The sequence below is a fragment of the Panthera onca genome, chromosome A2 (assembly GCF_046562875.1).
Source record: "Panthera onca isolate mPanOnc1 chromosome A2, mPanOnc1 haplotype 2, whole genome shotgun sequence".
NCBI classification, from domain to species: domain Eukaryota; kingdom Metazoa; phylum Chordata; class Mammalia; order Carnivora; family Felidae; genus Panthera; species Panthera onca.
In genome coordinates this window covers 125863327-126007505 of record NC_138340.1, presented here as the reverse complement: position 1 = coordinate 126007505, position 144179 = coordinate 125863327, and the positions used below count along the sequence as shown (strand labels likewise).

General features: G+C 40.7%; 1 protein-coding gene across 2 annotated transcripts; it reads left to right on the top strand.

Moving 5' to 3' along the window:
* Positions 1-43162: 43162 nt before the first annotated feature.
* Positions 43163-78200, top strand: HERPUD2 (HERPUD family member 2). 2 transcript variants are annotated; one of them, XM_078440599.2, is made up of 9 exons: positions 43163-43608; positions 43785-44212; positions 54136-54213; positions 57656-57769; positions 59787-59941; positions 71678-71800; positions 75682-76005; positions 76724-76841; positions 77329-78200. In XM_078440599.2, exons 2-9 carry the CDS (start codon positions 44066-44068, stop codon positions 77488-77490), a joined length of 1221 nt encoding a protein of 406 aa, XP_078296725.1. In that variant the 5' UTR covers positions 43163-43608; positions 43785-44065; the 3' UTR covers positions 77491-78200. The 2 variants fall into 2 exon arrangements, with proteins under 2 accessions (XP_078296725.1, XP_078296726.1); XM_078440600.2 differs by lacking the exon at positions 43785-44212 and having other exon boundaries at positions 43164-43608.
* The last annotated feature ends 65979 nt before the right edge of the window (positions 78201-144179 follow it).

The following is a 144179-nucleotide window of genomic DNA, read 5'->3' as shown; positions in this document are numbered from 1 at the left end:
TTCTCTCTCTCTCTCTCTCTCTGCCCCTCCTCTGCTTACACATTCTCTCTCTCTCTCTCTCTCTCTCTCTCTCAAAATAAATAAACACTAAAAAATTTAAATATTTTTTGGAACAAGCAATAAAAGTTTCTGCATAAAGATCAGAGAAAGCCTTCATGAGTCCCGTGTGGCACTGTGATGGGTAATATTCCCCCAACATAGTCATATTTAAATATGTCCCCTATGTCTCCAATAAAAGGTGCCCTGTGCTCCCTTTAGCCTGGTCTTGGTATTTACCTTCCTACCTCCCCTAAAGTGGTGAAAGGGCTCCTGCTTACACCCACTTGCCCATGATGGTTACTCGTTCTTACCTGGTCTTCGAAGATGAGGCAGGAAGATGCTTAGGATTGTCTGCTGGGTCTGGAGTGGTCTCAGTGGATTTTTATTGGCTTCCAGGACTGCTCTTCAGCACTTTGGAAGGGCATTTGTGCTGGAGAACTTTTCGATGGTGGAGATGTTAGACTGTGGTGAGATCTAGAGACAGAGCAAAGCTGTGCTCTGGTATTTGGGGGTCAAGTCGATTCTGTCTCCCCCTTTCTGAACGGGCACCTGGGGCCCAGAGGAGCCTTTCCTTTATTCCCTTCCGAACTATTTCCCCTACTTTCCCTGCTTTGTTTAGTTAAGAGAATAGGCTTTGGAATCAGACCTTGCATATAGTATATATTTATATATTTATTTGTAAAAGTATTTTTTTTCTGGTTTTAAAAGTAGCATAAGCTTATTGTGAAAAACTTTGGTAATACAAATAACATACAAGAAAGAAAGGACAAATCATCTATAATCTAACACGGAGAGATAAACGATGCTGATGGTTTTGGTCAACTCTGATTTTGAACTTTTGCTCTTTTATCAGCTTGACATTTTTTTTTTTTTTTTTGAGTGTCATCTTCCATCTGGGAAATAGGGATAATAAACTTCCTTCCCAAACAAGCTATTAAAAATGATGCTACTGAAAGGTGTAGGAAGTGAGTGGGTGACAGGGAAAAAAATCCCAGTTCCTTTTCTCCCCCATTTTAAGTCCTGTTGTTAAATTCCTTCAAAGCAGGGGGCACCTGGGTGGCTCAGTTGGTTAAGCATCTAATTTTGGCTCAGCTCGTGATCTCTCGGTTCGCAGGTTCAAGCCCCACATCAGGCTTTCTGCTGTTAGCCCACTTCAGATCCTCTGTCTCCCTCGTTCTCTGCCCCTCCCCCTCGCAAAAATAAATAAACATTAAAAAAATAAAGATAAATTAAATTCCTTTAAAGCGGGAAAATGGAACAGTGGTTGCCAGGAGCTAAGGGTGAGGGAGGGGTCGATGACAAAGGGCCAAGTGGGAATTTGGGGATGGTGAATTATTCTATATCTTGATGGTAACTACACACTGTGTGTGATGTTTAAAACTCATAGAACTCTACGTTGAGAGGGTAAATTTTGTAGTATGTAAATTATACTTCAATAAACCTGACTCGGAATAATATTCCTTTAAACACAAAATCTTACATTTCTTCATTGATTTTAAATTGGTCCTTCCAGCGCCTCTCAGCCTTGCCCCTCCAGTTTATCTTTTTTCTAGACTCTCAAGGCTTTTTACCTTCCTGATGGTACTCTGAATGCTTGTTTAGCTCTCCTTTCAATTGTCATACTGGATTCTTTGTTCCCTGTCCCCAACTTTGCTGCATATTTTATCTCCCTCTTTTGAATCGACACTCTGTTGAGCTAGGCTCAGCTGTGCTTAACAAACAAAATGTATGGCTGTCTCACTCGCTCTTTTTGTGCCAGTAAAGGTCTCCTCCGGGCAGCTAATTAATTACAGTGAGTGAGATAAGAGAAAAGCTGATCCTGAGTCCTTGTGTCAACAGTTAAACAGAAAACCTTTAAATCTTCTAGATTGTTCCTTCTACTATGAACAAAGGACTTGGAACAATTTTTATACTGAAAAATAAGTATAACACAGTCCACAGTGGAACTTGTCATAACTCTTTTAAAACCGATTCAGCTATTTGAGGTATGTGCCCATCACGTATCCTCAATGTTCCAGGATGGTGTGGAGTTCAAAAATCCTATGCGAAGTTCTAAGACATTCATATTCTGTGGAAGAGACAATGTGTCTTGATTTTGGTTCATAAAATCTAGTGGCCAGATTCATAAAGGTATCCATTTGTTTTTTACCTATTTTTCCGTTGTGCAAGGAGTTACTGAGCTCCTACTACTGAGTGCCAGGATCTCCAGCAGGCTCTGGAGAAACAGAAATAAACAACATCATTCTTGAGAAGCTAATGTTGTTCAGTCTGGGGGATGCACAGTCTAACAAAGGAGTTCAGTGTCTCCACAGGACGACTGCAAACAGGAAAAGTCCAAAGAGAAGGCATGTCAGGCCCAATATAACGTGTTGAGAAAACTTTTAAACTTGATTGTACATGTGTGTATATTTTCATTGCATAAATAACATAGACTTGTTTCCCAACACTGCTGTTAGGGAGATTCCATCAGACAGCTGTCCGTGAAAATGTACTATTTACATAAATATATAATATTGCATGTATTTACGTATTTTTTTAACAGGAGGGCTTGCACTCTATTCCCAGTGCTTTTGCTAGCATTACTTTTGGTTAGAAATCTTCCTCTGACGATCGTGGATCCATTACAATTACTTCCAACGGCAGCTGGTGTGTCCAGACTTCTGCCAAACGCCAGGTAATTTGCACACACCCTTTCTGATGCTCGTTAACTCCGTGGGGTCGATTTGTTCTCCCGTCTTGCAGAGTGGGTGGCAAGTGGGTTTTAGGGAGGGCGAGTGCCTAGTGGGAGCCACCAGTCTACTGGAGGTGGACGGGAGATCTAATCCGTGTCTGCCTGACTGAAGGCAGTGTGCTATTCTCCAAGCCACACAGCCCTTCATTGTCGGGTGCTTCTAGCTGAGTATCTGGCATGCATTTATTTAAATCTCTGTGGCTACCGGAAAGGAAAGTGAGAAAGGGGGAAGCAATTAGGATGCAGCTACTGCCAAAGCAACCCTGGTAATCCAATATTCTCGCTGCAGCCGGAGCCATCCGTTTAAGGCCAACCGGGCAGTGTCTCTCCACTCAGAAACTTCTGGGGCTCCCATTGGTTTTAGGCATACCAGCCCATTCCCATTTTTCCAGCCGCATGTGTCCCTACTCTCTCCCGTCCTCCGCTGGAGCTGCCTCAGCCACGCCGGCCTCTTTTTGTCTTTTTCTCCCTCCTACATTTGTTTCCCCTGGGCCTTTGTTCCAGCAGCTCCTTTCGTTAGGAGACTCCCACAAGCTCTGCCGCCTCCCCACTCATCTGTTAGCTCTGCCTCTGGTTCTCCGTGCTCTCTGGCCCCTCCTGACAGTCTGTCCTAGCTGCACCAGCCCTCCTCAACACTGCTCACTTGCGCCCCTGCATTGCCCCTTCATGGAGGCCATCACTGGGTCGTCAGGACAGATGGATGCAATCTGCTTCTGTGATAATGTTTCCTCCAGGAGACAGTTCTGGAAAGGCAGGGATGCTACAGCTTTTGCTCACCCTTATCCTGGCCCTGAGCACTGTGTGGGTAAAGAGTAGGCACCCCCACCCCCACTTGCTGAAAGAATGAATCCTTCAGTCTTTCCTGTTAGTGCACTAGGTAGATTAGGACTGCTTGTCCACATTCTCAGTGGGACCCCCTCTAGTCCCTGACTTGACTGATTATTTGATTATTTGTCTCTTCCCTGAAGGCCCCTTAAAGTCAGAGTTCATGGTTACTTTCCTCCCCGTTGTGAACTTAGCACAGTACCCACACAGTGTATGCCCTCGATAAATTTTTGTTGAATAGACAACTTCGGGGCCTAGTGACTTGAAGGGGGGTAATTCAGAAGTCTGAGAGTAAAGGCTACATACAGTGGCTCATTTTCTACTATTTCAAATTTGTATTAATTTCACAAATCATCTAGCAGTGTCATTAGTAACTTCTGAGCTGAGTAAAACATTACAGCTGCAAACAGTTTCCCGAGGAAACTTCACACTGGCCCAAGCCCCTTCCTGTGATGGAATCAGCCCTCTGGCCAGTGAAGGTCAATTGCTTCAGTTCCAGGCAGAGGCAGACTTTCCATGAGAAACTAAAGCTTCAGGAGCCCTCACTCACAGCACATACTCGAGAGCCCTGGGAGGGGTCCTAGTGTGTATGCACAGGGCCAGATGGTTTGGTAAAATTAGCAAAAGTGAGATATTTTAAATCACAGTTAGTTAAGGTCCTGTGTCTCTCCACTCTGAATTCCCTTCTGTCACCTTGTCAGGGGGATTAGAGTGGCCGTGGATATCCTGGGGTTCTGGATAAGGGAAAGTTGGGCTGGGGACATGTTGGGTCTGGTTTAGTGGAATATATTCATGTGATCGTCAGACATTTCTGTGTTACGTCATGTCTAGTTATTTCACGATGCTTGATTATGTCATGGCTGGTGTTCCCACTGTTAGAATGACTTCTGGGAATACCCCTGTTACCTATGGTGACAATTCGCCTGGTGTTGTGACACCAAGGTAGTGGCTAGTATCAATGAGGTTCCCTCTGAGAATCACTTGCTTTGGTGCTGCAGACTGTGGGGTTATTGGTGGTGGTTTCCCTACAGTCCCTATACTTGTTGGTTTCCTGCAAATGGCCTTTTGATCTTTGCTCTCCTGGTCCAGCCCTGGTGGTGTCAGCTTCTAACTCCCTGCATTGGTGTCCTTTTAGCAATTGCCTGAAGCACCGAGAGGGGCTTCTCTTCTCATGGCTGAACTGTGACCAGGCTACAAAGCCCTCCCTGTGGCTTCAGTACAACCTGCATGGCAGAGACATCACTCTAGACACTTTCTGTGCCTGTTGCCCCACCTCGGTTCCCTTGTTCCTCTGATGTGCCCTGTGGACCTGACAGGCCAAGAGGTGCGCCGCTCTCTCCCCAAAATGCAAACAGTCTCCCCAAAACTGTGCCCTGGAGAACAGACTGTTCATAGGAGAAAGTAAAGGCAGACAGCAGAGTGAGCAGGAAGCAGAGAGAGAAGAAAGGGGAAGAAGATTACAAGCAGGGTGATTAAGGTAGCCAATGGCACAGGCAGTAGCTGGATGGCTGAGAAAGAGGCAGAAAAGAGAACAAAGCTGAGGTCTTCCCTTGCCAGATATGCATGCATGGATTCAGGTCAGTGGCCACTCTTAGCCAGAGTTGGTTCATGCCAGGGACCAAGGGAAGGGCACAGTGTGCTTCATCTCTCCCCCATCACTGCACTTGTTTCCTAACCGGTTTCCCGGGAGTGATCCTGTTCAAATGCAAGTTGGAACCTGCCACTCCTCTGCTCTCCTACTCTCTGACCTCATTTCCCTCCCTTCTGTCCCCACCCTCAGTGGGTTTCGGCCAGACTCGGTGTTCTTCAAACATACTAGACAGAAGCAGCTGTCTGGGGGCCTCTGCTCAGGCAGTTCCCTCTGCCTGGAAGACTGGCCCGCAGAGGCCCTCCTGCCCCTATCTTGCATCTACCAAGTTACCTATTCACTCAGTCTTTCCTGATCATTCCACCGAAAACGGCATCTCTCCCAATGCTCCCTAGCCCCTTTTCTTTCTAACATAATATGTATTCTATTTATTTCTGTCGTTTATCATCTTCCACTAGAATGTAGAATGTAAGCTCTAGGACAGGGATTTTTGTTTGTCCACTGCTGAATCCCTTTCTTCAAGAATAGTGCCTGGCACACAGTAGGACCATTTTAAGTATGTGTTGAAAGAATGACCTCACAAGGTAGGTGCTATTATTAAGCACATCTTATAGAAGATAAAACTTGGGCTCACCAGCGTAACTTGCCCAAGATCACGTGGTGAAGTGAAAGAACAAGTGTTAAACTCAGACATGTCTGTTTCAAATGACTGTGCTCATAAATGCTTCACTGTAATACAGTCTTCCTCTTACTATGAGCTGTTGAGCTCAGTGTAAGGAACTAGTTTCTCACATCAGCCTTTCTTTATGGTTAACCAGACCACAAGGCCTTCAGGTGGCCTTCCTGAGTTGCAAGAGATGACAAAAAGGGATAAAGAACAAAGTCATAATGCATAGGCTACGTGGGGAAGTGAAAGAACAGCTTTACGTCCATTTGGTTAAGAATAGGAATATGAGGGGCACCTGGCTGACTCCGTTGGTTAAGCATCTGACTGGCTCAGGTCATGATCTCATGGCTCTTGAGTTTGAGCCCCACATCAGGCTCCACGCTGACAGGGCAGAGCCTGCTCAGGATTCTCTGTCTCCCTCTCCCTCCGCCCCGGCCCCACTCATCATCTCAACAATGAAGTATCACTTGGCAATCAAGAAGAATGAAATCTTGCCATCTGCAACAACGTGGATGGCACTAGAGCACATTATGCTAAGCAAACTTAGTCAGAGAAAGACAAATATTGTATGACTTCACTCATCTGTGGAATTTAAGATACAAAACAGATGAACATAAGGGAAGGGAAGCAAAAATCATGTAAAAACAGGGAGGGGGGCAAAACATAAGAGAATCTTAAATATAGAGAACACACTGAGGATTGCTGGATGGGTTGTTGGGGGGGATGGGCTAAATGGGCAAGAGGCATTAAGGAGGGCACTTGCTGGAATGAGCACTGGGTGTTATATGTAGGGAATGAATCACTGGATTCTACTCCTGAACTCATTGTACCATATGCTAACTAACTTGGATGTAAATTAAAAAAAAAATAAAGAATAAAAAAATACATAAACATTCAAAAAAGAATAGGCTTATGAACTTGTTGATGCTAACGTCATCTGGGGTGTCTTGGAGTGGAAAGGGGCTGCCTGTTCAGAGCAAGGTCACCTGCAGGCAAGCCAAACAGGTGCTTGGGGCACTAGCAAAGCGAGGACACAAAAAAAATGACGACAGCATCGTACAGGTAATAGTTGACTATTTGATATTTTCGAAAACATATGAAAGGTGTTACTGTGGGGAAAGACAGAACTTTGCAGGACTTCCTGAGAGCGCATGACTGATGGCATTGTTTCAATATTAAATTACATATGAAAAGTATCATTAACTTTTCAGTGCACAGTCTCTGAAGGTCAGTCTGGCCCCGCTGATCCTAACTGATGGGGTCAGTGGGCTCATTTTATCTATCATTTACTTTGGAAAATGTTACGTGTGTGTGGTTTCCATTACATAATGAGAAATTAATGAGGGCAGTACAGTTGTTTTGCAAATTCTTGAGGAATAATAGTGGTGTTTCAGGGAAGTTTGGTTCCACGCTGTTATTTTAAAATCATAGGGGTACCTCGGTGGCTCAGTCGTTTAAGGAGCTGACTCAATTTCAGCTCAGGTCATGGTGTCACAGTTGGGTTCGAGCCCCCCATTGGGCTCTGTGCTGACAGCATGGAGCCTGCTTTGGATTCTTTCTCTCCCTCTTTCTCTGTCCCTCTCCTGCTCATTCTCTATAAATGAATGAATGAATGAATGAATGAATAAATAAATAAACTTAAAAAAATAAAATAAAATCAGACTTGGAGGTTTTTCCTTCTTCTCCTTCTGTCATGGGACCTTTGTGACACCTTCTCGGTCGCTTTCCTGAGCTCCCTTCCCCCAGCAATTCCTTACTCCCTCTCCTGTGCCACAGATGTCACGATGGTACCGCGTTGCATCATAATCCTTTGATTCACCTCGGATCCCCTGTGAGAGTCAGGACTCCTGGAAGTACATGGCTTATTCCTTATTGTACCTTGTGCATCTTCGTATCCAGCACAGCTCCTGGAACACTCCGAGAGTGCTGACATTTTGCCAATGACAATTAAAACCAGACTCTGGAGGCTAACGGAGTTTCTAAGGAAAAGATATTTTTGGGTGAATTCCTTCATAAGACACGCCAGGTGCTCCGTGTTGCTTACAAAACAGGTCATATTGGAGTGAGGGCTTCTAGAGCTTCCATTTCTTGTTAGACCTCTGCTTGCCTGCTCTGTGAGTCACAGCAGGAAGAAGAGGCATTGGTGCTACACTGTCCCCAACGCCTCTGCCCGTGTCCCCCCCCCAAATAAAAAATGATGAAAAATAGTCTTGAGGTCCCTTGGCTTTGGGGCCCATCCCATCACTGTGTTTCAGTTCCTTATTGTATAAGAACCGTGAGTTGAAATGAGAGACTTATGTGCCCTTCTGATTCTAAAAACTCTGAACTGTTGAGCCTACTCATGGGTGATAAGTGGCCCATCACTCTGCTCTGCTCCCTGCTCTCTGCAGAGGTCAGGCCTGGTTACCCCAGAACAGGCCTGCACCCACACCAGTCCTTTGACCTTGCACTTTGTGACATGCCTTCCCTTTTGCTGGGAGTGCATTTCTCCCGTAACACCTCTGCCTTCTGCCGCCCACCTCTGTGTTCTACTGCTGTAACCTTGATTCTGTGGATCCAGCCTGCTCTCAATGGCCATTTTAAGCAGATTTCATCCCTACAAAAATGATAGGATAAATTTAGAACACTGCATATCCCATGATGCTATTTATGTACTTTATTTTAAACCACATATGCTGGGCTTTTGTCTGTTTGCTCTCAGATCTATTCTCTACCATACTCTATCCTGGGCTTAACATCCCTGGGAACCGCTTTCCCCAGACTACCTTACAGACCCAGCCAAAGAGGGCCAGTGATGGAACTCTGGAGAGTGAGAGGAAGGGAGAAGCCAGGTGATCTCCCCCCTTCTCTCTGCTTCAGATGGTGTCTGGCATCATCCTATCGATTCTCCAGCCCCTGCTGTACAACCCTTTCTCCATAGTTCCAGCTTTAGCCTGGAAGTGCTACAGTGGTTCTGGATTCTTCCAGATGGCCCCAGAACCTGGGTAACTGCTTTTTCCCTCGTTCCTCTGGCCTCAGGATTGAGGGTGTCTCCCTCCTATTCTCTGGCCTCTTAATTCTTCTCTCACCTGTGTTAAACTCCCTCTGCAGTTTCTAGCTCCTGCCTTCTGATTGGACTCTGACTAAAACACGCTGAATGTATGTGTACACAACGTATATGCATGAACGTATGGATATTTATGTGACTACGCATGCATGAAGATACATATATGTATGAAAACACACCAGAGAAGGTCTGGAAGTTTACACGTGAGACCGTTCAGTGGATTTATGACTGGGAAAAGGAATGGGACCTGGCTGGTGTGGAATTGTGGAGGAGAATTGTAGCTTTTTAAAAGTAGCTTTATTGTGGCGTAATTTACATATATAAGACCATGACTTCCATATGGATATATATGTGTTCTTTGAATTATTTTACAATGAGCATATATTTGCATATTACTTATATATTTAAAAATGATTTAAAAATATTAGTCGCGGGAGGCAAAACAGCCAGCGCTGTAGCTGAAGCCTTAAGCCATGCGCGGAGTGCTCTGTAGATGACACAACCGTTCACTCATGCAACAGGTGCTTTTTACTTGCTATGTGCCAGGCAATGAGTGTTCATCAGTGTACGATATGGGCAAATCCTTGCCCATATCACCTGCAGTAATTAAATACACAATCATGTCAGTATTAATTAATTATGAGGAAGTAAAGAGGGCACTGAAAGGCCTCACCTAGTCAGGGAAGGTTTCCCCGAGGAAGTGACTTACCAGCTGAAAGCTGTGAGAAGGATGAGGAGAGAAAGCTTCCTTGCTGGAGGGAGATGGACAGACGAATGGGATGGTAAGCTGGGCTGCCCCTGAGGGCTCCCCTGGTTCCTGTGCTTAGGGAAACTGCTCTAGCAATAGAGTTTGCTAGAAGATGTTTCTCATTGGAATCCACAGTGGGATGTCAGTCGACTGGAAGTGGGCAGAGATCGTGTGGAAGTGGTCTCCTAGTGCTGTGGCCATGCCTTCCCCAATGTTGGGCCCATTTTCTGCACCCCAGGTGGCTCTCATTGGGAGGAAAGGAAGCCGATGCCGTAAGTCCTGTGGTAGTTGACAAGGCTGGTTTGGAAGTGGCTCAAAAGCTCAGGATACCTTGGGGTCCACCGTGGTACCAAAGGTACCCATGTTCACCAGCATCCCATCCTTTGATAAAAAACAACCAACAGGGGCGCCTGGGTGGCGCAGTCGGTTGGGCGTCCGACTTCAGCCAGGTCACGATCTCGCGGTCCGTGAGTTCGAGCCCCGCATCAGGCTCTGGGCTGATGGCTCGGAGCCTGGAGCCTGTTTCCGATTCTGTGTCTCCCTCTCTCTCTGCCCCTCCCCCGTTCATGCTCTGTCTCTCTCTGTCCCAAAAATAAATAAAAAACGTTGGAAAAAAAAAAAAAAAAACAACCAACATGGGGGCACCTGGGTGGCTCAGTCAGTTGAGTGTCTGACTCGTGATTTTGGCTCAGGTCATGATCTTGCTGTTCCTGGGATCGAGCCCTGGTCGTGCTCTGCACTGACAGTGCAGAGCCTGCTTGGGTTTCTCTCTTTCTGCCCCTCCTCTGCATGTACGTGCTCTCTTTCTCTCAAAATAAATACATAAACTTTTTTTTAAAAACCTGACATTTTCTCAGTCTTAAGTAGAGTGGCATGTCAATGCCAAGGCAAGTCCTCTATCTATCTTCCATCCAGATTTCCACTCCTAAGCTCTTCTAGAAAAGAAATGCTGGAACTTGTGGTAATGGCTATCCATGGGGCAAGTCTCCTTCTTTCCAAGCTCTGTACTTTCCTCTTTTTGAATACCTTAATTCAAATATTTTGCATGTGTGTTAGTCTTTCCAATTCATAGACATTTTTGGCAATGGCTATAACCTCCTTATTTTCCTGTAAGTCACCAATGTCATTTTATTGTAAGCCACCAATTATTCTGTGCAATTAGGTTACTTATAAAGCAGCCCATTAAATGCAATTATAGTTTAATTACAGCATGTCCAGTTCTCGCAGACTATGTAAAGTCAGACTATGTTTCCTTTTGATGTCCAAATTACAAAGGTAACAACAGGATCTGAGCTTGGCCTCAGTGTCCTCCAGCTATGTCGGGGCGTCCCCAACAGGATGTGTCATTCGTGCTTACACACCAGCTGCTGCAACCACGCAGATCCACCTGGCCCTTTCCATCCTGCTCTGGCTCCCCCTGGTCTGCTTCCTTCAGGGCCCCTTGGAAAGAGTCAGCACTGTCATTGCCCATTATGAAGGCTGTGCTGCCGGTGCCAGGCCCACACTCTTTCCCAGTGCTGCCAAGCCCACCAGGCCCTGGCTTGTCAGAGCAGAGTGAGGGTCCACAAAGGAGCAGGGAACATGGTCTCCCGGCTTTCCAGCTCTGCGCTATATAGACTTCATCACCTGGGATCTGAAGCAGTGATATTTGAGACTGAGAATCATATGAATGGCTTCCCCACTTCCCAGCCCTCACCTGTGTAACACTGCTGCTTAAAACCAAGCCCAAGGGGCGCCTGGGTGGCTCAGTCGGTTAAGCAGCCGACTTCGGCTCAGGTCATGATCTCGCGGTCCGTGAGTTCAAGCCCCGCGTCGGGTTCTGTGCTGACAGCTCAGAGCCTGGAGCCTGTTTCAGATTCTGTGTCTCCCTCTCTCCGACCCTCCCCCGTTCATGCTCTGTCTCTCTCTGTCTCAAAAATAAATAAACATTAAAAAAAAAAATTAAAAAAAAAAAAACCAAGCCCAAAAAGCTCTGTGGGAAGAGAATCCGTGCCATCCCTCACACCTTTTTAGTTCTTAGCCATCCCAGCGACTACACTTGGGTCTACTCTCCAAGTCACCCGACAAAATTCCTCATGTCAGTAAAGGCAAGCAGGTGCTACAGTGTCTGTGGGGGTGATCGTTGTGCCGATGAGGGTCTGTGTTCACAGTCTAAAATCAGGCTCAGCTGACCAAAAGATATTTTATGTAGTACTTAATAATTATAATACACTTTAACAACTGAAACACTTAGTTTTAAATAGATTCTGAAAAGAAGGAGACCTGGGTGGCTCAGTCAGTTGAGCGCCTGACTTGGGCTCAGATCATGATCTCGTGGTTCATGGGTTCGAGCCCCGCGTTGGGCTCTGTGCTGACAGCTCAGAGCCTGAAGCCTGCTTCCGATTCTGTGTGTGTGTCTCTCTCTCTTTCTCTGCTCCTCCCCTGCTTGCACTCTGTCTCTCAAAACTAAAGGAATAAACACTAAAAAAATTGAATAGATTCTGAAGAGAAATACCCCATATTACAATGTCATCACCAAAAAGGACTGAACACAGTACACATTTATGTAAGAGAATTCCCAAGAACCGCAAAGGGGAGAACCTGTTTATCGTAGGAATGAAGCCAGAGCTCTGCCCCAATCTCATGTGTGCTGGGGAGTGGAGCTGTGGTTTAAGAGCAAGGCTTGTGGTCTAGCAATGCTCTTGCATGTATGAGGCCCTGCTTTACCTCAAGACGGAGCTTCTCCTATTTCCTGATGAAACTAATAAAATTGAGAACGGGTCAGTGGGGGACATTGACTTCTCAAGACATTTATTGTTCTTTCTTTTAACACTCACTGCACCCCTTCCTGTTGGGGATGTTAGAAAAAGAAATTTTTTTTTTAAAGAGAGAGAGCACACATACACGTGCAAATGGGGGAGGGACAGAGGGCGCGAGAGAGAATGCCAAGTAGGGTCCACACTCAGTGCGGAGCCCAACACAGGGCTCAAGCCCATGACCCTGGGATCATGACCCGAGTGGAAATCAAGAGGGGAACGTTCAACAGACTGAGCCACCCAGGTGCCCTGGAAATTTTTTAAAAAGTATAAAACACACTCTTTAGAAGTTTAACATTTTAAAGAATTGAGTTTTTGAGGGCGTTGTGCTAAGTGAAATAAGTCTGACAGAGACAAAGACAGTACAAGTTCACTTATACTTGGAGTCTAAAAAATAAACTCCTAGAAACCGAGAGCAGATTGGTGGTTGCCAGGAATGGGAAGTGAGAGGGGTGGGGGAAATGGAAGAAAGTGGTCAAAAGGCACAAACTTTCAGTTTTAAGGTGAATAAGTTCTGGGAATGTATTGTATAGCATGATGGCTATAAGTTAATCACACTGTATTGGATATTTAATAGTAGCTAAGAGAGTAGATTTTAAAAGTTCTCACAATATACATACAAAATTGTAACTGGGTCAGGCGATGTGCTAACTAACCCTATATGTAAATAAATACATAAAAGTCATCATGTTGTATACTTTACTCTTACACGGTGCTATATGACAATTATACATCCATAAAACAGGAAAAAATTTAACCTTTTAGTGAGTCAGGCACTATTTAGTTTACACTTGAGGATTCTCTCACTTAATCTTTACACAAGGTAAAAGCTACTGGTGGCTTTATGTTACTAATGAGGAAACGGAAACTTGGAGATGTTGAGTGACTTACTCCAGGACACAGCAGAGTTGGGATTCAGACCTGGATGAGCCGGATTCCAGAGTCTTTGCTCTTATCCAGTGCCTCATTCCACCCTACCTTCCCTACCCCTGAACACTTTCATTAAAAATCCTAGAACTGTGGGGCGCCTGGGTGGCTCAGTCGGTTGAGCGTCCGACTTCGGCTCAGGTCACGATCTCGTGGTCCGTGAGTTCGAGCCCCGCGTCAGGCTCTGGGCTGATGGCTCGGAGCCTGGAGCCTGCTTCCGATTCTGTGTCTCCCTCTCTCTCTGCCCCTCCCCCGTTCACGCTCTGTCTCTCTCTGTTTCAAAAATAAATAAATGTTAAAAATCCTAGAACTGTCGCCAATCCGGCCATCAGATTCCCCTTAGTACATACTTGATTTGAACATAGTAAAGTCTGTAAGTTGGGATAAATATTTTGTTCACTGACTGGTAAGAATTCTAATAGCCTCACTGAATTTCAATGCTCGTTTTCTGAGCAGAAATTTGGATTAAAAAGCTTTAAATCCTGGGGCGCCTGGGTGGCTCAGTGGGTTAAGCGTCAGGCTTTGGCTCAGTTCATGATCTCACAGTTTGTGAGTTCGAGCCCCACGTCGGGCTCTCTGCTGGCAACTCAGACCCTGGAGCCTATTTCGGATTCTGTGTCTCCCTCTCTCTCTACTTCTTCCCCTCCCCTGCTCATGCTCTGTCTCTCTGCCTCTGTTAAAAAAGAAAGCTTTAAATCCTTAAAAAGTAATAGAGCCTTTAAAATAGTACCACTGGTTATACTTATAGCCATTAGAATATAAATATTGAAACTTAGAGGAAGTTTTCACTAGGTGATAAACTAACACGTACAAGCATTTCAAGAGTGAGATTCTGGTAACTACACATTATTTCCCTAAATTTGATAATGTAAGAATCTATTTAAAAAAAAAAAATTTTTTTTAACGTTTATTTATTTTTGAGACAGAGAGAGACAGAGCATGAACGGGGGAGGGTCAGAGAGAAGGAGACATAGAATCCGAAACAGGCGCCAGGCTCTGAGCCATCAGCACAGAGCCCGACACGGGGCTCGAACTCATGGACCGTGAGATCATGACCTGAGCCGAAGTCGGCTGCTTAACCGACTGAGCCACCCAGGCGCCCCATAAGAATCTATTTCTAATAAAATAATAATAATAGTGAGAGACTGTGTTCCTGTAAGAAAAACTATATAAAAAAAAAAAAGGCATGGCAATACTCTGATTCTGATGGTTAGGACAGGTGTTATACGTCTGCCCGGGACAGGGGCTGTTAGTTGTGATATTAGGACTCATGCTGGGTGAGGAGACACAGCACAGCACAGAGCTTAAGAGCATGATGCTCAAGGTCAGATCCCTGTGTTGTCACTCACTAGCACTGTGATCTTGGGCAAATTACCCAACCTGGCTAGATCTCAGTTTCCTAATCTGAAAAATAAGGGGAATAACATTACCTACTGTTACGGATTCAATGTGTTCTCCCCAAATTCATGCTGAAGTCCTAATCCTCCCAAGTGGCTCTATTTAGGCCCGAGGCCTCTAGGGAAGTAATTAAGGTTAAATGAGGTCCTAAGAGTGAGGCCCTGAGCCAACAAGATTGGTGTCCTTGTAAGAAGAGACAGGAGAACGCTTGCTCACTTTCTCCCTCTGCAGGAGCACAGGGGAAAGGCCACGTGAGCACAGCAAGAAGGCAGTCCCCTGTCTGCCACCCAACGTGAGAACTCTCCCCAGACACCAGCCCTGCTGCTGGCACCTTGATCTTTGGGCTTCTAGTCTCTACAACTGTGAGAAAATAAACGTCTATTGTGTAAGCCAGCAGTTTATGGTATTCTGTGATGGCAGTTCCAGCAGATGAAGACACCTATACTCTAAGGCTGTTGAAGGATTAAATGAGCTGATACATATGAAGAACTCTACACAGTGCCTGGCACCGGAAGCTCTGTGTGAGGGTTAGCGGGCATTGCTGACCCCAGGACTGTGGACTCGGGTCTTGAGAACTGGTGAAGTTGTACACAAATGTGGCATACCCGAGGGTCCATGGGCAGGCCGAGTTCTGCAAAACAGATTCAAGAAACTAATTCTAAATTAAGTGGGAAGACATTTTTATTCTGAAGTGAACTCGGTCAGGCAAAAGTAAAACTGCCAGCCTAGGTGAGGGCTGACATCTCACGCTTTCCTCCACCTTTCCTCAAAAGTTTGGCTTCATGTTAGTCTAAAATGGCTTCTCTCCACTTGCCGTCCCAAACACAACCTCTCAAATCAACGATAAGTAGATTGTTATGGGTCTCTGGGGAAAGAGAAAATGGAAAAAAAGTGTCTGTTATAGATAAAAGAAGGCTGTAGACCATAGATGATGGTTGTAGTTTTAGGAATTCCAGTATGAATGGCATCAAGTCAAACTTTAATTTTAAATTTAAAAATTTTCAATGTTTACTTATTTTTGAGAGAGAGAGAGAGAGTATGTGTGTGTGCGCACGTGTGCGCGTGAGCAGGGGAGGGGCAGAAAGAGAAGGAGACACAGAATCTGAAGAAGTCTCTGTGCTGTTAGGGCAAAGTCCAACCCGGGGCTCAAACCCACGAACCTCGAGATCATGACCTGAGTTGAAGTTGGACACTCAACTGACTGAGCCACCCAGGTGCCCCAAATTCTAATTTTGAAATAATAGAGGCCAGAATGCTTAAGTGCTAGTATTTAAATTATTTTTCCCTTTTAATGTACTAAATTTACATATATTATAGTTCTTTAGTCTTCAGTAATTATTATGAAAGCAAACTTGGGATAGAAGAATCATTTCTATGAAGGGTCAGAGAATCCTCTGGAAAAGAGACAACTGCTTTCAATAAATACAGAAATATACTTTGGGTTCCAAAGTATCACCTCTACTGGGGTGGAGGAAGAATAGTTGGGGAAACAGGAGAGAAAGAGGGAATGACAAGAATAAATAGAGGAAGGGAAAAGGAGGAAAGAAATGTAGAAGGAAGGAAAAGGAGGGAAAAGAGAAAATAGAAGTGGAGGAATAAAGAGGATTGTGAAAAATTTGGTTCTGTATGTAGGTTTTGAGGGGCTATTTGTCAAGGTCATTTGTAAAGTTTCTCCAGAAGGAGAGAGTCAACAACAGTCTTCCCCATCCTTTTAAAGTTTACATGAGCTAACTCTCCAGTTCACACAGCTTCAACGGCCCAGAACTTGGGAAGAGCAGCCTTTGGCCTGCAGGACAGCAGGCCCTCCAAGTCTGGAGATGTAGCACTGAGGTCTAATTCCAGCAGTAAGACTTAGACCTGTAAGAAACAGTCTGTCACCGCCACTCTTTACTCAAGCGCCTGGTAGAAGGTCTTCCCTGAGCTGGGTGACTCCACCTTACCCACCATTTCCTGTTCTAGGACTGGGGTACTGCAAGTGTGGGTCCTGATAGAGAACCGCAAACGCGGGGATTATGGTGGAGAGTGACGGAGACAGCTGTCTTCAGCTCCCTTCCTTTCTTCTTAAGGCTGTGGTCCAGAAAGAATATACCCTTCTAGCCTTTTATAATTAGAAAGTAGAGAAGGAAAATTTTGATTAATGAAATCAATACGCATGTGTGTGTGTGTGTGTGTGTGTGTGTGTGTATTATGTGATAGGTATTGGGCATACAGATAGGCACTGGGTACAGATGCCTGAGTTTCTGGATCCTTGAGGTTGACATTGGAATGGGGGAGGCAGGAAAAGTCCATCATTTGTACCATATTTTATACCCCTCCAATCCCACTAAATATGTTCATATGTTTAAATATATGCTCTGACTCCCGTTCCCTCCCAGACTCTCCTTCTGGCACCAACTCCAGAAAGCAAGAGGCTTTCTTTATCCCCAATTGGTCTTCAAATCCCTCAAATCTTGCCTCTAGTTCCAAGGCGTTTTATCTTACACAATCAAGCAAGGAATCAATGACAAATACTGCACTAGGTGCTATGCTTATAGGTCAGAAATTTGGGGTAAATAAAAAAGAAATCTCTGATGACTGGGAAATAAATAATCTGAAAGGCAACTGTTGCATTTCCTCACTTTTAAAATTGTTTTATTATGTGGGGCGCCTGGGTGGCTCAGTCGGTTAAGTGTCCAACTTCAGCTCAGGTCATGATCTCACAGTTTGTGAGTTCAAGCCCCGCGTTGGGCTCTCTGCTATTAGCACAGAGCCTGGACCCTGCTTAGGATTCTGTGTCTCCCTCTCTCTCTCTCTGCCCCTGCCCTGCTCACACTCTGTCTCTCTCAAAAAGTGAATAAACATTAAAAAAAATTTTTTTTAATTTTTTTTAACGTTTATTTATTTTTGAGACAGAGAGAGAGCATGAACGGGGGAGGGGCAGAGAGAGAGGGAGACACAGAATTGGAAGCAGGCTCCAGGCTCTGAGCCGTCAGCCCAGAGCCCGACGCGGGGCTCGAACTCACGGACCGCGAGATCGTGACCTGAGCTGAAGTCAGACGCTTAACCGACTGAGCCACCCAGGCGCCCCTAAAAAATTTTTTTTTAATTGTTTTATTAAAAAAATAACCTTTCCACATCATTTTACTTAAATTTTTTTTTATGTTTATTCATTTTTTTTTTTTTGAAAGAGAGAGAGGCAGAGCACAAGCAAGGGTGGGGCGGAGAGAGAGGGAGACACAGAATCTGAAGCAGACTCCAGGCTCTGAGCTGTCAGCACAGAGCCCGATGCGGGGCTCGAACTCACGGACCGTGAGATCATGACCTGAGCGGAAGCCAGACGCTCAACCGACTGAGCCACCCAGGCGCCCCTACATCATTTTACTTTAAATCTACCCTCACTCAAGCAAAACAAAACAAAGCAAAAAAAAAAAAAAAAAAATTGTGCACCTTTAAACCCAGGACAGGATCTTTAACAGCAAGGTCAGCCCTGCCAGTTCCTGGGAGGAGCTTCCTTCTCTGGGTTTCTGTTAAGGCAGCCTCTTTCCCTTGCTTACCTCCTAGTTCTGAGTTCCCCAGGCTTCCATGGGAAGCTGGACTCATTGTTCTCCTTGGTGTGGGATCAGGAATTGGCAGTAAAATTATGTTCCTTCCAGTTGTTCTAGGTGCTCTGGTACCTGCTTCATCTTCATCATCTTCTGAGCTTGACTCAAAATTTTCTAGGGGCTGCACTATTGAAAGAAATGCCTGGAAATCTTCTAGAATAACTCTCACCCCACATCATTGTGGCTCCATGGTAATGGGTTGCCCATCCATCTCCTGTCCACCCCTGTCTCTTACTGGAGGAGTGCGGATGTGTGGATTTTTGTTAGATATAAGCATCTCCCACCCCCAGGGACTCTGTCTAAGGATAATGGTAAAACTATCCCCTTCACCAGTGATTCATGTAGGGAAGTGCTTGTGACTTGATCCTGGCCAATAAAAATAAAAATAAGTGGGTAGTTGGGGCGCCTGGGTGGCGCAGTCGGTTAAGCGTCCGACTTCAGCCAGGTCACGATCTCACGGTCTGTGAGTTCGAGCCCCGCGTCAGGCTCTGGGCTGATGGCTCGGAGCCTGGAGCCTGTTTCCGATTCTCTGTCTCCCTCTCTCTCTGCCCCTCCCCCGTTCATGCTCTGTCTCTCTCTGTCCCAAAAATAAATAAAAAACGTTGAAAAAAAAATTTTAAAAAATAAAAAAAAAAAATAAGTGGGTAGCAAGTGGCAGAAAGATCCACAAACGTTTCCTTGCTCTTAAATTGAAACTTATGAAAATGATACGGCATGGTAGGATTGCAGCCATTTGCTAACGAAGCTTGCCTAAGGACTAAATTAACATGTTACAGATGGTAGGGTAGAAAGATGGAAAGAATGTAGGTCTCTGATTGATGATGGTGAGCTACTGAATCCAAGTGACCTTGGGACTACCCTACTCAAGACGTATTACGTAACGTACCGCATATTCCTTGTTGCTTAAGTCAGTTGGGTTATCATTTTCTATTACTTAAACCTGAAGGTTCCCTGATACACCTGCCTATGCCGAGCAGTATGAACACCAAAGAGGCTCAGCTGCAGGTCAGACGTAAGTTTTTGTTTGACCATGTTGTCTGACCATTCTGTGATTTCAGAAGGAGGGAAATGACAGGATGAGAAATTCGTGCCATGGACTTATTTATTTATTTATGATAAAATTTTTTATTTTCAGATAATTGTAGAGCCACCTGCAGTTGGAAGAACTGATACAGGGAGCCCTGGTGTACCCCTCAGCCAGTTTTCTCCAGTTGCAACATCTTACAAAGCTATAATACAATATCACAACCAGAAAACTGGCATTGATACATTCCATGGATCTTATTCAGATTTCACCAGTTTTACACGTACTCCTTTGTGTGTGAGCATATTTTTTTTATGCAATTTTATCTCATGTGTAGGCTTGTGTATTCACCATCATGGCCAAGCTGCAGAACAGCTGAGATTTATTTTTTTAAAGAAACTTCTAAATTCTTTTACCCTTTTGGCAGAAATCACAGGGAGTTTCTTTTTTGTTTGTTTGTTTGTTTATGTATGTATGTATGTATTTTGACAGAGAGGGAGAGAGAGCAAGCCGGGAGGGGCAGAGAGAGAGGAAGCGAGAAATCCCAAACAGGCTCTACACTGTCAGTGCAGAGCCCAGCGCGGTGCCACTCCTACAGTATTTTTCAGTGTTCCTCTGAATCCTTGGAGTCTCACCCCTCCAACTCACTTCAGCTGAAGCAGGTTAACATACATGTATTTTATATTCTGAGCTTTATAACAAGCCTTCACGGGGAAATAAGTTCTTAGCTTAAAAACAAACAACAAAAAAATGGAACTGATAACTTATGGTAATTATGCCTTTGATATTCAAATAATGTTACTTGGATAGAGCTTTATAGTCTTTCAAGTCCCTTTCCAGTCCATCATCTTTCTTAAGTCTTAAAACAGCTCTGATTAAGTGTGTAAACTAATGAACACATGAAAAAAACATGTATGTGATCAGTGGTTGTGGGAGGCTTAGTCCCACAGGCATGGTCCATGGGAGCTGAACTGTTAGAGAAGGAACCCTGGAGTTCCATGGCACAAACTCCTCAGTCCTCTGCCGGGAAGGAGTGCTGACGCCCTGAAGTGTTTCCCAACTCCGTCCCTTGGCCAGATCCCACCAGAACTGAAAATTAAATCCTTCATGTCAAAGGACAGGATTTGTTCTGGAACAGGTGATTTCAGCATTGTGCTGAGTAGTATTACAGAAGCTGGGAAGCATTGTTCTATAAGACAGATGCTTTCATGCTCATCACCTGTCATGCAACAAGGTTTGCAATGAATTCCCTGAAATCTTCTAGGCTTTACTGGGGAAATTTACAAAGCAAAAATGAACAAGAAAACAGAAGAGATGGGCCAAGATTCTCTGCTGGACACATCATGGGTGGACATTCCAAGGAAGGGAATTTGTCCCCTTGCTGCATTTAGGGCAAGAGTGGGAATGACCTACATGGGGGGGGAATAATCGAACTTCTTGGATATCATCCAGTTTGCGGTTAGATACTAGGTCTAACTAGATAGTAGGAGAATCAGTTATCCAGCACCTGAAGACCTTGGTTTTATGGAAAGCAGAAACCGGTCCTGTGAGAAATTTGGGTGCAATCCCTTCTGTGCGAAATGAGAAGCCCAGGTCCCAGCTGGCCTGTCCAAGCAACCCAGAATGAGGTCGGTTTTTGACAACCCTGCTTGTGGCACCACGAGTCTCATTCATCTTTGTATCCCCAGCACTTAGCACAGAGCCCGGCACATGATAGGTACGTGAGCACCGCCTGATGAGTTAATGAATAAATACACTTTTGTGCCAATTGAAAACAACTGATTTTGTTCTTGCTGATGAAATGAGAGGAGAGCAAATAAGAAACGTCGTTGCCTGCATTTCTTGAATCTGCGGAAGTCGGTATGCATGCTGTGCCTCTGCTTTGGTAAAACCTCTTTGAAGAATCCCTAACTTTGTGAGAAGGCTCCCTGGCTGCAGCAAGGTCTACTTCTACAGAATTTCTATCATTTCTTTGCAGCTCTGGCAAGTAAGGCCGTGGGATCTGGATCTGAGTGTCTGAGATCTGAGACACTCAGCAAAGGAAGTCTCCACAGGCGGTGGCAGCTCTGGAATTTCCCACAGCCACTCCTCCAACAAGCTTTGTAAGTCTTCAGTACTTTGATTGAATTAGATGCACAGCAGAATGGGAAGTAAGCCACTGTTGGTGAAATGTTTATGGAAACAATTTGAAAAGTTACCTCCCTAAAACAGTTTTCTGTTGGACAGTGTTTGCTAAACTCTTCCCCACTGAAAACCCCTTTTAATATGATTTCCCCTGCACAATCCCTGCTTTGAAAGATTTTGCAAGCACAATGAATTTATCTTCCCAAAAGGAAATCAAGGAATCAAGATTTTTTTTCCCCCCTAACTAAAAGTCATCCCTGAGGCTTTATTTTCAGTAAACAATTACTTTCAAGCTTCCTGAAAAACTGAAAGTAGCTGGAGGAATTTTTCCCTGTTCCCTGGGACTGCGGTTATTACTTTCTGAAACTGCTAGGCTTCTAAGTTTGAAAGTAGCGTTTCGGATGGCAGGCAGATAGCACCAAATTAACACAAGCCTGTGAGTTCTAGGTCTTTTGCTATCAATTTATCCTCATGACTGCTAATGAGTACTCAACTGTGGCAGCTATTCCTGCCCCAAATTCTCCCTGTGTAGGTGTCCTGCTGAGTGGTAAGATTTTTGTCTGATGAGCAGGCAGAGGCCAGACTTTCGCCCCCAGCTTTCTGTTAATGTGATTATCTTGGGAGAATGTTCAACAAGCAAACTGGAATATCCAACGCCTTTTACCTAAGGAGCTGTCCCTTTGAGATGTAGAATAAGCCACTCGTCTCCCTAGGTCAAAGTCTTTTGTGGTACAAAGTTGTTTGGCATGCGGGAAAAGTTCTCAAGTAAGAGCATAATAAAGCAGTAAGCAACACTATTTTCTAAAAGGAAAAAAAAAAAGATAACTTTTATTACCTTCACAAATTGTCATAGCACTTTCTGGGGGGGGGGGGGGGAAGATTAGAAGAGATAGGAGCTTAGAAATCTGACCTTGGCTGGTATGAGAGTACAGAGAATCTGGTACTTCTTAATTTCCCATTTAGGTTCTCAGTGTTCCAGGAAGTGGTTTGCTCAAGTTTCTTTTCTCCATTTAGTTCTCCTGAATGCCCAGCTTCAGTGCCTGGGCATTGCTGCCAGGGATCCTGCTGGTGCATTCAGCTGCCATTCAAGGAAACAGCCCTCCACACCGCCTCGCACTTGGAAGTCTGTCTTACAGCATAAAACAGGTGGAAGGACATTCTGCCTTTAGAGTTCTACTGGCATGTCTTGCTACTTCTACTGCCCGATGCCAAGAATGACAAAAATCTTTTGTGTATGTTTGGGGGTGGGAAAGACCAGATAGTACTGTGAATAGCAGTTAACTTGCTGTTTGGGCAAGATTCCCAGGGCAGCTGTTGTAACTCAGGCGGCAATAACTCTAACACTTGGCTCTGTTTCTAGGATGGATTGATAGAAACTCTGGACAAATCATTTAAAAAATTATGCTCCTGTGATATGTTGAATGTATCACTCATCAACTCAAAAGCTGAATGTTTGTTAGTATCATAATAATGAAGCACAATGAGCATGTTAATCAACCAGGTTGTGATTACACTTCCATTTCCATTCTAAATATCTTCTGCTTTCAGTAAAGTCTTTGGCATCTGTTGGCAAAAATTTGAACTGATGCAAGATTTGCAATCTGTAGCTACAATTGAGACAAGATTACTTTTTTCATATGTTGGCAATCTTTTTTTAAGTTTATTTATTTATTTTTGAGAGAGAGAGAGAGAGAGAGGGCGGAGAGAGAGAGAGAGAGAATCCCACTGACAGTGCAGAGCCCCACACAAGGCTCAAACTCACCATGAGAACCATGAGATCATGAACTGAGCCGAAATCAAGAGTCAGACACTTAACTGACTGAGCCACCCAGGCACCCCTATATGCTGGCAATCTTACTTGCACTAAGAAGTTAGTCAACTTCACAATGGAATTTTAAGTTCTAACTGTGAATTTGCCAATCATTTGTTCTTAGTCACGACTTCAACCTATGTTTAATTTTTAGTCTTGACACATACATGTACACATACATACACGTTATTTTATTTTTTTGTGTAAAGAAAAAGATTATGTTAGTACTCAAGTGGTAGATATTCATGCTAGATTAAATTTACACTCCAGTAGAAGATAAAAATGTGACTAATTGAAATAAATTATTCCTGGAAAATGAATTCTCAACATAAAGTTATATGAATCTCAACATTGTCAAGTTAAATCTCCTCAAGATTCCCTAGACCTTATTAATGAGCATCAGTTTTAAAAATAGTTACATGGTTTTGCCTTCATCATTTCCTTTTGCCGAACACATCCAGACCAATAATAAGGGATACGACTGCTCCCATTTCAGAATGGGTTTAGCATGGGCAGTATTGATACAATTAATGATCCTATATCACCAGCAAAGCATAGAATTCAAATTGACCTTGGCCTAAATTGACTTACATTTTAATTGGGTTATTTGATCACAGCTGGAAAATTGGACACATAGTAACAGCCATCTGGCCTGCCCTGTGTCTGTTCCTCCTGACCGCTCACTACCTTGGCTCACCTATTAGGTCTCTTCTACTTTCTCGTATGTGCCTCAACCTCCCTGATCAAAGCCCAACGTGGCCTCAGTTGTGGTACTGGCCGAGCTGGTCTGTCCTGCCTAACAGCTTCCACTTACCAGTGCCAGCCTCTCTGTCATTCCTGGTGCCTGATCAGACCAGCAGCCTGTGCCAGTTTTGCTGTCTGCTTCCTAACCCATGCCTCAACCACTCCCGTGGTGGCCTCTTCTGCCATCACATTTTCTCTGACACTCTTGATTTCTGCCAGTGTTGGCCGCAATCAGCTCAGCTGCTGGTGCTTGCATGGGCCCACGTACTGCTAAAGCCAAAGCACAAGGTAAACTCGGCTCTACCACACTGACTTTGGTCTTCCCCCCAACTCATTGGACACGACACTGGCACTAGATCTGACGGGGATTATAATCATGGCTTTCTACTTTTTGTTTGAGAATTCTTCCCCCCTTGCTGCCTCCTCCTTCCTGCTCTCACACCCCACAGTAACGGTGATGCCTCCTGCTTTATGTTGCCTTCTCGGGAAAGCCCGTGAGTGGGCCAGCCCAGCAGGTCCCCAGGCCTGGCCCACATTCACTTGGATGCTCTTGCTACCACCTGCTTATATACCCTCCGCCATTGCACTGCTTTTTGGACAGGTTGATGGTGTTGCCTCTGTTCGCCTGCCTAGGATTTAAGGCAAAAGAAGCCCACAGATCAGAGCAGATACAGCTAAATGTAAGTGGGAAAAGTGAAACAGTGGGGGGAAGGGGTTATGGGAAAGGAGGTGGGATGAGAGAATCTAAGTGGAGTTATTAGCAGGAGTAAGAGTGAATAACAGTGGTGCAAGACGGTGGGAGTGAGGGGGACATGAGAAAGTGATTGTGAATATAAAGAGAGCTGTACTTGACCATGAAATCCTACCCACTCAGAGCCCTGGCATTTGACTGGTAGCATGCCCTACACACTTAATGGACATAGTTTATTGAACCAATTCTCTTTAATGAACAAATGTCCCAGAGGATTTAATGAGAATAAAATAAGAAAGGAAGTTCCCTAATTCCTTAAATATAATTTGTGAATTTGTAGGGCAGTAAAGGAAATCCACAGCTTTAATGTGACTTTTAACATCTTATCATATCCCCAAGAGATAATATAATTGGTGTCTGAGTGCAAAAATCTTGGGAAACCGTGGACTACAATGTTACATGAGGAGGATGGGTTTCCTCAAAATAAGATGGTTTTTGTGTGTGTGTGTGAAACAAGGCAAAATAAGGTAATTCCCCATAGCAATAAATTAGGGATAATGCTAAAATTATGCTAAAAAGGAGTGGGAAACAGGCTGCTCAAAGGCATATGTCATGATAATAATCCATTAGTCATGAAAATTTATATTTAAAAATTTTTTAATGTTTATTTTGAGAGAGAGAGAGAGAGAGAGAGCAAGCAGGCAGGGGCAGAGGGAAGGGGACAGAGGATCCAAAGCAGGCCCTGCACTGACAGCAGTGAGCCCGATGTGGGGTTTGAATCTGTGAACTGCCAGATCATGACCTGAGCCGAAGTCAGATGCTCAACCGACTGAGCCACCCAGGCGCCCCGAAAGTTTATATTTTTTAAATAGAGTATTGGTGAACAAGTTATTAGATACTTGGGCAATCATCAAGATTTGTTTTCACACTTTAACACCTATGTCGTCTCTATCCTTGATCACACTTTTAAATTTACTTCAAGGTAAGTGGTGGTTTAATTTTTTTCTTTCGTTTTATTTATTTTAGAGAGAGAGTGTGTGCATGCTGGGGAGAGGGGCAGAGAGAGAGAGAGAGAGAGAGAGAGAGAGAGAGAGAGAATATCTTGAATAGGGTCCACTCAGCGTAGAGTTGGCTACAGGGCTCGATCCCACACCCCTGGGATCATGACCTGAGCCGAAATAAAGAGTCAGATGCTCAACCAACAGAGCCACCCAGGCACCTGGGTGATTTAAAAGGATTTTCTAATATCTCTCTTGAAATTGTGGACAGAAGTTGGTAAAAGTGGGAGGATGAGGGAGATTGAAGGAGTGGCACTTTTGTGTTATTATAAAGCTTCCAGTGTTGTAAGTGAGATTATATTTTTGATTATGCTCAGGTATTTTCCAGCCTGATAGCTATTTATATCTGCAATTAGGAATTCAAAAACCCTCTAAAATGACTTATTCTATTTTTCTAATAAAGAATTGAAGGAGGATTCTGCAGGTTGCGGCTTTAATAGAAGAGCCTTACTCTTGTATTTCAAGGGTCCAGGAATAGTAACTGAAACTCCCAAATAATCCGCAGGTGACTCTAATACCATACATTCCCATCTGCAGTCCTTACAATTTGCTGACAATGTGCTCCTGGATTTGCATCAGGAAATGGATCCTGGAAGCGGATCCTATCTCTCCACAACAGCAGTGTCAATAATTGGGGTCCTATCATCAAGGACTCAGGACTAAATACATTATAGACGTGAACAAGGTGTGCAATGAAGGCAAAGCTATAACCATACACCTACATACTAATTTAAATAGCTAAATTTACTCTATGTCCTAAAAAATGGGTATTCATACATTATGCAGTTTCCTTCTCGAAGTGCTATAATAAAATTTTATTTCAGACAGAAAATAAAATTCTATGAAAGCATATGATTTAAAATACATGTTAAGTCTTCGTAATTTTTATTTAACTCTTTCAGAGATCGTTGAAATTAGCAAGAGGACCTGATCCAACAGATTCACTTTATAGATGAGAAGAATGAGACCCCAGAGGAGTTAGATAAATTGCCAAAGTTAGTAGAGTCAGGACAAGACTGTAAGACCACTAACTCCTAGGACAAGACCTCTCTACTTTATTTTGCAGCCCAGCAGCTCAGTGATGGCTTACTGGTGTTCATAACATATCGAAAAACTTTGGGGATATTAATTACTTGAATAGCCCAGGTCATCTTTAGAAACTATATGAGAAAGTCTGAAAACAGACTATTTTTCTTAATCCATTTTTCCATGGTAAGCAGATAGGATTGAAATCATTGCTGTTTCAAAAATTGTTGGCAATCTCTCATTCTCTCCACTAAATAGTAAACTTCTGTATGGCCAAATAGCCCAGTGAAAACAAAATCAGAGAAAACTGAGCTCCGGGTCTAAATTAAAACAAACGAAGATTGATGGTGAATGTAGCAAAAATGGGTAAATCATTTATCTATCTATCTATCGCCTATTTATCTATTTTTAATTCCAGCATAATTAACATATAGTATTACATTAGTTTCAGGTGTACAATATAGTGATTCAGCAATTCTGTACATTACTCAGTGTTCATCATGGTAAGTGTACTCTTAATCCCCTTCACCTATTTCACCCATGTCCCCTCTGTTACCATCAGTTTGTTCTCTGTAGTTAAGAGTTTGTTTTTAAGTTTGTCTTTTTTTCTTCGCTTGCTTGTTTTGTTTCTTAAATTCCAGGTATGAATGAAATCATATGGTATTTGTTTTCTTTGACTTCTTTCACTTAGCATTATACCCTTTAGATCCATCCGTGTTGTTGCAAATGGCAAGATTTCATTCTTTTTTATGGCTCAGTAACATTCTCAAAATCTTAAAAACACATTGTTAAGTAAAAAAAGCAAATTGCAGAAGGCGATATGCAATATGGTGCTACTTTTTATAAAAGGTTAAAATGTTCGTTTATGTATATTTTGTTTAGGAATGCATACATATATTCTCAAGCGATAAAAACATGCATGGGATGATAAACACCAAATTCATGGTAGTGGTTACTTGAAGGGAAGGATGATGGACAGTGGGATTGGGGGAGGTAGTGCCAGGAATTTCATCTGCATCTGAAATATTTTAATTGTGTAAAAAAATTCTAACGAAAGTGCTCAGGCAAATAAGGAAAATGTTAAAATTTGACTTGGCTGTATAATGGGCACCTGGAAGTTCATTCTATGGTTCCTCATAATTTTTTTATATTCTGGATGCACCTCACTATTCACACAAAAGGAAAGAAAGAATAATTCAAGTTTAAGCAAAAGGAAATTGAGTGTTTGCACAAACACATTAGACATTTAGGAATATTTAAATACATTTTTGGTCTAAAACTTTGTTAACACAAGTCTATTTATGGATGAAGAGCATTATAGATTTAGCCCCATTCAAGAGTTGTGATTTATATGTAAACTGGTGTGTTATGAGATCCAGCCACTGCAGAGTCTCATTCAAAAAAAACATAAGTCTAATCTCAGAAGACGGGAAATAATGAAGGCTCTGGCGTGGGTGTGGTTGCTGCCATTTGGCTCCCACGCTGTAGAAATATGCTTGCTTGTGACTGGGGAGATAGTACTATTGACATATGTGACAGCCAGCATAGGGATTTGACCCACCCTTAAGATAGATATATGGTATGACTGGGCTTCCAGAGTTTCGTGTAGATTTATCTTCTCGGGGTAGGATGGTAACTGATTCACTCTCTCTCCCTGATCAACAATCAGGTTCCTTGCTCCTTTCCCTTTCTTCAGAGAACTCTGTGAATTACACGATATTAAATCATTCCCAAACATAGGATCCAAGATCCTACATTACTTCTTCCTTGTCTATTTGAATATGCTTAAAATGATGTATTCTCTAAGTTATGACTGTATTTTTTTCTCCTGGTAAGGTGAACTTGTTATTTAATTTCTACTTTCTCCCTTGGAGTCCTGTCATCTACACCAAATTATGTTTTTAGTTACTCTATTTATAGTGTGTAGAATCAAAAATATGTTCTCTTTTGGGGCGCCTGGGTGGCTCAGTCGGTTAAGTATCCGACTTTGGCTCAGGTCATGATCTCAGGGTTTGTGAGTTCGAGCCCCACTCAGGCTCTGTGCTGACAGCTCAGAGCCTGGAGCCTGCTTCGGACTCTGTGTCTCCCTCTGTCTCTGCCCCTATGCCGCTCATGTTCTGTCTTTCTCTGTCTCTCAAAAATAAAAAATAAACACGTTAAAAAAATTTTTTTTAAATGTGTTCTTTTTCTAGTTTCACTGCTGTTTGAACGCAGATGTTTTTTAAAAATCTGATTCCCATAGGTGATGGGCATTGAAGAGGGCATCTTTTGGGATGAGCACTGGGTGTTGTATGGAAACTAATTTGACAATAAATTTCATATAATAAAAAAATAAAATAAAAATCTGATTCCAACATTCATTAGTTTCCCCAAGCAAATTAGTAAATCAGTTATACAACTGATTTATTAAATAACATGATTACTAGCTCGAGTATTCATTTAATTGTATTCACGTTTAGGGGCATCTGAAATTCTGAACCATTTATATTGGATTTCCAGAATTCCTTTCCTCTGAAGGAATTATTCAGAGCCAAAGAAGAATTTTTAAAACAATGACTTTCATTCAGAAAGTATATACTCAACCTAGAAAATGAAAAGGGACAGCAAAAAAAAAAAAAAAAAAAAAAAAAAAGGTAAAGAGGGGACAGGAGATTGAAAATGAACGGAGAACAAGAAAGTGATAAGTTTGGGGTTAAAAAATTAGACTAAAAAAAGGCAGGATGGAGGAAAAGCTTATGATAAATGCATGAAATGCAAATGTAATGGCATCTAGAAACAAAAATTGAGGTCAAGTTTCTAAATTGTGATTAGATCCAAGGTGTGGATCTGTGATTCCAGGGAGATTTAGCCTTACAGATCCCTTAATCAGAGACTAATTCTACATCTTTGTGATTTCTGTCTTCTTCTATTCACTAGCCCTTAACAGAACACAGTGACATCTCCTAGAGGTGGAAGCTAGCAGCAATGTAGCTTTCTACCTTTCCAAAAGTAGATACTAAATTCCTATCTAGTGGTAATTTTTCTTGTTTTTACTTGAATTATTTTATTATAGGACATTGAAAACAATAGTTATGAAAGTAGCTAAGATGTCACAAATTAAAGTTTTTGAGTTCTGATTTAAAAATTGGAACAGGAAATGATGCAATGTTAAGGGGAAAAAAATTAGGCTTTCTCCCTCCTTTCCTTGGCAAATCAAATGCCCAGTTATCAAAGAACTCAAGCAAATACTGCATACACGAGCATAACTGTTTCTAAATAAAATGTCGAGAATGTAAATGCTGCATCAGTTCCTAATTAAGCATTCTGTAAATAAAGCCTTACTCTTCATCTTTGGTTTTATAGGAAACTTCCATGGTCAGAGATAGCGAATGGAGTGGAATAGTAGAGCCACCCAGTGGCTAATGTGGTTAACCACAGCAACAGTGCATTTCATGGTTCATTTTGTCTGTTTCCTGTTTCACAAATAAGTATATTTCCTCTTGAAGATATGGCACCAAGTACCTTTAAGAAGAAATTTAATAATGTGATAGTGAATATGAAATCCATAACTTGAATATCACTCACAAATTAGGTCTTCATATACAAAATTGAAGAATTTGTGAGTAAGCAACTTCGAAAAAAAAAACCCATATCATTTGGGGCCTGGGGGCTCAGTCTGTTGAACCACTGACTCTTGGTTTCAGCTCAGGTCATGACCTCATGGTTCATGAGATTAAGCTCGGTTCATGAGATCGAGCTCCATGTCTGGCTCTGTGCTGACAGCGTGGAGTCTGCTTGGGATTCCCTGTCTCCCTCTGTATCTGCCCCTCCCCTGTTCACACTTATGCTCTCTCTCTCTCTCTCTCTCTCAATACACTGACAATTGTGTATTGAAGTTAACACATTTTCAATTTCCCTTTCTGAATCTGGTAGATTAAACAAGCTGCTTCCAAGAGAAGGAAACATGAGTGTAATTAATTATTTGATGTCTTGGTATAGGCTTTTGGGGGGATTACTCTGTGATAGTGATAAGTGAATGACTTTAACAACTGGGTAGCTAAAAGTGACATAAAAGTTTTATTTGAAAATGCCACTATTTGTAAAATTCCAGGAATAATATCTTTTTGTAACTAAACTCACAATGAAAACTTTAGATGTTAACTTAAAAATGCATGAGGGGTTTCACAGTTAAAAAAAACCGTTCTGGAGCTACAAGAACAACCATTTTTGAAGACTACTATTTTAGGCCCTAGGACCGGTAGCCAAGTTAAAAGGGGGTTTCTATGTGATTTGGCCTTTCAACTCAGAAGATGATGCCCTCTTCCTTCTCCTTTGTCTTTTCTTCCTATTTCCCCTTCCCCTCCCTTTTCCTCTCCTCTTTCCCCTCTTTCTTCTTCTTGTGTTCCTCCTTCCTCTTCCCTCTTCTTCATCTTCGTCATCATCATCGTCATCACCATCATCATTATTAAATGACTCTCATTTATTGAGGGCTTGCTATGTGCCAGTCACTGAACTAAGCAGTCTGTACGCTTTATCTCTTTTAATACTCACAGTACCCCATGAAGTAGAAATTACTATCCCTATGCTATATTCAAAGGTACTAACACTCCCAGAGGTTAATTTATGTGCCCAAGATCATATAGGTAATATGTGATAGAGCTACATTTGAGCACAGGTTGGTCTGACTCCAGAGCCTAAGTTCTTAACTACTTTTACTTTGTTGTACGATAGTGTCATGGTAATAGAGAGGATGTATTGACTAGCCTTGACTTCTACATGTGTATTTTCTCTGAGGATCTAGCTGAATGGACAGAATTCAAGGGTTTGAGATCCTGGGTCCCAGGCAGCTCTTATATCCTTTTCACAAAAGATATGACTAGTAATCTAAAGAAAAAATGGGGGCTCCTGGGTGGCTCAGTCATCTGACCCTTGATTTTGGCTAAGGTCATGATCTCATGGTTTCATGAGTCTGAACCCTGCGTTGGGCTCCACGCTGAGAGTTTGGAGCCTGCTGGGGATTTTCTGTCTCTCCATCTCTGTCTGCCCCTCCCTCACTCGCACTGTCTCTTTCTCTCTCAAACTAAATAAATAAACTTAAAAAAATAATAAAAAGAAGGGGGAAAATGAATTTCTAATAGAAGGGGAGGTGCTCAGATGTCCCCACTCTCCTGAGAATTCTTGTCTTATTCCTTTCTGACTATCCTCAATTGAAAACAAACCAACTTTAAGGAAGGTGGTAATTTGAATCCCGGGTCTTAATTAGATTTTTCAGCTTGTTTTCAACTCCTGCTAACTGAAAGTAGGCTTTGATAGGAAACAGGTTAGAAAGAACATTAGGTCACTGGACAGTGGTGGGTAGGTCTGGGAGAAAGGAGGAAGAAGGATACAGTAAAGGGGAGATAAGAAAGTGAGAAAATAAAACTTCTTACTTCACAGTCTTAAATAGGGTCAAGTCTACATTTACATTTATTAATTTAAAGAAGTTTAAAAGTAAGAAAGGGAATACACACATCTGTCAAAAACTCCTCTAAGAAAATCACGTCTGTCCAAATCCAAGCCCTCCTAGTAGGGCTGTCAGTCACGGCCTGACAGCTGGGCGGTAGCCTCTCCCGCATCCCCATCAACATGTGACCTAGATGGGCCAATGAGAGTGTTACATCTTCATGGACATAATGATTGGTCCAGGGTAGGCATCAGAGCGAAGCAAGGATAATCAGAATCTTTCAATGACATCCGATATGTGGAAGTCATAGGTCTTAAAGATGAAGGCTTGAGATCTCCAGTGGCCATTTTTCTACTCTGAGAAAGCCCACTAAGGAATGATACCAATACGTCATTGGGTAGTAACGAATGGGAAAGAGAACTGAATCCAGTGATGACTTTTTGATAGTTAGCTAGCACCACTTGCAAGAAAATAGACCAAATGGCATATTTTCAGAAAATTTCAAAACGTTGATGACTACTAGCTGAACTAAAGCAAGTTTTAAATAATGCCAAATTCTTACTTTCATGTCAAGCTTAATTTCAACTGATTTTAAAATATAATGGCCAATGTATATCAAGAGTGACAAAATAATTACTTTTGACTTAGTAATTATTCTCCTGGGAATGTGTTTCAAGAATATGGGCTAAGCATATCAAGATATTTATAGAAGCATCATTTTTAATAATAAAAAATTGTGAACTCACCTAACACTGAGAAATAACTAAATAAAATTATGGCATATTAATGCAGTGTTATATTTTGAAACTCCAGCACTGATAAATACGATTTTATAAAATAAAAAAGTACTCAAATAGAAATAAAGAGAATTTATAGAAATGCTTTTATTTTATTTTCATTTTTTAAATTAAAGGGTTTTATTTTATCCTTAAAGATTTTAGCTGGTGCAGCAATAAGAGCCCCTAAAACTACCATAAAAGACGAATCAAAAAATATGTGGGTTTACAACTACTTTGTATTTCAATACAGCACTTTTTGTTAAGAGCAAGAAAGTACTCTCTAAATATTTAAGAGGTGAGGGGTGCCTGCGTGGCTCAATCGGTAAAGTATCCAACTCTTGATTTCAGGTCAGATCATGATCCCATGGTTTGTGAGACTGAGCCCCACATCGGGCTCTGCGCTGTCCGCACAGATTCTACAGAAACTCTTTTAAGTGAAAAAAGGCATTTCTAAAATTGTGTATGTATACTATTAGTTCAACTGTATAAAACTATATATACGCATAAATTCGTTATACATATGCATACATGTACAATGAAAATTGGAAGACATAAAAAATAATGATAGTTGCTAACAGTGAGATTATAAAAAATTAGACTAAAATTTATTATGAAGTCAAAAAATGTTTTAAATAAAAGAAAATCATAGCTGGTATTTTTCTATGACGTTTCTATGAAATAGCAATCTAAAAATAGTTTCGGTTAGCGAGAAGTCAAAATGATGTTTTGCCTGGGTGGTTGGTTGAGCATCCGACTTCAGCTCAGGTCATGATCTCAAGGTTTGTGGGTTCAAGTCCCTTCACGTTGGACTTTGCGATGACAGGGCCGAGCCTGCTTTGAATTCTGTGTCTCCCTCTCTCTCTACCCTCCCCCACTCTCTCTCTCTCTCTCAAAAATAAACGTTAAAAAAATTTAAAAAAGTAAGTCAAAATGAAACAATGTACCCAAACTGAGGTTTCTAAGGGAATATTGAAAAAACTGGAGAACCAATACATAACTGGTGGGGAACAAACATTGTGTCTCACATGAATCTGAGAAAAAGTATGAAATTATTCAGAGTGCCTTTTTCCTTCTTTAAGCTTATTTATTTTCATTGGTTCCTTGAAATCCTCACAAATGTGGGTGGTTTATAAGGAGTGCCTCAAACTTTTCCCTTCCTGAAGTGTTACTCTATAAGCTGCACTTTGGGGTAAAAGTGAATAAAAGATGGTTGTGTTAAACAAAGAATGACTTTCATAGACACAAAATGAAAAGGCTACAAGCATATAATGATTACAGGAGATTCCAGTTACATGTACAATAACAACTAACACATTAAAATGTTGAGTTTGGCAGGGGAGTTTGCAGAAAAATGCCTGTGGTCTGGCCAATCATTACATGATAGAAGAAAGTGTATAAGAGGAGAATTAGGTATAATGCTGAAATTCCTGGGGTTGTTTTCTCTGTTTCTCTGGGTAGATCACAAACAAAATTTATGGCTAATCAGGGAGGCTGCATTTAGCTACCTGAGATTCTTAGCAGATGTGTGAAGAGTGACATCACCGCATCACTTTTGAATTCTGTGACAATTCTGTAGTCTTTTTGCTAATCTCATGATACATCTCCTCAATATGGCCCAGATATCTGGTAGTTCTACTGGATACTCTACTGTCTATTATTGCACACATGAAACAGTACATGTATAGTTAACAAAAATCCTATAGAATCGGAAACTAGAAGCGGTATTAAATAGGAACAAATAGGAAATGCCATAAAGTTAATGGATTTTTGTGTCAACAGCTCTATCAATTATTAATTGGGTGACTCTGGGCAAATCACTTAGCTTCTCTACAGCTCTTCTCCTTTCTCTGTAAAATGAGTATTATCATGTAGTTGATAACATTTATTGTTACTATGCAATAGGGATTGTGCTGGGCAATACAAATAAATGGTTACAGCATAATATCTAGCCTCAGGGAGCTCACAGTCTAGGGAAAGAGACACACTTATCAAGAGATAATTACCACATGGTAAATGCAATAGTAGATTTCACATAGAAGCATAGAGAAAGCATTTAAGAATGGGGCAAGGTAAGTTGGAAAATGGGGCTCAGGGTTTATCTTGAGAGGATTCAAAGAGATTGCCAAATAAAATCCCTTAACACACTCCACATTTGTAATAGGCACTGTGCTAATGTTAACTTGCTTTATCTTCATTCTTAAGTGATTTTAGTTACAAACTCTTGCAAAGGAACTGAGCATTTTGCACTGGGCAATATCAAAGTTGTGAAACATAAATCCCTTCAGGGAGATAAAAATCCTGCGTTCTTTGAGAAGGAGTGTTACAAAGACTACACTCAAGAAGCTGTCCTATTACTCTCTAAAGCCTGGAATGTAACAAATTTTCTCAGTTAAAGCTAGCTTGCTGTTTCAAAGACTCCACCTAGTTGACAAACCATAGGGAGTCATGAAGAGAAATACACAAAGAAACTAAGAAGGGGGAGGAAAAATGAACTCTGCCAAGATTTTTCTTAGGAACTGTAGCCTTTCTCCTCATTGCTTTTATAACTGCTTTAAAAAACTGTTATACATGATTTTGGAAATACTTTTCAAGGTAAGATAAAAAGTAAAAAATCTTTGGGGTGTGAAAACGCATAGAATGAATGAATGAGCGAATGAAATGGGTTTCTAGTGTAAAGTATTTGAAATACTTGACTTAGCTGACATTCCCTTTTTTTGTTACTTTTGTCAGCCAAACCAGTTAATTATTCGGTCTTAGAATATTAACACAATGAACTAGGAAGCCACTAGGAATACGATTGCTGTACTTACTGGAAGTGAAATGGGAGGGATGGTGGAGAGGGTGATGAAAACGGTTGAGGTTGTCCTTAAGAATGGCACAGTGAAGGGGCTCAGTCGGTTAAGTGTCCAACTTCGGCTCAGGTCATGATCTCGCGGTCCGTGAGTTCGAGCCTCGAGTTGGGCTCTGTGCTCACCGCTCAGAGCCTGGAGCCTGTTTCAGATTCTGTGTCTCCCTCTCTCTGACCCTCCCCCGTTCATGCTCTGTCTCTGTCTCAAAAATAAGTAAACGTTAAAAAAAAAAAAAAGAATGGCACAGTGAAAAATAGGCATTAATAAGGGGGAAGCAGACCTGCAGGCCTGGTAGTGTGGGGTCCAACTTCTGAGCTCCCTAGTGGCTGAACTGCAAGAGTCTCAGCTGGACCTGAGGAAGGGCAGTGGATGGGGTTTTAAACAAACATATCATCTAGGGGAAATGTGAGGAAATTTGGAAAAGGCCGAGGGAAGGAAAAATCATGTCAATTATTGTTTGCCTTTTGCAAACTGCCCCCAGCCCACTTTGATATAGCAGATCACATACTTTACTTCACTTTCCTCTTCTGCTTTTGGCTGAGGCATAAACTGGGGTGTGTGCAGAAGGGCCTGGGGCACTCCCCTTACTCTATTTTTTGCCTTGTGTGCTTCTTATTTTTTCCTATTAAATTGTAAACTCCTTGAAGGCAAATGCATCTTACTATTCTATGTGTCCTCAACAATAGTGACTAGCACTATTATTATGTAAATGGTGGATATTAAGTGTTTTTGCAGTTGAGCTAAGAATCCACATGGCTCTCTGCATATAATGGCCTCTGATTCAAAACATACTGCATCCACACGCCCTCCATTCAGGGTGCCATCTCCCATCTGGCACTATAATCGACTCCAGCGGTAGCATTCTTTTCAGGCATACTTGGTCTACAAATGAGAGCAACCACAGAGCTTTCCAAGGATGTGGGTGCTCCCCTCACTAATGTATTTCTCAATGCTTTAGTGAAGTGAGTGTTTTCTGGGCCTTCTCATGGAATCTTGGAGAGGGTGGGTGGTGTGTAGGTAACACACGAAACAGTTTAACATTCCTATCTCCCTAGGCCCTTGGATTCCTTTATCTATATCATGCCAGGAAAGCTCTGATATCTCAGTTGTTTTAAATGTAGGTCATAGTTGAGTCTAGGTTTCAGTCAATCAATCAATAAACTGTGAGAGCCACCTTCAGTTTTATGAACTAGCACGTTTACTCTGGAATCTCTAGTAAGTACACTCATATTGAATAATTTGTCTCAGTCTAGTGTTATATTTCACCCTCCTTGGTCTAACACTCTTAGAATATATTGCCATGCATGTTCCCACCTTCTGTTGATAATAGGTTAGCAAAGTCTTGCTATTATTTTAGTGGGTAAGCCATTTCTTCCTGGGTCATAATGTGTACCTGTCCCCATGAAAAATGCTGAGATTTGACCCTCATTGTAGGTATAGTGGTGATAGGGGATGGTTATGGTGCATCTTGAGGAGAATAAATATTCCTCTTAAAGGAATCTGCCCTAGATGAGGTTATCACAGATTTTTTAAGCAAAGGAAGGCTAGTCTCTAGAGGGCAACTACTTTACTAACCAAGGAGCCTTAGAGTGACTTGTAGTTTCAAGAATGTCAGTTTCATCTGGGTCCAAGCAGATGTCCCCATTCTAATTTTCAGGATCCCATTCTTTCCCATTTAATACCCTTTCAAGTGAAAAATTTGATTGGACTGTGAATTCAATTATTGCTATAAATTAGCAACTCTTTTGTGCTTAATTTACATCAATATCATCCCTGTGTCTGCAAGATCTAAAAGATTCTTCTATAGCTGTCATGGAAGCATTCTGGTCTTAGACTGACTTGAGCTGAGTTGAAAGACATGAGCTTGTCATTTTCTTTCTGTAAGTGCTATAGTGGACTCAGAAGAATCTGTCCCATACCATTGTCCTGATAGGTATCTTAACCGCCATAAGGGTCAAGTGCAGCAACACTTGGGCAATCCCTTGCTTCAGTTGGTATGTCATCACAACCGACCACACATGATAGTTTATTGTAATGCCCTTATCTCATTTCCTATTGGGAGGAGCTCAGCCAAAGGGCATGACCAAAGCAATTCTTAAATTCTTTGTATATTTATCTCCTGGGACCACTATTGATGCCAATTCTGTATATCAGGGTGCAATCAAGAGATAAGTCAAACAATGTTTTGAACACGGAAGGTTAAATATAAAGAATTATTCCTTATAACAGGGAATTGGAATGATAGAAAGATGGTTAATAGGAGCAAAGAACATAGGAGAATCAGATACAGGGATCATCTAACTGCTCTTAGGCCTAAGACTGACCCTCATTAAAGAAATCCAAAGGAATCTACTCCTGAAATCATTATTGCAGTCTATGCTAACTAATTTGGATGTAAATTATAAAAAAAAATTAAAAAAAAAAAAAGAAATCCAGTGAATATGGTTCATTTGAGGTCAGAAGAGTTCGCTGAGGGTGCAAGGTTGCCTAAAGAGTGTGAGGGGCAACTTTTCCTCGAGGGTGTTGTACTGGTGGTGTTCCACTGTGAAACCACTTGTGAAGCTGCTCATGGGAGTTGCCTGCAAAGTTGCCCTGAGACGGCTCCTGGAGAAGTTGCTCACGGGGGTCCCCCACAGCACCGGCCTCCAGGCACCACCCAAACATGGAGCTGCAGAAGCCATGTGTACTGTAAGAACCTACCTAAAGGAAGATAGGACACTACACAGGTACAGATATTTCTTCTTCCTCCGGTGTCCCTCCAGTGCCCTCTACTGACAAAGCTTAATTTCATGACAGCTAGAGAAGGAGAAATATTTATAGGGTCTATTACCACAAAACAGCCAGTGAAGAGATTTTTGGACTTTTGAGGCAAAAACTTGGTAATTGGCTCAATAATCCATTTCCTTTGACTGAAACCTTAACTAACCTTTAACTAAAACCTTACAAAGAGGACTGGATTTTATGGGGGCCCCTACAAATGGCCCCTTTGAGGAGCTGATAAAAACCATGGACTCTCCCTCTGGATAAATGCACATGTGTACATATGTGCACAGTTCTGTAGATGATTCAGGGTATATTTCTGAACTCAGATTGAGAGGTTAGGCCACGAGTACGGCCTAAGGACTATTCTCCAGGTTCAATTTAGTGATTATTCTTAACTTTATTTGAATGTAGAATAGCAAATGTAATATCCCCAAACTCAACTATATTTGCTTTTAGTAACAAAGATAAACATTTATTTAGAGAGAGAGAGAGAGAGAGACAGAGCCTGAGTGGGGGAGGGGCAGAGAGAGAGGGAGACACAGAATCTGAATCCGAAGCAGGTTACAGGCTCTGAGCTGTCAGCGCAGAGCCGGATGCGGGGCTTGAACCCACAAACCATGAGACCTTGACCTGAGCCAAAGATAGATGCTTAGCCAACTGAGCTACGCAGGCGCCCCACAAAGATAAACATTTGTAAACATTTGAGAAATATAGCCAATAGTGTTAACCATAGGTCTAATTTTGGGGGGTAGGTAAGTGGTGAAAGATCTCTGGGGAGAGAGAGAAAGAATGTCAGAGGAAAGGCAGGCAGTTGTAAAACAATCACAAGACTGTTACTGGGATTTGGACTTGGATGGTTGTATATAGAAGGAATGGGGTGTCTATCATGACCTGCTATGCTTTGGCAAAGTACATTATGGTAGCTGGCTTCCAATATGAGATGGATGGTCCTTCCCTCCTGGTCTTCATGCTTATATGTAGTCTCCTCCCACCTTGACTCTGGTGGAGGAGGAGAAGTTGCCTAATGACAGATTATAGGAAGGCAGATTTTATTTCACTTATAATAACCATGGCTGTTTAACAATGGGTCATGCTGTCATGCTCCTTCTCCTTAGAAGGATTTAAGCCAAAGTTGGCTGATTGCCTTTCAGAGATGTGGTGATTCTGGCAGCACTTGGAACACTTATCTAGATAACCTCTAAGATGCTGTTCCTCAAAGCCTTCTCCTGAATGTGTCTTGGTACGTGTGAATATCCTTAAATAAGAAAGGTCAGTGTAGTGGGAAGGGTCTGCATTATAGAAGAGTTAGAACTCTGTTTGGAGGTTACTAGCTGTGTGACTTTGGGTAAGACACTTAGGACTTCCGAGTTTCACTGTCCTTACTACCTCTCAGGGCTGTTCTGAGAACTCATTAGATGACACATCCCTCAAATCACCCATTTGGCATTTAATGCATATGTGGTTTTCTTCCTTCCATTTTCTATGATATGATTTATAATCAAACATCTGGGACCAATTAAGATTTTGGAAGTGCAGTGTTGAAATGAGCTAATTTTCCCAGGCTTCAAGTATAGGATTTCATTGTTTTTAAACAATGAACTTGATTAAGATTTGATTAGATGCTTTGTAGCACAGAATCCTAAAAAAACTAAAAAAGACAAGTTTGGTGTAAGTAGAAATAGAAGGAATCAGAAACCAGATGGCCAACATCATCTTTGAAATTTGCAACTGCAAGATCATCACTTGACTAATGTCTTTCCTCTCAAGATTATATATATAAAAAATGCCCCAAAAGCCAAAACACCACAAACTATATTATTCAACATCATAAAATATTTTACCTTCCTGTAAGGTGTTCCAAGTTTCAGTAAGAAAAACTCAGTAACAAGCACTTTATTTTGCTTAAATTTTTAGAATAAACTGGAATTTCACAAAATGAGTCAATATATGCTTTTCTAGCTATCCTCCTTCCCACTCCAAAGATGAAAAGGCCTGGAAGTAAATAAATATTCCACAGGTACTGGAAATCAACTTTTATTATTTACAAATGATTTTCTTTAGATGTGTTTTACTTTGTTAACAAAGCTATCTCATGGGCAGAAATCACCCTGAACTACCGAATTAGCTACTAGGATTATGTGTACTGGATAGTTAATATTGTTAAAGTAGATTTAGCTTTAATACCACAAATCCTTTACTATCTATTAGCATCATACCCTTATGCATTCTCATTAGAGGCTGTCTATAAGCAATCCATGGTAACTGAGAGGTGCAATTGCTCTTTCGTATTTCCATTTATTTGCAAAACGTACAGTGATCTAAATAGGCAGCTTAATGCTCATAGCAGCCTTTAAATAACTGCAATTTTCCATCTCCTCAATGCTAACGATTTTTCCTACCCCAAATTCCAAGGTCAACACTATCAATATTTTGGGGACCACCTTTTCATAACATTGTTCTATACACGTATAACTTACTAAAAATTGGATCACATTCCTGTATCATTTATTATGGCCAAATTCAACAGCATCAAAAGCATTTCTAGGCACTTAATTCAGGGGGCTGTGAAATAAAAAAAAATAATTTTTGTCTTTATACCCATATATTTCAATCTCTGGAATGTTCATTACACGTTTAATTGTTTTTGTCCACACTGGCGAACCTTTGATGGATTCTGCTTTAAATAGTGGAATGCACATTCTGCCTTAATATTAATAATTATTAATGTATATCTCTTTAAAAATGTACATTTCACAGTACCAAGTGAGATGACATTACTCTAAAGGATTCTTGGAAGTCTGAGTCACAAGCCTAAGTGACAAAAGCTGCAGGGTTAGGTGGTGGTGGTTGTGGAAACTTCCTGGCTTAAACAGGAATTGGACAAAACAGAAGTCTTAGGGCAGACAGCTTAGGACTTCTGTGGTTGCACAATGATGCTATAAAGGATCTAGCCTCTTTTAATTGTTCTGCTCTGCCATCCTGGGAATGCAGGCCTCTATTCTGTTCATTGCTTCATGACTGAACTATGGCTGTTGCACCTCCGGCATCACATTCCTTAAGCAAGAAAAACAGGTGCAGAACAGGGTGAACTCTGGCCTGTAGAACATGCCCCTCTAAAAGTTTTCCTGAAAAGGCCAGTAGCAACTTCAGCTTTCATATATATATTTTTATGTTTATTTATTTTTGAGAGAGAGAGAGAGACAGAGCATGAGCAGGGGAGGGGCAGAGAGAAAGGGACACACAGAATCTGAAGCAGGCTCCAGGCCCTGAGGTGTCAGCACAGAACCAGACTTGGGGCTCGAACTCATGAACTGAGAGATCATGACCTGAGCTGAAGTCAGACTCTCAACAGACTGAGCCTCCTGGACGCCCCTCAGCTTTTGTCTTATTGACTACAACTGTGTCAAACAGCTGCCCCTAGATGTAAAGGGGTCTGAAAAAGTATTTTTAGCTAGAATTAAGTGAAGGTTCTATTAGCATGACTAGAAAAAGACCAGGGTCTGCTGCAGAAAACCTGAATTATAGCAAGCTGTCCTCAGCACATGACAAAAAATAAAGGGAACCTCACTCTTACTTCCAAAGAGCATCCAGAGGGCATGGCTAAGATATGGTCGATGTCCTACCACAAAGAAGGAGGTGAAAGAAGAGCGGGTATAAGGGATCCTGCTGCATTAGCTATAGAGGGGAAGAATTTCCCCATGGTCAATAACTCAATGGTAGTTAACCTTCACTAACCTTCTGAAGCCGAGAGGAAAGAAGACTTGCTCTCTATGTGTTTGCATTCTCATGTAAGTGGAAGCCCATGAAAATGCACATCTAACTAACTTGCTGTCCTGACTCCTAAACCCATGCAGAAAACGGAGAGGAAGTCAGCTTTGGGCAGTGGACATAACCTTTGCGTTCTACCCCTAAACGGTAAAACACCCCCCCACTGTACTAAACACACAGTAGGGGCTCCGTAAACACTTGCCAACTTCTGTTAAGACTAAGAGGAAAAAGATGGAAATTGAGATTTGAGAGACTGTCATATGCCTGAACAGTATTAGATGGTTTACATACATAGCTCATTTGCTCATCAACACGCAGTTAGATAGTTTTTACTATGTAGACAACTAAACCGAGGCTCAGAAAGGATAGCCAGGGTCACACGGAAAGTAGAGGTAGACTTCAGGTTTAACTGAAAGCCCCTGCTCCTGATGCAGTGCTTCTAGTCAATGCTCCTAATGGTCTCTCCTCCGCCATAGCTCCTGGTACCCTGCTTTTCAGACAGGAGACACCAGAAAATTTGAGCAGAAGTTTGATTCGACATCTGGAAGGGCACTAACTTTTGCAGACAACTCCTAGGATGGAAGAACGCTTCTCAAATCTTCAGGGTGTGGTCAAAACAGGATGTGCTAGCGCCAGCTCGGCTAGTGGCGAGGCGCGAGTGCGCTGCGGGACGGGACCCAGCGACTGATCAGGCCAGGTGGACTCCAACAACTAGCGGCTTCGGGGCAACCCGGAACTCGACCCGCGGTACCCGGGGCGGCGGGGGCGCGGCGGGCGGTGGCTGCTGGACAGAGAGGGCCAAGCGCCGGGGCGGGCCGCGCGTGACGCACTTCCGTCCTGCGTCTTCCGGCTTAAAGGGGAGCTAGACCTTCCTCATAACAACAAAACCAGCGCGCTCGCGCCGGGCGCCGCGGTTTCTCGTCCCCGCCCTCCCGCCACCTGCAGCCGCCTTGACCGCGCCCGGCCCTGCGCCGCCGCGCAGCTGTGTCCTGCCCGAGGGGTCAGGCTGAGAGCGGGCCGCGCCCTTTGGCCAACTTCTCCAGCGGCCACCGCGCCACCTCGCGAGACCCTGGGCCGTGTCGTGGCCGCCGTCGAGCAGCAGGAAGGGAGCGGCCGCTGCGGAGGACGCCCGGCAGGACTGTGCTGCCGGCGGCCCTGCCCGGGCTCGAAGGGCGACGGTGGCGGGCCCCGCGGCCTTCTTTCAGGTACTCCTGCCCCGGCTGGTCGCACTGAGCGGCTCGGCCCCTTCTCCGGCCCGCGTGGCAGAGCCGTCGCTTAGGGGCCTTGTTGCGTTTCAGCTTGGGGGTCGCGGCGGGGGCGGGGCGGTGACTCTCTCCGTTATCATCAATTTTTCTCTCTTCCTCCCGGCCTCCCTTCGCAGTCCGGAGCCCGGCGGAGCCCGGACCTGGCGGGGAAAGCTGCACCCACGGCCGGGCCCCCCAGACCCCGCCGCCGCCACCGCCGCCACCGCCGCCACTGTCCATCATCCTTGGTACCGGCAATGGCCTTTGTATCACCCGATGCACTTGTGACTGACTTGGACACGGAGTATTAAGAACCTACTTGCCGCCCTCCCCATACCAGTCGCGCCGGCAGTTACCACCTCGGCTCATTTGGGCTTAAGTACTGCTCCTCTTGACTCTGTTCAACTTTGGGGGCACCATGGACCAAAGTGGGATGGAGATTCCTGTGACCCTCATCATTAAAGCACCGAATCAGAAATACAGTGATCAGACTATTAGCTGCTTCTTGAACTGGACCGTGGGGAAACTAAAAACGCATCTGTCTAACGTGTACCCTAGCAAACCAGTAAGTGTCTAAAAGCTGGGCGCAGCTGCTCTGGCCAGCAACTTTTCGTGCCATGCACTCCAGTCTCTCTGTTCATTCCCTGCCCTCTTGAATCAAGTAGGTCTCTTGCTAGACTACGAAGTATTTTGCGTTCGGAAGTGTATGTGTGTCCCTTGAGTGTTTCCCAACCATCATTAATATCTTCCTCCTGAGGTTCAGTTAATTAGTGAGAGTACTGTGTACAAAAATATCAAAGGACATAAGAATTGACAGGCATAAAAAAGGACCATTTTCATTGGACATAAGTCATCGGCCTAGTATAGGAGTGACAGATGGACCCTAAAAAGAAAAGATAAACACTGCAACCCATATAAAAGCTTTTATTGCTTTCCTTAGGCGTTTAGGCTTCTAGAAGTACAGAAATAGGGCAGTTACTGCAAAAACAGGAGGCTTAGAAAAACAAGTCAGTTGGCGTTATCTATGTTTGTCAGTACTTTTTGATACAAATATTTTTAGTAGGGGAAATGAAAACCCTGAGGTATTTAAGTACTTGGAACAAGCTAGTTGGAACTCTCATTTATTCAGATCTTTTGTTTGAAAATTAAGATTTATATAGGGGGTGACAATTTGTTTTAAATTGTTCTGCATTACAGAAGATTTCCTATTGCATATGATTCATTTTACACATTTTCAAAGTGGAAAATAGCTTTTCAGAATAGTCAGAATTGAAAGTCATAGACTTCCATAGTGTTGTTCATAACATAGCATGAATACCATTCCTAAATATATATGCTGAAATTTGTGTTTATGTGAGATCTTTATATTGTATGATTAAACCAAAAGGGGCTTGGTTTGCACGGTGATAGACCAAGAGGTATCACTTTTCAAAAGGTATCTAAGAGCGTGAAACCCATTTGCCTTACCTGCACACAGGAGAAGCCAGCTTTTGGCAGGAGTTCTGCCCTCCTAGTACTAATCTCCAGTGCCCACATGGATCATTTGGCTGCTGGAGGACAGATCAGTTGCAAACTTTCCTACACCCCCCCTGCCCCTAACCCACCTGCTTCTTGTGCACACACTTCCAGAGCCTGTACAAAATGACATGCAGCCAATTACTTACCTGTGGCAAACCTGACTTTTCTACTCTTCCAGAAAGTCATCTCTTAAGAGAACTGTAAAAACTGGAGTTTATTTCTATGTTAATGAGAGTGGGTGGAGCTGGGGGTGAGGACCATGTGTTTGTTGTCTTAGAATGTCACTGAAAACTTCCTGTGGTTATTAGATTTGACAGGCTTACATTCTAATTTATTGATCACATGAAGACTGATTTGAAGCATCTGTTTAATGACCCAACTGTTTAATGATACCCCCTAGGTAGTCCTCAACATAGGATTGGGGACTAAAAGTTAACTTTGTAAGACGGTTACAAAGGACAGAGGACATTTTGTAACAGAGACAATATTATTATTAAAATATTATGGGGGAAGTTTGGGTTCTCATGACCACCCACAATGACTACTTAACACTGATTCTGTGTTTACCGAAACACAGAATCTTAAGCGCTATTTGGTGTTTAACAGAGATTATTTCTTATGCCTGATTTCTTTGTACATCTGATCTGCCTGGTGGTGGTGGGTGACTTGGAATCCAAGTAGGATTCCAGTGTCTTGTAGAAGCAGGTGTTCCCTGGTAAGAAGTAGAAAAGTTGATGGCTCTGATCTGATGAGCCAAGGGTAGGTGGAGGGCCTTGGTCCCTGTGGGCACTGGCTTCTAGGAAAATAAATAGGAGCTACTAGAGTGAGAGGAATGGAGATTTGAATTTGTCCTTTTAGGATGTCTAAAAGGATAGGTCACATGTCTACTGCTGTTAATAGAATTCTGGCCAAACTGCAGTAGTGTGTTAAGTCTTAAGATTCTAGCTTTATGGTCAGATATTGACTTGACTTAATCACAGATAATCTCCACCTGGATATTTTAATTCAATTCTCTGTTCCTCAGTAAGCTCAGAGCAAACATACTCCTTCCCACCAAAGCATACTTTCTTGGGCTTCATTTATTTATTTAGTTAGGATTTTATTGACCTGGCATTTGGATGTCTATATGCTAAGCATGAAGGTGGTGATGGTTCCTTTGCTGTTATGAAGCTCAAGTCTAGTGGGGTATACAGATATGTAAGTAAAAAACCGTAATATTATGTGACTAGTGTTACACAAGCGGGAGGTACTGAATGGTGTAGGAGCAGAGGGAGGGAGTGGTCAACTCTGAAGTGTAGGTAAGGGAATGTGTAGCTTTTTTTTATTTTTTATTAAAAAAAATTTTTTTTTTAACATTTATTTTATTTTTGAGACAGAGAATGAATGGGGGAGGGTCAGAGAGAGGGAGACACAGAATCTGAAACAGGCTCCAGGGTCTGGGCTGTCAGCACAGAGCCCGACGCGGGGTTTGAACTCACGGACCGCGAGATCATGACCTGAGCCGAAGTTGGCCGCTTAACCGACTGAGCCACCCAGGTGCCCCGGGAATGTGTAGCTTTTTAAGAAAAGGTTCACAGGGACATTTTTTGCAAAGAGTTGATAACAGTTTAAAACAGTTTTTTTTTTTTTTTTTTAACGTTTTTATTCATTTTTGGCAGGACAGAGAGAGACAGGGCGAGTGAGGGAGGGGCAGAGAGAGAGGGAGACACAGAATCTGAAGCAGGCTCGAAGCTGTCAGCCCAGAGCCCAATGCAGGGCTCGAACCCACAAACCACGAGATCATGACCTGAGTAGAAGGCCGCTTAACTGACTGAGCCACCCACGCACCTCAAGAGTTGATAACAGTTTTAAGCAGACAAGATGATACCTGTTTTTTTTTTTTAAACCCTGTTATTTCAGAGGTAACATTGCACTGATGATTCTAAATGTAATATAGTACTATGTATGAAGATTACAGATTCATAATGGGCTAAAAAGGGGAAGGTGTTTTCCAGTTAGGAAGTAAGGCAGTTGCCATGTTTATGTACAACTTTACAGTGTCATCACTAAAAACCTCAAATGTGGAATTGAAGGCTTTTGGAGTTTTGTTTAACTTTGAATGGTATTGATAATTGGTTTAGGACCTGGTTTAGGAACTGGAAAATACCATCGGTTCACGCTGATAGTGTATATAGATAATTGTGAATCATGTTCTAATGTGACATTTCTCTTTATGACTTTAGATTATCAGATCCTGAAATTGGCCTGTAGTGTGAAATTATTCTGTAATTTAGGTAACTGCCATTGGGGTGTGAAGATGCCTGTCAAGAAGGCCACTTTTACTTGAGTAGTTTCAGACTTTGATCTAGTTTAGACTTATTTTCTAGAGATGTAAATATCAAAATCGTTGGACTTAATGTTATTCAGAGAATGGACTATTCTAGAGAAAACTTAAGAAGTAAGAATCTCTAAGTCTGATTAGGCAACCTTCTCATTATCTCTTTCTTTCTCTCCTCTCACATACAAACAATAACTAAGATGGACCTGATTCACCCTGAGTTCAGTTTTAAGGCAAACCTTTCTGGGGCTTGTACGCCGTGGCTCTCCTTTTTTCAGTCTTGAGGGCAAATACCTGTTGAACGTGTAGATTTCCTTTATCTTGCTGCTTTATACTGTTAAACTAAGGCAGTCAGTTTCGTTGCTTAGGTCTTCTAGCTCTCCTGCTCAGGTGGGGAGGTTTGTTGTGCTTTTTTCAAACTTACTCTGCTCTGCGATTCTGTTGGAATTAAAGAAATAGGAACAGAACCAGTTGTATAAGATCTGCTCTGAGACTATGACATTCTGTAACCAAACTGCTATAGTTCAGATGGAAGTATTACTTTCATTAGCAGTGGAAATAGCTTATGTAATATAATTTGAGGTTTATATCTGTTTCAGTTTTGTGATTCTTTATTACCTTCCTCAGGTCATTTTTAAGACTTAACCATCTCAGAACTGTTGACTTAAAGGAGCTTTAATCCATATACATAAATAATTTTTGTTTTATAAGACTTGTCTTTAAAATCTTACTGCATGTGTTTAAGAGGGTTTCATGTCACCTAGCAATATAGTTCATATTTTTAAAACACTTCAAACAAAAGATAATAAATTGAATGTGAAGATTGATGAAAAGTTAAAAGTTTTGAATGAGTGCTAACTTATTTAACTCCTTTGTAGCCTTTTTCCTCATGTATTTTTGGGGAAATAACAGTACTGTGTTTTGTTTAGTCATGCATCAGTCTTTTGTTTTAATAGTTTTTTAAAATTAATTTATTTATTTTGAGATAGAGAGCATGAGCAGGGGAGGGGCAGAGAGAGAGGGAGAGAGTCCCATATCTTCCCTAAAATTTATCAAAAATCTGTGCTGTCAGTGCAGAGTCCGATGGGGTGCTCCATGTCATGAACCGTGAGATCATGACCTGAGCTGAAACCAAGAGTCAGATGCTTAACCGACTGGGCCACCCAGATGCCCCTCATGCATAAGTCTTTTTAAAATAGAATTTTTCTAGAACTTTTAGTTTCAGTTTTTCTCCTTTATATAACAGATAGTGATTTGATGGTCTCAAATGCGTTTATTTAACCGTCATATTTGGTGCTGAAATTTTAAACTTCCATTTACTAAGTGGTTGCCATGTGTACTAGGCATTCTGCTAGGCACTTTATATGTTTTATCACATTTATTCTTCATAGACCCCTTATGAGGTAAGTTTTATTATTAGCTCTATTTTATAGATAAGGAAACTGAGGCTTGGTGATTTTTTTTCCCAAGGTCATAGAATTCCTTAAGTGGTAGAACTGGAATTTGAACCCAGGTTGGTCTGACTTTCAAGCCTCAGCGCTTAACTGTTATAATTTACATTGTATATGATGGTTATGTGTAATAAGATGAAGAAAGGCTTTTAAGGATCTGGCCATCTTAGTTTTTATATACTTGCAAATTGAAAAGAAGTAAGTGAACTGTAAAAGGTGTATGCGTTTAGATGGTGTGTCATTTAAAGGCTATAAATGAATGGATAATAACACAGCCTTAATTCTGTTCTGATGTATGTCATCTTAGTGTGTGATTCTCTGTTTATTTTGATACATTTTAGGGAAGATACGGGAACTTGGCATCTTAAAAGACTTCAAAGCACATTGTTTTGCTTTATCTTTTCACATTCTTGCTTGTCTGTTTGAACCATAGCAGTCAGGTATTGTGGCATTCTGATTTGCAAGTGGCCTATAACTGGAAACAGCTAAGCAGGGAATGTCCCTTTGGAGTTCCAGAGAAAGTTACTTTTTAAGCTCCTGAATGCTGGTTTTGTATACTGTTGTTGCACAGAGATAAAGGGTGGAGGCAGTTTGGGTAAACCAAGCTTCCATTTTACAGTATTTCTGAATTCTCTGGAGCTATAAATTGGGTGAATTCAGTGGCAGTTGGGAGGAAGATATGTCGCAGTACAAATTCAGAGAATTCATTTTCCACAAATGTGAAGGTCCCACCTCTGGGAACCACCTCTTTAAAGCTATTGGACACTTGTGACTGAACTATATTATATGTAAGTACTGAAATACTAATTATGACCACTTTCAAAGGACTTGGGTTATAGTTCTTTGAACTAACATATCAGATGAAGATTTTTTACTAAGCTATTTGATTATGTTGATGTTAGATATACTAACATGATTTTTTTTAAGCCATGCATATTGAGAGACCTATTCATGTAAAAAATTTAGTCTTTTGATACCAACTAGGTGATTTTCTAGAAATATGAAACTGTTGTTGGCCTTTTAGCTCATCTATCAGACTCTTGTGAATATTTTAGGGATTAGGGATACATAGAATTAAAGTTTTTTAATGTTTATTTTTGAGAGAGAAAGAGAGACAGCATGAGTGGGGAGGGAGGAGAGAGAAAGGGGGACACAGAATCTGAAGCAGGCTCCAGGCTCTGAGCTGTCAGCACAGGAGCCGGATGTGGGGCTTGAACCCACATACTGCAAGATCACAACCTGAGCCAAAGGTGGACACTTAACTGACTGAGCCACCCAGTTGCCCCAGGGATACATAGAATTTTATCTCTTTCTGATATCTGATTGAACATTAAAAAGTCAGATACTTTAGATAGTATATGTAAGCCCTGTAGAAAACAAATATCCCCAGTTTATGATTTTTACATATTATACTAGTAGGTGAGCTTTCCTCACCTTGTTTTTTTAGTAATGTCTGTTAAGTGGATGGCAGAATTTTTTGGGCTAGCTAGTTAAGCAGGTATTTATTTGGCGTGGCATAGTTCTGCCTTTGGGCTCCTCAGAGTACCATCAGGATGTTTCCAACTTGGTAATTTAGCTGTTTCTGCTCTACCATATAACACCAGGTACCATACATATTTCCCTGGACTTCGTCTGCTATTGAACAGTGGAGGCAGTGAAAATAGCATATCTGATAGGGATTGCTGCCTATTATTGGATGTAGCATATGAGCAATGGGAAGAATGATGGTAGTGTTAACATAAATGGTCAAGTATATTTAGATGTATCTGTGTAGCCAGTATGTTAACAGTAGACTTTTAATTGACAATTTAATCAGTACTTTGTTTTAGATTTACCAATCTTGAGTCTTATGGGTTTTTATATTGAAAGGGTACCATGTAATATTTTTAATTGAGAGAAAAATGAACTTCTATTGTGTCAAGCTACTGAGATTATGGGGTTTGTTATAGCAGCTAGCATTACTTACCCTAAATAATACAGAAATGGATTTTTAATCAAGGTAAAAGGTACTGTTATTAGCAGGTCTGGAGAACAAAAATTGTATCACTTTTATAAGTGAAATTGAATTTGAATTGAGATCTCAAAATTTCTATTTTTCCTGATACTGTAGTCTGTAATCCAGAATGGCTAGTTGAAAGCTCAGTTGATTATTGGGTTGTTACTATGTCTAACCACTGGTTTTCCAGATATCTAAATTAATTCATTAATATTTAAAGTGAAGAGGCAATTTTTTTTAGTGACATAGAAAAAATTTTCAGGGGCGCCTGGGTGGCTTGGTCGGTTAAGCGTCCGACTTTGGGACTTCGGCTCAGGTCATGATCTCACGGCCCGTGAGTTCGAGCCCCGCGTCGGGCTCTGTGCTGACCGCTCAGAGCCTGCAGCCTGTTTCAGATTCTGTGTCTCCCTCTGTCTCTGCCCCTCCCCTGTTCATGCTCTGTCTCTCTCTGTCTCAAAAATAAATAAACGTTGAAAAAAAATAAAAAATAAAAAAAAAATTTTTTTTCAGAGCATCTCACCTAAGTTAGGCACATGAAAATTCCTTTTTTTCTGTTTTCAATCCCAGTAAAATTAAAGAATTCCTTGCTCTTTTTAAAATTTCTGATTTTTTGAAGGCATTTGAATAATTTCAAGCAACAATTTTTTAATTGAGATATAATTCACATAGTATAAAAATTGCTCTGTAACATGTACAACTCAGTGATTTTTAGTAATTCACAAAGTTGTGCAGTTGTTACCACTATCTAATTCCAGAACATTTTCGTTACCTCAAAAAAGGAAACTTACACCCCCTAGTAGCCACCCTCCGTTCTCTGTTCCCTCATTCCTTGTAACTACTGATCTACTTTCTGTCTCTGTAAGATTTGCCTATTCTGGATATTTCATATAAATGGAATCATAGTATATGTGGCCTTTTTTTGTCTGGCTCCTTTCACTTAGCCTAATGTTTACAAGGTTCACTCACATTATATAGCATGTATCAATTCTTCATTACTTTTAGTGGCCAACTAATATTTATTATATGTATATTTCATGTTTTGTTTATTCATTTATCAATTGATGGGCATTTGAGTTGTTTCCAGTTTTTGGCTATTATGACTAATGCTGTTATGGATATTCTTAGGCATGTGGACATGTTTTCAGTTCTCTTTGGTATATACCTCGGAATGGAACGGGGTATATCCTGAATCATCAGGCAACTCTTTGTTTAACTCTGAGGAAGTGCCAAACTTTTTCACAGAGGCTGTTGCATTTTACATTCCTATCAGCAGTGTGTGAGAGTTCTCCAAAGTTTCTCTACATCCTCATCCATGCTTGTTTTTGCTTCAGTGTACTTTCTGGGAGGGTACTGTGTAATTTTGTTATTTTATGTATTCTGCCTTTTTGAAAATTGATATTCCCTTGCTGTGAAAAGATAAAAGTTTATTTGAAGTTGACCAAATTAATATTTATTTTGTTGATTGTGGTAACATTGTGGTTATTTGAAAAAAAACAAAAACAAAAACAAAAATCTGTTCCAGAAACATATTGTTTTTACGGGTGGAAAGAAATGATGTGTGATATTTGCTTTGAAACTCTTTTCCCTCAAAAAGGCAGAGGGGGATAGATGAAACAAGAATAGGAAAGTATTGATAATTATTGGAGTTGAATATTTGGGAAGTTTTGATGATGATAACCGGGGGTTCATTTTGTTCTCTCTACCTTGTGTGTGTTTGAGAATTTTCATAGTGAAGTAAAAAATTCATAAGACTGATGTCCTTTGTGCAGAATGATGATATGACATAGAAGTATCTATTAAATGTTTGGACTGGTGGAAAAATGATAGCTTATGATGGCTGTAGTCTTTGTCAAAGAAACTTTAGCTTCCAGCTGAATTAATAAATGCATTATGGAAACTTGTATTATAGAATTCATTTAGTTCAAGGGTTAAATCAATTATTATCTACTTAGCTTTTAACTTATGTTATTTATATAATTTACTATTTATTCCTCACTCAGTATTTAAATGTATTGATTGAAGTTTCAAGATTTGTGATATGTATTTTTTTTTAAACCTTCTGTATTCTGTTTGGTTGTTGATATACAGGAATTTGAACTTGTGCCTTTTAGGAATGGCACACTCAAAAATACAGGAGAAGCTAGATTATGTCTAACAGCTAAATATCTTGGAAAGACAGTTATACCTTTCCCTTCATCTTTGGTACCTAAGAACCCCTGAACCACAGATCTTACTTATTTAGTATGACAGGTTCTATTATGGTTATTTTTATTATAAGACCCTTTTTTAGTAGCCATGTTGAATACATATGTTTTGTTTGAAAATTGTTATAGTTGTTTGGATTCGGCATATTTACCAATTGTTGATATGGCTAATATTTAATTGTTTTAATAGAATTTATGGAACCTCTGCCTGTTTTCTGGGGAGGTCTTATGGGGACTGTACATAAATGCTTTGATTTTAAATACTTTAATGCTAGCATTGCGAGCACTTAGCAGATTTATCATACATACAAAATAAGGCAGAGACAACCAGAACTTATTTCCTATTCTTGGTTGCATATGGAGATGGCAGCTGAATTTCCATGCACTTGAGTTAGTTTTTCTTTAGTCTTGTGTTTTTGAAAAATATATAGAGGTATTTGTGAGAGTGGCAGGAATAATAAAAACTAGAATAGTTATCATGTAAAACTGTAAATCCAAATGGCTCTTGAATTAAAACCAATAAATTGTTCTGTATGATGTTAGTAAATAAGAAAATAAATCTTATGTATCCTTTTAGATTAAAAATACTGACAAAACAATACAGACTAATAGTGGTGACCTTGAAGGTATATCCCATTGTTAGCTATTACTGCTAGAAGGCCAACCACCTTCTTATTTACAGTCTTGAAGGCCTTTAATGATAGTCACACATGCATTGCATTATGGCTGAAAGGCAAACTTCCAATTTACCTTTTTTTCCTTATCTTTTAAAACATTGTTAATTACCTGTATTTTATTGTACCTACAATAGGTAGACTACCATTTGCTGAGCTCTTAATGTCTTATGTCGAATTTGGAAAAAATAATTTTAAGTTATGTCAGTTTTCTGCTTATCTGTGCCTAAAGGGAGTTTTACTTTACTCATATTTAGGCATGTTATTCCCAATTTCCAATTTGTATAATTAGAAAAAGTTGAAATCTTTTCTTTGTCCCATTTCTTAGTTGACGAAGGATCAAAGATTGGTGTATTCGGGCAGACTGCTTCCCGATCATCTGCAGCTGAAAGACATTCTCAGAAAAGTAAGCTTTTCTACAACTATTCGATACCAGATACATTCAGAGTGAGAGGAGATATGTTCTGAAGCTTTACTGATATTTAACTGGTTCAGTTTTTAGATACTTAAAATCAACCCTTTTGGGGAGCATAACAGGTAAACTTGAACTAGAAAGTAAAGAACATAATGATAGATTCTAATTAGTTTAGGTAAACAGTTTTGTATATCCATCTGATGGCTAAATCTAAAATAGGATTATATGTTTGTGTTCAGGTATTTGTCATATAAGAAAGCAGTATTGACTTATCAGTAGTGCGGGAGTAGTGTTCAAGTAGTGGTGAAGGATTTTCATTGATAATCTCTTCTCTCTTAAATCCCCTTTTGACCAAACTGCATGATATTTTAATACAAGTTGCTTGAGGTAGGGATTTAATTTCAGGGCCGGAGATGAAAGGAAGTACAATTGGCCCATCGATTAGCAAACTTTGAATGCTAGTGCTCAGAGCTAAAATATATTTCAAAGTAATTTTTTGACAATCAGCTTAAATGCTAGTAATTTTTTAACTTTATTATTATTATTATTATTATTATTATTATTTTATTTTTTGAGAGAGCACAAACAGGGCAGGGGCAGAGAGAGAGGGAGACAAAGAATCTAAAGCAGGCTCCAGGCTCTGAGCTGTCAGCACAGAGCCCAATGGGGGCTCGAACCCATGAACACGAGATCATGACCTGAGCTGAAGTCAGATACTCAACCTACTAAGCCACTCAGGCACCCCTGAATGCTAGTAATTTTAATGGCAGCTCGTCTTAGCTCATGTTCATTTGTGGAATTTATGCTTTCATAACTTTTCTGCATTTGAGATGCTGCTTTTTGTTTGTGATTTGAGCAGAATCAGATACATAGCTTTTGTGTTTCACAAACTTAACTTTTTGACTTAACTCTTAATGTTCTTTTGGATAACCCTAATCTGATTTAGAAGGTCTGTGTCCTCTCCTGTATGTTTATGATCACCTGTGGGAAACTTTAAAAAATCTTATACTGGTATGTTCCTTTTGTTTAGATAGTTGAAATTTTAGCTTTGCCAGTGTGACTTCTTGCTGTAATTTTCATTTTAATCATGTAGTTTCAGGTTGGCAAAGTGGTTTAACAACCTCTCCTCCCTGGCCCCCCTCAAAAATAGTGGAATTTGTGGCAGATTTTTTGCCTCTCTTGCTCTCTGATAGATTTGATTTTTTTTTTTTTTTTTAATATTAAGCTCTATGCCCCAATCTGGGGCTTGCATTCATCATTCTGAGATCAAGAGTCACATGCTCTACCTACTGAGCCAGCCAGGTGCCCTAGACTTGAATTTTTGGAGCAGTTTTAGGTTCATAGCACAGTTGAGCAGAAGGCATAGAGACTTCCCATATGCCTCCTGTCTTTCCACATGCAGAGCCTACCCCACTAACAAAATTCTGCATCAGAGTGGTATATTTGTTACAATTGACATTGTGCACAGTATCTTACACTGATGAAGCATTATCATCAAAAGTCCATAGTTTACATTAGGGTTCACTCTTGGTGGTGTGCATACAATCTGTGGGTTTTTACAAATGTGTAGTGACATGTATCCATCATTATAGTATCCTAAAGAATAGGTAGCTAAGTTGGTTAAGTGTCCGACTCTTGATTTCGGCTCAGGTCTTGATCTCATGGTTTGTGAGATTGAACCCCACGTTGGGTTCTGCACTGGTGGAATGGAGCCTGCTTGGGATTCTCTCTCTTCCTCTTTTTCTGCTCCTCCCCTGTTAGTGTGCCCATCCATGTGCGTGCACACCCTCTCTTCTCAAAATAAATAAACTAAAAAAAATACAAATTTATTTATTATTTTTAACCCAAGGATGGCTAGACTTGGCATGTGAATACCTTTTAGAAGGATTTTGCTTCCAGAAATGATTTCTGACCAGAAGAGTTCAAATAAAAATGCTTCAGTTCAAGGACTGTTGTACCCCCATAGAAAATATTTTGAACAGTATGTTTATATTTTGAATAGATCTTTAAAGCGTTTTTGTTAAAGTCGGTGTATTTGCTTTTATTCAGATAGGTCCTGCCATTAGTTTTACTTGTTTAGTTATAAAATGTTTTGCAGAAGTATTTCTCCCAAAGGTGAATGAAAACTGTTAGTTACTTGTGATTTATATGACCTTTGAAACTAGGTTTCTAAGGATAAACATCTTTTTTTTTTTTTTTTTTAAGGATAAACATCTTATACTTGGATGCCTTTTAGTATTCTGTATTCCAAAGCTAAGAAGACATTGTAAATCAGGCGTGCTTCCTACCTACTTTGCTAGGCACATCTCATGTCATGCTGTCTCTGGGGATGCCTTTTCCCTAGCATTCCAATCCCGTTAACTCCTTTCTCTAAACTCCTCAAGCAATTGCAATTTGTGCTTCTCAGTTTTGTGCCAAAGACTGTTTTATATATTCCCTAATTGTGCTCTGATATGCTAGTCTGATCTCTTAACAGTTTGTGAGCCTCTTTAGGGGAGGGGCTGACTCTTACCCTTTTTTGGATTCACCTCAGAATTAAGCCCAATTCTGGGTTTATGTGAGATAGTTGATAAATTTTTAGTTTCTGGTAGCTTTGTTTCTCTTTCTCACAACTGGGCATCTTTCTTTTCTTCCTGCCCCCTTTTCTTTATTTATCATTCTCTGGTTTTCTTTTCTGTCTTTAAATTGCTGAGCCATCCTTTGCTCTGCCCTCCTTTATTTTCTTTCCTTTCTCTATCTTCTATCCTAGCTTTATGTCTGACTATAAATATACTCATGAAATCACTAAGCTTAAATGCCAATCCTAATCAATATTAGAATATTTTCCTTTAGTCATAGTTGTAGGTTTATGGAAACACATGGAATATGTAAGGAATATAGTTCAAATATATTCTTTCAAACTGTGTATAATTGTTATAGGTAAAACTAGTTTTTGAATTAAAAAAAACAAACTATACATTACCTTGCTAGGATTAAGGCATATGAGAGCATGGTGAAATTGAGTTTCTTGTAATGGAAATATTTTCAATACTCAAAAGTTTGTAGGCCTCAGCTTCAATGTGACTATTACATAGTTTTGGTACTAAGGTGCTAGGTGTTTTTATGTTGAAGTAATAGATTGCATTGATGCAACTTTACAGCACTTCTTGCTTCAAGATTCCGTGATATACAAAGTAATCATTTTTTCATATAGCAGGTACTGAGTAGTTAGACCATTTTCTAAGCATGGAGAATATATTGAATTCAGAAGGGTGTTAGTACCAAATACTGAAATGGTAAATGTACCTTCAAGTGGCAAAAATTTAGTACTAATAAAATGGCTGTGCTAGAAAGGAACTTAAAATTTGAGTTAAATATTTCAGCTTAGCTATTGACTTTTTGAACTAAACATTTTCCAATACTACCCTTTAAATGTAATCTTCTTTAATTTTAGCAAGATGAGTATCATATGGTTCATCTAGTGTGTACTTCTCGGACTCCTCCCAGTTCTCCAAAATCCAGCACCACTAGAGAAAGTCATGAAGCATTGGCATCCAGCAGCAATTCTGTGAGTTGTTTTGGGAGGAGTAAATGTTGAAATTTTCTGATTATCCTTTTAAGTGAAAAACAGAACGATTGGAGCTTGTGCATTGTGAGACTGTGTTTTGAACAGCTTGAGTTAGGCATCTAAACTTTGTTTTTAGAGATCCAGTGTAGAGTATTACCCCTTGAAGCTTGTTCTCCATGAGTTATAATTTGTGTATAGACTGAAGATCCAATCTTCAAGGTTTTAATTACTAAAATACTCAGAAAACAGAGTGATGATATGGTTATATAATTTAAAATGTAGGACCAGTACAGTTTCAAAAATACTAAAGGTACTTGATATACTGTATTATATTCAAGGTTCATTAAATTATTTAAATTTTAAGTATGCTAAATCATCTTCAAGTAGATGGCTCAAGGATTTTGTTTTTTAAAATGACTGGATTTGGGCATGCATTTCAATGTCAGGAAAAAAAATTTCTTATTCAATTCTTTCAGACTTGGGTATTCATTTTTCCCTTCTTATTTTTCATCTGACTAAAATTGTTTTGGAATTTTTTTTTAATAGTTGAACTTTTCAACCTAGTCATACTCTACCAGTTGAAAGACAAATCCTTTATGTTAAATTATTTTTGGTTTCCCATTATTTTATATGACACCTTTGATGATGAGAGAAAATGATTGGATGAGTGGAAGTTTGCTTTAAATTTCACGGGCAGGGAACTTACATACTCTGCCAAGTATACTTTTCTTCTTGTTAAGAGTTTAGCCAAAACTTTAAGGAGGGGATGGATCGCAGAGGTGGTAACTAGTTGGAGGATCTTTCAGTAATTACTAGTTAACTGCCTCTTTAAGAAAATAGATCCTTAAGCATGGCCTTAGTGGTGAGTATTTTCTAGTACTAGCTGTGGGAATTTAGCTTACATTAAACTGAGATATGGTTTGTCAACAAAGGCCAAGGGGTCTTTTCCTACCTTTCATGAGAAGGGACAAAACATTGGCATTGGCACAGAGTCTTTGGACGCAGTTGTGTTGCTTCAGTTTTTGTTCAGAAAGACCCCTTTCAACTTGTCATGTGGTTCCTCAACCATGATTTCATGTCATGAGTATGTATATTCAGTTTTTTCAAGGTGTGTTAGGAAAATCTGAAAAGTATCAAGGGAAACTTAAGTTGAATTCTCCTTTTTTTTATGGCTGAGAAATTTCAGTGGGATTTGAGAATGTCTTAAAAATCTAGTCATGAAAGAGTTAATAAGGTCAGAAATCATTAGTTCTAGCAAAATTAGGCTGTGCTGCCAAATGGCTATGCCTTTCTCCTATGATTTTTTTAAACTGAGTATCATATGACGCTGGTCCATTTAGTGAGCAATCTTGACAAACAGGAAGCCTTTACCAGTTTATGCCCCTAAGAATCACACTCTCTCGTAAGATATTTGACGCTGCTTTATGTGGAATAACCTCTTAAGGAAAGCTTTGTTAGTTTTGCAAAAAGACCAGTGTCCTTAGGACCTTTTACGTGGCAGGACTTAGAAAGGTAGACATATAAAAAGACATTCAGTAGGAAGGCAGTACAGGTAAAATACAATTTTAATGAGCTTGGAAGGATGTTAAAATTATATTGTCTCCAGCTATTTAAAGTGGGAGAACTACAATTTATATCAAATGTAATTGTGTTTTACATTTATGTAAAACTTGTGACACACTTTTCAAAAGGTAAATTGGGGTCATCTTCAAGGGGTCATATTTTTTAAAGTTATTGAATTTGGGAGTTAATAACATCATCAGAACATGAGAATTTTAAAATCTTAATTGGTATCTTGTTCATTCTTTGAAAAAACGTGTTTGTTGATTTTCTGAACTCTTAATCTCATCAGAATTAAAATATCGACCTATTATGGGCACATGATTCAAGTCAGCATATTTCTAAAATTCACTTTTTGCAGAGGTATTTCATAAATACATATTTAGCAATGTGTCTCAAATCTCATGATTGCAATGAATTAAATCTCCTTGGAAAAATAATTACATTTTTGTTGTAGAATTCAGATCAGTCAGGATCAACAACTCCATCATCCAGTCAAGAAACCTTGTCTTTATCTGCCAGTTCTTCCTCGGAAGGATTGAGGCAACGTACCCTTCCACAAGCACAAACCGACCCAGCACAGACTCATCAGTTCCCATATGTAATGCAAGGGTGAGTGAAATCGTAGCGGTGGGGCTCTTAAAAATCTGTTACTCCTGACTTTCTTGGTAGCCCCTTTGCAATAACCAAAGTACACTGGAAATTTATTCATAGTCTTCCTTCAACATTTTGAGAATTAGGGAGTTAAATAGAGTGGTGCTTTTGAAAGCTGGCAATACATCAGAATCATCTAGGGCAGTGCTTTTCAGACTTTAATTTTTGTGCTAATCACCTGGGGATCTTGTTAAGCTGCAGGTCTGATTCAGTAGGTCTGATGGGCCTGAGATTCTGTATTTCCAACAAGCTCCCAGGTGATATTGATGCTTCTCATGCTTTGAATAGCAAGGATCTAGGTAACTAAAACAGTTTCTTAACTTTTTTTTTTTTTTTAACCCAATGTCACTGTAGAGCTACTCAAATTAGCCTTCTGGGAAGCAGATGGGTGAGTGAGGATGTTCTTGGAAGAGTAGAAGGCCCGGTAATCTGTTCTTAAAAAAGTTCCACAGGTGTTTCTGATCAGCTAGGCTTGGTAACATCTGAGGTAGGGTAAAACTGTGATGTGTTAATAAAGACATACTAACCATTGTCTGTTATCTAGAGTCTTTGTTAGAGTTTATGCAAGAAGCTTGCGTATGGCTACCTTATATTTAGCAATATATATTTAGCAGGCCTCTTGGTTAGGCAGTTCTAGGGGGAAATGCAGCCAACAGCCACAGCACATCCTTCAGACAGCTCAGAGAGTAGGATCACGGAGAATGTGGTTTGGACCTGGCTTATATATGAAACCAGGGTACTTTACTGGGGTGCTCTTGAAGTAAAGGAAACGTGAGTAATAGGTTATTGAGATCGTTTTGTGTTGCATATCATGCTGTGGGATGTAGTGTGTGGCAGTGCTCCAGATCCACGATTGTGAAGCTAGAAGAAATAGGGAAATGGCTGGGACCTCAGAATGGTAGTATAAATGACATAACCAAGGAGTACTTTTTACTTAGAACTTTAGACTTAATTCCATTCTTTTTCTTTTATATTGAGTTATATTTGATGTAAAACATTATATGAACTTAAGGTGTATAGCAAAACTTAATTCTTAATGTTGAAAATCAAAGCTGAGTATATAGCAAAATGTAAGAAACTGATTGTGTCACATTTCTTTTTTTTAAAATATAATTTATTATCAAATTGGTTTCCATACAACACCCAGTGCTCATCCCAACGCATTGTGTCACATTTCTTGAATGTGAAGCTTTTTCTCTGAAAGTAAGTGTTTTTAGATAAGTCTAATTATAGACTTTTATGAAGCACCGATGAAACTATTTTTGTTTTTAGAAAACGATTACTGCAAAACAAAACTTAGTTACTTGTAGAAAGCAATGTTCTCAGGGTTTACGTTATGGAATGGTAGCTTAGAATATTTTCTGTCTTATGATAGTAATTCATTTCCTGTCTTTTTTTGCAGAGTAAAACAGTTTCAGTTCCTCTCAATTTATACAGTGATTTTACTTACTTTATTTGGTGGTATTGGTGGAAAGTGAGAGTATTATGCATATAATAAATCTGGAAGAATATATGATGACATGTTAATAATAGTTATCTCTGGATAATAAGATTTAAAATTTTTTTTTAATGTTTATTTTTGAGAGAGAGAGTCAGAGAGAGAGAGGGACAGAGACAGAGAGACAGGGCACGAGCTGAGGAGGGGCAGAGAGAGAAGGAGACACAGAATCTGAAGCAAGCTCCAGGCTCTGAGCTGTCAGCACAGAGCCTGACATGGGGCTTGAACTCGTGAACCGTGAGATCATGACCTGAGCCGAAGTTGGACACTCAACCAGCTGAGCCACCCAGTCGCCCCTGGATAATAAGATTTTTAACTCTCATACTTATAGTGAATGTATTTTGTAATAAACAAAACAAGGCCTATAAGGTTGCAAGTCTTTAGAAGAAAACCATAGATATTGTGGGAAAAGATTAATTTCTCTAAGCTAAGCTGTTGAGGAAATCAACTAGAGACAAAAGCATTCAGCTCTTAGCAGTGTATTAAGCAGATTAGAAAAATCTGAAATAATTGTGCTCTTTTTTTTTGCCAAATATAAGTATTAAAATGATGAACAATAAAACTTTAAAGATGTTACAGCTTTATTTAAGGAATCTATTACTAGATGAATAACGTTTGGTTTTACATCAGGAAAGCAATATAGTCTAGTGGCTCCAGATTCTGGAGCCAGCCTGCCTTGGTTTGAATGTATCTACTGACTAGCTTAGGCAAGTCTTTTCCCTACTTTGCTTCAGTTTGCTCATTATCTGGAGATAAGAGTGCTTATCATACAGGATTTCTGTGTGGATTAAAAGAGTTCTTGTATGTGAAGTTTTTAGTGATGTGTTAGTAGTTACTTACAAATGCATTCATATTTACAAGTGAATGTTGTACAAACATTCAGCAAACAGATTTGAATGAATGAATGCCTGTGTTGGGTGCTGGAAAATAAATATGTTTGAGAAGAGCACTTTGTGATATACAATGCAATTTATTGAAAGTTTAGTAAATAGGTTGTTTAGTTTAATAACGAATATAATTTAACTTAATCTCATAGTTGTAATTTTTTACTAATGAAGACTTTAAATCTCTCTTTAAGTAGATATTGTTTAACATAGGCCTTAGCCTTAAATGTGCAAGAGTAGTCAGTGATTTAGTGACCTTGATGAATTCACCAACAAAATAGAAGCTCTGCATTCCTTTTTCAAAATTCACTACAGCTTACGTATAACTAGTCACATGTTTTTCACCACATAGGTTAGTATTCTCAATCTTTATTGAGCTTGTTAAAACTGCTAAATCCTGGTGTCTATTCCCTGAGATTTTGAATCACTAGGTTTGTGGTGGTACTCAGGAATTTGCCAACTTAACAAGACTTTGGGAACCTTGCTTTGAGAAATCGTAATACAGGTGATTATTCACCCATATCTAGCTCTTGAAGAAACATGAGAAGACCAGAGCGGTACATGTACATCATTGTATTGGCTGTCCATTTATGATGTCACATTTATCAATCCTAACTGTTTTGGACTCAGTCTGTTGTGCTGTCACATTCGTTTACTTTAACTCCAAAAATTGCTGGTTGGGTTATAGAATACCCACTCTTTGTACATCACTTTTCCCCCCTGAGATACTAACAGCTTTGTTTTATAGTTAATAAAACTGAAAGCCTACTCATTGTACCTTTCTATATTGCTTGATTTTTTTTTTAAAGTAAAAATTGCTTTAGTTCACCACCCAGAAATAACTATTACTAACATTTTTGTAATATCCTTTTACTTTTCTAAGTAAACTTTTAAAAATTTTCATTATTTAAAAAAAAATTTTTTTTAATGTTTATTTACTTTTGAGAGAGACAGAAAGACAGAGCAAAGCTGGGGAGGGGCAGAGAGAGGGAGACACTGAATCCAAAGCAGGCTCCAGGCTCTGAGCTATCAGCACAGAGCCTGACATGGGGCTGGAACTCACGAACCATGAGATTGTGACCTGAGCTGAAGTTGGACGCTTAACCAACTGAGCCACCCAGGCGCCCCTCTAAGTAAACTTTGAAATAAAACATTATGCTATTTTACTTTGTAAACTTTTTTTAAAAACATAATTTAGCCTGGACGTATTTCCAGATCAAATATAAATCTACCACATTTAAAGTCTTGAGACATGTGTGGCATTCTGGATGAGTTCTTACATACACACTAATATTTTTTAGATTTTTGTTCCACATTCATTTAGGGTGATTTAGCTCTGGAGTAGACTTGGGGGTGGGAAAAAAGAGGGACGAGAAGGCTGTGCCCAAACGGCAAAATGAAAGCCCTGTAGCTAACCAGGAAGTTCAAAGACCAAATATTGTTATTTGAATGTGAACATGCATACTAGGCCCTTAATCCCCTTCCCACTACCCCAAGCAGTTTATCGAAATAGTCCTTCCACATATGTGTAGTTCTCCTGAGAGGAGATCCAAAAAGTACAAGTTTCTCCAGTTGTTTATATTCTAGTAATGCCTTAGTTTAACATCCTGGCTGCCACCCTGTGATCCTCCTCTGTACCCACGTCTTGTTTGAAACAGCCTTTGTTCAGCACTTTGCCAAATCATATTCTATTATGCACCACCCAATTCAAAGCTCATTCTTTCCAGGGAGACTACTTTGATGTACCCAGAACTTTTTATCTTTCCAGCTTTATGTCTGCATATTTCAGCATCTGGTGTCCCATTTATTAAAAGAAAAAATCTATGATTTTTAATTATGTGGATGTGCCAGTTTGCCCACTCCTCTGTTGATGAAGAATGTCTTCAGTTGCTTTTACTGCAAAATAACCTTAAAACTCAGAGGCTTACGACAACATACTCATTTTTCTTGTTCACGAGTCTTGTTAGTCACTTGGGACATCTCTGCCTCAGGCTGTAGGTTGAGTTCTGGTTTGTTTCATGTTTCTCATTCTCTGGACTAGAAACTCCCCAAGACATGTTCTTCTTATGACAAATGACGGGACTGCAAGAGGGGAAGCTAACCACTGAGCACATTTAAAACCTCAGCATGTGTCATGTTCACTAACATTTCATTAGCCAAAACGAATCACATGGCCCCGCTCAGTAGCATTGGGATTGGAGAGGTATTGCCAAGTTACCAATGCCGTGCTGGCAAGTGCTTAGTAACTGGCTTTTCCAGGGGGGATATTAAGCTAATTTGTAGCATTTGCTGATTTCTCTGGTCTTGAATACTTTCATTATGGCAGATTCAAGATACCAAGGGTTGGCTTACAAAATTCTTGAACTTGAACAATTAGCTTTGTGAGTCAGTATTAGCTGGCATGGGCCAGCTTTGCCACCGTGTGTCAGACAGTGTGCATGTATAATCCTGTTATAGAAGAGTGAAGAATTGGGGCAATATTCTTTTTTTTTTTTTTTTTAATTTTTTTTTAACGTTTATTTGTTATTGAGAGACAGAGACCGAGCACGAGTCGGGGAGGGGCAGAGAGAGGGGGAGACACAGAATCTGAAGCAGGTTCCAGGCTCTGAGCTGTCAGCACAGAGCCCGACGCAGGGCTTGAACTCATAAACCGTGAGATCATGACCTGAGCCTAAGTCGAATGCTTAGCCTACTGAGCCACCCAAGCACCCCAAATTGGGACAATATTCTATCAGAAATTTTTGGGTTAATTGCTTCCCACTAAACCTCACTATAATCAGTATTCTTAGATACTTACATATTATCAGTTTTTCTTTTAGGGTAAGTTGTGAAAAAGAGAATTCCTGGGTCAAAGTGTTCTTAAGACTTTTTGAGACTCTTAAAGACTATTGTAGAAGTGCAGTGAATTTGTACCAGTTTATTCTAATAACAGCTGTCCATCCCTTTACAGATATGTACTTGCCAGTCTGACAAATTGGAATGTTCCTGTTTTAAGACATGATAAAGAGACATTCTTTTTGTTTTGGTTTGTGAAATACTTGTTGGTGTGTTGTTATTTTTGAAAATTGATTTGTGACAGTTCTTCATGTAAAAGAATATTAATAATTCTTATGGAGCACTTAGTACAAGCTAGGCATTGTATTAAGCACTTATACATGCTATAATTCAGTGCTAGACATTGAATTTTATATCAACTCTGTGGTCTAGGTACTATTTTCTCCCATTTTACAGGTGAGGAGAATGAGGCTTAAAAGATAGCTATGTAGCTTGCCTAAGTTCACAGAAGGGGTCAGCAGTGGAACTAGAATTCAAATCCATATCTGACCTGAAAGTCTGTATTCTTTTTTTTTAATATGAAACTTATTGTTAAATTGGTTTCCATACAACACCCAGTGCTCATCCCAAAATGTGCCCTCTTCAATACCCATCACCCACCCTCTCCTCCCTCCCATCCCCCATCAACCCTTAGTTTGTTCTTTTAAGAGTCTCTTATGGAAAGTCTGTGTTAACAGTCTTTTGGAAGTGACTCTCTGTTTTGTCTATCATTAGTTTTAGTATTTTTTCCTAGATTGCCATTTGTATTTTGACTTCATTTATAATGCCCCTCTCCTCTCCGCCCTCCCATGCAAAACCTTTTTCTAGTCAGATCTCCTGGTCAGATTTTAAGTATTGGTGACCGAGTAAGCAAATCTGTATGAGGATCTTGTAACTTTCTTCAGTATAAGTTTACTTTAGAATTTGCTGTATACTAGGCATTGAAGACAGGAAAATGAATTATGTACTTGCCCTCAATAGAAGTAGGTCAGATAGGCAAATAAATTACCATCTGCTGATGTGCTCTCATGGTCTTGTAAAAAGTTCTGCAGGAGCCTGGTTGAGGAAATGACGGTCTCTGAGTGAAAGAGTGGGGAGGGCTTCTTGGGGGTAATTGGAGCTGATTTTAGGGGACGTTCAGCAGGTAGAACAAAGCAAGTGTGGGGAGTCTTGAAAAGGCATATTCTGGGAACAAGGTGGGTATTCCATGCAGTTGCTGCATCTTTGTGTGGAGTAGTAAGGGAAATGGGGCTGACTTAACAGGTTTTTTGGAAAGAATTTGTTCCTGATTATTGAAGTTTGCAGTTCCTTTTATCTTCTCTCCTTTGTAATTCTTAACTTTAAAAAAAAAGTACAGGGACGACTGGGTGGCTCAGTTGATGAAGCGTCTAACTTTGGCTCAGGTCATGATCTCATGGTTCGTGAGTTCGAGCCTCGCGTTGGGCTCTGTGCTGACACCTCGGAGCCTGGAGCCTGCCTCAGATTCTGTTTCTCCCTCTCTCTCTGCTGCTCCCCCGCTCACGCTTTGTCTCTCTCTCTCTCTCTCTCTCTCTCTCTCTCTCAAAAATAAACATTAAATAAAATAAACATACTAATGAATGTCTTTTGGTATAGCTTTTCAAGTATGTATTTGTGAATGACAGTCTTTCAAGTTCTTTGTTTTTGTCGTCTTCTCTGTTGTGCTCCATTTCCATGTGTTTCTGTGAATTTCCCTGACCCCTTTTTTTCCTGTGTTTTTATCGAATAGTACTAGCTAGTATAGTCTGTCTGAAAAGGAAAAAAAAAGCTACTAGAATTTGTGTTATCAAATGATTTCCTCCCACATGTGTATATCAGCAGTTTCCTCACTGACTTTGCCAAGGCCAGAGGGAGAGGCCAGGTTATCCATTTACTTTCCTTGAATAAAGAATATGACATTTTGTATGGAGACAGGCATATTTCAGATTCCAAATAGTTACATTTTCCCTGTGTTCCTGCTATTTTATTTGGCTCTTTGCAAAAAAAGCAATACTTAATTATTTTGAGTTATAAAAGTATATGTATATACATTATATAAGTATAATATATATTATATTATATTATAAAAGTATATATATATTAAATATTATATTATAAAAGCATATGTATATATTAAAGAGTTCGGGGAAAAAAACAAGGAGGGGGAAAAAGTATCCCTGTTTAATCATCTAAAGACAGCTATTTGTTAACATTTAATGTTTCCTTCTAGTATTCTTTTCTTTGCAAATGGTTTTCTTTAATATAGTTGTGATTTTTACCTTGTTAACATTACATTTTCATTTAATGTTGAAAATTAAATGAAATTTATAAGTTTCTAGGTTAGTTGCTTATAAACAGTACTTTATTTCAGAGTTTTCTTGCTATTTATATGTTGTTGTTAGACACATATTTATTGTGCTAAATCCTGGACATATTATAAAGGGTAGAGCCTATTCCCTTTTCTTAGGAGCACAGAGTCTGGTCAGAGAGACAGGAAAGTAAACAGGTAATTCATTTTTTAAGTTATTTTCTAAGAGGTGGTACCTGTGAATGGTACCATTTTTAAAGTGAATGAAGTATGCAAAAGTTTCCTTCTTGTGTCTCCTATGACACAAGCTATCCATGATAAACTGTGTGTGTGTGTGTGTGCCTGTGTATATGTGGGTATATGTGTGTGCACACATGAGTGTGTGTATTTAACACAAATAGTAGCGTACATCCTATACTGGCCTACATTTTGTTTTTTTCACTAAGTATATTAACATCATTCCCTATTAATACACAAGACCTGTCCCATTCTTTATGAAGTACGCAATTTTCCATTATATAGATTACTATATGTTTTTAAAGAAGGTTTTTTTTAAACCTTCTAGTTTGTTTTTTTTTAATGTTTATTTATTTATTTAGAAAGAGAGTACATGTGTGTATATGAGCTGGGAAGGGACAGAGAGAGAGGAGACAGAAAATCTCTAGTAGGCTCCACACTGTCAGAATGCAGCCTGATGTGGGGCTCAATTTCACGAACCGTGAGATTGTGACTAGAGCCAAAATCAAGAGTTGGACACTTAACTGACTGAGCCACCCAGGTGCCCCTAAATAGTTAATATTTTTAGTCACTGCTTTTTTAATTTTTAAAAATTTGATTATACTTTTTAAATATTCACAGTAGAGAAAATATAATGAACCCCCATTTACCTAACACCCAGCTTCAACAACTGTTAACAACAGACCATACCATTCTTCATCTGTTTCCCCTTGTTCCTCCTTTGTTCTTGGGCTGGATTATTTCTAAAGCAAAACCTAGACATCTTATCATTTCATGTGTAAATACTGGGTATCTGTAACAGATAAGACAGATATAGACTATAAGAAAATCTTAATCAGAATACCATTAGAATACTCAAAAATTCTTTAATATCATCAACTACCCAGTTCATGTTCAGTTTTCCTTGATTGTCTCAAATGTCTTACAGTTGTCTTGATTGAGTCAGTGTTCAGAGAAGTTGACATATTGCATTTAGCTGATGTTTTTTAAAACTCTTCTAATCCCTAAATCCCTCCTGCCCCCACTTTTTTCAAAAGATTTTTATAATGTTTATTTTTTATTTTATAGCTAATAGTTGCTATGCTTTTCATAATATTACTAATATAAAATGTCACTTGGTTAGAGCAGAGATGTGAAAATTTTTTCTGTGTTTCGTATTTAAGTTAATTTTGAGAAGCAGAATTACTTGGGCATCTGGGTAAAAGTGAATATTTTTAAAGGTGTTTAATTTTGTAAAATTGTTTTTTAAAGTCTATTCCAGTTCATCCTGTTAGCAAAAGAGTTGGGTTTCACTTATACCCTTGAGAGCCAATACCAAATATTGGCAGACGAAAACAAAAGTCTTTATTTTAACTTGCCTTTATTTGGTGTCCTAATGATTATTTCCAGTTTTATGAATTCTTTATATAGGAAATATATTAACTTATTTACTGAAAACATTTTTTTGTAAGCTCTGTCTCCTTAAATTTTATGTCATCAAATAATGTGGATTCCTTTTTTATGCTTTCTAATATTGCTTATAAGTTAGGAGAATCTTCTTCCCTCCAAAGTCTTGATAAATAATCAATTCCAGTTTCTTCTAGATTTTCTGTGGTTTAACTTTTAATACTTTTATTTTAGTTCATTTGAAACTTACTTGAGCATTTGGAATGAGATGAAGCTTTAAACTCCTTTCTCTTCACCACTTATTTGGTAATCACTTTTCCCAGCATGAAATAATTCTCTATCATGTTGTTTAATGATGCATCCTCTGGAATATATTAAATTCTTATATAATATGTTTAATTGATCTATAACTATATATTTTAATAACTTATTATTGAGTAAATATGAATTTAATAAGTAACAATATTATAGTAATAATAGATTAATTATAATAGTATATTATAAATATAATAATAAATAAATAATAAATATTTAATAAAATAATTATAGTAATAATAAATTATTTAGTAATTTAGTGTCATGTAAATCCTTTATTTCTTGTTTTCTGGAGAGTACCAAATAAATACATAACATCTTGTCTGAGGATAATCAGCACAACTTAAAGTTGTAGTATGCCAGCTTGGGTCTGGAATGTGTCTTAGCAAGTATATAGTCCAGTAGTTTTTAACTTACTGCAGAGTAAGGGAGGAAGCATTTTGGAATCATCTAGGGGAGTTTAGTAGTTTTTTTTTTTTTTTTTTTTGGCAACATATTTTTGATAATCACCATCTGTTCTCAACCACTGTAGGGTGAGGTAGAAAGCTATAATAACTTTTTTCCAAATGATTGTTAGTGGCTCTTTCTTCCCTTGATCTTTAAAAACAGTGACAAAGCCCAGACTTCTGTTTTACAATTGAAGTAATGGACTTGTGTGAGGTTCTATTTCTTAGCTGTAGGGATTGGTAGATCTGTACTTTCAGGGGGATGGGTTTTTTTCTTTTTTCTTAGTCGGGAAAACTAAGAACATTTAAAGTGTACACCTAGATATAGACTCCCCTTGTTGCTAAGACTTGATTTAGGTGCCTTTCAGATTTGCTTAGATGTATCAGCTTACTGATGGAGATTCTAAGATCTTTATACAAGTATTTTATAATGCTTCTCTGTTCCAGTGGCATGGCTTTCTCTCCAGGTTTAATCAGTGATTGGTATCTTTGTAAAGGAATAGCTGAGTTAAATTTCTTTTCCTTTTCTTATATGGGACTTGTTTATCAAGAGCTGGGAGGAACTCTCATGGAGGCTTCTCTGCTTTTCCCTCTTAATTCAGTTTGTTGGAAAGCTTGGAAAGTAGGGGGAGCAGGGCTCTATTCAGGAAGTAGGAGGATTTTTCTGAGGATAAGAGCGCTGTATGGCTCCCACTACTGCTCCAAGGATGAGAAAAGTTCAGTTAATATGTAGGGAGGTTGGTGGCTTACCTAGCACCAAGTTGCCTTAAGAACAGATAAGCCTCTCAAGCTCTTTTGAATTAGGTTTCTATAATCAGTTATTGCCAATTGTACATGAACAGTCTTTTGAATATAATATTAAAAATTTATCAATTTGTTAATGATTTTTGTCTCACTCTGGTTAGCCCCTACTTATATCAGCTAAAGATAAGGTTCAAGTGATATGAAGAAAAGGAGAGTTAGAAAATTAACAAATTCTGCATTTACTCCATATGCTTATCCCTGTGGTTGTCTTGATATATGTGAATTTCCACAAATATTTATGTATTTTGGAGTTGTATTCAGATTTAGGGGTAGGGGAGAGTAAAAATAAAAATAGCTAACATTTATTGAGTACAGACTAACAACCCTGTGAGGGAGATTCTGTTATTAGCTCCATTTTAGAGATAAGGAAACACACAGAGAGAAATTAAATATGACTTCCACAAATTTTACCAAGTTAATAGGCACTTAACATACTTTTAGAATGCGTGTATAAGTATTTACTGCTAATCTTGGTTTTTTAACTTAGATTTTTTTTTTACAGATTGTATAATGTTTATTTTTATTTTATAGCTAACAGCTGCTATATTTTTAATAATATTACTAATATAAAATATCATTTGGGGAAAAAATATCATTTGGGTAGGACCCCCATTCCTCAAAACATTTGGTCATGAAGTTTATTTTAATTAAGGAGAATGTACTTAAGATATAATGAAAGTATTTTTGTCCTTTTCTGCTGAAATGAGAAGATAGCAAATGTTTAGTCTTGTCACACATTTTGTGGATGATTTGCTTTACTTTCTTCTTAAAATTGGGCTGAAATGTTAGTCATTCTATACACTTGGAGTCAGGGTCATTTTATATAAGCAATTTTATGTAAGACATTAAATATGTCTTATTTGAACAATGTTGAAAATATTTTTCTTTTCAGTAAGATTTAATGTATTTTGTCAATGGGTGGCTTATACTTAAGAAATGAAAATTCAGAGATATGCCTTCAACTTTCAGAGCTTAAAAAGACATTTCTTTATCTCTTTATTGCAGAAATGTGGACAACCAGCTTCCTGGGCAAGCTATTCCAGCTGGATTCCCAGTGTATCCTGCTTTCAGCCCGCTGCAGATGCTGTGGTGGCAACAGATGTATGCTCATCAGTATTATATGCAATAGTAAGTTAATTTGAGTTCAGTTTTTTGCTCAGTGTGTCACTTCCTTTTTTCGTTTTTCATCCTGAGTAAGTTGATTTGGGATTTCATTTACTGATATATTTCACTGGTTTTTAAAAATTATTATGAGAATGAGTTTGCCAACATTTTAGCAGATACTTTCTTTTAAATTATTTGGCTAAAGAACACCCGAAAAACAAATAATCCAGTGAAGAAATGGGCAGAAGACATGAATGGACACTTCTCTAAAGAAGACATCCAGATGGCCAACAGGCACATGAAAAGATGCTCAATGTCGCTCCTCATCAGGGAAATACAAATCAAAACCACACTCAGATACCACCTCACACCAGTCAGAGTGGCTAAAATGAACAAATCAGGAGACTATAGATGCTGGAGAGGATGTGGAGAAACGGGAACCCTCTCACATTGTTGGTGGGAATGCGAATTGGTGCAGTCACTCTGGAAAACAGTGTGGAGGTTCCTCAAAAAATGAAAAATAGACCTACCCTATGACCCAGCAGTAGCACTGCTAGGAATTTACCCAAGGGATACAGGAGTACTGATGCATAGGGGCACCTGTACCCCAATGTTTATAGCAGCACTCTCAACAATAGCCAAATTATGGAAAGAGCCTAAATGTCCATCAAATGATGAATGGATCAAGAAGATGTGGTTTTTATATATACAATGGAATACTACTTGGCAATGAGAAAGCATGAAATCTGGCCTTTTGTAGCAATGTGGATGGAACTGGAGAGTGTTTTGCTAAGTGAAATAAGTCATACAGAGAAAGACAGATACCATATGTTTTCACTCCTATGTGGATCCTGAGAAACTTACCAGAAGACACTTCTGGGGGAGGGGGAGGAAAGAAAAAAAGGTTAGAGAGGGAGGGAGCCAAAACATAAGAGACTCTTAAAAACTGAGAATAAACTGAGGGTTGATGGAGGTGGGAGGGAGGGGAGGGTGGGTGATGGGCATTGAGGAGGGTACCTGTTGGGATGAGCACTGGGTGTTGTATGGAAACCAATTTGACAATAAATTACATACATACATACATACATACATACATACATAAATAGGCTACAGAGAAAAGGGTTCACATCCAGTTCGCATTAGCTAAACCTATTCTCTCCTCCCTCTCTCCCCTACATTTATAGCAGTACTGAGATGCTTTCTTTAATATAACATTTTATCTATTTAAGAGGAGAAAACTTAGGAAAGTTTTACTGGAAGGCAGCAAATCTACATGAAGAGATAGGAAGTTGAATGCAAAAGGGAATCATATGTCACGGAGGTTCATGTTGATGTGGGGCTCAGTGGAGGCTTGTATGCTTCCAGACTGTTAGTACTTCAGTAAGTTTTGCTTCTGGTCAGCATAGATCTTACTTAGATCTGAGTACGGTTTCTCAGCCTTCATTCTTCTGGACTTCTGTGCATTCATTTAACATTTCTAGCTCCTCTTTGATGTTCTCCTCTCCTTGTTTCTGTGATTTTGTTACCCTCTTCATTCTTTTTGTCTTTCTGATCACTCGTGTTGTGTCCTTGAGGGCCCATTTTTTCCCTTCTAAATGGTAACATTCCTTGTTCAGTTAGACAGATATTTGTGTACTTGCCATGTACCTTAGGACACTCAGTCTCGTAAAGAAGACAGGATTCAGTCCTGGACCAGTCCTCTTGGATTTCTTTCATCTGTGGCCTTAGTTGTTAGCTCTCTGTGGATGACCCCTATGCTTCATCCTGGTTGCTGGAAGATTTCCATAGGGAAATTTGCCTTTCCTTTAAATTCAGGATGTCTAAAATTTGACACCACCATCTTCTTTGTGTGTGTGTGTGTGTGTGTGTGTGTGTGTTCAAGAAGGTTTATTGTTAGCTTTATTGCCTATAGTCTCTAAGATGCGACTTTATTGTGCCTTTGCAAACAGGATACATTTCTTAAAAAACTGATCAAAATTTCCCATACATATAGCTCTATATGATAGATTATAGTGCAACACTATTTTTCTTACATAATTATAGAAATACCATAGAATCCAAGAGTACAGCATAAGCGAAAGAAATACAATCCTTAGCCATCTGAGCAAGATGACTTGATGAGTTCTTTTAGTGTAAGTTTTGAAAACATGGAGGAGAGAAAAAAGATACATGCACTCTGCAGTCAGGAGCAAAATACATTAACTACCTGTTCCTTGCAAGGCACAGGTGGGGGTAATGGTAAATTTCAGACACCACCATCCTCTTAAGTGTCTTCTCCTTCCTGACTTGTCAGTGACAGAGTCTCTTTTTATTCATCTCCAGGCTCTTAACCTTCATCAGCTTTGACTCTGCTTTCACTTATCCCTGAACCCAATAACTTACCAAGATGAGTTAACAATATGTTGTTTCTAACTTTTGTTCTTCCCCTATATCTTACTTTCAATATTTTGCCTAGATATTTTCTCATTTTGGACCTACTTTACTGCAACTGTTCTCTCTCTCTTTAGACTCTCTACCATATTTCATCCCAGGCTAATGTACTTCACACAAAATTGAGCCAGTCATTCCCCATCCTCCCAAATGTCTGATGACTCCCTTACCTACAGTGTGAAGTCTGTATCCTTATCCTTACTCCAGACCTTACCCCATTAAGCTGATCTGCTTCATGGTCCTCATATCCTAATGTTCTCTTGCATAATCCCTTGGCTGCAGACAGGCTATTTGTACCTTACCTATTGCTGTGGTAATAGTTATCATTTGAGTGACTGCTTTGTGCTTAGTACTGTGCTAGATTCTAGATGCTTTCCACCCCTAGTCTCATTTATAACCTCCTGAGAACTGTGTAGGGTAAGTGGGGCTTATTGTAGCTTTCTAAATCATACAATCTTACGTACATTGTTTACCTTCTGAGCCTTAGGTTCTCTCCTCTAGTGAAGTAACTCACCTATGAATCAGAATATCTATGAAGTAGGGAGTGTTTTGGAAACTAAAAAGCCCTATACAGATACAAGATATTAGCATGTTAAATAGACTTTTGTAGCCTGGGAAACTTCTGTTTTATTTTATTTGCTATCTTGATTTTTAAACATTTTATCGTAGAAACATTTCAGCATGTGAGAGTATAGAATAGTAAAATGAATCCCTGTGCACTCACCACCCAGCTTCAATATTCATCAGTTCTGTAACTTTTCCTTTCTGTGCTGGATAATTTAAAGCAAATCCCAGATACATTGTTATTGTACTTGAGCCTCTTATAGGAAAATTTATTCTTTCAAGCAATCAAATTATAAGCAAACTTCAGGACCACAGTTATTCATAGGTTTACAAGTACCTATTCCAGTGGTTCCCAGATGGATTTCCCAAAAGTCAGGATTGGGGGTTGTTATCTGAGATCTAGTTAATATCTTAAAATACAAATTATTTATCACTGACAATGGACACACAGGGTAAATGATTAATGTACATTTTTAGACCTATGTTTCAAAACATGGCTCTAAGGGAGAGGTGGTGGGTACAGTGGTAGTCATCCCATTTGGAAAAACAAAAGTGGCCGTTAGTGAACAGGTTTGGAAAAAGATTTGGTCATTACCTTAGAAAGTAATTTAATGAAAGAGAGAAAAGACAGTGATTGCCATGGCCTTCTCATCTCTTCCACCTCTCCCCTACCATCTTTGTGAGGCTAAGAGAATATCTTTTCCTGAACTACTCACTCCTACCATCACTCTTGGCTCTACTTTTCCACTGGGGTGTGTGCTTGCCTAAGAAATGTGGTACAGGAGTTGTGATACTTTGTGCTAGGTTTATGAAAAATAACGTGTGGCTCCCCAAGGAAGTTTTACAAAATATAATATAGTATGATAAAGTTTTCTTTTTCTTTTTAATACTTCTTTTGTTGAATATTTCAGTCAAGCTGCAGTTTCAGCTCAGGCTACATCAAATGCCAACCCAGCCCAGCCTGCTGCTTCACAGCCTCTAAATTTGGCACATGTTCCTGGAGAAGAAGCTCCACCAGCTCCAAACCTAGTGGCCCAAGAAAATCGACCCATGAATGAGAATGTTCAAATGAATGCACAGGGAGGTCCAGTGCTAAATGAAGAAGACTTCAATCGAGACTGGCTGGACTGGATGTACACGTTCTCCCGAGCTGCAATTCTCCTTAGCATTGTATACTTCTATTCTTCTTTTAGTCGTTTTATCATGGTAATGGGAGCCATGCTGCTGGTTTATTTGTGAGTGGTGTTCATTACCTTTTTGTGGTTACTTTTAATTACTTTCTAGAATAGCACAGAATTTGGCATATGGTGGTCTGTCCTGAATGTTGAGTGAAGGAATATGAGTTTTGGATTCCATATATCTAGCACCGAAATCAAAGCAGGTTATGTTGAGTAAGAATGTTTATCAGAACTGTACAAGCAGATTTTTCCTTTACCATCTTTCATAAAAATTATTAATTCAGTTAGACATGCTCTGTTAATTATTTAGAGCTTGAAGGGTCTGAGGTATTATTGTATAAGGATTGTTCTTTTTAATTATAGTTATCAATAGTAAATCCTATAGGTATAGGCCAGACTTCTTTTTGTAAGTAGGCTTTTTCTTGCCTCCCTTTCCCCTAAGAGGCAAAGCAATGTGTAGTTGAATTTCATTTTGAAAAATATCAGAAAAGATGTTATGATTCCCAGTACATTGAGACATTAAGATAGATAGGTTAGATATTAAGATATCTGGCATAGAGCCAGTTAAGCCCATGGTAGATTTTTAGACTTAAGTTGATTCTTGTTTTGCTGTCATTGCTTTGAGAGGGGTAGTCCTTGGCCCGAAGTAGGAGATTTGGTCTTTTCATTTATTATAGTTGAAATCATTTTTCTGTTGTAGGGCACTAATGTTTTATAGCATTGCAAATAAAAACAGTTGCGACTTATTTTCTTTTCTCTTTATTTTACTGAACAGACACCAAGCTGGATGGTTTCCTTTTAGGCAAGAAGGAGGTCAGCAGCAGGCTCCCAACAATAATGCCGAAGTTAACAATGATGGGCAAAATGCCAACAACCTAGAACTTGAAGAAATGGTATGCTAACGAGGTTTTTGTATACTTCAAACATAGATATTTCCTCAGCAGAAGAGACCAACGTGATTAAAGAATCTTGGGGTGTTCCACAAGTTTTTGTGGAATGGCACATGAAGAAAAGTTAACATAGAAATTGTGTGATTTTATCTGGGAGAACTTAGACTATAATACAGACTATAGTACGGTCAGGAAGAACTAACATTATTCTTCCTAAATATAGCCTAGAAAGAAAATTATGCACACAGTGAGAATTTATTGTTTTACATTGGCAGTTACATTCATCTCAAAGTTCCTTTTGAACTTGAGCACTGAGGAATTTATCAGTTTTGGATTTGACAAAGATTTCTGACGGCCGGGTATATACTACTTCCTTATGACATTGCTCCTGTTCCTTCTCTCTGTAGGGAAGAATCCTCTCTCTTTCTGTCATGAGTTAATGCTAGCTGTTCATATCCCTTAGGAGTATGTTTCTTGTTTTGTTTGAAAGGAGCGTCTTATGGATGATGGGCTTGAAGATGAGAGTGGAGAAGATGCAGGTGAAGATGCCAGTGCAATTCAAAGGCCTGGTTTAATGGCGTCAGCTTGGTCTTTTATCACCACCTTCTTTACTTCACTGATACCAGAGGGGCCTCCCCAGGTTGCCAATTAGACCTGAAAAACTGTGCCAGCTCCGAAGGAGGGTCTGACTTTAGGAAAGTGTTTTAAATAACAGTGCAATTTCAAAAAAATTTATTACTTTCTTTTCATCATCATGTACAGGGGTGTTTTTTTCTTTAAGCTTCTCATGCATATGAATATTTTAAGCACAAATGGACTACTAAATGTGTGATTTTTTTTTTTCAAGATCCTAACAGAACATAGTATAACAATATTGGTCTTCCAGATTTTATTAATTTCAATTATGTATATTCTGTCAAGGCAGATCTATTTGTGTGTCTTATTTCTTTAAAGAGCTGCTTCACATATAAGTGTCTATAGCTAATAGCCCAGCCCTTCAGTGTGTAATTTGAATAAATATATCTATTTTCTGTGAATTATCCTGAAAGTTTTAAACAGAATGACCTCATAGTTTTTAATAAAGAATACTATTTACCTAAAATGTGCTAGCAGCATCTTGCCCAACCATAAAGCAATAAACTTCTCAATAATCTTAATTTTGACATTTGGATAAATAATGGAAACTTTCTATTTTAAGGGCATGTATCCCATCAATTGGAATTAGTACCTTAAAAAAAAAAAACGGCAGCTCTTCAATGGAATTAATAGTGATATAAATGTTTGATACAGGCAGTACTTTTATAAAATATGCTGGAAATTGCTCCCTGTAATTTTTTTAAATAAAAGGTCAATTATGGTAAACTGTCTTATGGGATATTTGTTCAGATTCTTTAATAATGTACCCATTACATGCCAAAATCTATATACATTTCAGTAGTTGTTGGGAAAAGTTGCTGAAGTCTTCAAGTTCATTTTCATCTCTTTATGTTCCAGATGGGTGTCTCTTCATTCTCAGTCTGAAACCTTGCTGGTCTTTTTAAAAATCCCTGTGAAGGCCAATTCAGTGTTTTATAAGAAGGGTGTAAGTTTCTCATAGGGTAGCTAATTAAAATTAACAAATGAGGATAGGAGAACTTACTATGCAAGAACTTTATCTGACATGAAATGTATTATAAAGTTGTATGAGGTACTGGTCCAGTAATATATGATTAGATAATACAACAAAATAGAAGAGTAAGAAAACATTCATGAATGCTTCTCTAAGTTGTTTACTTAAAGCGATAAAAGTGACATTTCAAGGGATAAATTGAAAAGTAAAGTAAAATTGAAAAGTAAAATTACAGATACACAACCTAACCTTATGCCTTAAAGAGCTGGAAAAAGAACAGCAAACAAAACCCCAAACCAGCAGAAGACAGGAAGTAATAAATATTAGAGCAGAAATCAATGCTATCGAAACCAAACCAAACCAAACCAAACCAGACAGTAGAACAGATCAATGAAACCAGAAGCTGCTTCTTTGAAAGAATTAACAAAATTGATAAACCACTAGCCAGTTTGGTCAAAAAGAAAAAGGAAAGGACCCAAAGAAACAAAATCAAGAATGAAAGAGGAGAGATCACAACCAATACAGCAGAAATAAAAACAATAATAAGAGAATATTATGAACAATTATATGCTAATAAAATGGGCAATCTGGAAGAAAGACAAATTCCTAGAAACATGTACACTAGCAAAACTGAAACAGGAAGAAATAGAAAATTTGACCAGACCCATAACCAGGTAAGGAAATCGAATTAGTAATCAAAAATCTCCCAAAAAACAAGAGTCCAGGGCCAGATGGCTTTCCAGGGGAATTCTACCAAACATTAAAGGAAGAGTTAACACCTATTCTCTTGAAACTGTTCCAAAAAATAGAAATGGAAGGAAAACTTCCAAACTCTATGAGGCCAGCATTATATTGATTCCAAAACCAGAGAGAGTCCTCACTAAAAAGAACTATAGACCAATTTCCTTGATGAACACGGATGCAAAAATCCTCAACAAGATATAAGCCAACTGGCTCCAACAATATATTAAAAAAATTATTTACCACGACCGAGTGGGATTTATACCTGGAATGCAGGGCTGGTTCAATAACTGCAAAACAACATGATTCATCAAATCAATAAAAAAGGACAAGAACCACATGATCCTTTCAATAGATGCAGAGAAAGCATTTGACAAAATACAGCATCCTTTCTTGATAAAAGCCCTCAAAAAAGTAGGGATCATATCTCAAGATCAAAGAAGCCATATATGAGTGACCCAACGCTAATATCATCCTCAGTGGGGAAAATCTGAGAGCTTTCCCCCTAAGGTCAGGAACAAGACAGGGATGTCTACTCTCGCCACTGTTATTCAACATAGTATTGGAAATCTTAGCCTCTGCAATCAGACAACGCAAAGAAATAAAAGGCATCCAAATCGGCCAGGAGGAGGTCAAACTTTCACTCTTCACAGATGACTTGATACTCTCTATGGAAAACCCAAAAGATTCCACCAAAAAACTGCTAGAACTGGTTCATGAATTCAGCAAAGTTGTAGGATATAAAATCAATGCACAGAAATCAGTTGCATTCCTATTCACCAACAATGAAGCAACAGAAAGAGAAATCAAGGAATCGATTCCATTTACAATTGCACCAAAAACCGTAAAATGCCTAGGAATAAATCTAACCAAAGAGGTGAAAAATCTATACACTGAAAACTATAGAAAGCTTATGAAAGAAATTGAAGAAGACACCAAAAAATGGAAAAAGATTCCATGCTCCTGGATAGGAAGAACAAATATTGTTAAAATGTCGATACTATCCAAAGCAATCTACATATTCAATGCAATCCCTATCAAAATAATACCAGCATTCTTCACAGAGCTAGAACAAATAATCCTAAAATTTGTATGGAACCAGAAAAGACCCCGAATAGCCAAAGTAATCTTGAAAAAGAAAACCAAAGGAGGAGACATCACAATCCGAGACTTCAAGCTATACTACAAAACTGTAATCATCAAGATAGTATGGTACCGGCTCAAGAACAGACACACTCAGATCAATGGAACAGAATAGAGAACCCAGAAATGGACCTACAAACATATGGCCAACTAATCTTTGACAAAGCAGCCAAGAATATCCAAGACAGTCTCTTCAGCAAGTGGTGCTGGGAAAACTGGACAGCGACATGCAGAAGAATGAACCTGGACCACTTTCTTACACCATATACAAAAATAAACTCAAAATGGATGAAAGACGTAATGTAAGACAGGAAGCCATCAAAATCCTCGAGGAGGAAGCAGGCAAAAACCTCTCTGATCTTGGCTGCAGCAGCTTCTTACTCAACACATCTCTGGAGGCAAGGGAAACAAGCAAAAATGAACTATTGGGACCTCATCAAAATAAAAAGCTTCTGCACAGCAAAGGAAACAATCAGCAAAACTAAAAGGCAACTGACAGAATGGGAGAAGATATTTGCAAGTGACATATCAGATAAAGGGTTAGTATCCAAAATCTATAAGGAACTTACCAAACTCAACACCCAAAAAACAAATCCAGTGAAGAAATGGGCAAAAGATGTGAATAGACCCTTCTCCACAGAAGACATCCAGATGGCTAACCGACACATGAAAAAATCCTCAACATCAATCATCATCAGGGAAATACAAATCAAAACCACAATGAGATACCACCTCACACCTGTCAGAATGGCTAACATTAACAATTCAAGCAATAACAGATGTTGGCAAGGATGTGGAGAAAGAGGATCTCTTTTGCATTGTTGGTGGGAATGCAAGCTGGCGCAGCCACTCTGGAAAACAGTATGGAGGTTCCTTAAAAAATTAAAAATAGAACTAGTCTATGACCCAGCAATTGCACTACTAGGTATTTATCCAAGGGATACAGGTGTGCTGTTTCAAAGGGACATATGCACCCCAATGTTTATAGCAGCACTATCAACAATAGCCAAAGTATGGAAAGAACCCAAATGTCCATCGATGGATGAATGGATAAAGAAGGTGTGGTATATATACACAATGGAGTATTACTCGGCAATCAAAAAGAACGAAATCTTGCCATTTGCAATGACGTGGATGGAACTGGAGGGTATTATGCTAAGTGAAATTAGAGAAAGACAAAAATCTTATGACTTCACTCATATGAGAACTTTAAGAGACAAAACAGATGAACATAAGGGAAGGGAAATAAAAGTAATATAAAAACAGGGAGGGGGAAAAAACAGAAGAGACTCATAAATACTAAGAACAAACAGAGGGTTGCTGGAGGGGTTGTGGGAGGGGGGATGGGCTAAATGGGTAAGGGGCACTAAGGAATCTACTCCTGAAATCATTGTTGCAGTATATGGTAACTAATTTGGATGCATATTAAAAAAATTAAGAAAAATAAAATTAGGTTTCTATTTATAGATGTCAGTCAACACGTCATGATTCAATATGAGCAACTGAACATGCAAATACTAATAGAAAATATAGATGAATACATATATAATACTGGGGGACAAAATGCCTTTATGGTAGAATCTCTAAAAGAAAAGGTTGCAATGTATATATATAATATTTTGACAAACATAATTAAAAGGCAAATAGGGAAAAAAGATAAAAACGTTAAGTAAGTCTTAAATTTAGTTAAAAAGAAACAAAGACAATATCCCAGTAGGTAATGGGCAAGGATACTCTTTAGTCAGCTGGGGCTGCTGTAACAAGTTACCATAGACCGGTTGGCTTACACATTTATTTCTCACAGTTTTTGAGGCTGGGAAGTCCAATGTCAAGGTGCTGGTAGATACGGTTTCTGGTGAAGGCCCTTTTCCCGGCTTGTAGGTGGCCGTCTTGCTGCGTTCTCATGCGGCAGAAAGCAGAGCAGCAAACTCTCTCCCATCTCTTCTTACAAGGGCACTGATTCTATTCATGAGAGCTCTGTCCTCGTGCCCCAATTACCTCCCAAAGACTCCACCTACTAACACCATCACATTGAGGGTTGGGATTTCAACATGAATTTTGCAGGAAAGGGGACACTAACATTATATCTGTAGCAGATACAAACATGGGCAATAAATGTGAAAACAAATGTAATGACTCCCAAGCTAAAACTATCAAATTTTAAGAGAATACTCCGTGAAACTAGAGGGGAATATAGCCTTTCCAGCTTGTATCAAAATTTCAAAATGTGTACAGAATCATTCGGTGTCATCTTATTGTTCCTGGAATAAAGATCAGACTCCTTAACCTGTTTACAAAATTCTGAAAGGTTGGGTCCTTGCACCCTCTTAATCTGTGTTCCTCAATTTATGCCTCTGTTTGAGCTGGGCTGGTCTTCCAGTTCTAGCACTCTCTCCATCCAGTCCAGGGACTTCTAAAATTGGTGTTCTTTTGGCTTGCAACACAGTCTCTTATTCTCTCTCTCTCTCTCTCTTTTTTTTTTTTTTTTGCCTCATTAACATTTGCTAATCATTCATGAGAGCTCAGCTAATGGCCAGTTGCTTTGAGAAGCTTTTCCCCAGTGTTCTTTGCAGTTAACACTGTTGCAGTTTACATTTATTTCCTTATTTGTCTCTCCTACAAGATATGAGGGCTATGAAGTTGGGGATGTATTTATGCTTATTATTACATCCCTAGTCCTAGAAGAGTGCCCAGTAGTTAGTTCAATACTGAATGAGTGATTGAGAGTGTGCATACCCTTTGAATCAGCAAAAGTTGAAAGGGTATGGTGCATGTGTGAGATTTAGCTTGTAAGATATTGTGTTCTTTTAACAGGAAAGAATTAGAACGACAGATGTTCAACAGAGTGAGCTATGGTACATTTGTATACTGTTTAGATCACCACTAGGGATGGCTTGTTTCAAGGCTGATGGAATCAGTGCATCCAGAAGGAGGGTCTGGATTTTAACCTGGGAGCTAAATAAATAAACTGTCGAAGCTGGAAGAAATGCTTCAATGGGTCAGATCCTAAAACAGAGTGGGTGGGTAGGGTAAGAATGCAGAGATAATTATGAGACAGATTAGTCTTTTTTCTTCTGTTGGGAGCCTGCGATGGGAGAATGGAAGCCGTAGAATTCATAGAGAGGAACAGCTTTGCGGGGGACACCCATGAGCAGGTCTCTGTATCCCAGCCACAGATTGGGCCCTAAGGAGAAAAATGCTGGTCATAGACTCCTCCTGTGAAGGGGAGTGCTGAGAGTTCTAAGAACCCTGGAACGTGTTGCTGGATTTTAATTCTTTTTCCTACGTTACTAATTTCCTCATGTTAGTCTCACTTTTAGTAAGTCTTCATCAAAAACTACAGCCCAGTGACAGCTGTATTTTGGATGATTAAGGGAAGAACTGTGTCCCTGCTGTGGCCAGATGGCGCCTAGGGGGCAGTGGTAGCTTGGAGATGGTTTCTGGATGGCAAAAGACCAGCACAGAAGCCCAGACACTGGTCTCTAGGCCATATGCTGACTAGCAATGCCAGGATGGATTTCTGGGATATAAACACTTCCTACGACTCCTTTTCCTTACACATCACAAAAAAGACTAGACTTTCCACAGCCAAACAGTATGGGTGAGAGAGTCAGATTATGTTAGGTGGGTAAAAGGAAAAGGTGATCCTGAGGGCTGGAGAGTTGGAAACATTTTCTCCATAGTTTGGTGGCATTGTTCAATGTCAGCACCCATCATTATTCTAACTGGTTTCTCTGGTTCCATCATCACTATTGAAATTTGGCTTTTCAAGTTGGGGGAGAAAAGACTGTGTTTGGATCCTCATTTGTACAGTCCCAGTGGCAGTTTTTGCTTCACTGTGAAAAGACTAAGGTGTGCCAATTTATATACCCACTCTCTGTAAGTCTGATATAAATCAGGCCAGGAGGCCTGTTGTATCTGGAATTGTGTTGCTGGGTCTGCAAAACCACATGAGGCTCTGGAATGTGGTGTTCCCAACTATGGAGTCTCCCTGGGAGCCCCGAACTGGCTGGACTCACCTCGCCATGTGGTATCATGTGCCCTAACTGCCACCTGAGAAAGTGAAATAAACTGGCTGCATGGTGAGTACAAAGCATGCTTACTGTATTCTGTATCTTACATAAATTTAATTTTGGATGTTTTAACACTTCAACAATTTAAAAAGTTGAAAAAAAGTTTTGAAATTTTTTTATGCCGTAGGAACATTTAACATGAGATCCACTGTCTCCACAGATTTAAGTGCATAATACAGTAGCATTTCAAAACATTTAAGACAGTTGAAAGACAAATAATGATGCTTCTTAAACTTAAGTGTTGTGAAGCAATGTAATCCTTTTATTAAGATACTATGAAATCTTTGAAATAAAGGGTTTTCTTACAAAGAGAGCCCAGAATTATTAGTTAGGGTTCTTGTTCCAAAGCATCTGGAACTTCTCTATCATCCAGGAGTCATAGTAAGTAGTAAGCTTTTCCCAGCACAATGAGGGCTCAGCCCTAATATGGGGAGGGCAGCGAAAGATCTGTCTCCCTTTTCTGGAGCAAACCTCAGTGGTTACTGTCTTGAAGTTACTTGGATTCACCCTTGGGGCCATAGTCTAGGGGGGCTAGTTTCATGAGTCTTCTTGCTAAAGCTTACTTTCTTGTTCCTGCTGCTAAATTCTGACTTTCTTACTCCAATTGATCTACTTTCCAAAATGACCATACCAATGCCTGCGTAAACTATTTCATGTGGTGCAATAAGCCATTCTTTCCAATGGTTCCAAAGCCATAGGAAAGTTGGAAAAATTAAGATTTGTGTAGGGTCTTTACCAGTTACCACTCCTCAAAGAGGGTGCATAGGAGAGAGGCTGGTGTTTTGTTTTAATTAATTAATAACAAAATTATTATAGTGCTTTAAAAATGGGTATTACTAATATCTGGTGTTAATGGTAATTATGGTATTATGGTAATTATGGTAATAATGGTAATTAATGGTAAAAATGGTAATACTAATACCTGAATATATTCCTGACTCTGTGCTAAGTGCTCTATCTGCATCTAAAAAACCAATCCTTAAAACAACTCAAGGTAGGTGCTACTGTTACTTCTGTTTTCCAGATGAGGACACTAAGAGTCAAAGAGGCTGAATTGCTCACGTAAGGTCACGTAGAGCTAGTAAGTGGCAGAATCAAGATTTGAACTTGTTTATTTTACTTTAGAACATGAACTCTTAAAAAAGAATTTTTTTTTTTTACATTTATTTATTTTTGACAGAGACAGAGCACAAGTCGGGGAGGGGTAGAGTGAGAAGGAGGCACAGAATCCAAAGCAGGCTCCAGGCTCTGTCAGCACAGAGCCTGACGCGGGGCTCGAACTCCCAACTGCGAGATCATGACCTGAGGTGAAGTCGGACGCCCAACCGACTGAGCCACCCAGGTGCCCCTAGAACATGAACTCTTTAAAGTTAATTATTCAAGCAAGGCATGTGGAGAGTTCAGCTTCCAGCAATAGGTGATTAGCTTGTTTTGCACCACCCTTCTGCTGAGAAAACTAGAAAAGTCAGAACATGTGTTATCTATTAAGACATCAGAGAACTACCAAGAAAGCAGACACACGTGATCTAAATTGGGTGCCATTTTTCCCCACCTCAAAGCACTTGTTCATTCAAGGGTAGTAACTGGGAAGCTGTGCAGAATTTTTGGAAGACCCATAGGTAACAAAAATTAGAGTCCAGGATGATCTGAGTGGAAACGCTTTTTAAATACCCCAGCTTTCTGTCAGGACCCAAAAGGGCTACCTACCCCTTGAGTACACAAAATGGAAATGGGCCTGTTCTCACAGGGACTGAAGCCTAGTCTCAAATCACTTCAGCCCCTAAATGAATGAGGCAATTTGCACCAAACCTAGTAACAGCCAGAAACTAAAATAAATCCTCACCCAAGGAGGATAACATTATGCGGTTTCCCAAATTTCTTTATAGTTGTCTTTGAAATCTGTTCATTAATAAAAAATAACTAGGAATACAATAAAAAGTAGGATACTTTAAAGTAGAATACAATATAAACTAGGAATACAATAAAAAGTAAGTAGGAATTAATAAAAAACAACTAGGAATAGAAAAACTTAGGATTTGACTAAAGTGAGAAAGTAAATAGAAACAGACCCTCAGAAAATTCAGATATTTAGCATTATCCGAACTTACAATAGCTATGGTTAAAATGCCCAAGAAATTTAAGGCGCCTGGGTGGCTTAGTGGGTTAAGCATCCCACTTCTGATTTTGGGCTCGGGCCATGATCTCTGTTTTGGAGAGATTGAGCCTGGCGCCCAGTTCTGTGCTAACAGCGCCCTGCCTGCCTGGGATTCTCTGTCTCTGCCCACCCCCCTCTCTCCAAATAAAATTGCTCAAGGGATCACAGCTTCCCTCCCAAGATGGCGACGTGCAAGGACCCTGAACTCGCCAAGCGCTCCGGGGAACATGCCAAATGACACCTATTTAGTAAGCAATTCCTCCAGAGGAAGAACCGAGGACCACCTGAACAGCCCCTGCACAGCAAAAGATATAAGGCCAAAGAGAACAGCAGGAGAGATGGAGACAAGGTAACGCGGGAGACCCCAGGCCCACGCCTGGAACCACGGTGGGGAGGGCTAGTACTGACCGACTGGGAGCAGAGCCCTCTGTCCTTCCTCACGGGGAAAAAAGCCTGGTTTCAAAAGAGCAACTAGCTGATGGGGTGACGGGCACTTGTTGGGATGAGCACTGGATGCGGTATGTAAGCCATGAATCATGGGAATTTACTCCCGAAGCCAAGAGCACACTGTATACACTGTAAGTTAGCTAACTTGACGATAAATTATATTGGAAAAAAAAAAAAAAAAGCGACTAGTATAAAAAAGTCAGTCGTTGAATGCCGCCAACCGGTGGGGGGAGCCGCTGGAGTGCTCGGATGGGAGGGGCTGTCCTCTGGGTCAGCCTTCCCTCCCCCACCTTGAAAATGCAGCCCGGTGCGCACAGGCTGGGCGCCCTGATGGGCCTGCCGCCTCCGTGAGCCCCGGGCCCCAGCCCACACCAGCCTCAGCCTTCCTCCAAGGTGGCCCCAGGGCGCTGCGCACCGGGGCGCCCCTGAGTAGCGCCCACCACAGCCCCAGCCTCCTTGCCGAGATAACAGAGGTGCTGGCCACCCCAGAATACCCCACCGCACACCACTTCGACTTCAGATGGCTTGTTAGAGCACCCCCTGTGTAGAGCGTCCGGGACCCTTCAGATCCAGCCACCCTGCCAGGGTGCCCCCTAGCGGCGAGAACCTCCCTCCCAGCTCACACCCATGTCAATTCCAGCCACCTCGCCTGGGTGCCCCCTGTGCAGAGCACCCCAGAACACCCCCACCTTCACTGGCCTTGGCTCCAGTCATCAGACCAGGGTACCCCCTGAGCTGAGCACCCTGGGACACCCTGGGACATCCTGCTTGCACCTAATTCGGCATTAGCTGTCTCATCAGGTCACCTCAGTGTGGAGAGCAGTGGAACACCCCCTTTGTAACCACTTCGGCTGTCTTGCCAGGGCACAATTTGCACAGAGAGCCTGTGCAAACACAGGCACGTTGGCCTGTGCCCACTGTAGCCTTAGCTGTCCTGTCAGGGCTTCCCCTGAGCGGAGTGCCCCGTGACCCTCTGGCCTGGGCCCTGCCTTGGCTCCAGTCAACCCCTCCAGGCCACCTGTGTGTGAAGAGTCCTGGAATTCCCCAGTTTACCCTCATATCAGCTTCAGCTATTCTGCCAGAGTGCCCACTGTGCATAGAGCCCTGGATCCCCCTGGCTTGTACCCACTTCAGTTTTAGCTATTTTCCTGAGGCACCCTCTGTGCAGAAGGCCCAGGGATCTCCCAGTCTGCACACTGCCTCAGCTCCAGCTGCCCCACCAGGGTGCCCCCTGCACAGAGTGCCCCAGAGCACCCGGCTTGCACCTGCTTTAGCTTCAGCTCTCCCACCAGGGTGCCCTCAGCACTTAGAACTCCAGGACCCCCTCCCCTGCCTGCACCCACTTCAGCTTTAGCTGTTTTTCCAGGCAGGGTTCCCACTGTGTAGAAAGCCCTGGGACCTCCCGAATACCCTGGCTCTGTTCCAGCCATCCTGCCAGGGCACCCCTGATAACACCCACTTCAGTTTCAGTTATCCTGCCAAGGTGCCCTCTGTGTGTACAGCTTCAGGACACCCTGGCTTGTACCCACTTTAGCCTTAGCTGCTCTTCCAGGGCACCTGGTATGTGGAAAGCCCTGGGGCCCCTAGCCCGTGCCAGCCATGGCTCCAGCCAGCCAACAAAAGTCACCAAGCACACACAGTCTACATAGGGGATGACCACACCCAACACCGTTCCTTCAAGTTTAGGAGAAGTAGCTGTTCTGCCTTATCCACAGAAACGAGCACGGAAAGTCAAGCAAAATGGGGAGACATAAGAATATGCTCCAAAAGAAAGAACAAGACAAAACCTCAGAAAAAAGAACTAAATGAAACAGAGATAAGCAATATGCCTGATAAAGAATTTAAAGTACTGATTGTAAAGATGCTTACTGGGCTGGAGAGAAGAGTGGAAGAACTCAGTGAGACTTTCCCTAGAGAGATACAAAATGTAAAAAAGAACCAAAGTTGAAGAATACAAAACTGAAATAAAAAATACTCTGGAGGAAATCAATAGCAGATTAGCAGATGTGGAAGAACATATCAGCAATCTGGAAGACACAGTAATGAAAATCACTCAGGCTAAACATCAAAAAGAAAAAAAAAGAATAAAAACATGGGGATAGGTTAAGAGATCTCTTAGACAACATCAAGTGAACAAGTGTTCACATTATGGAGGTCCCAGGAGTAGAAGAAAGAAAAAAGGGCAGAAAACCTATTTGAAGGAATAACAGCTGAAAACTTCCTTAACCTAGGAAGGAAACCATCAATAAAACAAAAGAAAATCTATTAAAGTGGAGAAGATATGTGCAAATGATATATCTGATAAGGGGTTAATATCTTAAATATATAAAGAACTTATACAATTCAACATGAAAAAAACAATCCAGTTAAAAAATGGGTAGAGGACTCGAATAGACATATTTCCAAAGAAGACATCCAGATGGCAAACAGACACACGAAAAGATGTTCAACATCACTCATCCTCAGGGAAATGCAAATCAAAACGACACTGAAATATCACCTCACACCTGTCAGGATGGCTAAAATAGAAAAACACAAGAAACACCAACTGTTGGTGAGGATGTGGAGAAAAAGGAACTCTGGTACACTATTGGTGGGGAATGCAAATTGGTGCAGCTACTGTGGAAGACTGTGGAGCCTTCCTTAAAAAATTAAAGAAGAAATACCAAATGATCCAATAATTTCACTATTGAGTATTTATGCAAAGAAAATAGGAACACTAATTTGAAAATATATATGCACCCCTATACACAGCATTATTTATAATAGCCAAGATATGGAAGCAACCTAAGTGTCCTTTGATAGACAAAAGAATATGGAACACACACACACACACACACACACACACACACCCTACAGGAATATTACACAGCCATAAAAAGGATGAGATCTTGCCATTTGTGACAACATGGATGGACCTGGAGGGTATTATGCTAAGTGAAATAAGTCATATGTTTCCCTCATATGTGGAATCTAAAAAAAACCATGAATAAACAAACAAAGAGCAGAATCAGACCTATAAATACAGAGGACAAACTGATGGTTGCCAGAGTGGAGGGGGCAGGCATGGGCAAAATGGATGAAGGGGAGTGGGAGTTACAGGCTTCCACTTATGGAATGAATACATCATGAGGATGAAAGGTACAGCATAGGGAATATAGTCACTGATATCGCAATAGCAGTGTATGGTGACAGATGGTAGCTCCACCTGAGATGAGGTGAGCAGAGCATAACGTATAGAGCGGTTGAATCACTATTTTGTACACCTGAAACTGATGTAACATCGTGTGCCAACTAAACTCAACTAAAAACATTTAAAAATAAATTAAAAAATGTTCAAGGGTTTAAATGACAAGATGGAGATATTTCAGCAGAGACCTGGAAATCATATAAAAAGGAAATTCTAGGGGCACCTGGGTGGCTCAGTCGGTTAAGCATCTGACTTCGGCTCAGGTCATGATCTCGCAGTTCGTGAGTTCGAGCCCCATGTGGGTTCTTGTGCTGACAGCTCAGAGCTTGGAGCCTGCTTCAAGTTCTGTCTTCTTCTCTCTGCCCCTCCTCGACTCACGCTCTGTTTCTGTCTCTCTCTGTGTCTCAAAAATAAATAAACATTAAAAAAAAGTAAAAATAAAAAGGAAATTCTAGAACTGAAACTTAATATAGCTGAAATTTAAAAACCAGGAGATGGCTTTGATGGTCACAGTTTAAGAGAGAATTGGTGAACTGAAAGGTAAGCAAATATCGTGACTGATGGAGAGAGAACAAGGGAAGAATAGAGCAGACACAATATTTGAAGGGACAGTGGCTAAGAATTTTCCAAAATTGATGAAAGATATTCAGCCACAGATGTAAGAAATGCTGTTGACCTCCAAGCAAGATAAATGTAAAGAAAATCACACCAATTACTTCCTAGTAAAACAGCTGAAAAACAGACCAGTTTTAAAAGTAGCCAGAGGAAAACTTTCAAAGAAGCAATAGTAAGTAAGCCTAATAGATGATATTTTCAAAGAACTTAAAAAAAAAACAATAGCCAACCTGGGAGCCTATATGCGCCAAAAATATCCCTCAGGAGACATTTTCAGGCAAATGAAAACAGACTTTGTCACCATTTGAAAGTACCAAAATTACCAATGGGTGTTTGAACATAAGGGAAATGATCACAGATCACTTGGAGGTGCAGAAAGGAATTGAAAAGCAATGGAAAGATACATATATGTATAAATCTAAAAAGGTAATGCCATAAAACAGTAATTTGATGCTTTATGGGGTCGTACATGTATAATGAACTAAAATACATGACAGAGTAAGTAGCCTATAGTCTGACGGGAGGTAGATGGAATTGAATATTTTGAGGTCCTTAAAGTGTCTTAGAAATGGAAATGGTGAAGGCACTAATTTATATTAGAAATAAAGCAGGGTGCACATTACATTTGTACAGTATTTGCTAAAAGAATAATAAAAATGTTAAACATGAGAATAGAAGGGGAATATGAAATTCAAAAATTCAAAAGAAGGCAAGAAAGGAGAAAAAAGGAGCATAGCATGGGAACAAATAGAGAAAACAGTAAGGAGATAGATTTAAACCTGAATGCATCACTATCTGTGTCAATAATAAATGGACTAAATATCACAATTAAAGACAATATTGCCAGCCTGGATAAAAAATGAAGCCCAATTCTGTGAGATTTAAAAACAACATACTTTAAGTGTAAGGATATGGGAAGGTTGAAAAGTAAAAGGGCGTAAAGAGTCTTTCCATGCAATTTTGAACCAACAGGAAGCTGGTGTATCTAGTATCCAAAGTGGACTTTCAGGTAAGAAGCGTAGCTGGAATAAGAGGGATATTTCATAATGATAAAAGATCCCCTTTACCAGGAATACGCACCTTGCTGATGGATTTGGGCTCTTTATGAAGCCCAGGTTGGCTGCCCAGGCCCCCCCCCCCCCCACGCTTTGGTCATGGCCCAGGAAGCCAACAGTCAAGAGGCTCTAGACTCAGACTATTTGAAGACAGTGTGCACGCGCATACGCGCGCGCGCGCGCGCGTGTGTGTGTGTGTGTGTGTGTGTGTGTGTGTGTGTGTGTGTTTAGGGAAAAACACAAGTCTGGATGGAGTAGCAGCATTCAAAAGGACAAGAAACCTAACATGTAACATTTTCTTTTCATAAATCAAATAAATGCTGGCCCTGAGTCTCCCCACCCGCACCGCTGCATTTTTGAGTCCACAACATTAAGAACTGTGATCAATAATTCACCACGCTCATCGAATGTTTACTCTCCTAAGTGCCTTGCAGGTATTCATTTATTTAATTCTCACAACAAGCCTAGGACGCAGTTGTGTTTATTACCATTTCTGTTTTACAGCTGGAAAGCCCAGCAGTTGGCAGAGCTGCTGTGAAAGAGGGGGTGCCAGAGTCTCTGCTCTAAGCACTCCGCAGTGTGGCTGCTGGATTTCACAGTGTGTCTGACTTGTTGGATAAATGTTATCATACCTCTCGTGAACTGCCTCTTCCATTTCAATGACAACCTTGGTTGCCATGGAGATTATGCACAAGGAGCTAGAGGAGTGTGAGAGGGAATACGTGTCTATTGGGGGCTAATGTGAACCCAGTGCTCACCCAGGTATGTTATAACAATCTTAAATGTAACTATTATTAGCCTCATTTTAAATATGAGGGAAAGGAAGTTCAGGGATGTTCAGAGACTGAACAAGTCACATTGAATAAGAACAGAGAAGGGATTCTCTCCTGGTCCATCTGATCCAAAGTCTCTCTTCCTAACAAACCTCACTGGCTTGTCATAGTATGAAATTAGTAAACTCATGAAATCTTGTCATGTTGCTTCTTCAAGGTTGTCAACCTCTGCTAAATACCTTGTGTTATGTCCCCCCAGTAACGGTGACTAGAGAGGCAGGGGCAGCATTAGTGCACTTTCTTACATCAGCACTAGATGGTGCTGTGACACCACATATCTCTATGGCGGTGCGTCCTGGAGTTAGGTTCGTCAGAGCTTGGGTGCCCCAGGGGAGGGCAGGATGCTACTTTACAGTAGCATGTGGAAGCATGCAAGAGAGGAACCCCTCTCCTGGCCCAGAGAGTCTTTGATGCTAAACTCTGGGAAGGCTGCAGACTGGGACCCCTGCCAGCTCCAGGGTGCACTGTACTGACGGCCTGGGTCTGTCTCACAGCTTGGTGTTGAACTCCTTCACCAAGCTCGGCTGAGTGGACTTATCAACACTGGGGCCCCTTACCTCAGAAGTTCCTGCAAATGAGGTGAGGTTTCCTGGTTTCTAGGAACTTGGTACTATGGTAGATGGTTAGAGGACCTTAGATTTAAAAACTTGGTTTGTCTGGGGTGCCTGGGTGGCTCAGTTGGTTAAGCATCAACTTTGGCTCAGGTCATGATCTCGCAGTCCACGAGTTTGAGCCCCCTCATCGGGTTCTGTGCTGACAGCTCAGAACCTGGAGGCTGCTTCGGATTGTGTGTCTCTCCCTCTCTCTCTCTCTGCCGCTCCCTGACTCGTGCCCTGTCTCTCTCAAAGATAAATAAACATTAAAAAAATAAATAAATAAAAGCTTGGTTTTTCTGTAATCCTGGTGTGGTACAGTCCTGCCCCTGTCGGCCACTTCCCTATCCTCCTATTGCTCGGCTAAGAACCCATATCACGGCTCTTCCCTGATTCGCTGGCAGTTATCTGAAGGGCTACCTTCAATAAAACTGTTTTGGGGAGATTGCCATAAACTCCATAGTTTACCTGTTTTACTTTGACCGTTCAAAACTGTTAAGGATTTGAAAGACAAAGACTGAGGAATTGCCCCAGATTGGAGACATGGTAAAAATGCAGTGTGTGGTCCTGGACCAGAGAAAGGACACTAGTGGGACAGCTGGTGACATTTGAAGATAGTCTGTAGATTAGTTAATAGCATTGCTTCAAAGTTAGTTTCTTGGTTTTGATCATTGTCCTATGGCTACGTAAAATGTTAACGTTTTGGGAAGCTGGGTGAAGGGTGCACGGTTTTTGCAACTTGTTGTCTGCAATTATTTCAAAATTGAAAGTTTAGTGGAAAAAATTTTAGCAAAACACGACCTAATATTATTACGGAACATTTCAAACATACAGAAAATTTCCAAGAGTAATAACCACTTGTGCAGGTGACTCTAATGTGCACTAGGTGGCGCCAGAGAGAGGAGTGGTTCCCAAAGGAGTTCAGTAAGCGCTGGTGTCCCACTTTCTATGTTCAGAGTTGGCTCTTGGTGGTTGAATCTGACAGCCTCTACTTTGGGTAAATTCACAGAAAATCCACCAATAAGACCACCGTTTTTGGTAATGAGATAACAATCTATGCTGCATGACTTATTTAGCAGCTGTCTTGGGAGAAATATTTCTTTAGTCCTCATCTTTTATTACAGGGGTTTAATTATTACCGTCTAAAGCTCAAACATATAGATAAAAGCGGCCTCAATTGCTCGATGTTTCTGTTGATCTTTTTGTTGAACTTCTTTAACTTGAAAAAATAAACTTGTAATTTTAGAAATTTTAGATTTATAGAAAAAAATTGCAACAATAGTTCAGAGAGTTCCCATACAGCTTGTACCCAGTTTCCCCCGTTATTAACAGCTGACACTAGTGTGGTACATTTATTGCAGTTAAGAAGCCGATACTGACACGTCGTTATCAACTAAGTCCATACTTGATTCAAATTTCCTTAATAGTTATTTAATGTCCCTTTTCTATTCATGTCTACCTACTACTCTAGGCTGTGACAGTGTCTCCGACTTTGCTTCTTTTTGATGACCTTGACAGTCGGAGGAGTACTGGTCAGGTGTTTTATAGGATGTCCCTCATTTAGGACTTGTCTGATGTTTTTCTCATTATAGTAGGGTTGTGTGTGTTTAGGGGGATGAGCACAGAGGTAAATTGCCCTTTTCCTCACATCACATCAAGAGTACACACTATCAACACGACTTATGGCTCTTGATGTTAACCATGATCACCTGCTTGAGGTAGTGTTTGTCAGATTTCTCCACTGTAGAGTTACTCCCTTTCCATACTCTGCTCTTTGGAAGGAAGTCACCATGTACATCCTGTACTTAAATAGTAGGGTCTGCTCTACCATTTTATAGATGAGTATCTACATAAATTATTTAGAGTTCTTCTACATGAAATATTTGTCTCTCTTTCCCATTTATTTTTCCAATCATTTACTTACATCAGTTGGACTCATGGATCTTTACCTATCTTATACATTGGGTTTTAATCCAATACTACTTTATTTTGTTGCTCATATTATTCCAGCTTTGGCCATTGGGAATGCGTTTAGTTGGCTCCGGTGTCCCTTTGACATACTCTCATCACTGAGATTTTCCCTTTGAACATTTCCTTATGCCTTCCTGGCAAAACAAGGTGTTCCAGGCTCATCTTGTATATGTCCTGCCCCAGCCCTAGAATCAGCTATTTCTCCCAGGAGCTCTTGGGAGATATTTGCTTCCTTGATTGCAGTTAGAATTTTCTCATGAGGGAATTTTGCTGATGGACCGATGGAGCCAAGTATTATGTGGCATCATGAAAATTAATTGCATCTTTCCTTATAGATTTTGCATATAGAAGGCAGTAATTTAAAAAATGATGACAGAAGGAATGCATCTGAGAATTCCATCAACAATAGCTGTTTGTCTGGAATGAATATGATTTTCTGTGTTTCCCTCACACAATTAGGTTTGTGCTTCCTAGGCAATTTTTTTTTTAACACTAAAGAAAGGCAAGGGAGTGATTAACAAAAGTCAGGAAGGGGTTCTGTCTTGGGGAAAGGTGCTGTTGCAGAAGCCAGAGGCAGCAGACAGCACCGTTTGGGTATAAAGAAAGACCATGTCGGCCAGCCTCCTTTATGGTGAAGTTGAGGGCATGTGGCAGTTCTCACAAAGAAAGCAGAGATGTGTCACTTCTTGAGAAAGGCAGTTAAAAGTGGATGTCAGTTCTCTGTGCCCTCTCTCTTATTTGTCACACTTGACTACAGGCAGAAAAAAAGATCTCAGATGGTAAAATTGTAAGATGGAAATGCCCCAAAATTATATCAAAGAGTGTTTCTTAGGCTGCATAGGCTGTGATGTGAATGGAATATAAATGTATGTGTCTGTATACGTATTTTAAGCTAATGAGATTATGAGATATGTCTGTAGGTGCTACAATATACAAAGGGGGCTTCGAAGGTTTTCAAAATATTCTATTACACTGGGTGATGGGTACACAAGTGTTTAGTATTATTCCTTAAACTGTGTATGTTATATATTTTTCTGTATGTAAGATACCTTTCACAATAAACATTTAAAGTCTGCCTCTTCTGTTGACACACCTTAAATTGAAAGTTAATTTGAATAGGAAATGTAGGAGGATAAATTGGAGTAGTGTTTTGGGAAAGTTTTTCACAATATATCTCAACAACCTAAATGTTATCCTTTAATTCAGTAGTTATACTTCTAAGAGTTGGACCTATAGAAATAATACTAAATAGTGGGAAAGTTTTATACAGAAAGACGTTGCTCATTGAAGTATAATTGATAGTAATGAAAAATGGAAAGAAAAGAGAATGGTTTGTTAGAGTGTGTCCGCCCAGCAGAATATTATGCAGCTTTTCTGAACGGTGGTTGTTACCCTCAAAAATGGCATATGACATGCTAGAGAAGACAGAACAGAATACAAAATCTTGTCTATCGGATGAATATAATTATGTAAAAAAGTTGTGAAAGAAAAATCTGTGTCTAGTATCTGCCAAGTCTGTTTTATGCCTAAGTGTTCTTTTAGACCATGACTATGAGCAGGAATGATAATTAGGCCTCATCCAATGTTTAGGAGAAAAATAGAAAGTGTGTTTCAAGTTAGAGATGAGATCCTTTCTTCTTCTAGAGTAGTTTTACTTGTATTTATTTAAATATTTATTTTCAGAGAGAGCACCATGTGTGCATGCATGTGTGAGTGGGGGAGGGGCAGAGAGAGAGGGAGAGAGACAATCCCAAGCAGGCTCTGTGCTGAATGCACAGATGCAGGGCTCGATCTCATGAATCACGAGATTATGACCTGAGTCGAAATCAAGTGTTGGATGCTTAACTGACGGAGCTACCCAGGCGCCCCTAGAGTAGTTTTAAAAATTCAAACATAGATTTAATAAGTCTGACTTAATTCGGCAATACAGTTGGCAGAATTGAACACATCTGTGTGTGAGGCTGAAGGAGGGAAGAATGGAAAGGCAGGGTTGTGAAGGGGATAGAGACAAGGTTCACTATTGTCCAGGGGTTAGAACTGTAACAGATGACAGCATTCAGCAGTTTGTCAAATGAGTGGAAGACGACCTCTAATGTTTCTCCCATTGTGTTTATGACCTTACATTCCATAATCTGAAAAGAAATTACAAGATCTTATTATGTTTCTTTCTTCCCAAGGCTTTCTGGTCGCTAAGGTTTTCTCATGAAGGCAGAAGACTCATGGACGAAAAAGTCAGTTTCTAAGAAGACGGCTAAGCATGCCTTCCCTACTCCCCCTTTTCCCACCCAAAGACCAAACTACCCTTCAGTACTGTGGTAAGTTTAGTCCTTCACTATCTGTTGTTTACTCTGTCAGTTAAGCCACTATGTTCTGAAATAGTAAGACATTTGACCACTTCTCAAAGGTCTTCAAATGCCTTCCAATTCTTCCTCTTTGGAAGGCTGCCAGATGGACAAAGAAAGAAAGATACAAGAAGGAGGTAAAAATGTCCATAATGAACCCACACATCTTGAGGAAACCTCTAATCTAATGAGAATGGATTTTATTGAGAAGATTGTACATGAACAATTAATTATTCATGGCAGAGACGTCATTAGGATTTCATTTTGTTTAAAGGCCTCTAAGTGACTTATGCAATTGGGTTAAGCTGGAGAAGAATTTCAAGAATGAGACAAGGGAAAGCTTTTCATTGTATTGACTTTTCCTAATATTTTCGAGATAGTTACTATGACTTGGCATATAAATGACACTCCAACTAAAAACCTCCAGTGGTTTGCCTGGTTGGATCATGGACCAGTATGGTCAGATGGAAGCAGATTGACAGAGATTTCTCAAAGGATTAGGAAACTTATTCCAGAATTCCATAATAGTTCAATTTGGCTTTTTGGTGGTTACTTTGGGAGTGTGAGGAGTCTCCCTGAAGTAAAAATGAGGTTTGTGCAATCTGTGATATTCACATTCAATGATTCCTTCCCCAGGGCTTTATGGGAGGCGAGCACCTGTTCATTTACGCTAAGTGTGAAGTAAGATACTTTAACAAAAACCCTAGAGATCTGGAGTATTATAGGTCCTGTTGTCTGCTTATGTTAAAGGCAAACATGAGAACTTAGTGTCAGGTTGAGACTTTAATGTGGGATTGATTGTAAGCATGGAGTTAGACATATAGGGTAAATTGATAGAGGGGTATTGCATATGGGATCAATTTCAATGGGTACTTAAGAAATATAAGTTGAATGAATTCAGAAGTTTTTGTCTGTTTTGTCTATTTATATCCCCAGCACCCAGGACAGTATCTTGCACATAGTAGGTGCTCAATAAGCATCAGTTGTTGAAAAATTCTGAGGTCGAAATAGTAAATCAGGGCATGTCTGTGTGGGTAACGTCATGTCAATGAAGGATCACAGTTGCAGAGAAGGGTTGGTAAAAGGAATAACCTTCTCCTTGTTTGGGGACTAAATATCCCTGTAACACCTTTAGGATAATGAAGTGTTAGAGTTGAGCACCCCAGGCTTTTGGGGGTAGAGTGGTAAATATGTAGATGTGGAGTAGGAAGCCCTGGGGTCGAGGTGTTAGCTGGGTCCTGGGCCGACAACCACAGCAGTGGCTGTAGCCGCCAGATGCAAAGATCTTCCTGTTGCAATAGGAGGGAAAGAATCAATAAACAATAAATGCAACAAATAAGTGGATTAAATACTAGAAGGTCATATGTGCTACAGAAAAAATTAAGTAGGGCCATGCCTAATATGATTTCACGTACAAAACCCTTCCTTCCGCATTTTCAGAAACCTGTTAAATGGAAAACCAAGATATTCCCTTATCTTTATGCATTTCCAGCAACAAATTATTATAACTGCTGCTTAGTTGATGATGATATCAAGCCAAAATGTCCATGGCTTTTATACAATGGTGGTTCTAATTTTTCAACAGCAGGGAAATTCTCTGAGCGGCTCCCTTATTTTAATATCACAACGAACAACCTTGTGTATGTGTTTATCTATCTCAGCCTCTCTGTACCTCTGTGTCACATAGAGTGGCAAGATGGCATGTTGCCTTCTTAGCTTGACACATACCACAGCCAGAATTCCATGGCACCATTTACACATTTTACAGTTAAATGTTTGGGCCTTGAGAACAGGCCTTCCTCTCTTGAAATCAAATACTTTGCTTTCAACACTGCTTCCTTCATGCGGTGAAGAGAAGTCTCACCCCTGAGCTTGGCCCCAGGGCCCTGAGCCTGAGCACTGGGACAAAGCAGAGGCCGGGATAGAAGGAAATGTTTCTTTTGTCAGCTTAGTTCACAGCCAAAAGGAGAGAATTTGTTTTCCCACCAGCCAGTCACAACAGACAGTACGGGAAGGGAGACCAGTGTTTGTGATGGAGTCTCAAGACTGTTCTACACTGACCTGGTTTCTTTTCGCTTATCAGTAACTTACTGCAAAAGTCCTAAGAATTTTAGGATTCTGGTACCCAGTAGTTTACAGTAAAGATTTGGGCTTTTGTTTTCTTGATCCTTTGTTTGGGAAAAATCGAATTAGCTGAGCTGCCTTTCTTCCTTCATCTCTACCCCATACAATCCTTCCCACTTTCCGTGTTTTAGTATGAAGTTAGCTGTAGTTTTTTCTCCCCCCTTCTTTATTCATTCAAATCAAGGGAACACATTACTCAGATAGTCAGAGGGCTGAACACAAAATCTCTTTTCTCTGAACCACGACAGAATAAGCTAGAAGTTTCATGCTTGTTTCCTTCACCAATGTCATTCCATTATTGCCAGAAAGAAAATGCATGGTGATACCTGGATGGAAAGGGGATCAGTGCGATATGGATTCTTTGGAAATGTGTGAGTGGTGTGCATTAGATGCTGGTTTCCATCTCATGTCCCCTTTGTGTGTATGCACTGAAAGTGAGTCACTTGCAGAAGTGCTGGGGGAGGAGGACTCTGCCAGGGGCTCTAAATGCTACTTTCACTTTAGGATTACTATGAGGCATGGGGCCAAAGTTCCATCTTCTAACTCTGAGGTTCTTTAATCTGTGGGAGAAAAAGGAAAATTAACCAAAACAATGGTGCAGTTTTCATTTCTGCCCTGAGAAAAACGATGTCAGCCAAACTTGCACTAAAGGTTAAGCCAGGCTGGGGCGCCTGGGTGGCTCAGTTGGTTGAGCGTCCGACTTCAGCTCAGGTCACGATCTCGCAGTCCGTGGGTTCGGGCCCCGCGTCGGGTTCTGGGCTGATGGCTCAGAGCCTGGAGCCTGCTTCCGATTCTGTGTCTCCCTCTCTCTCTGCCCCTCCCCCGTTCATGCTCTGTCTCTCTCTGTCTCAAAAATAAATAAAAAACGTTAAAAAAAATTAAAAAAAAATACTATAAAAAAAAAAAAAAGGTTAAGCCAGGCTGACCTGCCAAAACACCATGATAGCAGTTGGCAAGTAGGCGCACAGTGGGCTGAATGTGCCCATTTTTTGGATACTAAATTCCAGTTCCATCCCAGTTATACTTGGCTCCTGCCACTGGCTTGTCCTCACGGCATCAACCCTACTTTTGCTGCATGGATTTTGTGTTTGAATTTTGTTTCCTCAGTTTTGACTCTCAGATGGCCTAGGAACTCAACTTCTGAACTTCTTCCTCTCCTGATTGCTTCGAGTAGACTGAACCTACAGGCTGAGGGTCAAATACCCACCAGGTCTCTGGTCAGGCCACCTTAGTTGCCTGAATATTTAGATTTCAAGCAATAAGAGCAATGCTGATTCCCAGCCACCATGACTATGGTCATCAAGAAGATACACTGCATGCTGAGAAGTCTTCTTCCTTGTCTGCAGTCTGAGGCTGCAGATTCCAGACTTCTTTTGAAGTTTGAAAACCAACCTGTAGGTTGGAAAGGTCATCATTTGCTTAGAAGTGAGATCAAAATTTTCTTACCCCCTGTGGTAGGCAGAATAGTGGCTCTCCAAAAATGTCCACTGCTGAATCGCCAGAACCTCTGACTATGTTATGTTACCTAGCAAGGGAGAATTAAGGTTGCAGAAAGAATTAAGTTGCCAATCAGCTGACCTTAAAATTAGGATGTTATTCTGGGTTACGGAAGTGAGCTTGATACACTCTTAAAGGGAAGAGGGAGGAAGAGAAGGAGGTGGGAACCGGAGAGAGATTTGAAAATGATGAGCTATTGGCTTTGACGATGGGGGGAGAGGCCATGAGTCAAGAAATGTAGAAATGTAGGTATCTTACATGTTGGACTCTGTAGAAGCTAGAAAAGACAAGGAAGTGGATTTTTTTCCTAGAGTCTCAAGATGGAACACAGCCCTGCTGACATCTTGATTTTGGTCCAGTGAGATCCACTTCTGACTTCTATCCTCCATTTACTTAAGATCATAAGTTTGTGTGTTTTAGGCCACAGTTTGTGGTAAACATTATGGCAGCAATAGGGAATGAATACAGAAAAACATCTTTTAATTTCATTATGAATTTTTATAACCTAAAAAATATCCGTTCTTGGCCACGTAAGGTTAAAAAATGCCAGTTAAAATGCCTGGACTACTGAATATAAATACAGCTTTGTGCACGTCCTTAATTAAATCCGTAACTCAAAAGTCTAAATATGAAAGTCCTTTCTCAAAGTGTATGGACATTTGAGACTTTTGAGACAATTGTTCTAATAAAATGCACAATCTCTCCAGAAGTGTGTGGAGTGCTACTTCTGTGAGCCCTTGCCAGTACTGTGAATTTCTATTTTTAAATCTTTGCCAATTGTTAGATGAAAAATCGCTTCTCATGTATATAATAAATATTCATTGCGGAGTCACTCTGTGCCAAGCACTACCCTGTGAGCAACATGTTACTTTAATTTGAAAATGTGGAGTTGCTTGTTGATACTGAACACTTTTTCATAAACTCAGTATTATGTGTACATACATATTTCCTGTTTGTAAAGTGCCCCCTGGCTGTGGTGAGACAAAGGGACTGTGGGAGGGGGCTGGGGGCCACAGCTGAGGTCCACGGGCTGGGGCAATAGAGCAGGTGGTGCCTGAGGATGGCTGGGCTTGGTATATGCAGTGGAGATGAGGAAGGGTCAGGTTTGGGACGTCCTGTGAGGTGCAGCTAACAAGGCCTGCTGAGGGATTGCTCAGAGGCTGTCAGGGAAGGAAAAAACTCACGGAGTTGGTGTGTCAAATAAAGACAACCTTGTGCAAATTCCTTCTGACACGTATCTAGTGAGTGATCATTGCTCTTTCTGTTTCTAATTTCTTCTGTTTCCCCCGTCTTTGGATTATTTTTGGGTCGGAGGACTCAGTGTAGCTCTTGATGTTAATGCTGTTCAGAGCCAGAGTTCCCTGAGAACACATCTGTAGTGGAACAGATTTGTCTGTTACTTGCTTCAGCAAAGCAGACCACACCAGGAAGCGAGTCAGGATGTAAGCCTGTGTTAGGTGATTTTGTGGAGTGTTTAAAGAAGCCAAGTTCTCTTCTGGATTGGATACTGTAAGGAAGTACAATTAAATCTATGCTTGGGTAACTTAATGCTTTTTATCTAGGAGGTGGGAGAAATGGAGTGAAGCTATAGATGAAATTGGCAAAAAGGCAGTGGTCACTCATGGTAGCTGAGGGAGGGAGATATTTGATTATTTTCATGGGTTTGCCAGTATCCTTGTTTTTGTCTGCACTCAGAAAAAATTTCAAAGGAGTCTCACTTTTATCTCACTGACATGATCCCAGCATGACCTCATCTGATGGTGGCGTTCTGTGAAATCGTTTATCTTCAGTAGGACCTTATGGTCTTTCTGTTAGTGCCGGCTGTAGACTTTCAGAGATTTATTTTTCGAAATTCTCATTCTGGTCAAGGGTGGATAAAATGAGGCCATAGGACATTAATTCACAATACTGAGATTTTCACCATTATTTAGATTCTGCTTGTTGAGAGATTGTCCGGAAAACATTATTTGTACTTAGACAAATTAGTACCTCTTGTTCCTTTTATCGCAGGATTCATTGCTGAATGATCTGACCTGACAGGGTGCATTTTTGACTCTGTACAGAATGCGCCAGTCAAGTGGGATACAGGCAATTATGAAAGACAAAATTAGTCTTTGTAATAAGCTGTAAAGTCAGGGCCAGATGACTAATCCCAGGCTAGGAAAACATGCCCCAAAGTCCAGGTGGGTCTGCTCTAGGGATCCAAGTCATGCTTCTTTTTTTTTAGTCTAATTATAGACCTTTCTATTTCTCCAATTGTATTTAAATTGTTGTACCAATTGTTGGTAAATTAAGGGGCATTTACCTTAGCATAAATTCCCCCTTAGCTAGGAAACTTAACAAGGTTTCTTGGTCTTTCATAGTAGAGATAATATGTACATAAAAGTAATATTGTAAGGGGCACGGACCTTATTGAATAATAAAAACCTACTTCTAGTTTTACTCATTTTATAAATTATTCATATAACATTTTACAGTGTATTAATAACCCTTCGTGATTGTATTTATATATATATATATATAAATGATAAATATATTTTTAACAGTGCTTTAAAATATAATTACCCTATTGATGTATTTTAAAACAATGTGTATATTTTTAATTAAAAAAAATGTTTCATTTATTTTAGAGAGGGAGGGAGAGAGAGAGAGTGAGCAGGAGCAGTGCAGAGAGAGAGAGGGAGACACAGAATCCGAAACAGGCTCCAGGCTCCGAGCTGTCAGCACAGAGCCTGACATGGGGCTTGAACTCACGGACCACAAGATCATGACCTGAGCCAAAGTCGGATGCTTAACCGACTGAGCCACCCAGGCACTCCACAATGTATATGTTATATTGGGTTTATCTTAAAAATTTTTCCTATCATTCACCATTCATTTCATATCATTCATATGCTTCATCAGTGAGTGAAATAGCATGAAACACTTGGTCCTGAAATGATAATACGTCTGCTTCTGATACTTAATTAGAACGCATATTTCTAGCATGGTGGAAAACTTCTTACTAATGCCAGAAGTTATTATAATTTTGGATTTATCATCTGAAAATACTCATTTTATTAAGCAAACTATTAAGTCACATCCACTGAGGAGACATCACAGGCTCCAAGTAAGATGGGCAATCATATCATAGTGGGTCCATATCATAGTGGCTGCATGACACAGAGAGGTGGGTATCAAAGCCTAGTGTGAGCATAGAAGGAGGCAGCACCATGTACCCCACCCCCAGAGGGGCTCTGGTTTCAAATGTGTACAGTTAGAAGAGGGAATAGACAAGGAAAAGGATTTGGTTTGGTAAAAGCATGTAAATCCAAGTGTAATTATGGTAGGAGTCTTCTCCCGCTGATGCTGCTCAGCTGATTGTAGGTGAAAAGTCATGTAGCTCATTCTGTCTTTCCACCATCACTGCATGGAGGAGACCATGAACCAGAAACAGGCTTACTCTCTAGTGCCCTAGGTGAGCTGGCCTTGGACAGCCGCCACACTGAGGTCATTAATTCTCACAGCAACTGTGGAGTCGTAGACACTGTTGTGATCTTGATATTTTAAACCTGAAGGTTGGAGCAGTTGGTGTCTTGCCCACATTCACAAACCTCATGAGCTGGCTAGCCAGCAGTGAACCCAGGATCCTCCATATTCATAACTGTCATGCTATCATGGCCCCTTCTGTTTTGAGTCTTCCCTCTAAACCTTCTTTTTGTAAAGGGTCCCATTATAGAGGGAATCAAGGTTGATTCCAGAGTTTTCATGCTGAACAATGAGTGGATGGTGGTGTCATTTCCTAGGATGAGGAAGATAGGGGTGGAGCAGGTCTGGGGTAGGAAATGATGAATCACGATTTCTGTTACATTTGGAATGCTTGTAAGACAACCAGTGGAGAGCTGAGTCAGCAGTTGGATTTATAAGACTGGAAAGGTTAAGGACAGAGTTTTGCAAAATTTATTGTTCTCCCAAAAGCTCTTTCTCTTTTCTATTCCATCATGAATTTCTAAACACACACACACACACACACACACACACACACACACACACACACACAGATTGAGAGAGACAGAGGCAGAGAGAGAGAAAGGAGAATGACAAAATGGCAAAACAATAACATTATTGAATATAAGAAATAGGTACATGGGTATTTACTTTGGTGATGTTTGACAAAAAAATTTTTTTTAATAAACATTGTGTGTGATTTCTTTTTTGACTTATTCTCCCCTCTTCCTGTGCCCCAAAGTTCTGCATTCATTCTCAGGTGCTGGTTTGGGCTCCAGGCAAAACAGTGGGGAAAGCTCTGTGGTGTGTTCTGGGATGTGGCCTGGTGGAACCTTGGCTATAGGGGAGCTCTTGAGGCTGGGATTGAGAGCTATGTGGGGCCATGACCCTCTGTGAGTCTCTCTTTGGAGGCTGTCCTCAGTAAGGTAAACGGGGAGATGATTATGATATCTGGTGACCTGAGGCCAGACTCTGACTTCCTGCAAATCTCGGGGAGTCAGTGTCATGTGCAGCCATGGTCAGATTTTTCATACATCTTTTATTGCTTTTATTTGGAAATCATTCAGAAATATTGCTTTTATTTGTAAATCATTCAGAAATTTCTATTCAGCTAAAAGCTGACTTTATGTTAAGCAGGAGACAGAATTTTGCTGGCACAAAATTTGCCCCATTGATTCAGGAAAAATCTAAACCCATTGACAACATCAGCTCTGACAAAAGGGAGCGTGGGAACATTGAGTCCCCTCTACGGAGTACCAGCCTCCAGAATTAGCTGCCAGGAGCCATATGCAGGAAAGCCATACTGAGTTGAAGAAGACCCATTGATTGTTGTAGACCACTGCCTCTGGCCATCAATCCAAGGCAAGATGAACAGGTGCACTGCTCATCTTTCTGCCTACTGGAAAGATTTCCCTTTGCATTGTCTTCCAGGGCTATCTCAAAGTGGGGCTGGAGTGCTGCAGTCCACTTCTAGGTGGTACCTAGATGTCATGCTGAGCCACCTGCAAAACCATCCTGACTTTCAACCATGTCAGTTAGCTGGTCATAGAGAACTCCCATGAGGCCACATAGGTGGGCTGAGTGAGAGAAGGCAATGTAGCAGGAGTAGGGACTGTACTTCCCCATGGAACATACTAGTTACTTTAGGAGTTCGATCTCAAATAAATATACCTCTTCCATCTGATGATGGGGTGCTGTAGTGCATTCTCAACTTGATGGTTTGTGGGTCAGACAGGACCAAGGACACGATAGGCAGCTCAGGACACATGGTGACTTGGTGGCCCCTGATCAACCATCTCTGTAAAGGCCCAATAGATGTCTATAAGCTGTTTCTGCAAAGGAGAGTAGTTACTTGCAGAGAATCTGTGGCTTTGCTCCAAAATCCTTGGGGTCTGCACTATGATTATCTATGGAGATTTGCCAAACGCTCCACACAGAATCCCTATTTGCTGACACTTCAAGCACTGTCCATGCTTATCGGTACTGTGCCGTAAGTGAGCAGCCTGCATGGCAGCCTGGACTTACTGGGGACCCTCCTCTTGTCTGGGCCTTCACTCAACACTGGGAACTTTTTGTATCACTGGGTAAATGTGATGGAGTTAATGTCCCCAGATGAGGTATAAATCGTCTCCAAAGTACAAAGAGGCTCATTAGAGGATTGTGTCTTTCCTTAGTGGTAGGAGGGGCCAGATGCAACAACGTGCCCTTCACCTTGGAAGAGATATGTCCACATGCCCTAGACCATTGCATCCCTCAATTTTTGATCAAGGTAGGAAACCCATGCATTTTAGTGGGATTTATTTTCTACCTTCTGGCATGTAAGTATCTTAATAACAGGTCTAGAATAGTCACTACTTCTCACCAGATCCAGTCAACATACCATCAGCCTAATGAACCAGGATGATGTTCTGCAGAGTGGAAAAGATGATTGAGATTCCTACAGACTAGGGTTTGGGAGTTATTATACCCTTGAAATAGGATAGGGAAGGAAAATTACTGGCCTTTTCAGCTGAAAGCAAACTACTCTTGATGGCCTTTATGAACAGGTAAATAGAAAAAAGCACTTTCCAGATCAATAACGGCATATCAGGAGTTAAGGGATTTGTTGATTTGCTTTGGCAATGATGCTGTTTTTGGAATAGCACCTGCAGCCAGAGTGACCATGTGATTAAGTTGATGGTATTCCATGGTCCTTCTGTCTCCTGCACAGGCCAAATCCACCAAATCAGCAAGTTGAATGGCAATGCGGTAGGAATCACTACCTCTACATCTTTCGCATGCGCTATGGTGGCACTGATCTCTACAATCCCTCCCAGAAAGAGAGGAGGCTAGCAGCAGTTCTGTTCGCTTCTACTTGGATTTTCCTCTCATATTACTCTGAGCATAAAAATAAAAATGGCAGATGCTTCATTTTCACCCTCCAAATCTCACACGTCCTTTGCACCCTAACCAGGAATATTTCTGAGAATTCTGCGAGGCACAGTTCAGCCTAGCCGAGTTGAAATGTTTTAAAACATTTCAAAATAAACTATAGATATCTTGAGACATCAGTATGTTTTTTCAAATTATGACATTCTATTCTATAACTATATGCCATTGTGATATTTTGTTATGCCCATTTTGCAGGTGAGGAAAGAAAAGTACAGAGAGATAATGGAAGTTGTCTAAATCACATAGGAAGTGATGGGGCTGGAGTTTATATCCAAGTCTCTCTGGCTCCAAAATCTGTGCTCTTTCTACTATACTCTTATTTGCCAAGCTGTAGAATGTGTGTATCTGACGGTATTTAAGAGAACTTGATGTGGAATGTGGATACAATACTAAATCACATTTTCACAGAAAGTTATTCTCTTTTTAATTGTTTTCATTAATATGTCAGTGAAGAAGTCTCAGGTTAGTCCCAGTGTGTTTCTAATGCTGTTCACCTTTCTACTGTGTTCTTATCTCAGTTATTTTTTTGAATTTTAAAAAAAGCTTTACTTATTTATTTTTTGAGAGAGAGAGAGAGACAGAGACAGAGTGAGCAGAGGAGGGGCAGAGAGAGAGAGAGGGGGGGGGGGGAGAGAATCCCAAGCAGGCTCCACACTGTCCACGCGAAGCCTGATGTGGGTCTTAAACTCATGAACCATGAGATCATGACCTGAGCTGAAATCAAGAGTCTGACACTTAACTGACTGAGCCACCCAGGTGCCTTGACTTCTTAATAAAGATCAGACCTCAGGCTCAGAGCCTCAGACAACAGTATCCTTAATATATACATATATACTGTACAAGGCTGGGACACTTTTGAAGGCTGTGTGTGTGTGTGTGTGTGTGTGTGTGTGTGTGTATCTGTGTATGCATACATATTTATTTAAATTTATGCAATTCCTTTTAAAATAAACTTATTTAAGTAGAAAAGGAAAAAGAGTAAATTTCTCGAAGTAAAACAACCAGTATACTAGTTATCTCTTAGTACAGGCAAAGGTTGTAGCCCCAAATGTGAATTTGGTATGTGGATTACTTGAAGTTTCAGAATGCTTTTCTCAACCATGGTGCTTTTCACTAGACAAATCACTTCCCTTAAGAAAACATGTTTTATCCATAGCTTCAGGGAATGAGGTCCACTGAAATATCAATTATCGGAGCATTCTTAGCATAACTGAATCAGCTTCAATTTGCTTAGGTAGATAGACATTTTAGTGGTTCATAGCAAAATGTAATAAACTGAATAACTGTAGGCTTTAATGTAATCTCACACAATCCTATTACACCTCAATTACTTTTTTGACCTTTTTAAGGTAGTCCTTGCCTTAAAAACACACACAATCCGTAGTTCTGAATGTCTCCTCCATGTGCTATGCCAAGCAAATCAATAGATCAGAAAGAATGAATATCTTGCCATCTCCTTCATTTGTTATAATGCTGTCCCAGGAAAGGCATAATGCATGCCTCCCAGGCATTATAAATGTAACACTATAAATGTTTACTTATTGCTTGTGAAAAGCTTCACATTTTTCATTCCCATAAGTTTCAGGACCTTAAATAACATCTTTTATTTCCTGTAAACTAATAAATTTAAGACCAATCTTATTGTTGCATCAGAAAAGGTGGGGGATTGGCTGAGTTAGTCATAGATTTGATGCTGGAAAGAAATTCCTCTTGAAAGTAAGTTTGTAATGCATGCAGAGGTGAATGACAGTGTCAATTGCATATATATATATATATATATATATATATACACACTATATATATATACATACAACTATATGTATCTATATATATGACTATATATAACTATATATATATCTATATAACTATATATATATATATATATACACATATATATACACACAGTCTAGACAGAATATGCAATCTCTGTATAGAAAAATCCACATGAAGTCCAGTTGTCTGCAACCACTTCCATAAGGAGGTTGCCAAATGATAATGACATTAATGAATTAATGCACTCATTCAAAATTAAATAACTAAACTACCATTTATTGATCCTCTGTGTATACCAGGTTCAAAGCTATACTTGAAGTAAACAAAGCTGTGTAAGACATGCTGACTGTCCTCTGGAGACTCATGGTAAGGAGGAAAGCTGGACTCAGTAAATCCCAATACAATGAGGTGGGGCAAAGACAGAAGAGAGTGCCAAGTATGGTGGTGGCATAGAGGAGGCTGTGATTGGCTCTACTTGGAGGGGTCTGACAGTACTTCTAGAGGAGGAGGGGGATTGAATGCTGAGGAGGAATCATAGAAGCTCTAAACAAGGTGAAGGAAGTCATCTCAAAGTGGAAACTGATTCCTAGGAAGAGGATTAATTCTAAAGTGTACTGAAGTATGTTCTAAATCATTACTATTCAGGAAAGATAATTTTTTTAATGTTTATTTATTTTGAGAGCGAGAGAGAGAGAGCAAGGGAGGGGCAGGGAGAGAGGGAGGGAGAGAATCCCAAGCAGGCTACGTGTTGTCTGCGCAGAGCCTAATGTGAGGCTCGATCCTACGTGAGATCATGACCTGAGCCGAGATCAAGAGTCATGGGAAACTCATGGGAGTTCCCTATTACCAACTAACTGAGCCACACGGGTGTCCCTTGGGAAAGATAATTTTTAATGTTTATTATGGCTCCATTTATCTGCAGCTCATAGAAAGCCCAATTAGTAGTGCTTTAATTGGTCAAGGATTTATTTGTTTCAAGCAACAAGAGTGTGATGTGGAACAGCCAGGTCTGGGATGCTGGTTTGGGGATGGATTTGCAGATCAGGTTCCTTTCATATTTTTGCTAGCATTAGCTTATGGCCATAGTCTTCATGTTTGTGCCTCATGGTTACATGCTGTGGCTTTATGCTTATAGCCACATCCAAGGAGGAAGATAGAAGAGGAATGAAAGGATGAAGGGATGTTATAGCTGAGTCTTTTTTTTTTTAAAGCTATTCTGGAATTTCCTCTCAGAGGCTTCAAGTAACATCACTGGCCAGAACTTGCTTACATGGCTATCCCATGTAAGCACAAGGGGTCTGAGAATTAAGAATGTTAGCTTTCCAGCCCATGACCAAGGAAGGTAAGAGAGAAGGGGGCTGTGGATAGCATGTGAATAGCCAGTGCACAAAGTCTAGCACAGAGGTCTTGCAGGTGAGACAGTTCTAAGCCCAAGTTGTATAGTTTTAGCACTAAAGGAGATCTAATTGTCTAAAGGAGGAGAGAACATCTTCTTGAAGCTCTATATTTTGTATATGAGACAACTCCGGTCCAGAGAGGCCAAGGGCTTGCTCGGGATCACACAGCAGCATGACAGAGCTGAACTAGAACTCAGGTCCCTTGGTTTCCCACCCATGGTCTTTTCTCAAGGACAACAAACCAACGTGCTGAATGTGGAATATAGTTTTTATTGATCTTGAGTTGAACTATAATTACAAATTGTTCTTGAAAATTTTACAATTATTATAATTATAACAGAAAAACAATAGCTACAAGCAATAAAAACTCTAGAAGAAACAGAAAGCTTCACTCACATCAGCAAATAAATATTGATAAAATAGCCCAAGGTATACTTAGTATCTTGGTATCCTACTTATCCCTGGAAAGGAGCTCAAAGATGGAAGGACCATGATTATACTGGGCAAGAATAAAACCTCCCGTCTTTTGAGGACCAAAGCTCTAAAGCAAAGTTGGTTTCTCCAGGCAGAATTCAACTAGCCTAGACAGTGATGATCAGGTATTTCTTCTAACTCTTCATCAGCTCTTTAAACGCAAGATGATATTCCCCCATAAGAAAGCTGTTTTTCAGTGTTGCTGAGCCTATTTCTGATTACAGCACTCCTGCTTATCACACTGTGTCTAAGGGTTTATCAAATGTTAGTTTGCAGAGAGGAGGAGGATGGAGGAGAAACACATTCCACAAATATTTGTCCCTTTGCAGTGAGAAAAGTCTGTTGTCCAGCTATTGCCTGTTACCTAGAGGAAAGCCACCGAACATCCACACTGCAATTAAACCATGGAGGACACAGATTATTTTATTATAACTCATGCAATTATCGATTTGGAAAGTATATGAAGGTGTTGTAATGACTTGGTAAAGAAGCAAGTATGCCCTCCACTTCTAAACATTTTGAGGATTGAACAGAATAGATACAAACATACATTATACATTTCTATAAATTCTATTCATCAATACATATTCATACAAGTGGTAACCCATATAACCTCTTCTGAAGTCTGTCGTCTTGCTGTGAGGCCAGTATGTTGGTGGCTTATGAAATTTTGTCCTCAATGGTTTCTCACATTTTGTGACATTCTGTGTTTTCAATATTTTAAAATGTGTTCAAATTATCTTGATGTCTGCTCTGAATTTCACCATTCTGAACCCATATAGCAATTAGTGGCCTCCTTTGACTTACCACTAATGCAGGTAGAACTTTATTATAATTCCACAGTATAAATAATCATATTTAATTTTCTCATGCTTAGCATATGGTAGGCACCCAGATATTGATTAGTTGAATCAATTTATACATGTCTTCTCCGCATTCAAACTGTGTGCATTGTAGTGAAATACGACGCTTCATTTTACTGAACCACTATGTAGAATTCTTGGCAGACATTGAGTGTGACCATATTCCCCTCATTTCAGTTAGTTCAAAGCATAAATAGGTTGTATATGCTATATGGATAACAGCAAGAATGAATGACCTCATTAATCACAATCAGGGTCATAGGGATGCAGGTGTGGAGCACAATTAGTGGCTATTAGTGAGTTATAAATTGCCTGAGTTATCACAGATTGTGTGTGAGTTTTAGTCCTACAAATAACTAATATGCATTTAAAAAATTAGTTTAGGATATCAATCATTGTCATATAGTTTTCTTTTGATTTCCAAGGCTCCACCAACTCTGTGTGCACATACACGTATGGGTGTGCATGCGCACACACACACACACACACACACACACATACACACACACACACCGAAACAAAATTTCATTTAATTAAACTTACCCTTAATATGTGGGAAGCATGCTGTAATCTGCTATTCTTTTCTAGTCTCTTTTGTTTTATACTATGTCATTAAAAAGGTGGTCAGGCCACTAAGTTGATTTAGTTACTGATTGTAAACTGTAAATTGAATAACATAGCTATAGGCAACACAACATTTTTGATGGGCCAATATAGCTCTAGACACATAACATATTTTCAGTAAGTATTAGTTGATGTACGTGATCTCTTCTCTTACAATCCATGTGAGGCACACACTGAAAATAAAAACACTAAGAATTAATGATGTAAATCAGTTAAATAAATGAAGTTGTAAGGCAGTAGTAGATGATTAAGAACTGAAAAAGTGGTATGGATAAGTCTTGTGAGTTAAGCTAATAAGTCCCTTACAATAGAAATATAAATAATTTATTTTTATGATTAAAAAATGCGATTCTTGATATCAGTTTTAATTTGGTCTTTGGTTGTGAGACATATGTGACATAACTAGACAAGTCAGCTATAGCAAAGAGAGAAAAAAGAACACATTGATAAACTACATTTTTGCTTAGCTTTCAAATCCAAAGGGTAATACTGTATTTAAAATAATATGTTCTGCTTTAATGTTAAATCTTGGTAAGCGAAGAAACATGTATTTTTCAAGTTCTTAACTGTGTAACAGTCTAGCTCAGTTATGAACTTTTTATTCAAATCTGTCCCATCTAAGTAGGTGCTATTTTTTTTCTTGAAATAGTTTGAGGATATAGAAAATTTATTCTGTTCATAGATCCATACAAATTTAGCAGTAAGGGGATGCCTGGGTGGCTCAGTCGGTTGAGTGTCCAACTCTTGATTTTGGCTCAGGTCATGATCCCAGGGTCATTGGGTCTAACCCTGCATCTGGGTTCTCTCTAAGATTTTCTCTCTCTCTTCCTCTGTCCCTCTGCCCCACTTGCGTGGTCTCTCTCTCTTTGTCTAAAAAAATTAGCAGTAAAATGTTAAGGCAATAGTTCTCAAACTTTTTTGCACATAGCTACTACCTAGGGCATTTTTACAAATTTTACAAATGCCTAACTTTCACTGCCAGTGATTTTGATGTAAATATTTGGGGCGCAACTGATTATGAGGACTTTTAAAGGTGATTTTAACGAAAAATAAAGTTTAGGAACTGTGTTAAGGGAACTGCAGCCTTCCCTGTGTCTCCAGAAACCTTCAATATCTTGTGGTGATGGTCTATCCTTGCCTTGGCTAATGAGTAAAGACAAAAATGTCTGAGATAAAAATATGTCCTTTTAGGATAGATGTGATAATTGAAAGAAAATTTTCAGATTCTTTAAATTCTCTTTCTAATCTCCCTCTTTATTTTTGGATGACCTAACTAACTTCTCATTAATTTATGACAGTAAACATGGACTATGTGGTATGAGAAAAGTATTTACTAAAAACCATCATTAAATTCCAGATCAACAGTATTTTATATTTACTCCAAAGCGATCTCATATTTTTATGAAATTCAGATGAATTATAGAGGGAAGTGAACATTTGTGGGGGTTTTGGAGGTGCCTATGAAAAATGTGTGTTCAAGCCACTTACATATGCCAAGTAATTTGATCTTTATTGAATCATATGAGTTGGTCCATTTAAAAAAGATGGTAAAAACTATAGGAGGAAGGCAATCTATAGTCAAAACAAGATTGGCATTTTGAAAAGAGTAGCAAATTTTAAATATTGCCTGCAGATTAATCACTCTCTAAATTCTATTAATATATTCATTTAACTAGTGACACAGTGACATACTTTAATGCATACACGGCTTATTGACCATGAAAACAAAGTGCTAAGTCAGTTTTTCTGACATGGCTAAACATTAGCATCATGTGGGGAGCTCTGAAAAGGCTCCGGGCTTCAGGCTGCATCCCAGATCAAAGACCTCAGAATCCCTGAGGTGGGAGCCAGTCCCCAGTACTGGTGACTCCAATGTGCACACATGAGTGAGCGCCCCTGTACCAAGTAAAGGAATGTGGGTGTTAGATACAGTCCCGTCCTCCTGTCACTAGAGTATAAACAACATCACTGGAGTATGGGGTGCACAGTTATAGTGGAGTTCTAGATTTGGAGGGTCTTCTAAAAGATAGGACAAATGAGGCTTTCTAAAGCCTTTTCCTTCTTAGTGAACTTTTGTGAGGGGTTTACTAGTACAAATCTTGTTTTACAGAGGGTTCAAGAGGTGATCCATAGATTAGGGAGTCTAAGTCCAAACCTGCCATACCTTTGAGGTTCTTCTACACAGGTATGGTATAGGCAGTGATGGAGTACATGTCTACTTGTGTACCAACTCCAAATGACTGGTGGTGATTTCCTCAAGCACAGTGAGAGAGATTCTGAGGCCAAGTCTAGCTTCAGCAGAATGAGTCCTAGATTGCTTATGATGTCTGCTACACATAATGGAGATGAACTGGGGAAATATTTATGCCGTATTTTCCCTACCTTGGGTATCAAGGACAGATATGAAGATGTAAAATTAGAAAGGGGTAAATGAGAATTCCAGTTCTGCTTCTGTGGTGATTTTGAAGTATGTTGTAAAATGTTTGACACACTTGTCCTAAAAAAGTGGAATCTATTTTCCCTTCTATTGAATGTGGGCTAGTCTTGGTGATTTACTTCTAATAAATAGAATGTGGTCAAAGTGATGTTATGGCTAGCCAAATGGATAACTTCCACTTGGCTGTCTATATTTTGGATTGTTCACTCTGAGGAAGCTGGAGCCACGTTATAAGGACACTCAAGCAGCCTGTTGAGGGGCTGGCTTGGGGAAGAACTAACACCCACAGCCAGCATCAGACTTCCAGCCATGTCCCAGTCAAGCCTTCCAAAGACTATAGTCCCAGTAAACAGACTGACTGAAATCTCAGGAGAAATCCTAAGCCAGAAGCCCTCATCCCAACTACCTCCCAGTTCTTGACCCACAGAAACTGTGTGAGATAGTAAATGTTCATGCTTTTTTTTTTAAGGTTTATTTATTTATTTTATTTTTAAGAGACAAAGAGAGAGAGAGAGAGAGAGATAAAGAAAACGAAGGAGGGGAAGAGAGAGAGGGGGACAGAGGACCTGAAACTGGCTGTGCACTGACAGTAGCAAGCCTGACATGGGGGTTGAACTCGCAAACCATGAGATCATGACCTGAGCTGAAGTAGGATGCTCAACTGACTGAGCTACCCAGGTGCCCCAATGTTTGTTATTTTAAGCTAAGTTCTGGGGTAATTTATTATGCTTTTTGATAGCTTTATTCTCCCAGCTTTGGTTTCCTCGTCTATAAAATGGAGATAACAAATATTTCATAATGCTGTTCTGAAATGAGTTAATAGTAACACCCATCATTAGTTGACTACATTTGAGTACTATTACATGATCTTGCACTGTACTAGCCTGTGAATTATTTCCGGCTGTGACAAACCAAAGCCTTTGGAATATAACCTGATCCATGCAAGCAACTCCTAAGTACTGTGAAAGGGAGGTATTATCAGTGATATATGTGCTCTTCTCGCATTGTGTGAAGTCTCTTTTACTGGTCTTTCTTATTATCTTAAGTGGAGAGAAGTCAGACCTGGACATTAGATTTGAGTGTTATCTTCCACGTATATAGAAGTCTCTGCGCTGTGAGAGTTCAGCAGGAGTAATCAAGCACTTAGGGAAGACCCATCACCCATTACTATGAAAACACAGAACCACTACTTGACGACTGTGTGTCTGGAGGACAAGTGGCGGTCACAGGGTTTCAAGCCTCTTCTCTGAGAGATGAGCCCAAATTTCTTGTGCTGATGCAAAAATAGTTTCCTAGCTAGAGGAAGGCTGTGTTGTTCAAACTGGGGGTCTTGGTGGTTAACAAAGAGGCAGAGGTATCATTGTGAGATGCCAACTGGCCCCTCAGGTGTGTCTCTTCTCAGATGGGGTCAAGGCTTCTAAATATAGAAACCTCCCTCACTCTCTGGGTACATTAAAAAATGTGTTGATTCATATACTTCAACGAATATTTATTGACGGCTTACCATATGGTGGGCATAGCACTGAGAATTGGATAGAAACCAGAATGGTAAGTTGGTGATATGGGATGAAAAATATGACTTTCAACAGGCTAGAGTGTATCCAGGGTGGACTTCTTTACCTAATTCTGGTCTATTCATCCACTGTGCACTTGGAACAGATAAAATACATGTTACGAGGATGCAGACTTATCTTCAGTCTATTGATCTGAGACTATCTCCAGCCAGCTCTTCATTTGCCTATTTCTCTGCTCCTCTCCCTGCTTTCGGCTCTAGACCTTGGTTCCTGGCCTTCTCTGACCCCCAGCATGGACTTGGTTTTGGCCTTAGACCCTCCTCCAAGAAGCATTTTGATGTTCACCCTCCAAACCGTTCAACTCTGGTCAAGGCCTCATTGGACTTGAGGATTGGTTGCAGCTTCCACTGATAGTATATGATTCAAATTTGTTCTGCTTCAGTAAAAACTACAAAAAACATTTATTGGTGTGAAGTGACTAGACTTGGTACTGCAGCTTTGGATATAACTGTCCCCTATGGCACTGAAATCAAAACACAGGACTGTCTATATAGAGTACGGATATAAAATTTATAATGAAGGCAAGAATCCCGATAATCTAATAAAACTCTTTTTTTTTTTCCATAGTGATTTGACTATTTTAGGAGCAAAGGAATTTTATTCTCCTCTTTGTCCTAGAAGAATTATTTTTGGTCCACTCATCAGCGCTGACTCAAATTAGTGCAGTAGTTCAGTGACAGCTAGCTGATCACACATGTGCCGATGTGTGAGCTGCAGTTTCCTAATCTGTCAAATGGCACTATTCATGCCTACTTTGCAGTTTGCAGAGTGGATGTGGGGAGAAATGCTGCGTTGCCTGTCATAAGCTTAGCACAGTACCGGATCATGCATGTTTATAATAAATAGCTGTTTCTTTTCCTTCCCCTCCTTACCTGGCCCTATTCCTCCTTTTCCCTTCCCTCCTCTTCCTCCTCATTTCCATTCCTGTTTTCTCTCTAAAGGCATCATGCCCAAGTATGCTGGAAAGAGCACCCCCTTCCAGGTAATGTGGGTAGTGTGCCAGACCAGTGCCCACTGTGTACTAGATGCTCAATGACACAGCTAAGATGATATCTCCTTGGGTTTTCTGCAACAAAAATGATGCACCCCCCAGATAAAGAGCTGACTGTGTTTGCACTGCCTTCTCTAGGCAAAGCGGTAATTCTCTCCCTCCCTCTCTTTCTCTCTCTGTTTTTCTCCCCCTTTCTCCATCTCTCTCTTTCTCCATCTCTTTGATTTTTGAACTCTTTAACAGTGTTTAATACTTTCGTCCAGAACTTTTTTAAAATCTCACCTTCCATTTCAAGCTTATGCTGGACCCAGAACGTCTAGTGCTGGGTTACAATATAAGTCATAGTAAGGAAAATTGAGGGGGGGGGGTGTCAATAAACAGAAGTGTGTGATCATGAGCAGGAGAAATGCTGTTGTTTCCAGAGCTACAGGAATAAGGGCCAGTAAGCCATCACTGTTGTTGAAGGAGCCTGGCTTCCTTCTGGGGGATGTGGCCTCTCACCAGGCTAGACCCTGTCTCAGGGGCATCACCTCTGGTAACTGGCTGATTTGCTCTGATATCTCCAACCTCCACCTTTCGGCGACATCATAGGTATAGATCCAATCTAGCAACTGAGTGCTAAATGAAACCAGAGAGAGCAAGCCATCTATGTCAACTTCTAGAGGTAATGCTTGTTATTATTCTAAGGTAAGATGCAAAAGTCAACAGCACCATTTTATTGTCTTAAAGAACTACTTTTCTAATCTGCCAGGGAATAATATGGTTAGGGTTTTGGACAGATGAAGAGACACCGGTATGACAATGTCTGTCCTTTGGTCACCTGGCAAAGAAGAGGAATCAAAAATAAGTCAGCCGGGCAGACCATTCTGGAAACGGCATAGGTGTTCTAGACAGGCAAGCTGGGCTTAGACCTCAGTTCTGGTGCTTGCCGCCTGTGTGTCTGTGGTAGACCAGTTAGCCTCTCCAAGCTTCTCTCTCATCTGTAATAAAGTGAGGGTGGCAGTCATTCCTTCAGGGGCTGCTATGAAGAGTAAAGAGAGGACTGTGCACATGTCCAGCTCTGTGTCTGATATACACTTGGGGCTCAAATGTGAATTCCTGATCTCTAGACCTAGTCTGAACCTGTATTTCTTCTACCCAGACCCTATGTCAGCATGTATTTAGAAAACAAAATCACTTACTTGATCCTACAAAAAATATTTACTCTTTCTAAACTCAGTCAGACCAGCCAAGGAAGAGTGTTTAGCTAAGTAGGAATTAAGTGTGTGATCCTCATTCCTGCTCAGAGGGGCTCTGGAACTGCTCTTTTCCTTGGACAACTTCTGGGTAAAATCAAAACATAGCAGTTCCCCGTAACCTGCTGAGAAGGCCTCACTATTTCTGGAATGAAAGAAATGGAAAGCAGGACAATTCTGTTTCTTCAGAGCCCAAGCTCCCTTCTCTTCTTTGCTTGGTCATGCTCAGGGAGTCTTGTGAGCCAAAGCCTGTCCACTCACCAAGGCTGGCCTTTGAGTGTCGATGGGCCTTTGAGCCTTGCTGGGCCTTTCTACGCTGCAATGGGAGGCAGTGGCAAGGCTACTAAGTCACTTTACTCATTTCCCTTTTGTGTATTTTAGGACCATAATGATTGCAGTAACATCAGTTATAATCCCTTACATTTTACATTGCCTTTTAATTTCCAGAATATCCCACCCAACACCATCCCATGATCATCTTACCACATCGTCACAATTTTCAGAGGTAGGAAAGTATTAGCCCCATTTTACAGGTAAGGAAACTGAGAAGTTAAGAGGTATGCCTTAAATAAGGTTTCATAGCAGGCAATTTTCCCGGTGCTCTTGGCACATCCTCATCTGAGTTCAGTGGGTAAGAGCAGAGCTAGGCATCGGACAGAACCCTATAGAATCGTGTTCCAACCCAGCTCCACTGCTCGTTGGTTGTGTGACCTTGCTGGATTAACTGCTGAGTCCAAGCTCCAGGGAAGGGGTGCGGGGGTGGAGTGATAATGGTGCCTGCTACTTTTGGTTGCCTCTGAGGAAGACAAGACATTATCTTTACTCCCCTGGGACGTCTCTGAGGAAGGAGGCATCTCTAAGCTTTACAGTCCTGGAATGTCTTCGGGGAGGGAGACATTCTCTATCTTTGTCATATGCTCTCTCTCGCTTCTAAGACACGTTTGCGGTTTAGTCATTTCTAAGCAGAGCTTGCCAGTGCTGCTGTGCAGAGGAACGAGACTGTGTAGAAATGACAGGAATTCTGGGGAAGATGGGTCTCCCAAGATCAGCAAAGTCTGACCTGCAGTGATCAAAGACTATTTGGAATCAGTATTAAACACGCTGTTGGAGAATCAGTCACAAATTTTGCCGCAGAAGTGTCCGTGTGTCTGATTAATTGGTGTCGCCCTACCTCCTGTGGGGTGTGTGCACATTTTGCCTTTTCTAACACCCAGAAGAAAATGCAAAGCACATCTGTCCCCAAAGATTTCAGCTCAGAGCTCGTGGCCCTCTATGAGGAGAAATTTTAGTGTTTACCCAATACGTCTTCTTGCACCCAATAGTGCCCCAATACGTCTTCTTGCACATGCCCTGTTCTGGGGACGGTTGCTCTAGAGAAGTGCAACTCCAAGTATGGCACACCAGCTGCCAGTCCCGATAGTGTCCTTGGGCCCACCTGTAAGTCAAGTCTGTCACTGGGTCAGCTCACATGTTTCCTCACAAGACTGACTTAATAAAAGAATCGGCAGGTTGTTTTTCATTCTGGCGAGTGCTCCTTATCTCACCAAAGGCTGCATTTGAGCAGCACTGCTCTAGGAGGGCCTCTGGGCTGCTCAGGAGCCGCTCTGGGACTGGAGCCTCACCCTAACCATCTTTGGGTCCTAGTTCTATCATGGGGCCTGGAACATGATAGATTCTGGATACTCTTCTTTGTTTTTTTTTTAAAGTTTATTTATTCTGAGAGAGAGAGAGAGAGCGAGCGAGCAGGGGAGGGGCAGAGAGAGAGGGAGAGAATCCTTAGCAGGTTCGGCACGGTCAGCGCAGATCCCAACATGGGGCTTGAACCCATGAACCGTGAGATCACGACCTGGGTCGAAATGCAGAGTTGGACGCTTAACCAACTGAGCCACCCAGACACCCCTGGCCACCCTTATTTATATGTGCGGTGTGGTGCTACCCAGAGACGGATGCTGTCTAGCTTTTGCCTGCCTCTGAACCCCAGTCCCTCTCTCCTACCGCATGCCTGCTGCCCTCTCTTCACATACAGTGCAAACATCCCCTCCTCCAAGAGCCTTCCCAGTGTCTCCTATGCAGGAGACGTTACTCCATCCTCTGAACCTCTCTGGTGACACGTCCACAGGTCACTTCTTCTAATCATATCGCTTCCTTTCCTGTTATTTCAGTTCCTGACTCCTGTGCTCTGCCAGCTCTGATTCCTGCAGGCAGATATCCTGTTCTGCTGGGTGTGCTTAGCACCCAGCCTGCTCACTTTCTCACACTGGGGCTTCAGAACTAATTTTCCATAAACAAATATAATGTAGTATGACCGTTGCTAAGTTCTCAGTGATCACCTACTGCCAGGACACACATCTCTAAGGTGAGATTTTCAGAAATGACAACTGCCTAAATTTACATCAACATGAAAGAAACTTCCGTGTCCATAGAAGCCATTTCTTCAAAATGCTACTCCAGTTGGCTTGACTTTGATGTACGCTTAGCTCTACAATTTGTAACAAGTTAAGCACTGAATGCAATGCTTGTCACAGAGGAAGTGCTTGATAAATATTGCTGTTATCATTTTTGTTGATGTCAATATTGCCAGGTGTATACTTTTGGGTGTGTTCTCTGAGACTGAGAAATGTCGTTCTTTGTTGAGTGAGTCTGTAAGGGTCTTAGGCCCTAGACTAGCTAGTCCCCTGGTGGCTAGCTGCTGATGGGCAGTCCTGACATGGCTGGTGTGCCCACAGGCATGAGTATATGCTGTGTTGATGGCTCCATGCATGGCTATGAGGATATCTTTCTGTAACTCCCTGGGGTAAGTGCAGAAAAGACAGAACCAGACTCCAAGTACTAGCGCCATGATCCCCGAGCTAGCTGGTCTTTGGCAAATCACTTTAATTTCACTGGGTTTTCACTCCAGGAGCTGCTGAGTCATTGGAGCTTTGGCAGAACCATAGCCTTATGGGGAAGTAGGCGGAGTTTGTCTTTTCGTCCCTCTTGTTCTTTCTTCGGGTCTGCCTCTCTTTCTCTATAGTAAACCTCCCACCGGGTGCTGCAGAAGCCTTTCAAATGTGCCCTCAGGAAGGTACACAACATCAGGAATTTATACTTCCATGTGATGTTGATTCTGAGAGGTCCCTTCCTAAGATGCAGTCGATTCTCTCATTATCTGCAGCAGTTATGTCCTGTTAAGTTGCCACAAATACTGAATTAGCAAATATGGAATCATTGCTCCTAGAGGAAATACAGGATGGGACTCCTGCATGCCTCTACGCACAACATTTTCGTCAACTGATCAATCCATAATCTTGTTTTATGTGTGTTTCTGTTTAAAGACACTTTACTTAATATATATATTTACACATAATTAATTAAATGTGGTGTTTTCTAAGAAAACTATATATATATTTTTTATATATTTTTTTAATGTTTATTTATTTTTGAGAGAGACAGATGGGGGGGAGGGGGAGGGGCAGAGACAGAATCCCAAGGGGATTCTCTCTCCCTCTGTCAGCCTCCCCTCCCCTGCTCACACACTCTCTCTCAAAATAAATAACAAACTTAAGATTTTTTAAATGTTTATTTATTTTTAAGAAAGAGAGAGAGTGCGAGCAGGGGAGGGGAAGAGAGAGAGGGAGACACAATCCAAAGCAGACTCCAGGTTCTGAGCACAGAGCACAGAGCCCAATGTAGGGTTTGAACTCATGAACTACGAGATCATGACCTGAGCCAAAGTCAGACTCTCAACTGACTGAGCCACCTAGATGCCCCTAAGTAAATAAACTTCAAAAAAAAATGTCTCCAAATATTGCCCAAGGTCCTCTAAGAGGCATTGGTTGAGAATTAGTTTAACCTAATCACACCTGGCAAAATTCCCTAGTGAGAAGGACTGGTAGATAATTCCAGGAGCATAATGTCAGACTTGTATAGTATTTGAATTTGTAAATGTAGGTGTTTATGCCTAAGTTAACCTTCAATAACATAGATAAAAAGATAGAAAGATAGATAGACATGTGTATATAGTTGTGTAGTGTGTATTTGAAATTTCTTAATCAAATTAAAAGAAACTCTCTAGAGGAGAGATCTGAACTGGCAGACAAGTTATAAGTCCAGGCTCACGCTTTGAGGTCTTACTTGGTCACTGAATAATGAGAATTGCACATTTAGTGCCTTTGCACATACTAGTCGTATTTATTTAACTCACCATTTACAAAATGGTACCTGAGCAGGGATCAGCTGTTGGGGTCTACAGGTAGACATTTCGTGTCCAGGGGTTCCTGGTTTCTGCAGACAATACAGCTGTCTTGATTCTCATCAGGAACATTGTGATTTTCTACATTTTAAATGGGTAGAAGAGGCCAGTAGTTTAAGGCCCCCCTTGAAGCTCTCAATTAACTTATGCTGCATCTTTGGAAAACCCAGTTATAGCTAATAAATGTATCGGGTTACTGCTTTAGGGTTACATACTTCCTGTCTAGATTCTTTTTTTTATATATTCAGATAAAAGGTTGTATGGCAGAGAGATTTATGGGTTTGCACTGACTGTCCCTTCCTTATCTCTTTTTACTGAATTGGAGTTAATAGTTGGCATGCCAACCACAGCAGCATCCACTGTGGAAAGAACTTGACTTTTCCAGCATTCTGATACTGCTTTTTCTCACATTAGGCTTGAATTGAGCTGCGTATTTTCCAGCAACCAAACCAGTGTCTTTGGGGTCTTTGTCCCATGATGACAGGAACTCATTTCCTCATGGCTATTTAATTGCCATTGTGTTACCTCAATTTCCTTGAGATGATTATTCTTGGGAAGGCCAAAGATGCAACAATTTGGAGAAACCACAAATTGAAGTAAGTGCCTGGTGGGAAGGAAAAGCATGGCATGAAAACCAGCACATGGTGTCAAGTGTATGGCAGGGGCTCAGTAATTGCTAGTGTTCTTACTCTCCCTCCGCTGCCGTTCGGACCCCTCTCAAACTGAATTGCTTCTGCTATGCCCTTCAGAACTTTGCTCTGAACTCACAGACTCGTCATGCCTTTGGTCACTTATCATGTAATTGATACAACTAGGAGACAGTAGTCACCCGAAGCATCTTACTGATTGGTATTTGTCTCTGAATTCTAGATCCTTGATCAGTCTTTACTTCAGCTTCTGGTCATAACCCTGTTGCCAGAACTCCTTGATGGGGACAATACACTGTCCCATCAGGAGGGAACAGGCTGAACTGTATTAAGCAATATATACCAGCTTGCAGAAAAGTTCACATCTAGCCCAAGCGATAGATTCCTCTGGCAAACTATGTAAAATTCAATATTAACATTAAATTATTTCAAAAATGTGCTTTAATTGTGCCTGTATGCACAATATTTCTTATTGCAAGCCTTCTATCATCTGAGAAAGACAACCTTTCTTTGTCTTACCTCTAACAAGCGTTATTCTATTCCTCAGAATTGTTACACACACACACACACACACACACACACACACACACACACACACACACACACAGATTTAATTGTGGGGGGCAAGAACTGTAAAAATGATTGTTTGTTTTTTGATTCACAGACTTGAAAAGAGATTGGTCTGCTTATCCCCTTTTCTGCCTTCATTCCTTCTTTGTTGTATCTATCACCTGGAATTGTTTCTTCTTATTGTAGTTGGCTTCGTATGTTGTTAAGGAGAATCTTCTATCCCTGTTAAGGGACTGACTTCATGCTACTGTTCATGAACAGCTACTGTTCAGGGTGGCCTAAGGGGAAGAAGTTCAGCTGCAAATATGTATCCTCAGAACACCTGCCCTTGTGACTTTTGACCTAAGACTGACATTTTAGTTCTGTTTGTTTTTTCCACCCATGGCACCTTTCTTCATAGTGCACATTTATCCCCCGTTAGACCTATTGTTAAATGTCAGTTCAGGTAGACTATTTCCTCCTCCTCCTTTTTTTTTTATTTGAGAGAGAGAGATACGAAGAAACTCTTAAGCAGGCTCCATGCTCAGCCCAGAGCTTGATGCAGGATCTGATACTATGATGCTGGGACCATGACCTGACCTGAAATCAAGAGTTGGGCACTCAACTGACTGAGCCACCCAGGCTCTCCCCGGCTTTTTTTTTTTTTATGTTGAGTAAGACTGGAAAGTGGGTATTCTTGTCTTGTTCTTAATTTTGGAGGAAAAGCTCTCAGCTTTTCTACTGAATATGATGCTAGCTTGGAGTTTGTCATATATGGCCTTGATTATGTTGAGGTATGTTCATTCTGTACCCATTTTATTGAGAGCTTTTGTCATGAAACGGTGTCATATTTTGTCAAATGCTTTCTTTGCATCAACTGAGAGGATCATAGGACTTTCATCTGTTATTCTATTAATGTGGTGTATGGTATTTTTGATTTGCATATGTTTGAAACAACTTTGTATCCCAGGGATGAATCCCACATGATCAGAGTGTATGATCCTTTTAATGTGCAGTTCAATTCAGAATTTTGTTGAGGATTTTGTATATATATTTATCAAGGATATCGTCAGGAGGAAGCACATGGGCTCTGCCCCTTAATGGTCATTGACACTTCTCTGGGCTTCTGTTTCCCCCTCTGTTAAGTAGGGTAATAGCCTCTAGCTTAATGATGAGGTTGTTGAGGTGTCTGGGTGGTTCATTTGGTCAGGCGTCTGACTCTTGACTTCGGCTTAGGTCATGATCTAGTAGTTGTGGGATTGAGCCTCACATTGGATTCTGTGCTGAGCATGGAGTGTGCTTAAGATTCTCTCCCTCCCTTTCCCTCTGCTCTTCCCCTGCTTGCTCTCTCTCTCTCTCAAAAAAATTAATGATGAGGTTGCTGAAAACATTAAAAGAGCTAATGTATGCAAAGCGTCTGGTAAATATGATGTACTCCAAAGATACTATTGTCATTCTAAAAACCTTATTATATACTTGTGGATAGCTTCAGCAAATTACTTAATCTCTGAAATATTCAGTTTTCTCACCATGAAATGGTCATGATAACAAATGGTTAACAGTTAGCTATACATACTAGTTATTTTCACTATATTAAATTTGTAGATTATAAAAATGCTGTTTTTCTCTGTTATATATTTTGATGCTCTCTGTCCATTGAAAATGGTGTCTGACAAATAGCATACACAATAATAAATATATGTTTTTATGGTTAATTTTCTTTCCATTATCTCTTCTGTGATACTCTCTTCCCCTTTCATTAATATTGAGTAGCTACTATATGCCAGTCTATATCTATAGATATATATCTGTGTCTATAAACTGTTAGAAGCTCAATGTACACAATTTGTAATGTTCTCTACAGCTCCGAGCATATGCGCATATTACTCCCATTTTATTTGTTTATTTAAATTTTTAAATGTTTATTTATTTTTGAAAGAGAGAGAGAGACAGAGCGTGAGTGGGGGAAGGAGCAGAGAGAGAGGAGACACAGAATCTGAAGCAGGCTCCAGGCTCTGTGCTGACAGCTCAGCAGGGCTCGAACCCATGAACCGTGAGATTGTGAACTCAGCTGAAGTCAGACACTTAACCGACTGAGCCATCCAGGTGCCCTGTTTTTTTTTTTTTTTTTTTAATGTTTATTTTTGAGAGAGAGAGAGAGAGAGAGTGAGTGAGTGCGGTAAGAAGCAGAGAGAGAGGAAGACACACTCCCATTTTAGAGAGTAAAACATTTTGGCTTACCTAAACACAGAGCACCTTACAATATATTCAGAGATAAAGGATGCCATCCTTGTCCTCCCAGAGCTCACTGTCCTGTTGAACATAACCTGAGACACTCTTGTTTGAACCCAAGGTGGTGGCATTTGGGGCATCGAATGGCACTTTTTCTCTCTACACAGACACTCTGAGGCTCAGCCTTCATGCAGCCTGAGCCACGCCCGCTCTCAGTGGTTGAGAGCTTCCTGTGCAGCCCCAGGGCTGTCCTTTAGGGCAAGAGGAGCACTGCAATGAAGGTAATGGAGTTAGCTAATTTACGGCAGTCGTCTTGGCTAAAATAAGCTATTTAATTTCCTGCTCTTGGAACTGGATCTACTTAGGGGAGATAATGACCCTGCACAGCCTATCAGGGTATACTCAGAGTTATCTGAACGCCTGAGATGAGGCTGTAGCAAATTTTCAACCAGACACTGGCTAGGTTGCAGGACCTTGAGAAATTCAGTCTTGGTGGAACTTGGCATTCTTCCTGAGATCTTCTTCTTCTTTATTAGTATTATTATTATTATTTTACTTTTTATTTTTAAGTCATTCTTATTTTTCATAATTTGGCTGTAGGATAAAACCCTTACCTAATTCATGAGTATGTAAGACATCTCTAGCTGAAAAATATCTGTAATCTACCCTTCCCAATGTAATCACAAATGGAAAGAGAAACTGTAAAATTGTCTTAGAGGAAAATTTCATTCCAGAAGGCCCAATTTTTTAGGAATGGTGGTCGGCACCCAAGTCATCCCCTGGCAGCTACTACTTCTCTAAGGACCTGATACTCTTATTTTTTTTTTTTAAAGCTGAAGTCCACGTGCCATGGGGTTTGTACTTGTTCATGGAACAGCTCAAGCCCATCACTAGGTATGACAGGGGCAAATATTCACCCAAGTGTGTGTTCCCTGTCTTTCCACCACCCCATTGACTAAGGCAAATGCTGTATTCACTTGCTCGGCTCACTGGTTGCTTTAGGGCCAGAAGAGGCAAAACTGAGGGATGGTTACTGGTGATTTGGGTCTGCCATGGTCCAGATATACTTTCAAAAGAAAAGAAGAAATAGACATTGAAGGAAAGGGAGAGTGGAAGTCAAGAGAAGGGCCATGAGAGCCCAAATCTGGTGGTGAGTTTTCAGTAAACAATTCAGATTGAGGCATAAAGAGAGAGGGGCTGTGGGGTAGCCACTGGACGTGAGCGATAACTGGCGTGCTGAAATGGCCAAAGAAGGTTTTCGGTGTGGTAGTGGGTTTAAAGTTTTATTTGCTTTGACTTTCTTTACAAAATTCCAGTGAAGCTTGGGATCAATTTTAATTATTTGTGGTTTCTGGACTATGTTTATTCAAATGAAAAATTGTGCAGAGTCTAGTTCACTTGGTGCTTTAGCTATCTATTGCTGTGTGACAAATTACTCTAAAACTTAGCTTAAAGTAACACACATTTGTCATGCCACAGTGTCTGTGAGTCAGGAATTTGGGCATGGCTTACCTGGGTCTTTGGGCTCAGAGTCTCTCATGAGGTTGCAGCTAGGGCGTCTCCACCTTGGCTGACAGTCACCCTCAATTTCTCCCACAGGGGCCTCTCCATAGGGCAGCACAACATGGCAGCTGGCTTTACCTAAGTGAGTGGTGGAGGGTGGAGAATGGTCGAGCGAGCCAGCAAGAAGGAAGGTACGGTCTTTTATAACCAAATCTCAGAAATGAAGTTATTTTACTTTTGCTGTATTCTACTTGTTATAAGCAAGTACCAAATTTAGTCTACCCTTGAGGGGTGAGAATTACCCAAGGGTATGAGCACCAGGAGACAGGCATCATTGGGGATCATCCTAGAAGGTGGTCTACTATGCATGGCACTTCCCACGAGGTTTGGGTTCGACAGATTTTTCCTGATTAGTTGATGACGAACTGATTCTCACCAGGATATGAGCCTCCTTGAAAAAAGCCTAGCTTTAGTTCTTCTGAACAGTTTTAAATTGCTGGTGTCCTCTCTTTACTGTTGTCAAGATGCGGTCCCTGTCACTGCGATTGGTTCCTATCATTTTCTCAAACTGAGAAAGGGAACTAACATTTATGAGGACAGACTACAGCCTACTACAACCTTGAGGTAAACTTTAGAGCGCAAATATATTGCAGCATGCAGTGGTACTACAGAATGCAGAGGCTCTGCAGCGTGCATGTGTACAACCAGGTGTGAGTATACTGCAATGTGTGGGTGTACTATAGTGTGCAGGTGTACTATCGTGTATTCCTGCCACCTCCCTCGCAACAGCGGGTATGTCCCTTACCAGATCCTAGGAATTTTCTGAACCCCAGGTACAAACTCCAACACTTCTGTTATTCCCAGACAGTGGGCTTTCTGCTCTGGTGTGGGGCTGAAACTGCAAGCAAAGAGAAAATGAGGAAAACAAATTGCTTGCCACCTGTCAGTACATATGAATGAAAAGACCAGGAGCTTTGGAATTAGACAGACCTGAGGCCTTCAAATGCAGGCTCTGCTCTTTCCATGTGTGATCTCAGGCAAGTTGCCCGGGCTCTCTGATGCTGTTTCCTTGTCTAGTGGAATTATTGTGCAGATTAGATGGTTATAGTGTATATAAAAGGCAGGGCTCAGCACAGAGGAGGCTTGAACACATACTTTCTTTCTCTCCTTTGTCGTTCCAATTCTCATTCAGTTAATGTGTGTTTGTTGTTTTTGTCAGACTCTTCTGGACAAAACCAGTGTCCCAGACACATCAGCGTATTTGCCGGTGGAAGGTATTCTCGGTGCATGTCACGACTTACATTACATCGTAGATTTATTTAACATTACATTGTAGATTTATTTATTTTGTGCAAAGTGGAGCCCTTCCAGCTGCTTCACAGCAATTGCCACCCAGGACAATCTGTCCACACGTTTCTGCAGGGAACCCAGAAAAGCAGAGATGCCTTCTGTTGGTGGGGATTTCTAAAGGCTCTTGGGGACACAGGTGCATCCTTGGATAAGCATTTGCTTTCAATCAGACAATCTGATAGATCACTTCTCTTCTGCAGGGGGAAGGAGTGGCCAGGAGAGTCAGTCATATCCCTCAGGTGGAACACGAAGCCAGAGGGAAGGAGGTTACCTTCCCAGCCCAATACCAGGGGTTTGCCATTGTTGAACTCAGCTGTTATAATGCGTCATTTCCTGGTTCTTCACCCCTCTCTTCCCTCACCATGCTCTTCAGTAGTCACATAGGGAAGGTAATAATGGCTCTAGGAGGAAGGAGGAAGTGCTTGTAGATCCCGATTATGTGACAAGAACCCAGAGTCAAACCTCTCATTAGTGTCCCCACTGATTTACTGGCATGAGTAAGATTCTTGCCCCATCCTGCCTATGTTGTCTTCTGCTCCACCGTATGGAGACAACGTTGTCTTAGAATATTCATATTTTACCCTCTCCGCAGCGGACATGTAGGATCTATGTGATTTCAACCTCCTCTGTTCTTTTGCTGCTGGGCACAGAGAAGGGACCCAAGAGTCAAGCTACTCCGCATGTGACAGACGCTCAGCGCTGACAGAGAGAAGGTAGACATGGCCAAGGCAAGGTGAAGTCTTGCTTGTGGCTGGCAGGTGTCTTCCATTTCTCCCGACAAGGTTTTCCCTACCCCTTCATAGGGTGTGGGTTGTTAAGTGTTGGGGAGGAGCTGAGGACCCATGAAATGTTGTCATGGGAGAAGAGTGTTTTCTTATGAAACACTTCAAAAAAAATTTAAGCCTTGTTCGAAATGCCTGGGAGCTTGGGCTTTACATATCTTGCCTCAGCTTCCCTGGGGTCCAGCCAGAAATCAGGCATCAATAAAATTTTGTTATGATTTTGTGAGTGTTGTCATAGTCTAACTTACTCGAGAAAGCCCAAAGGGTCATGCTGACTCAGTAGTGCTAGCAAATCCCCCATCTTTGATTCCTAGCTTCTCGTGATCTGTGTGGCCTTCTGCCCTGTGCATTTGTGATCTGGCCGCTGTCCTGGTGTTTTACTACTTCTCTGTTCTTTCCCTGTTGCCTTCATCAGTTCTTGTTCTGCCTAAGGCTTTAACGTTTTTGTTGCTTAGCAGACAATGGCAACCACTTTCCCTTTTCGTTCATGTTCTGCCTGGGCCAAAAACCTCATTCCCTGTCACAGTTTTAACCAATGTCATATGGTGAAGTTGTATTCCAACTCTCTGTCTTCCAACAGAATTTTCTCTGGAGCTCTAGACTCCAAGTCCATCAAAATCTTTCCTTGAATATCCCAAAAGCTCCTCAAACTCAACCTGCCAAAAGATAAATTAATTCCCTACCCCATCCTACCAAATGTCTCTCTTGTCTTTCCTAGGTACTTGGAGACATCGACATTCTCTAGCTTCTAAAGCCGTGTCTTCCCACATGCATCCTTGGTTCTTCTTCTTCTCATCCCCACATCCACTCAGTTGGGACATTCTAAAGGTTTTACCTCCTAAGTATCTCATTTGTTCCCTCCCATCTGACCTTTCAGTTATAGCCCTGGTGTGGACCCTCGTCTCTTCTTACCTGGGCCATTTAAAGTTCCTTGACATCAGCTCAATGTTTGTGGCTTCTTATGTTTTCCCTATAGGATCTTTCACATATAAAATAATATGGTTTGAACATTTTCCTCTGAAAAAATCTTTATAAATGCTTTCTCACATGAAAAGAGCAAAGAATATTTAAAACAATGACTCATGACCTTGTTTGAAATAAAAAACATTTGAGTAGATCTTTTAAAGGTGAACCTCCAAAAAAATTTACCAAAAGGAAAGAATGGCAAAATTTGCTGTCATAGATTAGGTTCCATAGAACCCAGTTATCAGTGATGTATCTGCTCCAAGATCTTCAGAGTGAGGTTTGGATCAAGCTGTGGAGGGAAACACAGAACTTCGAGTCCTGCCTGGCGCATTTGGACTCTGGCAAATCCTTGCTGAATGAATGAATCTCTCTGGGTCTTAGTTTCCTCCAGAGTGAAGGGAGGGGTAAGACCAGAGTGCATCTGAGCCTCCTTTCTTCTCCCATGTCTTATGATTCTGGTTTAATTACAGACACAGAGAAACTCAGAAGGAATGGTATAACTGTTGTTGGAGAGATGGCTGTACCCATGAATGGACATTCTCTAACAGGGTTTCTATCTCGAAAAAAAGCTTTATCATTATTATTTTTGTTTACAAAAGTAATGCACACTCAATAGATACCCTTAGTTTGGTATATAATCTTTCAGACGATTTCCTATACGTATACCTACCCAATTAATATCTGGTATTTTCTTGCTACAGATTATTCCATTTTTTCAATCTACCAGTATATCATGAACATCTTGCAGAAGCCATTTTCTTTATGGAAAAAAAGGCAGTGGAATTCTTTGGTGGTTGATTTCAGTGGCTCCCCATTAAAAATAGAAATAAGAGGTGCCTGGGTGGCTCAGTTGGTTAAGAGTCCGACTCTTGATTTTGTTTCAGGTCATGAACTCATGGTTTGTGAGTTCAAGCTCCGCATCGGGCTCTGTGCTGACAGTGTGGAGACTGCTTGGGATTCTCTCTCCCTCCCTCCTTCTCTGCCCCTCCTTTGTGCTCTCTCTTTCTCTCTCTCTCTCTCTCAAAATAAATAAATAAACTTTAAAAAAGTTAACAAAATAGAAATGATACTCTCCTTGTTCTATCACACTCTTGACCAGAAAATGGTCTAGTCCTCTGAAGGAGGAGTAGTTTCTAACCTGGAATTTTGTTTAAAATACACATTCCCATCTCACATACTGCATACAATTCCTGGTAATCCCTTGGAAGTCCTGTTCACTTTTAGACCCTGGAATGCCTTCATTGGCATCTTTTGACTGCGGAGCAAATTGAACAAAATGGGCTTTTGGCACCTGTTAGAAATGCCGTGAGCGGGCGCCAGGAAGCCTGTGTCTCTGGGACGCACAAGTGTTTCCTCCCCTCCCCCTACCCAAGGCGCTGGAGCTCTTCCAGCTAAGTAGCCTGAATCCCTCCTCCTCTCTGCACCCCCAAGTCTCACTCTGGGGGCTGCTTGATATGCAGCCAGCATCTACTCAACATAATGTGCCTTTACCTGCCAATGTGCTTTGAGGGATATTGTGAGCATTAAATTTGCCATTTACATTTTCATGTCTGACATAATTGAGGAATGAATGCTCTTATGAAAATTAAACTTGTGGTTCTCCTGGGCTGCTGTAACCCTGTTAAAATGTAATGTGATTTTTGATGCTTCTTCTTGAGGTTTTTATTAAATAGAATATCAGGATGACTAATTCCCTGGGCCTAAATGCAGGCTGGGAAGCAGCATTATTGATAGGGCCGTGTCCAAATGGTCCTCCGTGCTCAGCCTCTAATGGCCTAATAATGCATTATACTTGAATCAGAAATACTTTGAGTTGTAGTGCTTATTGCCATTATTGAAAACACCTGGATGCTCCATTCATCAAGGTTACATCCAAAGGGGTCCATTTGTTTATTAGGCTGTCAGTAAACATCTTTATTTGGTCTGAGTTCAGCCACATTTGGCCACCCTGCAAAGAGCTCAAATCCAGCTGGGGCTCTCTTGTGGTTTCTCCTGATCAGTTTTCTCGTTAAGGAAAAAGCAAGCTAATGAAAAGTTGGGAGTGGCTTTATAAAAACACATTTTACCTCGTAATCTGCTGCGATGGTAGCAGAGATCAGGGAGGCGGGTTCCTGTGGAGGCCCCTGGCGGCTCCTTCTTTCAGCAGTTGCCAGCATGGCTGCTCGGCCTCTCACAGCCCATGCCAACACTCGCTCCCACTCCCAGTGGGGCGCCCTCAGGCCCCTCCTCCAGGCTGTCTGCAGCTCTGCATCCCTCTGGGCACGGAGGCAAGGGTTCCTGCACTCCAGAAAGGGAAAATCTCCTGTCCGCCACCCCCCACAGAATGAAATCAGATTCCTCCCTTGCTGCTTAGAGAATGACATTGCCCTTTCACAGACATTTCCTGACTCATGCACGCCATCTCTCTCAGGAGGCCTTGGAGGCAATATTGGGATTAAACTGGAAATGCTCAGGATGCCTGTTTTTTAAAAGCCATGCTTCAAAAAAAATGATGAAATGCAACAAACATTCCACAGCATGAAACATAAATATACAGCTTAATGAACTTTTGTGAAGTGACACTCGATGCTTGTATAACCGCACCCAGGGCAACATGTAAAACTCCAGCAAGTACCCAGGAGGCCTCATCTGTGCCCCACCCAGATCTCTTCTGCTGCTGTGGTAGCGGCCTGGCAGCCTTATCTCCACCATGACATTTGAGTCTGTCGCCACCAGATCCACCCAACTTTCCCTTCCACAGATGTCCTAGAACAGGCTCCTGGCCTTTGCCTTCCAGTCCTGATTAGAATCCACTAAGGAGCAAATGAAGGAAGGGGTCTGATGATGCCAATAGCACGGTGGACCCAGAGAAATCTATCCCGTAACAAAAGCCTGAGACTGAAACCCAAAGCTTCTGCCTAAGATTTGTCTTGCCCTCCTGGGGGGCTGGTCTCCTGGCATCCGTTCAAGCACTAGGTTTGTGAATCTAATCATAACGCACACACTTCCACACCTCTAACATTGTATTATGTGTCTCCTGGAATGAAGCAGGGAAAGCTGAATTTACATCAGTTAAAAATTACATACTCAGGGCACTCCGTAACTGCCATCCCCAAAAGTGGAACAAAATCTGCCAAAGATAGATTGTGTTCTAGTCCTTAAAAAGTGTGTGCCCCTTAGCCTTCACTGCCCCTCTGGGGATGGTTTTAAGATCTTTCTGGGCTTTCCTTGCCGCGGGAGGCGATCCGCTCGGGCTGTGAACCCCGAAGTTGGGGTGGTGGGAGGGGTGGGACTCAGATTGCCTGGTCTCTAGGCCTGCTGGACAGAAAGGGCCTTTTCCCAGAAGGAGGGTCAGGTGGCTTATGTTGTGTGATGGGGGCAAGTGACCTCTGTTAGCAGTGTTTGTTGTTCAGGTCTCTGGGGCCAGGAGGGGAGTGGGGTAGGAAAAGTCCCCTTCTGCAGGCAGGGATTACTTGAGCATCGGTTCCCACTAGAAGCCCTCAGAAACTCTCCTGTTTTCACAATCCCGTTCCTGGGGAATCCATGGGCCAGGGTGAGGCAAAGGCCTTCTTACCTATGGCTTTGAATCCCCTTCTTGCTTTGCAGGCTATGAATGTACTTTCACCCTAGCCCTCCAGGACCACCGGACTTCACCAGTCTTGTTCGCTACAAAGACCCTATCTCACTCAAAATAATATCTGGCCCTTTTCTGCCCCTTTTCTACTCCTGTGTTTAAGGAATCTGGTTTTGTTTCTAGGGAATCTGTTTCTAAGTTTTGAAAGGCAAACATGAGCGGATGGGTTAAAGGTAGGAGGCGGTGCAGGGGAAGTGCTCATACCTGGGTTTGCCTCTGACCTGCCCCTCACTAGTCTTATGATCTAGAGCAACTGTCACACACTCCCTGGACCTCAGTTTCCTCATCTCTACGATGGAGTGGGGGTGGTAATAGTGTCTGCCCCACAGGCTGATGAGGAATAAAGGAGACAATGTGTGTAGTGTGCTTGGCATGGAATCTGGTATACAGTAGGTGCTAAACTGATGCCAGGTCCCTCTCTGGTTTGATGACTCCAAAGGAAGGATTAACTTAAAAAATGTTTTCTGGAAAAAAAAATAAAAAAATGTTTTCTGGAACCACATTGCCTCAGTAGAGACAGCGGTTCTGAGATGAGGAATTTTTGGGTGTGCCCCCAAATCAGAGAGATTCTGGGTGTCCTTCAAGGCTGTCCAGTTGGCGGTCCCTGTAGGGAGGCGGCTAGCCCTTTTTAGCAGGGCAAGCTCCCTTGGGCCCTTCTCCCTTGCTCAGGAGACTGCAAATTCTCAGTAAAAAGAATTCTAGCCTAATTAGACATTGCCTAATACTAGACTTCCAATCCCCAGTGCCTAATGAGCTGGGACTTTATGCAAATTGGCCAGTAAGTTTTAGAAAGGAAGGCAGGGGGCAGGGGCATCAACCAGGACTGTGTGGGCTGAGGTCAGCCCTCCTGGCGCTCTGCTGTGGGATCTCAGTCCTGCGGCTTCCCTCCCCACTGGGGGCTGGTGCCGGGGAAGCCCACGTTTGTCTTTCCTTTGATCACTGGTTCTGGATTTTGCTCCTGTTTAATTCCCTATATTTCATCCTGTGGCCCAGGCGATCAGCCACCGCATAGTGACCCCTGCTCCCAGCGTCCTTTCCATAGACAACCCATGACTAAGAAAGAACATCGGGGCCTGCTCCGAGCAATGACTACCAAAGAAGAGTTTGACAACACAAATTTTTTAAAAAGGGGCGCCTGGGTGGCCCAGTCGGTTAAGCGTCCAACTTCTGATTTGGGCTCAGGTCGTGATCTCACAGTTGGTGAGTTTGAACCCCACATCAGGCTCTGTACCGACAGTGAGGGGCCTGCTTGGGATTCTCTCTCTCTCTCCCTCTCTCTGTCCCTCCCCTGCTCATGCTCTCTCTCTCTCTCTCTCAAAATAAAACAAACAAACAAAAAGCCTAGAAATCTAAGGGAGGTGCTTAAAGACACAGACTATTTCCGCAAAGTGTGGACTTTTAGGGTCTCAAGCAAAAGAATTGAAAGAAGTCTGACTGTGCAGCTGAGTGTGACCTGAAGGCTTGTTAAGATAACAGGTTGTGGCTCCACCCTCAGCCTTTCTGTTTCTGATTTAGTAGATGGGGGGGGGGGGGTGTTGAAGTCCAAGACTTTGCATTTCTAACATGCTCCTTGCTGTTGCTGGTGCAGGTCCTGGTGGTGGTGGTCCTGGGGCCGTGCTTTGAAAACCGTTAACATAAAGGCTGAGAGGCCAGGGAAATGGGCACCCGGAAAGCCTGAAGGAAAACAACAAAATAAAATGGAATTTCTTAAATTCTCCAGGATGCGTCTATCTCAGGCCACATTTAAAAACAAACAAACAAACAAACAAACAAAAATTAAAAAAACCAGAATACAACAAATACTTTGTAAAAGAAAATACATGTTGATGATATAGAGAGCTGACAGGGTTGATTGGCAATAAATCCTTCCCTCCAAAAATGCATTTATTTAGGAAATAACTGAGAGGGAGATCCTATGAAACGGATTGATTGTCAGGAACTGTAATCACTCATCCTGTTTCTGGCTTTCGATGGCAAGCGTGGGGATTCCGGGGGAGAGGAAGCCATTTCTGCCTAATGGCCCTGGCTCCAGTGAAGATGGGGAGGATGCTGCTTCCTGCCTCTCTCCCTCATCCTGGCCTTGTCAGTCTTAGCTTCTTGAGGTTAGAGCTGCCAAGGACAGCCTTTCTTCAAGAAACCTGAAGCCCGTTGGTGTGTCTTCTTGGGGGAACCTCTCTGGCCGTGACTGGGAGCCGCGTGAGGGAGATGCCCAGCCCGGCACGGCGCGGTCCCACCCGGCTGCTGCGCACCAGACTCACCTGGGAAGACGGACAAGTGTGTGCATGTGTGAGCTCTAGCTCTACTCAGAGCCTCCGAGGGCGGAGGTGGGTTCTTTGCTTTTGTTTTTCAGTTCTGCAGGGATTGCGATGGGCTTCAGGGCTGAGAATCCCGGCTGGAAGCCCTGGCTCTGCCATCTTCCTCGATTCGTCCTGCCGCTTCCTAACTTCCTGCTCTGTTTTCCTGCAGGTCCCTCTGGTACTTCTTCAGAGTCTGACGCAGGGGGTCAGCTGGTGGTTTGTTGGCAGAGCCTCTCCTTGACCAAACTTCAGCCAGGCTCCTTTGAGCCCTCTTCCCAGCTAGGACTTGGCTTTTGGGCTTCTGTGTCCATCTTGCATTATCCAGTTTTAGCAAGAATCCTGCGAAGGTGGTTTAGCCAGAGTGTCACCCTCGATAGCTGATCTGGTTCCTTATCTTCCATTGTCCTGCAGATGGTGTCTGATCACCCTGGTAGGTGGGTTTAGCCAGAGTGCCCCTTTCCTCTTAGGAATTTTCCATCCACTCACCCCCACCTGGCTCTTTGGCTGTACATCCTCACTTTCCCTTGTCGGGTTTGCAGTTGAGTCCTATCTCCTGTAGTGCCAGACCCCGTTGCCGGGGTCCCTACACCCAGCTCAGTGGTCTCTAAAGTCCGCCTTTCCGTTTTAGTGTTATGACTAGTCTCTTTGACACTGCTTAGCTGGAGAGGCCTCTCTGGCCCGACAGTTCACCTTGTTGACGCAGCACTTTCCACCCTGTGGTCCCAGAAACATGAGTGTCCCCTAAGATGTTAAGGGAAGTTCTCTGAAAGAGACGAAGAGATGCAGGAGGGGCCAGAGGGGAAAGAGAGAGGGAGAGAGTGTTCTGTGGTTAACTAATTTTGGAGAACACTGGGAAAAAGAAATCCAAAGTTCCTTTCTTGCAGGATTTTTATCAGAGTCTTTTTTAAACTAATATGAATTCCCACTTTATTTTGCAGGGAACACCATTAACATCTCAGAGAATAGATTTGTGTCATGGCTTTGGAGTCATTGCCATCCACCTTCCCAGCCCAGTTTTGCCACTGCCCAGGTGTCTTGGGAAAGTCCTTCTCTGTTCCATCAAGTGTAAAGTGGAGACAGTGATAATCCCACTTTATGGCATTGTTGGGAGCATTACATGAGGTAATGCATGCTAAGTGCTTAGCTTAGTGACTCTGGAAGCAGGAGGTGCTCAGTGTAAATCACTGTTACCTAGCAGAAGTATCAGCAGTGTCTGTGAAGGACCAGAACAGGAAGAGGGTAAAGTTCAGATATGGCAGAGTAATGGACCGGGCTTACTCCTGGGCACGAGCGAGAACTGGCGTGGGAACAAACCCATGGACTCAAGCTTTTGCAGTTTGATTTGTCATTTACCCAAGATCTACACGGAGAAGAAATGAGGAGACCACAAACCATAGGATGGGGATAACCAGCCCTTAGGTTTTTTATTTTTTGTTATTTTTTAATGTTTATTTATTTATTTTGAGAGAAAGAGAGAGAGAGGGTGAAGAGAGAGGCAGAGAGAGAGGAGAGAGGGAAAATCCCAAGCGTGCTCCACGCTGTTAGTGCAGAGGCTGATATGGGGCTTGATCCCACAAACCATGAGATCATGACCTGAACCAAAACCAAGAGTCAGATGCTTAGCTGACAGAGCCACCCAGGCACCTCCCTCTCCTAGGTTTTTTTTTTTTTGACCAAAATAAAATTCATGTAATATAAAATTAATCATCTTAAAGTGTACAGTTCCGTGGCATTCAGTATATTTCCAATGTTGTACAACCATACCGCTAGATAGTTTCCAAAACTTCTTTATCACCTCAAAGAGAAACCCCATACCCATTAAGCAAATCACTTCCCCTTCACTCATGTACCCAGCCCCTGTGGCCACTGATCTATCTTTATAGATTTACCAATTCTATTTCATACACATGGAATCACATATGTGCCTTAAGTTTTCAGAGTTCATCCATGATGTAGCATGTGTCAGTACCTCATTCCTTTTCATGCCTGAATAATATTCCATTGCATGGCCATACCACACTTGGTATATACTACATCATCAGTTGATGGACGTCTGGGTTATTTCTGCTTTTTGGTGATTGTGAGTAGTGCCGAATGAACTTGTAAGTACAAGCTTTTGTTTGAATACCTGTTTTTAATTCTTTTGGATATATACCTAGGAGTAGAATTGCAGAGTCATATGGTGATATGATGTTTAGCTTTTTGAGGAACTGCCAGACTGTTTTCCACAGTGGCGACACCATTTTGCATTCCTACCTGTCATGTACAAGGTTTCAATTTTTCCACATCTTCACCAACATGTATTACTGTCCATATATGTATTTGTTTTTTATTTTTTACATTTATTTATTTTTGATAGAGACAGAGCACAAGTGGGGGAGGGGCAGAGAGAGAAAGAGACACAGAATCTGAAGCAGGAAACAGGTTCCGAGCTCTCAGCACAGAGCCTGATGTGGGGCTCGAACCCACGAACTGTGAGATCATGACCTGAGCTGAAGTCAGACGCTTAGCCGACTGAGCCACCCAGGCACCCCTACTATCCATATATTTGATTATGACCATCCTAGTGGGTATGAAGTGGTATCTCACTGTGGTTTTTATTTGCATTTCCCTAGTGACTAATGATGTTGAGCACATTCCTCAGCTCTTAACATGTCAACCTGGGGGATTTTCTTCCTTCCGGGGACTGCTTTGGAATCCACAAGAAAAGGAGGGCCTTGTAAAAACATTCTGTTTGAAAAGGAATTTAGATATACCTTTTAAAGAATACCGTGAGACACAATAAAAATGGCAAAATAGATATGGGAAAGAGATTTGGGTGTACATTCAAAGTGAATAGAGTCATAGTATTCACTTTAGAAGGACAAAGAGGATGATGTACTGAGGTTCTCTTTTGAGTTTTGATTTGTAACTTTTAGAATACTGGACACAAGTTCCATTAGTTCTGGATTTGTTGACCTCTTCAGAATTTCCTGAGGACCCTGGGAAATCCTTTGGAGGTGAGGGGCCACTTTGTGGAGGTTAGATCCTACTTTGGCGAGTGATGACAAGATTTTCAAGCTCCTTACATGCTGGACCTGAAACCAGAAGTTGCCTGGGAATTTGGTAAGACTTTTAGTTCATATATATATATATAAAATTATATATATTATATATATAATTATATATATTTAAATATATATATTTAGTTTCCATATATATATATTTCCATATATATATATATATTTCCATATATATATATATATGGAAATATATATATATATATATATATATATATATATATATATATATATATTTTAAATAACTTCCTAGGACAGTGTTAAAAATGTTGTCCAAGTGGATGGTTGAGGCTTGTGTATTCGGTCAGTCAGATATTCCCAGGAGGGCTGGAATGGGCTCCTTCCTCTCTGCCTCTCTTTCTTTCCATTGCCACATTCAGAAATGTTCTGAGGAATAGATTTTTGGAGATAGATAGACAAGTGTTCGGAATAAGGCATATTTAATAGCTCTCACAGCTTTTATTTATCTAAATTTTTTTTATTGTTTATTTATTTTTGAGAGAGAAGGGGGGGGAGAGAATGGGCAGGAGAGGGGCAGAGAGAGAAGGGGACAGAGGATCTGAAGTGGGCTCTTCACTGACCATGACCTGAGCTGAAGTCAGATGCCTCACCAGCTGAACCACTCACAGGTTTAAAATTGGATCTGATAAACCAGTAGGTCAGACTCCAAGAGTACAAGACTTTTATAGAATATGGTTCAGAAATGTTCAGAAACAGCCTAAGAAAAAAAGTAATTAAAATATTACTTTTACTTTTTTTTGAGGAGGTAATACATCCATACAGTGCAAACTTCAAAAGCTGTAAGTAAAAGCCTGAAATGTCTCCTTGCCTACTTGTCAGTCTCCTCAGGTCTTGCTTTTCTAAGCAAGTTACCACTACTGTTCATGTCTGGTTTATCCTTCCACTGTTGTTTTTAAGTGCACGTACAAGCCAGTACAGACAGTATTTCCCTCCCCTTTTATGGTGGTTGATGATTATTACTCCCTGTTCTGCACTTTGCTTTCTCACTCAACAATATAATTTCTTTAAAGCTGGAACCCGGTTTCTGTCTTACTGATCCTTGGTATTGTTAAAACATCACCTCTAACTCCGTACTTTCTGGCTCTTTCTGGCTCACTTCTTGTCAGATCTGATTAGATTGTCATTACTTTTATCTAATCATGTGGCTGAGGACTTGCTGTCACGGGGAGCAGAAGTGTCACAGTGAGCTTTCGCTTGCTGTTTGCTGGGCTTGCAATATTATCATTATCATCTGCAATCTGCCATTTCTTGGCAGGACTCTTTTAAAGCCACTTGTCTATTTCCTGAGGGCTGGTTTAGTTACATCTGAACACCAGAGTCATAAATTGATGTAACTGGGCACATGTCAAGTGCGGCACAGCATGAGACACTGAAAGCAAGCAAGAAAGAAGGTGAAGCCTCTGTCCTGGGAACCCCTCCTCCTTTGGGAACCATCAGGTCTCATGTGACTTGTGCCTGGCTCACCAGGGGATCCAGCGAGGTGCCAGTGTCAGCTACTTTATTAAATGTTGCTAACACTAAACATCTTTCTTATTTTTTGATGAAGAATAAATATAAATAGAAGTTCTAATATTTTCTCCCCACATCTCAATGGATCTTCTTCTGCACATCCTGGCATGCACATAATCTACTTTGGAGACCACTACTCAAGACAAAGGGTACCCCCACAACCCTGCAAATAATCTGGAATGGGTTCATTGGCTTGAATCATATATATATGTATATTTTAGGCTATATATATATATATATATATATACACACACACACACAGATATATAAACACACATATATATAGCCTAAAATATATATATATATATACACACAAACACACACATGTAACCTAAATATATATATGTATATATATATATATATGTATATATATATATATATATATATATACACACACACACACACAAATATATATATACACACACACGTACAGCTTTTATATATGCAACTTAAAAAATTACAGCATTAGTACCTATTCATTGAGCAAAAAAATAGAAAATATAAAATTAGTCCTTGTTCTGTAATCTAGTGGTAACTACAATTTATTTTTTAGTTTGTATTCTCCTAGACTTTGTCTTAAAGATGTGTGTGTGTGTGTGTGTGTGTGTGTGTCTGTGTGTGTTTAATTTTTTTTTAATGTTTATTTATTTTTGAGAGAGACAGACAGTGTGAGCGGGGAAGGGGAAGAGAGAAAGGGAGACACAGAATCTGAAGCAGGCTCCAGGCTCTGAGCTGTCAGCACAGAGCCTGATGTGGGGCTTGAACCCATGAACCACGAAATCATAACCTGAGCTGAAGTCAGACACCCAACCGACTGAGTCACCCAGGCACCCCACGTGTGTGTGTTGTTTTTTTAACAAAAAAATGGGGTCATACAGGACACACTACTTGTAGCTAAACTTCTGGTACATCCCTATTTAGTTCCTTAAGACAAACTCCTTGAAATGAAGTTGCTAAGCAAAGGGCGTGCACTTTGTAAGGGTGTTTGGTGTGCTTTTCCAATTGCTGTACAGAAAAGCTGTACTGCTGTTCACCCACAGAAAATGGGAGTGCCTTTCCGCATGGATCCTCAGAAATACTGTCATCTTTAAAAAACAAAACAAGACCAATCCAAATGTTGTAAATGTAATGGCCCAGTGTATTTTATTGTTACTGGTATCTCAGTGATTCCTAGAGAATTTAGCAGTCTTTTTATATGTTTATAGCCCTGTTTATATTTTTCTGTGGATTACTCTTTCACGTTCCCTGCTTATTTTTCTGTTGGAGTGTTCTTCCTTGAAGAATGTGGATTGATCAATTTGATTACCAATTAATTTGAATCCATTAATTGATTAATATCCCTGGTTAGCTTAGGTTGTGCAGACAGAGATGATGTCCTTTCCTCCCATTTTGGCTGCATGAACCTGGCTGTGAGTGTGGAGAACAGAGCTAACTAACCTCTGCTCCTTTGGTCAGTCTGCTTGCATCTGGCTTGTTCTCAAGGTTCCCGAGATAAACCATGATGTACCAGAATGAAGGTTGCATAGGGTGGTAGGAATCAGGAATTGGGAAATGTAAACCATGTGTTAAGACATCTTTGGTAGAAAATCAAATTCTTAAAGCATGTCTTCTTTTCTTAAATCCTTAATGTTCAATATAGAAAATAAGCCTGCTTATTAGATGCTATTATTTCCTTGTGATGGATGCTGCAGTTATCACTGTGCAATTTTCTGCCATATGTCAACACAGCTTTGGAGTTGCACAGCCTTTTGCTGGCATGTCTCTGGACAGACAGGTCTGGGTTGGAGTCTAAGTTCTGCCATTTACAAAATGTGGGACCTGAAATAAGTTACCCTATCTCTTTAAGCCTCAGTTTCTTCCTCTGGAAAATAGAGATGACCATCATAGAACTCATAGCAGTATTGCAGGGGTTGAGTGAAAAAAATGAATACTAAGTGCTTAGTAAAGGGCCAGGCACATAATAAACCCTGTATTACTATTTCTAGTATCTATTATTATTATTATCAGTAGCAGCCTGAGATTTCCTCTAGAAAGTACATCCTGAACTCCAAACAATTAATTCACAAACCTTCTTTGGAAGTAGAGTCTATTTGTTGGCTAGATGTTCTCTTTATTCCCCAAATTGTATTGAATTCTTTCAAGATCTAAAAACCCACGTATGGAAAACAATCAACTCACCAGCCCTTTGCACACAGAGTTCTTAAAATTATCTGTTGAAAGATAGACAGGTAGGATGTGAATGCTAACAATGTAAAAATAGTCATTCTCTAACTAAGTATGTGTTGAATGAATGGATGGTGCTGTCAGAGTCTTGTCTTGAATTCTTCCCTCGATAGGTTGAAGGTCAGAGGAGCCTCTGAGACCCTCAGTTAACTAGTAGGTAGGCTTCTTTCTACCATGTCATTTGGC

Bases quoted from the DNA above. Each gene is read 5' to 3' on its own strand.
- HERPUD2 (XM_078440599.2), top strand. From the start codon at position 44,066: ATGGACCAAAGTGGGATGGAGATTCCTGTGACCCTCATCATTAAAGCA. The intron at 44,213-54,135 runs GTAAGTGTCTAA...CCCATTTCTTAG, and splicing joins ACGTGTACCCTAGCAAACCA to TTGACGAAGGATCAAAGATT. The intron at 57,770-59,786 runs GTGAGTTGTTTT...TTTTTGTTGTAG, and splicing joins TGGCATCCAGCAGCAATTCT to AATTCAGATCAGTCAGGATC.